Consider the following 144179-nt stretch of genomic DNA (forward strand, 5'->3'; position numbering starts at 1 on the left):
GCAGGTAGCATGGCCGAGCGGTCTAAGGCGCTGGTTTAAGGCACCAGTCTCTTCGGAGGCTTCTGTGCACATCGAGCGCTCGGGGCGACGTGTCTGGCAGTGTTTACGAGTGTTTCGCGGGTGGCGGAGGTTCGTCGCGGCGCCTGTTTCATCGTTGCTGTGTTCAGCTGAACTGTGAGTAAGTATGGAGTCTTAATATCGTGAAAGTAACGTTCAGTGCGAATTTGATATGAACGTAACTCGGCCTTCTGCCTTTGAAATTCACACATGGATGAAGGAAGATCTGAAAACGTGCTTGGCTTGCAACTGGACGCGTTCTTCAACTCTGTTTGTGAAACTGAGAAGTCCGGAAATATGTAATGCCCTCGTAACTGAGAACGGTAGTGTAAGGAAACTTAAGCACTCTGATTGCAATGTTCATAATGTGCCTGTGTCAAATGCCAGATTTGGCATGGGTGATGTTAGAGTTTTCATTCTGCCATTTGAAACCAGAAATGAAACTATCGCACATAGCCTTGTGTCTTATGGCACGGTATTATCGGTTACCAAAGAAAAGTGGTCCTCTGCTTATATACATATCAGGTAAAAAACGGTACTCTTAGCGTAAAGATGATCGTCAGGAAGCACGTTCTCGGGTTTTCATCTCTTACAGTGGAGAACCGCAGACCTGTTCTTATTGTAATGCAATGGGCCATTTTCGACAAAATTGTCCTAAGGGTAGGCGCCCTGTTCAGCTGCCGCCCCGAGAGGAAGACGACAACGCGCCGTACGCGGCAGTTTTGTAAAGTGTCCCCATTCAGCCGCACCCCGCGCAGTTATGGAATAGACGGTAGTTGATGCGGTTTCGATGGATACTACTGCCACTGCTTCCCGCACTGATTCTGTCCATGAAATATCAGTAACGTGGCAGTCAGTTTCCGGCGATGCTGAATTGATTCCGGAACAGGCTGTACAAAAATTTCCGTAGCGGACCGAATCAGAACCCGCTCAGGTGGCTACCCCCCTGTTGCTGTTATGGATGCGTCACTATCTGTTTCTGTAATTCATGGTGGCCGGGATGGAGGGGGGGGGTGCGGGTGCGGGTGCTGGTGCCGCCGCCGCCCCCCCCCCCCCACAGGAACCTAAGCCACGGAGTGGAAGTGCTTAGGAGAGGCGTGGCAGTACTGAACGGTTTCGCAGTGCGAGTAGTTCGAGAACTTTAGAAACTTTTTTTCTTGCGGAGAATGGAGCCAGTCACCGGAATCGAAGCCGGTTCCACATGCAAATTCGAAAGAAAAGCGAAAGTCTATGCAAAAACCGACGCAAACGCCCTCGCCCCGCGCTGCAGTTGAATCCCGGCCGCTGGCTGCTGCAGGGCGTCGTCAACAACGTACTGCGTCCAGCAGCCAGCCCGTGCCTACAACAAATGTGTCGCAAGACAGAGGGCAAGAGGTAGTCCGACCATTAGAGGAAATTCTGCACCACACCAAGTCCTTTCATCCATACATGAATTGTTTCATCATTAGACACTTTTCTACATGAGCGGCTATACAGAGTGAAGGGCATATTACTATAAACAAAACTACGTCTACTTTGCGTCTTCGGGTCGATTCCACAGTGCCAGGTCTTGTAGGCGATGACATCTCGGTCGGCAAATGATTCTAGTCCAGGTAGGGATGCGTTCTCACAGCGGACAATTGCGAGTGTAAACCACCCACTGCCAGCTGCTCCAGTTGCGACATCAAGTGAAAAATTAACTCTACATCCACGGGAAAAAATTGGTCCATCGACCCGAAGACGCAGAGTAGACCTAGTTTTGTTGTAATATGCCCCTTACTCTGTATACCCGCTCATGTAGAAAAGTGTCTAATGAAAAAATTCATGTATGGATGGAAGGACTTTGTGTACTTGCTGAGAATGTAACTATAACTTGTGATATTACTTTGTATTATAATTATTAATAAAGTTTATTCCTTGACTCTTGTAACGGGTCCGTCAGCCGAAAACCGCTAGACGTACATCTGGTAATCGGGGGCTCACGGATGCAACAATCTGAAAAAATTAACAAAGCTTAGTGCCACACTGCCCGCTGGGCGCCTAGCCGGCCGGTTATGCAACCCGCTCGGCTCGGCGCTAGGCCGGCGCACCAGCAGGTGCGCGCTCATAGTACGACCAGAGCGCTCGTACGCTATATTGCTCTCCCGCTGGTGCGCGCAGAGTAAGTGACGTGAATTTGGCGATTGATATTGCAACGGCTGAGGCAACAAACCCTGCCCAACTTTCGGTCAAGAGAAAAGCTGAAGACAACCCTCAGAGGAACACGCGTCCCCCTTTGCAGTATTCCGTGTCAGCACCTCCTACGCAGGGAAGAACTACATCAACTGCACCCTCTGCACAAAGTGACTGGGCGGAAGACTGAAGATGAGGAGGAGAGGTGGGATTTCTACCCCCATCTAATTTGTTTATCCTGTTGTGTATTGCAGCAGGCCAACCATCTGTTACTACTGTCAACCTTAACAGACTGGAGTCCACTGAGAAGTTTCTAAGTTTGGTCGATTTTTTTTTTAATTTCATTGGTGCTGACACTGTGTTATTAAGGAGGCTGTGACAGATTTTATAATTCGATTCGGGGGTATCAAGGGATCTTTAATTACGCTACTAAATGTAATTGCATTACTGCTATTTTAAGAGCTTGAACATGGTCCACAGTATCATATTTCACAGGAACCTTCTTTTCCAGTCTGACTATGAGCTGCGCGCAAATTTAGAGCGTCGAGGCGTGCATTTCGATCGGCGTGTCCACTGGGGTCCGAGGGGTAAACAGGTAACCACCAGTGCCTTCAATTTGGCCTTCGAAGATGATACATTACCCTAGAAGGGCAACATGATCGTCTACCGCTGTGATGTTAAGCCCTACACACCGCGATGCGATGCTTTAAATGCTGCAAGTTCGGCCATATGTTTTCCCGCTGTACTTCCAGAGTCACATGTCGAGAACGTGAATGCCCATCACATCCCAATACTCCCTGTGCCCCGCCTCCCATTTGTGTCAACTGTGGAGAGCACCATTCGCCTTGCTCGCCTGACTGCAGGATTCTCCAGTAAGAAAGGAAAATCTTGGAGTACAAGACCCTGGACCGACTGACATACACTGAGGCTAAGAGAAAATTTGAACGCCTGCATCCTGTGTGTGTGACAGTCTTACGCCGTCACTACAACAGTTCTGGAACCATCAGTTCTGCCAACCCAAGTCACCTCTCAGAGCCAGAAGACTACACCTGCCCCCTTGATGGTGGGTGGCCATTTCCATCCCTTTTGCTCCTTCATCACCTACCTTGGGAACAACACCCACCCCCACCCCCAACCATCGGGGATTTCAGTCTCCTCTTCAGCGCTGGAGAAGCTTAAGTTTTCTTTGGCTCCTCTCGCTAGGAAGATTCTGGCGTCCACCGAGGTCTTAGATCTCGCTGGACTCTCAGACGCAATAGATATAGACTGCTCGGGCAGTAAGTCAGTGGCAGCAGGTGATTGAGGCGTAAACTGCCTCATCGAATGTTCCATGCCTTCCCAGTCTCATGATGACAATATCCTCCAGTGGAATTGCGGTGATTTTTCCACTGCCTGGCTGAGCTACGTCAACTGTTAGCCTTTACACCTGCATCCTGCACTGCCCTCCAGGAAACCTGGTTCCCAGCAATTCGGACCTGTGCCCTTTGTGGCTGTAATGGATACTGCAGGAACCATAGTGACTATAATCGAGTGTCAGGTGGAGTTTGCGTTCATGTCTAACTCAGTCTGTAGTGAACAAGTGCCCCTTCAAACCCCTCTTGAAGCTGTGGCCGTCAGGAAACAGACGACTCAAGAAATAACTGTCTTTAATGTATATATTCCTCCAGATGGTACAGTATCCCTGAATGTACTAGCTGAACTGATTGATCAACTCCTTAAACCTTTCCTACTTGGGAGATTTTAATGACCATAACCCCTTGTGGGGTGGTACCATCTTTACTGGCCGAGGCAGATGTATCAAAACTTTACTGTCTCAGTTCGACCTCTACCTCTTAAATACTTCGGCCCCCACACGTTTCAGTGTGGCTCTTGGTAGTTACTTGGAACAAGGCCGACTGGGGAACTTCCACCTCCGCAGTCACTGCTGAATCTCCCCCACCCGGTAACATGGATGTGATGGTTGAGAGGTGACTAACACAATTGTTTCTACGGCCGAAAACGCGATCCCTCGCTGTTTAGGGCGCCCGAGGCGTAAGGCAGTCCCTTGGTGGTCGCCAGAAGTCGCTGAAAGTCGCTGAAGCAAGTAAGGGGGCGTCGGCGAGCTCTACAGTTGCATAAGCGGCACCGTTCCCTGGAGCACCTCACAGCTTTTAAAAGGCTTCTTGCCTCTGTTCACTACCTTATCAAACAACGGAAGGACGAGTGTTAGGAGAGATACGCCTCCACCTTTCGGTGCCACACGTCACCTTCCCAATTCTGGGTAAAGATCAAACAAACGTCTTTTCGGGTACCAGGCCCCAACAGCTGTCCTCGGTGATACCATGAATGGCGACTTATGTACCGACGCAAACGCGATTGCCGAGCACTTTGCTGGAGCCTCTGCCTCTGAGAATTACCCCCCAGCCTTTCGCACACTCAAACAGCTGCTGGAAGGGAACGTCGTCTCAGTCAGTACACGCTGCAGTGAATGCCATAACGCCCCATTTACATAGTGGGAGCTCCTGAGTGCCCTTGCACATTGCCCCAACACAGCTCCTGGGCATGATGGCATCCACAGCCAGATGATTACACATCTCTCATCTGACTACAAGCGACATCATCTCGTCATCTTCAACTGCATCTGGTGCGATGACGTCTTTCCATCGCAATGGCGGGAGAGTACCATCATTCCGGTGCTCAAACCCGGTAAAAACCCGCTTGATGTGGATAGCTATCGGCCCACCAGCCTCAGTAACTTTTTGTAAGCTGCCCGAACGTGTGGTACATCAGCGGCTGGGTTGGGTCCTGGAGTTACGTGGCTTGCTGGCTCCATGTTAGGCGGCTTCCGCCAGGGTAGCTCTACCACTGATGATCTTGTGCCCCTCGAGTCTGCCATCCTAACAACCTTTTCCAGACCCCAAAACCTGGTTGCCATCTTTTTGATTTACAGAAAGCATATGACGCGACCTGCTGACATATTGCCACATTACATGAGGAGTCACCGAGGCCGTCCATCTCACATCTATATGCTAACGACTTCTGCATGTCGTACTACTCCACGAGTAGTGGAGTTGCTGAGCGGCGCCTGCAGGGAGCCATTCACAAGGCGCAGTCATGGGCTCTAGCCCACCGTTTCCAGTTTTCGGCCGCAAAGAAGTTATGCAGTTCTGTCGGCTACGTGCCGTTCATCCGGAACCAGAACTTTCCCTTAATGACGATCCACTCACTGTAGTAGAGACATATCGATTCTTAGGACTGGTTTTAGACGCCAGATTGTCTTTGCTTCCTCACCTTCCTCAGCTGAAGCGGAGGTGCTGGCAGCACAATGCAATCCGCTACATGAGCAACTCTAACTGGGGTGGAGATGGCTCAACACTGCTACAACTCTACCGAGGCCTTGTTAAATCCCATCTTGACTATGGGAGTCTGGCTTATGGTTCGGCAGCCACCAGAGCCTTTCGGTTGCTCGACCCAGTGCACCACTGTTGTGTTCGTCTAGTGATGGGAGCATTTAGTACTCCAGTGAGCCAGTGTGCCTGCAGTGTGGAAGACCTCTAAGGCTGTTATCATAAAAAAGGCTCCAGACAAAGACCCATCAGACCCCAAGTCATACAGACCAATTTGCCTTATCAATACACTCGGTAAAGTACAAGAAAAACTACTCTGCAAAAGACTACAAGCACACCGAACACTACGGGGACTGACACCACACCAATACGGCTTCAGGGAAGGGAAATCTATAGACGACGCAATTAACAGAGCACTTCAAATAGTACACGACACACCCTCCAAATACACACTTGCAATTATGATAGACATCTCAGGTGCCTTCGACAACCTCTGGTGGCCGGCCTTGTTCAAGAGGCTCAGACACCTGCAGGTACCGGAGTCTCTGTATAATAGTTTCATGGACTACTGCAGAGACAGAACGGTCGTTTGGCAAATGGACAACCAGAAAGTGATTAAACGAATTACAAAAGGCTGTCCACAAGGGTCGATCTGCGGCCCCATCTTCTGGGACATAGTTATAGAACCGCTCATACAGTTACTAGAGGAGCACATCTTGACAGATGGAGCTGTCGCTTATGCTGATGATCTACTCGTCGTAGTTTCAGCAAATAACCGTGCCCAGCTAGAAGAAAGAGCCAATGGAACACTTAGGACAATAACCCAATGGTGCACAGATAATAAATTAAAGATAGCAGGAAACAAAACAACTTATACATTGCTAAAGGGTATCCTGCGCAGGAACCCAATAGTCAAAATCGGGGACACAAACATAAAAAGACTAGCAGTCACACGCTATCTAGGAGTGTACATTGATGAACGATTGAACTTCCACGAACACATGCGAATATGCACAAACAAAGCAGAAAAGATACTACACAAACTGGCTAGGCTAAATTCGGAACAATTCAGACTACCCCTGTCAGTGACACGAACATACCATTGCGCTCTCTTCGAGTCAGTACTATGCTTTGCTGCCAGTACGTGGGCCCACAGGTTAAATCTCTCAACCAACAGAACCATTGTACGTCGAGGCCAAAGAAGTGTTCTACTTCGACTAACAGGGGCATTTAACACAACATCAAATGACGCACTATGTGTCGTCATGGGAATTTTCCCCATAGATATCACCATCAGGTACCGCGCAGCAATGTACTGGCTTAGGATGGGGAGAATAGACCAGGTTCGGCAGATCACTGGTGTACCGATTGAGACAACACGCCAACTCAGAGCATGGCGAGTGGATACCTGGCAGAGCGAGTGGGCCAACAGCGATAAGGGCCGCCGTGTCTACAACTTCTTCCCTGACATCCGGGAAAGACTAAAACATATCGATCCCAGCCGCGGTATGGTACATTTCATCACAGGACATGGCCCTTATCCCACGCACCTGTACCGCGTGAGTCTGCAGCAGACTAATAGATGCACATGCGGGGAAGAAGGTTCCCCTGAACATACTGTCTTCTTCTGCGGACAACGCACGAACATAAGACACACAGTACACATAAATCGCCTGAACACACACAACTAACTACATGCCATAATACGCGACCCGGAAAGGTGAACTGAACTCAACAAACTAACGGACGAAATCTCGAAGATCCAACAAATAGAATACTTGCGCAACAGACCCTACCGAAGGCAAGTCGGTCCAAACAGACGTCACGATGCCCAGGGGGATACAGATATGATTAGCACCACGAGTGATGAAGAAGAAACAGATACAGACCAGGGCACCAACACAGATATTGAAGCGTCCAGTGCGGATGATCCATAGTGTCAACCAAGTCAAATTCAAAGAACAGAGTGGAACAACCAACAAGAGGTGCACAAGTCACACACAATCCTAAAAACAGATTGCACCGTATATATAAATAGTTAACAGCATCTCCATGTCCAATAAGAGCTTAAAGCTAGGTACCTCTACAAGGGACCTACACCTTCCGTTAAGAGGCAGCGCACAGTCTGTATGGAAGGATCTTAATTGTGGTCCCTCTCTTTTGAGCCCAACCCGACGGATACCTATGGTAGATCGGGGAAAACCACCGCTCAGGCAGTGTTGCTGGCGGGGCCGGAATGTGCTAACTGCCACACCATGTATCATTGTAAGTCTCATTGGCTCAGTGTGAACTGTTTGTACAACCAACCTACACAGCCTATACCTCAACCTCCACTATACTAAGAACTTCTCATCTGAAGCTTAAAGTTGGGCACCTCTTCAAGGGACCCACGCCCCCCTGGTAGGAGGCGGCGCACGTCCTGGATGGAAGGATCTTAATTGTGGTTCCTCTCTTTTGAGCCCAACCCGACGGATACCTATGGTAGATCGGGGAAAACCACCGTTCAGGTCGTGTTGTCGGCGGGGCCGGGAGGTGCTCGCGCCTGATGCACTCTACTAGGAGCCTTGCAGGCTCAACACAAACCGTTAGCGTCATTACCTTATTACTTTTACCACGAGTACCCTTTCATTAGCAACTTTGAGCGAAGCACAAAATCAGTTACCTCTCTATTGTATATCGTAAATAGTTTAGCCGGCCGGACATGGAGGTCTTAGTCTTAGTTTCTAGCTTTAACGTACCCTAATCTCTTCTAGTTAAGGTAGTTTTTAGGATGGTAGATGTTAAAAGCATGGTGAGCAACGGCCAGCGTCTTGAGGGTCATTCCAAGACCCGGGCCGCCGCCCACAACCAGGTGACGGGCCATATTACACCTATAACTTCTCTATTCAGTTCTCTTCCTTCCTTCTTTCTAAATATTTAATTTCGTTTTGTTTATTAATATCTTACTTGATTTTGTATTAGTTATAAGTTTTTCTAATGCTGCACAAAAAAAAAATCAAATGGATCTAAACAAAGCCCGCCTCCACGTGGCGGGACACGGGCAACGGTGTGAGTGGGGACGGGAGCCGGTGTGGTGTTTCTTTCAGTCACTGCGGACCCCGGATCCAGTCACAGCGGCTAAGTGGCAATATACGACCCACCATAAGAAATTAGACGGTGGGTCATAAAATATAAGCAGCTAGTGAAAAAAAAAAAAAAAAAAAAAGAAAAAAAAAGAAACACCTCCAGTGAGCAGTGTACTGGTGGAGGCTGGCGTCCCTCTGTCAGGCACAAACAACTGCTGCCCATTTACGTTGCACACGTTAGTAGTTCTGCTGCGCAGCCGGATTACCGTCTCCTTTTTTCACACACAGCGGTTTATCTCCCTCCTTAGTGGCCCAGGTCAGGGCTTCCAATTGCAATTCGTGTCCGATCCCGTCCTTCAGAAATGGAGCTCTTGCCGTTAGCACCTATACTTTAGGTCCATTCACGTTCTCCTCTATGGTGTACAACCAGGCCGCGGCCTCGCCTGGAAGTTTCACATGGCTCTAATGACTCAGTTAACCCCACAGCTCTCCACTGCCACTTCATCTTGATTCTTGACATGTACCGAGGCCATGAAGTGATTTACACCGACGGCTCAATGGCTGATGATCACGTCGGCTTCGCGTATGTCCACGGAGAACATATTGAACAGCATCCCTTGCCCAGTGGCTGCAGTGTTTCCACTGCCGAACTGGTGGCTGTATCTCGTGCTCTTGAGCACATCCGCTCTTGCCCTGGGGAGTCTTTCCTTGTGTGTACTGAATCCTTGAGCAGCCTACAAGCTATAGACCAGTGCTACGCTCGTCATCCTTTGGTAGCGACCATACCACAGTCCATCTACGCCCTGGAGCAGTCCAGTCGTTAAATGGTGTTTGTTTGGACCCCAGGTCACGTCGGAATTCCAGGCAACTAACTTGCTAACAGGCTGGCCAAACAAACTACTCGGAAACTGCTTATGGAGATCGGCTTCTCTGCAACTAACGTGCGTTTAGCACTAGGCACCAAGGTTTTGTGGCTTTGGGAGACGGAATAGCATAACCTATGTACGCGCAACAAGCAGCGTGCCATTAATGGGCCCACGAATGTGTGGAAGACTTCCACGCGGGCCTCTCGCAGGGATTCTGTGGTTCTCTATCGGCTCCGCATTGGCCACGCTTGGGTGATACACGGCTACGTCCTTCACCATGGTGAGTGTTGGTGCGGCTGACAGTGGCCCATATCTTTGTGAGCTGTCGTCCTTTGGCTGTCCTGCGACGGACTCTTCAGTTACCGGACTCGTTACCATTAATTTTAGCTGACAACGCCTCATCGGCTAATTTAGTTTCACCTTTTATCGTTCTGTATAAGCTTTAGCTCATGTCCTTTGTCCCTTTGCCTTCTCCACTCTAATGCTTTTAGGGTAGATGTTTTGTGTGTCGCAGAGTAGCTGGCTTTTCGTTTTTATTCTCGTGGTCAGCCAGCCACGGTCATCTGCTCTCTTGTTTTTATTCCTTCTGCATATTTCTTGCTTCTGTCGTTTTCTTTTTCTGCTTTGTCCATAGCAGTGTAGGTTGTCCTGTCGTTATTCCTTTCTCCTGTTTTTGTCCTGTACATCTTTTCTTCTTTCCTTCTGTTCCTTGTTTGTTTAACAAGGAACGGATGACCTCGCAGTTTGGTCCCTTCAGCCACCAACCAACCAACCAACCAACCAACCAACCAACCAACCAACGTGCGTGATGTCCTAAAAATGTGTTCCACGAATAAACCATCAGGTGCTGACTGGCTTCCTCCAAAATTTTATCTACATTTTTGGCTTTTTTTTGGCTCAGTCCTAACTGACGTATTTAACGAAATTTTAAATGCAATGACTGTCCCTGCGACCTTTCTTGAGGGTGTTCTGACAGTGGATCCCATGTTACAGTTAACAGAAAACTGTGCAGTCTTCGACCAATCACTATTCTCAGTGGTGATTATAAGCTCTTTACTAAATGTCGATCATCCCGCTTGAAGCTGGTTATGCCAAAACTAACCCTTTTCAATTCTGTGCAGTGCCGCAACGCACTTTCTATGGTGCTGAATCGACGTACCGAGACGCCATTGCATATGTTACAACGAACTGAATTCGTTTTGTTACTTTATCCATCGATTTCGCCATGGGATTTGACAGAGAGAGCCATCAATATTTTCGGCGAGTGCTTCAGAAATTTGATTTTGGTGCAAATTTTATTACTACTATTTTTAACCTTTTTACGGAGTCCACATCAAGGATTACCATCAACGGTTTTTTATCGGAGCCTGTTCCACTCCGCTGTTCTGTGAAACAAGGATACCCTTTGTCAATGGCACTTCACGCAATTTCATTAGATAGTTTGTTGCGTAATTTGCACAGTTCTTGCAAGGGAATAAGTATTGGGGATGCAAAGCAGGTTTGTAGCGCTTATGCCGATGACCTTGGCCTCTTTGGGTCCTCGGCCACCGACTTCGACAAAATACGTGCTGTTCTCACCCAATATGAATGTACCTCCGCTGCGTAAACGGTCTTTTTGCCAATTTATGCGGCAACACGGGGCTTCAAACGCCTGTGGCTTACTGTGAAACACGAACACAAAACTTTGGGTGTCCGTTTCAAAGCCAACCTCTTGCAGACTGCGTCATTCAACTGGCGTATTGTGTTAAATGAAATACGAGCAATGGCTCATCTATCCGCTACTCGCACTCTCGCTTTGACACAGAGGGCGCTTTTAATCAACGTTTTCTTGTTAACCGAAGCCTGGTACCTTACCCAGCTATTTCAAGTACCAAAGGATTTGGGCAGAGCAATAACAGGCTGTCTATTGGCTTTTGTGTAGGGGAGACATTTTCAAGGTGGCTTACACCACTTGTACGTTGCCGCGCGAACAGGGAGGACTCGGCCTCATTCACTTTGCCACGAAAGCTGCTGCGTTGCTTATCCAACGGACAAACGTCACCATTGACCAGAACCCGTCGAGCCCAACGGCCTTTCTGTTCAATATTCATCGTCCTTTGTTTGAAACGGTCCCTCTCGACCCGACTGCAATACCATTCCAACTGAAGTGTGTTCGGGAATACTTCATCCAGAGAATTTACCTCGCCGCTGAAGAGCTCGACCCTACATCGCGGACTGTGAAGGGTGTCTACCACGGACTACGACGACGGCCAGTGGGCAACAAACTGGCGGCGCTCTACCCGTGGACGGTGTGGGCCCACGTTCACGCTGCTTTCCCGTCAGCAGCCTTTGGTACAAAGCCATTAACAGAGTTCTCTCCACCAATGAAAAGGTGAGCCGCATCCATTTACAACCGTCAAGCTTGAGTGACGACTGTCGACAGGGTGACACGGTGGAAAATCGTTTCGTGTGCCTGAGTCCACAGTCGATTTGGAAAATTGCAGCCCAGATGCTCGCTCTTATCAACCGCTCTAGCGCTACCAGTTTTTCTGCGTATACAGCTTTGATCCCCGACCTTGAACTGTATCCGACTACGAAACGTGCCGCCACCGCATGGATCGTGGCTCACACTGTCTTCGCCATCCTGCATTTGCGGCTGTCAGACGACTACCACTATTTGGTCTATTTATCTACGCAGCATGCCATAACTAAAGCCAGAAAAGATCATCACATAGTCATTTTCTAATTTTCTATTGACTGCTCCCTCATTTGCGTCTAACAGACTGTTATAATGCGGAATTAACTGCTCCAACATTCCTCTATTTTCTTTGATGTGATATCGGGAACGAGAAAATGGTAAATGAAGAATGGGTTAACACTGTACACGTGCGTCCCTTCCTCTTTTGCAGGACTACAACTTGAAACTCCGAGAAATGATTCAAATATTGTTTTATGTGTTAGTGTAATTGTTCTTAGCCGTTAGAATGTGTTTAGTGCTTTCTTTTCAACGTTTGATTCCTGCTTATTCGGCGTCTATTCACTGATTAGTTGCTCAAGACAATGCCAACCGTAATCTGCCGTTTTTAAGGTGTGATTTTTTGTTTTTACTTTTAACGCGTATGGAGGATTTGTGTGTTATTTTTACTTCAACGACTGACAGTGATGGTCGAGCGTATGTTGTTCATTTGACTGGACTCATTTTCTATTATTGTTTGCTGAACAGTCTTAATTGCCACGACGAAGCGTTTTGACAAAGGTTCCATGGAACGGAAGGAGAGCGTTCTTCCCAGTGCCTGCGAGAGCTTCAGCGGGCGGTAACTGTTTAATTCCTTACTGGATTTCAAAATTATTTGTTTAACAGCATAAAGCACCACTATAATTATCGTCTTTTAATTTTACTTCAAGAGGATTTTCGTTTCTCTGTCGATGCTTCGTCTGCGACGGACTACACCCAGCAGATATTCACTTCACGGATTCGGTATCTTCTTTTCCTGCAATGAACTCTAGCTGGGTGGTGACTCTACGATTACGGGCTTCCATCGTCACCATCAAGATCCAGCTTTAATTTTTCATTTTTACTCCTTCAACGGAAGGACGTCGACCTGTACAACAAAGTTTCCCGTTTTTTTCCACTTGCAGCACAGTGCTTATCTACCTAGTTTTTGTACGGAAGGAGCAACTCTTTCTTTTGAAGCCAAAGCAGCTCGCCGATTAAGGCATTTATGGAGAGCTCAAGGCCGGGCTGTAAGCGGAGAAGGGAGGCCCGTAGGGAAAGGAAAAAAAACTCCCAGCAGTGTACAGTTTTGCTGCAACCCCGCTCACCTGGTGCTTTTTCTTCAAGTGTTATCTCCTAGGAGAGACTTATGTTTGTTAGGTGGAGCACTCTGGCTCCGGCAGCCAGGTACAGCTATGGTATGTAAATGGGTACGACACAGCCCACGTTCGAATCGTAACCACGGCGCGAAAACGTGTCTTGACGCTATCTCTTCTCACTCCCACAGCTACAGCCACGTGGCGTCGCTATCATACGGCGGGCACAGCATTTTCTAGTTGTGGCAGGCCTAAGGCGACGCTTCCCATGGGAGAGCAGGGGAAATGCATGCCATGGCTATTGCCAAGATGCTTCCTTCTCGCTCTTTGTAGTAGAAAATAATTTTTTTGTCTTCGTCGTTCCGACAGTAACGTGGCCGAGCGAGCGGTCTATGGAGCTTGTTTTAGGCACCAGTCTCTTCGGAAGCGTGAGTTCCAATCCCACCGTTGCCAAATTTGAAGTCTTTTTTGCGCCATTGTGGTATGTTCTCGTGGGGTAGAATGCAGCTCGTGTGACGTGTGTGTTGTGTAGACAAGGTGGCGGAGCTATCTAAGGGGCTGTTCTGATGCACCAGTCTCTTCGGAGTAGTGGGCCCGTGCACACCACGCGGCGTGCCGGGCAGTTTTCGAGTGCTGCGCGGTCAGCGGCTGTTCTTTAGCGACTTGTATGGATCGCGATCATTCTGAAAATCGTCAGAACAATCTTCAGATAACCTTTGACATGTCCGTGCGTAGGCTGACTGCTTTCGACATTCAGGAATGTCGTAAAATGACTTGCAGTTACCGAAAAGTGTTATTCTGTGTGTTCAACTTGACGCGTTCTTGAATTCGTTGTGCCTGAAATTGTTCTCATCCAATGTGTGTGGAACGTTAGTTAACGAAAATGGTGGTGTCCAAAAAATTAAGAACCTTGAGGGAACTATAAGTGAAATTGCTCTTTCAAACGCGATTTATAGTATCCGTACTATTCATGTATTTAACTTTTCTTTTGAAGTGCAGAACGAAACTATTTCTTGCATTTTAATACCGTATGGAACTGTGTTTTCGGTCGCGAAAGAGAAATGGTCATCCGCATATTATTATAAAGTTTAAAATGGTGTTCGAAGTGTCCGAATAATTATCAGGTAACACATACAGTCTTTTGTTTACGTTATTGCCAGCGGACCATTATCACTTACAGCGGTCAATCGGCGTCTTTCTTTAATGACACCGGATTTTTCGACAACACTGTCCCATGCGTAGCCGCCCAGTGCAATTACTGCGAAAAAACGGTTAGGACCTGGTGACATGGGCGGCGGTCGTCCTGGGTGCTTCCCCCTCATGTGCATGTAGCATGTCTGACCGTAAGATTGCGACCGAAGCCGTTGCCATGGACACTACATCCCTTCTTGCGATTTATCTCCACCAGCGATGCCGGTGATCTCTCTGCCTGCGAATGTAAGAGCACCGGTGACTGAACTGCAGGCTGTCTTAACTGTTGCGCCACCGGTGGTTTCTGAACCCGCACCGGTAGCCGTGACAGACGGAATGAAAACCCGTTCCGGAGGCTGTTTTGCTCGGTAGTGCGTCCACTGCTGCTCCTGTTATTGTCGACCGTAGGGAGGGTAATGACGCCTCCGTGGACCCTAAACCGCGTCGGTAAATGCCGACTGAGGGAATTGACAACGACCACGATTCTGCAGCACCAGGAAGGGGAGGGGGGGGGGGGCGAAATCCGTCCCCGGCAATTAAATGTGCCCCAGCCTGCAAGTTCACGTCGAAACAAAAGAAACTGCAACAGGCCTCGCAACGAGCGGACGTTGAATCCAGACAAGCGTCAGTTTCCGATCGCCGCCGGCAGCGGCCTGCCCTCACAGTGAGCCCGAGGCATCAAAAAATGGTTGAAATGGCTCTGAGCACTATAGGACTTAACTTCTGAGGTCATCAGTCCTCTAGAACTTACAACTACTTAAACCTAACTAACCTAAGGACATCACACACATCCATGCCCGAGGCAGGATTCGAATCTGCGACCGTAGCGGTCGCGTGGTTCCAGACTGAAGCGCGTAGAACCGCTCTGCCACATCGGCCGGCCGCCGGAGTAACTGATCAGCGATTTTCTTATCTCGAGTTTGACACATCATCCACCATGTCAGTGCTGACGTGTATGAAGTACACATTTTCCTCCACGCTTTGCATATCGTATTGAAGGTTTCAGGGGATTTAGGGTCTTTCAAGTGTACGAAATTCACCTACCACAAACCTCATCCCCTGTACGTTTCTTACCATTTTCATTTCATGGTACGCAGCATGGTCCGAAAAGATAGTGGGCCATAACTCCGTTTGCAGGGCGTGGATCTTCAGGTCGACTGTCAGATTCTGTCAATGCCACTCGCGGAATGATTCGTGATGTGAGTTAAGCCCGGCAGTGCACCGTTCTTGAGCTTCCAGGTGTCAACCAAGTGGAGTTATGGAATTACGACTTCGAGTCCTGAACAGCTATTAAAATGTGGCTTCCTATCATTAGGAGTCAAATCTAAAAATTATATGCGCGTATCGGCCACCAAAAGGAGGGACTACGTGATCTTTATAAAATTCAGCTCTTCGCCTCCTGTTCCCGGTGCCAGATGGTGAATGGATGTTTATAAATCGCGTATTGTGAATGGTGGCTGCTAAACCGCTGGCGTTTGCCAGTTTCTCGACATCTTGACCATCTTGACAATGGTTCCTTCTTTGGTGAGTATCGCCGTTCTGAGGTCATCGTCGTGCCCGGGACTTACGACTTCTTGTAGCATAACAACATCGATATCGGCTGCATAGAGCGTATGATGCAAGTTCGTAAGTTTTAGTTCATTAGATCCTCGTTTATATTCAACGCCCCTATTCTGTAGGCTTGTAATGAAGTCGTGAAGAATTAAGTATACATGTTGTTACGGCGCACTGTCGACGAAGCCTAAAGGTCTTCATGTAGTGGATATGATGTTTCTTCTCTCAATTCCTCCTCTTTGTGAGCTGAAATCATGTCTCCTGGTAGGTTTGACACTTCCTTCATATCCTCGTCTGCAGAAAATTCTTGCATTTCATCTGCCCACTTTCTCCTATCACTGGGTTGAGGCAACCCTGTCTCTGGCCCACGTTGAGATCGAGTCCTGTTCTTTGATTCCTCATTCGTACACCGTTTAGTTTCGCCTTTCTGTTGCGTCTGCGCTTCCGATTATCGAAAGTCCTCTTAACTCACTGTGTGAGGTCTGTAGGACTACATTCAGATTTACTGATGTTGTACCACTGATTTGGCGCACTATTTATTGTACTTTTTCACGCATTGATTGTATCTTTTGGTGGAGCCAGGCGGAGCTGTCCTCCGTTTTTTTATGCTTCTTGGGACAGGGTCCTGATTACTGACGCTCCTCACTCTCGGAAGCCGCGCTGGGATCTTGTGCAGCTGCTTCGTCCTCGTCTCGCCGTGTACAATACCTGTATAACCGCATGCGTAAATATACCACGGAATGTGCTTCTTAGGATTTTTTTGTTTCGGCTCAAGCCATTTGAAACTGGGAACTTTTTGAAGGTGGTCCACTTCTCCGCTACATTACTAATGACCTTACCGTATGATCAGAGGACACAATCTGTTCCTCAGTTATTTCAAAGTGAAGTTCAAAGATCCGGACTGTTCTAATCCCGAAACCTGCATAACCTACTTTGACATCACTGACGTTCCCATCAGTGATTAAACTTAAATGATCCGCCACATCCTTCTCTGACCTTATCACGGCATTCGGGATTCACCATGAACTGTGACAACTGGTTACGTGATCCAATTATATTACTGACAGAGCCTTAGTACAATATGCAAGATCTGTTCTACCTCGAAGGCTCTAGATCGTGCAAAGCGTTAATCAAACGCTAACTTCAAAGTGTCTTTTCTAAAGGATTACGTCGTACTCTTCATCGATTCATTTTCAGATCTACACTGCACTTTAACATCGTAAGAGCGTCGAACTCACCTCTCACTTGTCAGCACGAGAACAGCTGCAGCGAGGACATAACCGCGTCCGCCAAGGCAAGACCGCCACTGAGTTACACCCCCATCCGAGGAAGTACAACTGGGACTTATCTCTCGTGGGTCCTAGTGTCATTTCTTAGGTTTGAACGGTACAGTAAATGTTCCGGGAACCTACTCATGGTACGACCTAAGCAGCGTCGACTCCGTGGCGCAACGGTAGCGCGTCTGACTCCAGAAGGTTGCGTGTTCAAATCACGTCGGACTCAATGAAATTTTCGTTTACGGTGGTGGTTGTTAGTGTTTAACGTCCCGTCGACAACGAGGTCATTAGAGACGGAGCGCAAGCTCGATGTAGGGAAGGATTGGGAAGGAAATCGGCCGTGCCCTTTCAAAGGAACCATCCCGGCATTTGCCTGAAACGATTTAGGGAAATCACGGAAAACCTAAATCAGGATAGCTGGAGACGGGATTGAACCGTCGTCCTCCCGAATTAGAGTCCAGTGTGCTAACCACTGCGCCACCTCGCTCGGTTTCGTTTACGAAATCCATAGGCGAGAATGTCAATTTAATCAGATACCAAACGATTACAGAGAACGGACGAACAGAACCTGCTTGAAAAAGGCTACTTGCGCAATTTTCGCTTTATGACATTAAGGTGACGGCGCCACCTCGCACATTCTCCAGGCGCGAAGTGTGTAGTGTTTTGTTATTTACATCGTTTAATGGTAATATATAACAGAGATAATGATTACTCAATTTTTAGCTCTATCAAAAATGTTTAGCAAGTATAACATTTTCCCGCAGTTATGGGAATAGAAAGATTGTGAAAGGGGGTGTAGCTCAGTCTTAGAGCATTCGACTGCAGATTGAGAGGTCCCCGGTTAAATCCCTGGTGCCCCCTTTATCTTTCATCATCTCGAAACAGAAATCACGATTGTCGCTGTAACTTGCAAATACATGTTTGAGATGCAGTCCGCACGCCATACCGAAGGCTTTGGAGCAACATTTCAATGGGGGGATCGAAGCCCAGGGACTTGCATGTCACAGTCCTCCCGCTATGAGGTCGAACTGTACGAAATCCACTTGCTTGGAGGAAGAATCTTGTACTCTGAATTTTATCGAATATGGTAATAGGCAAAAGTTTTCGTGTACTGCTGCACGGAGAAACAAAAACTGGAGGAGCTGGGATTTGGACCCAGGACTTTCTGCATGCGAAGCAGACACTCTACCACTAAGTTACAACCACGCTACAGCAAATAAATCTGGGACTAGTCTCTCGTAGAACCTGCTGTCATTATTTCTTAGGTTTGAGCGATACAATACGTGTTAGAGGAACCTATTCAAGCATAGAACTAAACAGCGTCGACTGTGGCACAACGGTAGCACGCCTGACGCCAGGTGAGAAGGTTGCGAGATCAAATATAGGGGTCACAATGAAATTTTCGTTTCCGGAAGCCGTAGGCGGGCATGTCAGTTTAATCAGGTATCAAACGATTACACGGAACGGAGGAGCAGATCCTGCATGAAAAAGGCTCCCAACGCGATTTTCGTGTTCTGACATTAAGGTGAACGCGCCGACTTTGTTGTTTATATACACTCCTGGAAATGGAAAAAAGAACACATTGACACCGGTGTGTCAGACCCACCATACTTGCTCCGGACACTGCGAGAGGGCTGTACAAGCAATGATCACACGCACGGCACAGCGGACACACCAGGAACCGCGGTGTTGGCCGTCGAATGGCGCTAGCTGCGCAGCATTTGTGCACCGCCGCCGTCAGTGTCAGCCAGTTTGCCGTGGCATACGGAGCTCCATCGCAGTCTTTAACACTGGTAGCATGCCGCGACAGCGTGGACGTGAACCGTATGTGAAGTTGACGGACTTTGAGCGAGGGCGTATAGTGGGCATGCGGGAGGCCGGGTGGACGTACCGCCGAATTGTTCAACACGTGGGGCGTGAGGTCTCCACAGTACATCGATGTTGTCGCCAGTGGTCGGCGGAAGGTGCACGTGCCCGTCGACCTGGGACCGGACCGCAGCGACGCACGGATGCACGCCAAGACCGTAGGATCCTACGCAGTGCCGTAGGGGACCGCACCGCCACTTCCCAGCAAATTAGTGACACTGTTGCTCCTGGGGTATCGGCGAGGACCATTCGCAACCGTCTCCATGAAGCTGGGCTACGGTCCCGCACACCGTTAGGCCGTCTTCCGCTCACGCCCCAACATCGTGCAGCCCGCCTCCAGTGGTGTCGCGACAGGCGTGAATGGAGGGACGAATGGAGACGTGTCGTCTTCAGCGATGAGAGTCGCTTCTGCCTTGGTGCCAATGATGGTCGTATGCGTGTTTGGCGCCGTGCAGGTGAGCGCCACAATCAGGACTGCATACGACCGAGGCACACAGGGCCAACACCCGGCATCATGGTGTGGGGAGCGATCTCCTACACTGGCCGTACACCACTGGTGATCGTCGAGGGGACACTGAATAGTGCACGGTACATCCAATCCGTCATCGAACCCATCGTTCTACCATTCCTAGACCGGCAAGGGAACTTGCTGTTCCAACAGGACAATGCACGTCCGCATGTATCCCGTGCCACCCAACGTGCTCTAGAAGGTGTGAGTCAACTACCCTGGCCAGCTAGATCTCCGGATCTGTCCCCCATTGAGCATGTTTGGGACTGGATGAAGCGTCGTCTCACGCGGTCTGCACGTCCAGCAAGAACGCTGGTCCAACTGAGGCGCCAGGTGGAAATGGCATGGCAAGCCGTTCCACAGGACTACATCCAGCATCTCTACGATCGTCTCCATGGGAGAATAGCAGCCTGCATTGCTGCGAAAGGTGTATATACACTGTACTAGTGCCGACATTGTGCATGCTCTGTTGCCTGTGTCTATGTGCCGGTGGTTCTGTCAGTGTGATCATGTGATGTATCTGACCCCAGGAATGTGTCAATAAAGTTTCCCCTTCCTGGGACAATGAATTCACGGTGTTCTTATTTCAATTTCCAGGAGTATAGTTTAACATCTATGAGATATTGATTATGCAATATTTTGCTCGATTCTACGTCTTTAGGAAGGCCGAGTATAATCATTTTCGCTATATTAGCGGAATGCGAGCAGTGTGAAGGGAGTATAGCTTGGTCTTATCCATGTCTGCCTGAGGAAAAGGCAGTGTGTAACCTCCAGCATTGCGGCGTTCTGTGGCGGCGATTTGCTTGTGTCTGTGAGGTGACTCGCAAGCTTACAACGTACCCTTAGCTGTAATTGCGTAGAAATTATGGAATAATGCATCCGACAAATGTAGAAGATACAGTGAAGTTTACTTTTCATTCGAAGTTTGTCAAACCACGTTTGTTCGAAGTACAGGATCTACATCTACATGGTTACTCTGTAATTCACACGAAAGTGCCTGGCAGAGGGTTCACCGAAACGTTTTCATACTAATTCTCTACCATCCCACTCTCGAATGGCGCGTGGGAAAAATGAACACCTAAATCTTTCCGTTCGATCTCTGATTTATTTTATTATTATGATCATTTCTCCCTACGTAGGTGGGTGTCAATTTTTTCGCATTCGGAAGAGAAAGCTGATGATTGAAATTTCGTAAATAGATCTCGCCGGAAAGAAAATCGCCTTTGTTTCAGTGACTGCCACCCCAACTCGCGTATCACATCAGTGAAACTCTCACCCCTATTGCGCGATAGGAGGAAACGGGCTGCCCTTCGTTGCACTTTTTCGCTGTCCACCGTCAATCCTACCTGGTAAGGTTCCCATACCACGCAGCAATATTCCAGCAGAGGACGGACAAGTGTAATGTAGGCTGTCTCTTTTAGTGGGTCCGTCTCATCTTCGACGTGTTCTGCCATCATAGCTCAGTCTGTGTTTCGCCTTACCCACAATATTATCTATGTGGTCTTTCCAATTTAAGTTGCTCGTTATAGTAATTCCTAGGTATTTAGTCGAATTGACAGTCCTCAGATTTGTGCCATTTATCGTATATCCAAAATTTATCGGATGTGGATGACCTCTCACTTCTCTTTGTTTAGTTCCAGTTGGTTCGAAGGAACCGCTAAGATCACAGCTGATGATATTTTTGGAATCTACTTCTCGCTGGTGACAAGTAGTGTTTTTGTGAAGCTTACCAACTCAGAAGCCCCTACGGTAGATTCCCTAACTCTATCGCAAACTTCGAAGTTTAAGTAGAGAGATGCCCAACTCTGTGATGTTGCCGTTACGCCTGCAGGACTTGATATCCGCGTAGTGTGCATTTTTAATTCCCTTTTGAGGCGTCAGCGGAAGAAATAGTGTACGAAAGCCTAATGGCAGGGTGTTGAGTAATTTGGCAGAAAACTTTTTAAAAGACCACAAATTCCTGTTCTTAACGGAGTGGGACAGGTAGAGATAGAACTGTTGGAACACATTCACTCATATCAACGTAAGCGACCTATTATTATTTACAATGGGCAACCGGAAACGTGCTTCGGGTGTGGCGCGGCGAGCAATGTCCGCGCACGGTGTATACAAAGACGCGTGGCCAGATACCTACTGGCGAAGTCGCAAGCCCCCCAGTTGCAAAGGCGCTGCCTCTAACATACGCATCGGCGGTCGCGGTACTCAAACCCGAGACTCCAGCCGTAGATGTGCCTTCAATTTAAGAAACTTCAGACACTGTCGCATCGGCGGTCACTGCACTTAAATCCTCGATTCCACCCGTAGACGTCCTTTCCAATGAAGAGATTCATACAGACTCGTCCATGGAATTGAGTGGCGACGCAGAATTAACGGTAAATAATCAAGACAGAGTAAAATCACCTGATGTCCACCCTTCATATCAGGGTAACGAGACCACTGAGGAGACAGGTTTTACCTCCACAGCTGAGATAACCTTCACAAAACTGAAAAATTCCGATGCTGACTGATTCGGAAACACCGAAACGCACCCATTACAAAAAGAAACGGAGACTGGACGACCAGGATGCGAACCAAGCGGCCCCACAACTGCGAGACAAAGCACGAAGGATCAGTAACCAGATCCGACAGAAAAATCCTTAGACTGCTGACGCAAGCCAACTTGCGTCAGGTTCAATGGATGCTGAAATACCAGTCTCACACCAACAGGCGCGAGGTGACACGGTCTGCACACTGCACTGAATCTCCGTGTAGAAGAGAAAGCGGCAGAAACCTTGTACCCCCAGGGGTCTCACGGTTCTTTCGTGAGTTCGTGCGTGGCACACATGGGGCCCCGGGCTATTGCAGCTTATTCTTATTCCCTAGCCGCTTTCCCTTCTCCCTCTCTCCCTATCCCCGCTCCTTCCCCAAATGGCTCAAATCGCTCTGAGCACTATGGGACAACATCGGAGGTCATCAGTCCCCTAGAACTTAGAACTACTTAAACCTAACTAACCTAACGACATCACACACATCCATGCCCGAGGCAGGATTCAAACCTGCGACCGTAGCGGTCGCGTGGTTCCGGACTGAGCGCCTAAAACCGCTAGACCACCGCGGCCGGCCCGCTCCTTCCCCGTTGCCACCTCCTTCACCTCTCTCCGTGTTCGGTGTTCTGCTTTATGTCGACCTAGCTATTCCACCTGTTTCCTGTATTGGTTGCAATTTTGTTTCTTTTGCCAGTTCTTTCACCCTTTTGACGGTTCGGTCCCAACTTTAGGTTTGACCTCTACTTCAAATGTTAGTGAACTTCTTCGAGCCCTTCTGCTTAGAGGTAGACTTGGGTGTTGTTTGGCTGGAGGGACGGAAGAAGTCTTCTTCGGAATACTATTCCTGGCCTTTCCTGCGTGCCAGTTGTGTAGTGGGTAGCTTCGCCCCTGGAGGCGAGATTTTGACAGTTTGTTGCATAGCGGGACAGGGGGATGGTGATGCTACCTTGACACTGGGTGACTTCACATCCTCAGAGCCAAATCTGAGGTCGCATGTCTGCGGAGCCATATCTTTTATGGAGCGAGGGGTAACAAGAACTGAACTTTAAGTGCCAGACGGGAAAACACAGGGTTTGCAATTAGCCAGTAACTTGCGAGCTAGTGGGTAAGGCACTTTTTCCTTTACCCTAATCTCTTTAACAGCCCGCTCATCTAGAGACACGGGACAATCCCGAGAAGAGGCGGCTTGGCCGCCATTGCAGTTGATACAGCGGGGAGGAGGCGGCAGACATTCGCCCTCGTGTGCATCCCTGCCACACATTACGCATTTTCCTCAGGTGTCGACTAGACGTTCTAGGGTGCATCAGATTCGGAATGTAAGGCCGGACTGTGATGATTTCGTAGCCTGCTTTAATCTTGGACGGCAGCACCACCCTATCAAAGGCGAGGAAGAGAGTGCGTGTTGGCACCAAGAAGGAATCACCTTTTTCATGACACGATGAACGGCAATGACACCCTGATCAGAGGGGTGAGACAGTATTTCAGCGTCTGTTAGACCGTCAAGCAGCCTGGTGTAAATTACACCACGGGTAGAATTCGAAGTTGATTGTGTCTCGATACGAACAGGGTAGCCATGGAGATGTGAGGCATCAAGAAGTAGTAGTGCTTGAGCATCAGAAGCCTTCTCCGAAAGCAAAGTGCCATTCCGTAAACGAGAACAGGATTTCACAGAGCCAGCAGTGCCATCAACACCTTTCTGAACAATAAACGGATTGTCTGTGATGAAGGACTGACTGTCTTCAGTACGTGATACCACAAGGAACCGCAGTGTAGCAGGATGGGTATTCAAATCAGTAGGCTCATTACGTTTTCATTTCGTCGACGTCGATGGAGATGAGTGACTCGTTACGAGGAAATCCCTGTGATTGCCAGAGTATCTGATGGAGCACTCCTTCCATCTGCGGGCCCGCTGGACAAGGGGGCGCACCTGCCTTAGGTGATTGTTCACACTTCAGGTCACACCTCCCGAACACCTGATGGAGGGACGAATGGGCAATCTGGGCAGGTTACAGCTAAGGCAATCACCCCTCCCTGGGCCTGGCCTGTACCAGGGGGTACGTGCGAACCCTACCTGTCTACCCACAGCTGGGAATTACGCGTTACCCAGTCACCTTTTACATGTCAGACATGTGAGCTGGCCTTCAGGAGCGCACAGGGAGGAAGAAGAAGGAAGAGGATCCTCAAACGCCAAAGCGGAGGAACGAGAGGAGAATGGAAACGAGGAAAGGAAAAAGGAGCCAAAAAGAAAGTTGAGACTGTTCACAGGTCAGTAACAGAACGCAGAACATTCCCAATAATACTCCAGGCATGTTCTCCAAGGGAGGGGAAAAAAGAATAGCAAGAGGATAGACATTCAGCACGGAAGGGAAAAAGTGCTGCTAAGGCTGGGGCCCTGTGGTAGCCAAGCACGAACTCGGTAAAGAGTGGCGAGCCCCCTGGGATGCTCCATGAAAGTGTTTTTTATTTCCAGATTTAAGGTTCTCCATTCGTCTTGGAGTAGGGACAAGTTGGTTGTGATTGGGACTCCTTTTGCAGTCTTCACGGTCTGTGACCCCATGATCGCCCCCCTTCTTCCAGTTTTTAGATTTGGTCTCACCTTTTATGCTTATACTGTGTCTGTTTAATGTTCATTCTTTTATAATTTGACTCCTTTGACTGAATCCGTCCACTTAACAGTCACTCTTTCTTATGTAACCCCTTTGGAATTGAGGGTCTGATGACCTCGCCGTTTGGTCCCATACACTCTGAATCAATCAAAAACCTTGTACCCCACCACGCTGACAGGGCACAGGAGTGGTGGAGAACGACGATACGGCCACGACTCAGAAAATGGAGACTGACTCATTCTTGTCCAAAACAGCAGTACACAACTAAACAGGGGAGCATTACGGACGCACCTATTCTGCAACAAACTTTCTACTGCCTGCCACCTAACAGCGAGCAGTAACCATCAGACTGCACTTCTAACTTCTGCACGAAACGCAAGCCAATGAAATAGCTACTTCAAATGTAAATAAGATCCAGTCTCGTCTGCGACTGTGCATTCTCCAAGATCTGTTACATGCCGCAGATATAGATATTTTACTGCTACGGAAGTGGCTAACATCGAACTTTGACATAACCATTACACACAACGCTATCACTAATCCGGGAAATTGAGTAAATTTAGGTTGGCTGGTTTGTTTAAAAGGGGGAGGGGGCAAGGGACCCAACTGCTTGGTCATTGGTCCCTTTTTCCTACTGAAACAATTCCAAAAGGGAAATAATAAATCTAACGAGGTGTACAGCACAACGCTGAGACGACGGGAAACAAGCATGAGAGAAGGAAGAGAACAGGACAAGTAAACAACAGACACGCAACGAACAGGTAGAGGAGGCTATATCATGAGAGTAGATTACCACAGCTGGCTGACCAAGAGAATAAAAAAGGAGAATCCAGCCCTCTGCAACATATTAAAACCTCTAACCAAGAAGCACAAATGTGGAGGACACAGAGGAACAAAGAACATGCACTAAAACTTGGATCGTATGCTGAAAGCCAACCTGATGTACAAAAAGTAAAACCAAATCAGCCAATGAAGTGTTGTCTGCTAAAATTAATGATGATGAGTCTGGTAACTGAAGATGATCTGAGAGGGCAGCCAAACGAGGACAGTGCAAAAGAATATGGGCCACTGTCACCCAGGCGCCACTTCAACATCGAGATAGGTCTTTATGAAGCAGGAGATGGGCGTGGGTGACCCAAAAGTGGCCAATGCAAAGCCGACAGAGAACCACATAGTCCCTGCGGAAGGCCCTCAAGGAACACTTCCAGACATTCATAGTCTCCTTAATGGCATACAATTTGTTGGGCATACTGTTATACCAGTTTATCTACCGAAGCCGAAAAACCTTGCAGTGTAATAAGGAACGCAGGTCAGTTAGAGGAATGGCTATCTCCATAAGCGGTTTCCGCGTAGCCGGTTTGGCCAGCCTGTCATCTAGTTCATTGCCGATGTGTCCGATGTGTCCGATGTGTCCGATGTGTCCGATGTGTCCGATGTGTCCGATGTGTCCGATGTGTCCGATGTGTCCGATGTGTCCGATGTGTCCGATGTGTCCGATGTGTCCGATGTGTCCGATGTGTCCGATGTGTCCGATGTGTCCGATGTGTCCGATGTGTCCGATGTGTCCGATGTGTCCGATGTGTCCGATGTGTCCGATGTGTCCGATGTGTCCGATGTGTCCGATGTGTCCGATGTGTCCGATGTGTCCGATGTGTCCGATGTGTCCGATGTGTCCGATGTGTCCGATGTGTCCGATGTGTCCGATGTGTCCGATGTGTCCGATGTGTCCGATGTGTCCGATGTGTCCGATGTGTCCGATGTGTCCGATGTGTCCGATGTGTCCGATGTGTCCGATGTGTCCGATGTGTCCGATGTGTCCGATGTGTCCGATGTGTCCGATGTGTCCGATGTGTCCGATGTGTCCGATGTGTCCGATGTGTCCGATGTGTCCGATGTGTCCGATGTGTCCGATGTGTCCGATGTGTCCGATGTGTCCGATGTGTCCGATGTGTCCGATGTGTCCGATGTGTCCGATGTGTCCGATGTGTCCGATGTGTCCGATGTGTCCGATGTGTCCGATGTGTCCGATGTGTCCGATGTGTCCGATGTGTCCGATGTGTCCGATGTGTCCGATGTGTCCGATGTGTCCGATGTGTCCGATGTGTCCGATGTGTCCGATGTGTCCGATGTGTCCGATGTGTCCGATGTGTCCGATGTGTCCGATGTGTCCGATGTGTCCGATGTGTCCGATGTGTCCGATGTGTCCGATGTGTCCGATGTGTCCGATGTGTCCGATGTGTCCGATGTGTCCGATGTGTCCGATGTGTCCGATGTGTCCGATGTGTCCGATGTGTCCGATGTGTCCGATGTGTCCGATGTGTCCGATGTGTCCGATGTGTCCGATGTGTCCGATGTGTCCGATGTGTCCGATGTGTCCGATGTGTCCGATGTGTCCGATGTGTCCGATGTGTCCGATGTGTCCGATGTGTCCGATGTGTCCGATGTGTCCGATGTGTCCGATGTGTCCGATGTGTCCGATGTGTCCGATGTGTCCGATGTGTCCGATGTGTCCGATGTGTCCGATGTGTCCGATGTGTCCGATGTGTCCGATGTGTCCGATGTGTCCGATGTGTCCGATGTGTCCGATGTGTCCGATGTGTCCGATGTGTCCGATGTGTCCGATGTGTCCGATGTGTCCGATGTGTCCGATGTGTCCGATGTGTCCGATGTGTCCGATGTGTCCGATGTGTCCGATGTGTCCGATGTGTCCGATGTGTCCGATGTGTCCGATGTGTCCGATGTGTCCGATGTGTCCGATGTGTCCGATGTGTCCGATGTGTCCGATGTGTCCGATGTGTCCGATGTGTCCGATGTGTCCGATGTGTCCGATGTGTCCGATGTGTCCGATGTGTCCGATGTGTCCGATGTGTCCGATGTGTCCGATGTGTCCGATGTGTCCGATGTGTCCGATGTGTCCGATGTGTCCGATGTGTCCGATGTGTCCGATGTGTCCGATGTGTCCGATGTGTCCGATGTGTCCGATGTGTCCGATGTGTCCGATGTGTCCGATGTGTCCGATGTGTCCGATGTGTCCGATGTGTCCGATGTGTCCGATGTGTCCGATGTGTCCGATGTGTCCGATGTGTCCGATGTGTCCAATGTGTCCGATGTGTCCAATGTGTCCGATGTGTCCAATGTGTCCAATGTGTCCGATGTGTCCGATGTGTCCAATGTGTCCAATGTGTCCAATGTGTCCGATGTGTCCAATGTGTCCAATGTGTCCGATGTGTCCGATGTGTCCGATGTGTCCTGGGGTCCAGATAAACACCATTGAACGACTGGACCGTTCCAGGGCACAGATGGACTCTTGGATGGTCGCTACCAAAGGATGGCGAGGGTAGCACTGGTCAATAACTTTGAGGCCGCTCAAACAGTCAGTACACAGAAGAAACGACTCGCCAGGGCATGACCAAAAGTGCTCAAGAGCAGGATATATGGCCACCAGCTTTGCAATGGAAAGACTGCAGTCATGTGTCAAGGAGTGCTGTTCAATATGTCCTCCATGAACACAAGCAAAGCTGACGTGACCATCAGCCATCGAGCCATCCAAGTAAATCACTTTGGAGCCCTTGTACATGTCAAGAATTCAGAGAACGTGACAGCGGAGAGCTGCAGGGTTAATCGAGTCCTTAGGACCATGTTAAAGATCCAGATGTAGCTTCAGCCTAGGTTTACACCATGGAGGGGTACGTGAATGGACCTCGAGTAGAGGCAGTAAAGGGAAGGACTCCAGACAGAGGGAATGGGACACGAACCACAATCTTAAGCCATGACCTGGCCCGCCGATGCAGGAGATGAACTGCTGTTGGTGGCAAAAGGTGACAGTAATTCGGATGCTGAAGGAGGACTACAGATCTGTGCAATGTGACTGGCAAGCTTTAGTGCACGCCTAACCTTCAATAGACAGACTCTGGCCACAACCAAGACGCTTGTCACGTCCTTAATGCACACGTCACCAGTCGAACGCCACAGTAGTGCACTTGGTCGAATAAATGCAACGCCAAGGACTCTGCCGAACCATAAACCCGACTCCCACAGTCAAGGCTGGATTGAACAAGGGCTCCACATAGCTGCAACAAGGAAGAGCGATCTGCACCCTAGTTGGTGTTGCTCACACAGTTGAGGGCATTGAGGTGCTGCCAGCACATCCGCTTAAGCTGACGAAAATGAGGAACCCAAGTCAATCGAGCGTCGAAAACCGTCCTAAGAATCGGTATGTCTCCACTACCCTGAGTGGTTCGTCATTTAGGTAAAGTTCTGGTTCCTGATGAATGGTAAGACGCCGATAAAAGGGCACAACACACGACTGCGCAGCTGAAAACTGGAAGCTGTGGGCTAGGATCCATGACTGCACATTGTTGATGGCTCCCTGTTGACAGCTCCCTGTAAATGCCGCTCAGCAACACCAGGACTGGAGGAGCAGTAGGAAATGCAAAACTCGTCTGCATACAGAGGCGGTGAGATGGTCGTACAGCTACTGCTTGGCCTTAATGGCCACTAACTATAGAGACACACTTAATACAGAGCCCTGTGGGACTCAATTCTAATGAATACGGGGGCACTATGGTAGGCACAAACTTGAACACGCCACATACAGAGCAGCAGTAAAAACCCGGAGTGGACCCTGAAGACTACACTAATACAATGTGGCAAGGATATGATGGCGCTAGGTCGTGTCATAAGCTTTACGTAGATCAAGAAAGACGGCAACAAGGTGCTGGTGTCTGGAAAAGGCTGTTCAGACGTCGGACTCGAGGGACACAATGTTATCAGTGGTAGAGCGACCATGGCGAAAACTGCCCTGGCATAGAGCCAGTGGGCCCCGAACTCCAGGAGCCAACACAACCACTGACTTATACGTTCCAACAGCTTATAAAGAACGTTGGTGAGGTTGATGGGCTGATTGCTATACGCATCTAGCGGGTATTTACCGGATTTGAGCACTGCAATGGTGGTGCTCTCCCACCGTTGAGATGAAAAACGCTATCGCACCAGACCTGAAGATTATGAGATGTCGCTATTAGTCGGAGGAGAGATGTTTGATCATCTGACTGTGGTCCGATTTGGCGCAGTAGCTGTGTCAGGATCAGTTGGCAAGGGCGCTCTCTGTAAATGGATCATTATAGGGTTCACTGTCATGTTCAGTGAATGAGAGGAGTTTCCCTTACATGCGCCATTTGAGGATGTGAAATGCGGGGGGCGGGGGGGGGGGGGCGTAATTCTCTGATGCAGGGGTTCGAGCGTGGTGCTCAGAAAAGTGCTCGGCAATCATTTGCGTCGGTAGATAATACGCAATTGATGTTAAGGCCAGGGACATCTGTCAGGGTCTGGTACCTTTAAAGATGTCTGATCTTCATCCAGACTTGGGAACGTGACGCATGGCATCCAATGGTCGAGACGTACCTCTCGTAACGCTCCTGTTTCCGTCTTTTATAAGCTGGAGAACATGGACACAGATTCGTTTAAAAGCTATTAGGTGCTCTATGGAAGGGTTTTTTTTGGTGGGGTTTAAGGGCGCTCAACTACTGGGGTCATTAGCGCCCAGTCACTGTTGTTGGAGCACATGGAATCTAGTAAAACTGAAGGGGATGGGGGGACACCAGGAAGACCTGAAAAAGATGCAGATAAAATAAGTAAAAAGGTTAGATGTTTTTGGACAAGCCAGTCAAAGTTATAAAACGCAGAATACGAGCAGCTGCTCGAGCGTCAGCAGCTAAAATATCTGGTAAAGTAGATGGCAGGGACAGGACAACACGAAATTGACTAAAACGGGGACATGACAATAAAACATGGCGCACTGTTAATGCCTGACCACAAGGGCACTGCGGGGCTGGGTCACCGGAGAGCAGGTAGCGGTGGCTAAACCGGCAATGCCCCATCTGCAACCTGGTCAGAAGGACCTCCTCTCGCCGAGATGGTTGGGAGGAGGTTGTCCAAGCAGTTGGGAGCGGTTTTACTGCCCGGAGCTTGTTTCCTTGGAGGGATGACCAAGCATCCCACCACAACGACACAAGCCTCTTACAAACATCCCCACGAACGTCAGATGACGGGACACAATGGGAGGCTGGCCGAGGCAGGAGGACTGCAGCCTTGGCTGCAGCATCCGCAGCCTCATTCCCAGGCACTCCTACAAGTCCGGGAACCCACAGAAAGCTGACAGGAGAACCATTATCAGCGAAAGAATGGAGGGACTGCTGTATCCGTTGAATCAAGGGATGGACCGGATAGGGAGCTCCAAGGCTCTGAAGAGCACTGAGGGAATCAGAGCAGAGTACATACGATGAATGGCGGTGGCGGCGGGCATACTGAACGGCCTGATGGAGAGCAAAAAGCTCGGCCGTGAAGCTCTAACATTGGTCGAGGAGCCGGTATTTAAAGGTGGCGGCCCCGACGACAAAGGCACAGCCGACACCATCGTCAGTTTTGGAGCCATCGGTGTAAATAAAGGTGTGACCGGCAAGTCGAGCACGAAGTTCGACAAACCGTGAGCAATACACTGCAGCCGGAGTACCCTCCTTCGGGAGTGAGCTGAGGTCGAGATAAATATGAACCGGAGCCTGGAGCCAAGGTGGTGTCGGGCTCTCACCCTCTCTGAAGGTGGTAGGGAGGGCAAAATCCAATTGTCGAAGCAGGCGACGGAAGCGGACTCTGGGGGGCAGCAGGGCAGACACATACAACCCGTACTGACGGTCGACAGAATCGGCGAAGAAGGACTGGTAAGAGGGGTGGTCGGGCATAGACAACAGCCGGCAGGCATACCGACACAGCAGTACGTCGCGCCGGTAGGTCAATGGTAATTCGGCAGCTTCAGCATAAAGACTCTCGACAGGACTAGTGTAGAAGGCTCCGGTCGCAAGACTTAACTCCCGATGGTGGATGGAGTTGAGACTGCGTAAGAGGGATGGCCGAGCGGACGAGTAGACGAAGCTCCCATAATCCAGCTTCGATCGGACTATGGACCGATACAAGGAAGCAGGACAGTGCGATCCGCTCCCCAAGATGAACCGCTAAGAACTCTGAGGACATTAAGGGAACGTGTACAACGGGCCGCCAAATAAGAGACATGTGGAGACCAACACAGTTTCCTGTCCAACGTGAGCCCTAGAAACTTAGTTGTTTCCACGAATGGGAGAACAACGGGACCGAGATGTAAGGATGGCGGAAGGAACGCTTTATATCGCCAAAAGTTGATACAAACCGTCTTCTCTTCAGAGAACCGGAAGCCATTTGCCACGCCCCATGAGTAGAGGCTGTCTAGACAACGCTGAAGGCAGCGCTCCAGGAGGCATGTTCTCTGGGCACTGCAGTAGATCGCGAAGTCATCGACAAAGAGAGAGCCTGAGACATTAGGTGGAATGCAATCCATAATTGGATTGATCGCGATGGCAAAAAGGGCTACGCTCAAGACGGAGCCCTGAGGCACTCCGTTCTCCTGGTGGAAGACGTCGGACAATACGGCACCCACACGTACCCTAAAACTTTCGATCCGTTAAAAAGGAATCAATAAAAAGGGGCAGGCGACCACGTAGGCCCTACCTGTGCATAGTGCGGAGGATACCTCCTCTTCAACAGGTATCATAAGCCTTCTCCAAATCGAAGAACACAGCTACCGTTTGGCGCCTTGGCAAAAAGTTGTTCATGATGAATGTCAACAAGGTCACAAGGTGGTCAACAGCGCAGCGGCGGCGACGAAAGCCGCATTGGACATTAGTAAGTAGCCGTCGAGATTCAAGAATCCAGACTAACCGAGCATGAACCATGCGCTCCATCACCTTACAGACACAGCTTGTAAGAGAAATGGGGCGGTAACTAGAAGGAAGGTGTCTATCCTTCCCGGGTTTGGGTATAGGAACAACGACGGCGTCACGCCAACGCATGGGGACCTGACCTTCGGTCCAGACGCGATTGTAGGTACGAAGAAGGAAGCTTATAATCGCTGGAGAAAGGTGTGCCAGCATCTGAACGTGAATGGCATCTGGCCCCGGAGCAGAGGACCGGGACAGAGGACCGGGACAGAGGACCGGGACAGAGGACCGGGACAGTGCAAGCGCACGTTCGAGTTCCCGCATAGTAAAGGAGGCATTATAAGTTTCCAGATTCAGCGAGTGGAAGGAAGGTCGCCGAGGCTCTTCTGCCTCTTTCCTGGGAAGGAAGGCAGGGTGGTAATGGGCGGAGCTTGAAACCTCCGCGAAAAACCGGCCGAAGGCGTTGGAGACAGCCACAGAATCAACGAGGACCGCATTACCTGAGGTCAGGCCAGGTACCGAGGAGTGGGCCTTAATGCCCGACAGCCGGCGCAGGCCACCCCAGACGACAGAAGAGGGAGTAAAACTGTTGAAGGAGCTGGTGAAAGAGGCCCAACAAGCTTTTTTGCTGTCTTTGATGACTCTACGGCATTGCGCTCGGAGTCGTTTGTATTCAATACAATTCGCCAACGTAGGATGGCGGCGAAAGGTGCGTAAAGCACGTCGTCGAGCACGGATAGCGTCCCTACAAGCCTCGTTCCACCAGGGGACGGAAACGCGACGTGAAGAAGAGGTAGTACGAGGAATGGACCGTTCGGCAGCATTGATGATAACAGCCGTGAGGTATTCGACCTGACTGTCACAACTGAGAAAATTGTGGTCCGGAAAGGTCGCCAGGGAGGAGTAAAGTCCCCAGTCAGCTTTCGGTATGTTCCAGCTCGAAGGACGTGGGGATGGGGTGTGGTGCAGGAGACGAACGACACAGGGAAAGTGGTCGCTCGAATAGGTGTCAGAAAGGACATACCACCCGAACCGACGGGCAAGAGTGGTAGAACAGATCGAGAGGTCCAAGTGGGAGTAGGTATGAGTAGAGTCCGAGAGGAAAGTCGGGGCGCCAGTATTGAGGCAGACAAGATTGAGATGGTTTAAGACATCCGCCAAGAGTGAGCCTCTTTGACAGGATGCAGGAGAGCCCCAAAGGGGATGATGGGCATTGAAGTCGCCAAACAATAAAAACGGCGGTGGAAGCTGAACCATCAGGTGCATCATGTCAGCCCGACTAAAAGCAGACGATGGAGTGTAGATGGTACAAACTGAAAAAGTAAAAGCAGAAAGAGTAATACGGACAGCTATTGCTTGGAGTGGGGTGGTCAATGGGATGCGATGGTAATAGACATCGTCTCGAACGAGCAACATGACCCCACCATGAGCTGGGACACCGTCCACAGGGGTTAGGTCATACCGCTCCGAGGTATAGTGGGTAAAGGCAATACGGTCAGTCGGGCGCAACTTGGTTTCCTGGAGACCAAGGACAAGCGGACAGTGCAGGCGGAGGAGCAGTTTTAATTCCTCCCTATTAGATCGAATACCTCTTATGTTCCAATGTAACAAGGTCATCGCTAGTCAAAAAGTTGGGGCAAGGAGACGGGGGAAGAGCTGGTCACCTCGACGGCCGCGGAGGGCCAGGTTGCGAGGGAACAACGCTACAACCGGCGGGAGGCGGATCCGGTTCCATCGAGTCGTCGCCAGCTGCGGCCGCTGTCCCTGGTTGTGTAGGAGGGGCAGCATCATTTGCCGACGAGAGGCCAGCTGAGCGCCTGGCAGCAGAGCGTCCCGGCGAAACTGAGGACGGCCGGGAGCAGCGACTCACGGATGGAGCGTCAGACGAAACGCGCCGGGGTGGAGAGGGGGATAGAGACTTCTTCTTGGAGGCCTTCTTGGAAGGCCGAGGAGGCACAGGGATGGTGGGCTGGATCCGAAGAAGGTCCTCACGTGCGGGGTCCGTTTTGGAACGCCGGACCTCAGAAGCTGGGGTCTGGAACGTTTCCCCGATGGACGCCTGAGAAGAGGATCGCTTCTCAGGTGGCGGGGGGAGAGGAGGAGGAGGAAGGGTGGCCCCTGGGGCAGAGGGGGTGGGGGCCACGGGGGATGAGGATTTCGAAGGGAGGGATTTGGGAGGCGGAGGCAGAGCCCCCTGATGGGCGGAGGAGGGACAGGATAGAGCTGAGGATACTGCGGAAGGAGTGGACACAACTGAGGCAAACGAAGTGGTCAACAGCACGGGATGGAGGCGGTCATACTTCTTCCTGGCCTCAGAATAAGAGAGCCGATCCAAAGTTTTGAGTTCTTGTATCTTCTTCTCCTTCTGATATGCAGGGCAGTCTGAGGATCTAGGCGAGTGGATGCCAGGACAAATAACGCACCGAGGTGGTGGGGTGCATGTATGTTCCTCACGAAGAGGACGTCCACAATCGCCACAAAGGGGCTCAGCCTCACACCATGACGACATGTGCCCAAAGCGCAAACACCAAAAAGAGCGCATAGGAGGCGGGACGTAGGGTCGCACGTCGCACCGGTAGCACATCACCTTTACCTTCTCCGGGAGAACGTCCCCCTTGAAGGCGAGGATAAAGGCCCCGGTGTCGATGCGACGGTCTTTGGGGCCGCGGTGGACTCGCCGGACGAAATGCACGCCTCTGTGCTCCAGGTTGGCCCTGAGCTCCTCATCAGATTGCAGCAGGAGGTCCCGATGAAAAATAACCCCCTGCGTCCTATTTAGTGCCAGATGCAGGACAATGGACACTGGGATGTCCCCTAGGCGGTCGCACGCCTGGAGCGCCGCCGACTGTGTGGCAGAGGTGGTCTTTATAAGAACGGACCCCAAACGCATCTTACTGAGAGCCTCGATTTCCCCGAAGATATCCTCAATGTGCTGAACAAAGAATATGGGCTTGGAGGTGGCGAACGTCCCCCCATCCGTTCGAGAACAGACCAAATAGCGGGGGAAGTACTTCGCCCCAAGCCGGCGGGCCTGCCCCTCCTCCCAGGGAGTGGCCAAGGGGGAAAGGGCAGGAGAACCAGAACTAGAAACAGTACCTTTTCTTTTGAAAGACTCGGCCGCAGAGCGACCTGATACGTGTTGACGTTTCATCTGCGAAACGTCCGCCCCGATACCACCCACTCCGACCAGGGGCTCTCCCCACGGGCGCCACCCAGCCTCAGCAAGGGCCACCTGGCAGGATGACTGTTGCCGGGAGTCCTGATGCCCCAAGGAGACGGGCATCTACTCCTTGGCCGACGTGGGGAGGGTGCAGCTCAGGTATCGGCAGTACGATCCCTGTGTTGTCAGGGGGCTACAACCTAGAGGGTACATGACGACCCCACCACAACGGGCTGGCTACCGTGCTGGATTTCTGGTGCCATGGAAAGTCCATCATGATCGTAGGTGCAGATGGGGACGCACTATGGGCGTAACTTGTACATCCCATCAGGCGTTTAGGCCCAATTTGAGGAATAGTGGGTATGGCTACAACGCCGGTACAATGCTGAGTGCCAAGGTCTTAGTGCACTTAGGACCAGTGGTACACCACGTAAGGCGTCCTTCCCCAAAAGGCTCGTACTTCTGTAGAATTTTGAAAAATGGAGGTCAAACCCCAAGGGGGACCATCACATGTAAGGCCGAAACGGTTGAAACTCCTTTTAGTCGCCTCTTACGACAGGCAGGAATACCTCGGGCCTATTCTTACCCCGGACCCGCAGGGGTGTCTTCCCAATCGTCAGCCCAACATTATCAACAAAAGCGGGCATTTGATGAAATTTGTCAGTACCGGGATAGAGGAAGAAGAGACGGGGATACGGAATTGGGCTGCTATCGGCGTTAGTGGCGCCAGAAACCAGCAATAACAATAGTACAAAAATAAAGTAGCGCAATGGTAGCACCTGTGACACTATGTTAGAAAGTTTTGTCTTTACATTACGTCGGGTTCATAATTAAATTTTCGTTCACGCAAGCCATAGCCGAGTATGTCAGTCTAATTAGATATCAATCGATTACACTGATCGGACTGTCAGACCCTGCTTGAAAGGCTACTACTGCAATTTTCGCATTCTGAAGGCAAGACGAAGGCGCCGACTCGCACTTTCTCCAGGCACGAAGCGCCTCGTGTTTTTGTAGTTTAATCGTCTATTCTAACATCAACAGAGATACTGATTATGCAGTATTTTGCTTGATTTGAGATATAATCTTTTGCTATGTTCTCGAAATACAAACCAATGAGAAAGGTAGTATAGCTCAGTCGTAGAACATTCGACTGCAGATCGACAGGTTCCCGTTTCAATACGGGTACCCTTTCATTTCTCAGTTCTTCGAAAAAAAAAAAAAAAAGAAAAGAAAAACATGACTATTGTCGCTACCAATTGCAAATGAATGTTTCTTATGTACTACTCACGCCATACCGAAGGCTTTGGAGGAACATTTGTATGGGGGGCATCGCACCCCAGGGTCGTATAAGTCGGTGGTGGTGGTGGTGGTCGTCGTCGTCGTCGTCGTCGTCGTCGTCGTAAGACACCTAACAGCACGAAATCCGCTTGCTTGGGGGAAGTGTCTTGCACCTTGCATTTTCCAGAATATATTGTTAAGCATGTACTGGAGCCTGAAGAAACAGAAGTTCGGGGAACTGAGATTTGTACCCAGGACTTTCTGCATGCGAAGCCGACACTACCACTTTTCTCCCCTTCTTTTTCGAGCCTCCCTTCACCCCCTACGGCTTATCCTTTGGCTCAACGTATTTCAGCTAGCTTCAGTGCTGTAGCCAAATGAAATAGACCTCTGCAGGTAAGAAAATTCAAACCATTCTTTGTAATGAGAAATATAAATTTTCTTGTTCCGAAATAACTGTCAGAAAATGCACTATTGACGTTTCTTCAAACGTACATCCACGAAATCTTCTGAATAACAACACACAAAAAATTAGCAATAATAACGCAAACTTAAGATTATGTGTACACAGAATGGTCAGAGGTCTGAAGTAAGTCCCTGTTCACACGACTTCCAACCACCACCCCACCCTATGGCTTGGGCCAGGATGAAGTGTTGTCTACTTCCGAGATGATGTGTATTGTGAGCCCTTGGTCCAGTGGTAATCAGCGTGCATTCTTAACTTCTACTCGCGTGTTCCCGTCCAACCGTATCTTTTTTATCACATGTTGCCCCTCGTCTAATGTTATGAGTGATTGAACATCGAAGGTAATTCGCTTCACATTCTACCCATCAGTAATAACAAACACTTCCAGAAACAATTGTGGAGGACAGCTCGTGGCTGCGTCTGTATCATTAGAGCTTACCCTCGAGCGTTTTCTCGCGCTGCAGCGGCTACCGGCCACTGCAGACGCCACCCGCGGCCTGAAGTCCGGCGCCGCTCCGGCGAAAGCGGCGCGACGCTGTCCGTGTATGTACCAACTGTCATTTTCGAATTTGAAGGTGTAGTTTTCATCTTTCAGCTAAGCACTGGAGTTTACGTATTTCGTTATCAGGAACTACGATTAAGCGTTGTAAAATTAGGTCGCAAATGGAAAAAGGTGCAACATCTGCAACACAATATTTACTACTGGTATAATAGGAGGGCTAATGCAGAGGAGGCAGCTCGGAAGATTTGAACTGTGTATTGAGCTAGTGCTATTGGGAAAGATCCGCCAGAAACAGATTTTCTTGTTTCAACTAAGATCATTCTGGCATTAATGATTTTCCACATTAAGGAAGTCTCGACTACTGACATAAGTGATGGGTTACTTGCATTCAACAGTCAAGGTTCAAAAGTCTGGAATAGGAGTACTGCATGCTCTAATCTAAGCAACAAAAGTCAACGGACTATTAGTGCAGTTTTACTTGAACGTAATCAGGTCGCCCACTGAGCATTCCTATGGAATACTGTTACTGGCGACTTGTTATATGCCCTTATCGTTAACTTCCTGAGAAGTAATGAAAGGCTGAGCCCTACCAAAAGACGTGAACTCTAACAAAGGGTAGTGTGAACATAATATTTCCCCATCTGATAGCTCCAGAAGTGTTTTGCACTACGATTTCTTCCCTAAGGGAGTGTCCATCATAACTGGACATTGCTGTCAAGAATTCTGACACCTGTCTGTCGCAGTGTAAAATAATGGGCCGACAAAACTACATCACGTGTGCTACTGCATGATAACGCACTGTTGATTTGTGAAATAAAACTATCCAGGACATTGATAGAGAAGTCATCTTTCAGGCACTTGGTCCTCACATCGTATACTCATAAAATTTTACGTTTCCCGCTCTTGTTCGATCAACCGTCAAGGCAATTTATTTCTAGACGAAAATGCTCTTCTAACTACCCTGGTTTAATGACATCGTTAGAACCTGTAGGTATCGACAGGCGTAGAAATTTTAATCTACTTTAGTATTGTCATATTGTGAAGGAATATACTACTGCTGATTAATTTCTCTTTGATGATTGCTGTTGTGATCAATAAAATGGTGGAAAACTCAAAATATTCACGGTACTAATACAAATTAAATTCAACTTACTACATAAACGTTACGACGGCAGTCCATCTTAATAAATTATGATGTGTCTAAGACGACTGTGCCTATTTTAACACTAATTAGTAAGATATTACCGACTTTTGACTTCGAAAAGGTCTGTATTTACTTCATTTCCTGTATCATACTCAAGTATTATGAAAATGTGGCAGCACATAGATAAAATTACGTATGCACCACAACAAAAGGTATAGCGGCATAAAACGAAAGTGGCATTATGAATTTTGCAGTATCATAAAGTTTTCGCTCTGACACTATGGGGTACTGAAAGTAACAAGATGAATTTTGTTCGAGCGCTGTCTTACGATTCCCTTATGGAGTTTCTATCTGCCTGCTTGTAGCTATGCTACGAAGAATTAAAAATCAGGCTTTCAGCGAGTCTCTAGAGGCGAAGGAAAGCAGCTTGAAATGGCAGGCAAGCAGTACCTCGGAGCTACGGAAGTGGTGCCGTGTATGTGTCTTACATACTGGACCAGTACCGCTATGACATAAATCGCAAAGTGAAAGACGAGAGTAGTTTTATTTCCCGTGTGGAACGACTTTCGTGGACTCTAAAGCGTTGACTGATATCCTTATATGACATCAAGAGAAAATCCTCATTCAATTGAAATGACACGATAATATCAGGTTACTTTAGAAGAATAGTTTTGTGCCATGAAGGAAGTAACTCGTCGGTCACAGAGTTGCCAAACATATTCCGCGTTGTTGCCTCGTTTCAGTTATACTACCAGAAAGGATACCAGCTGATGCGTTCTGTGAGTGACCTCAGAAGTGACTATAGTGTCGTCTCGAAGTTGCTGGTGGCAACTTAATAACTGCGACAATTATTTGTGTTTTACTGTCTGAATCGGACCGAAACCTTGAAAGAGTTTTCATCAGAAGCAATTCACAATTTTGGAGTTTCTCCAGTGGTTGAGTTGGCAACGTATCTTTGCTATCCAGTATTGTTATTGAGATCACTGTCATTGGCACACCCACCAGAAGACAGGCTTGACCTGGCTTCTTGTCACCTTTTCTGACGGATATTCTGCCACTGCTCGAAACTGAAGACTTAAGGTGAATTCGAATATTTCATATGGCGGAAATCTGGTATTTCTATTCTTCCAGCTTGAAAGCACAGAAAATGTTATAATAAGAGGCAGAAAAGTGCCTGTGAACCAACAATTAATAATGCAGTCACAATTAGTGAAATCTGACGAACTCCATCTGTCATCTGATAGTGAAAAAACTACATTTTTATCTGCACAGCACCGCAGTATGAACTCCAAGGTTTCGTAGGATTCCTATACTTAATTTAGTTGCGAGCTTTTTCAATGGCAGTAAAGGAGAAGCAAAACCATCGGAGTTGAAATATACTTTCCCAGCGGGGCTTGAATCTTTGGCTACAGTTGGAGCAGCACAACCACTGAGGTATGAATAATTAAAGTATTCAATCATTGCTGTAGTACAGGCTAGGGCAGAAAGAAGCAGGTTTCCCCACAAAGTAAACGATGAGAGACACTGTAATTAACCCATGAAGTAACCTTCTCGCAAACGTGAATTTTCCAAATGGCTGTCACTTATATTAATCACGAATTGTTCAGAAAATTGCTACTATATCTAGTGAAATCAGTAGGTTAATGCAGCTGCAGTCCGTCGTTATCACTGAGTTGCTAAACATTTTCCGAGTAGCACTTGAAATAGAAGTGTATCGCGTGTGTTCTTTCGGATATGTCCTAAAGAACAGACACGAAAAATTTGTTCATATACAGGGTGTTTCAGGAGGGATAGAACATACTTTAGCAGGTGGTGGCGTAGATGAATTGCATAAAAAATTCAATATAAATGTGTCCACCTTATATTGAACAGAGACATACAGCTGTTAGAACGTAACGCTAACTGTTATATCCTAGCCAGTAATGCCACCCGAGCCCGCTGCCAAAAGGTTGGCAGCATCAAAGTCCGGACGCCGTCCGCATAAGCAGCGCCAGCGAGACAGGAAATCGACGCAAGTCTGCGCGCGCCACCGCTGGCTTCTGGCTTCTTAAGCGCTGGAGTCGCGAGCGCTAGGACAGTTCTGTATTCGCCGCTCAGTTGTATACTCGCCACCGAATTGTGTACTTGCTAGTCAGTTGTGTGTTCATCGCAGCAGATTTGTTGTTTGTCGTCAGCCGACGCTGACCTAGCCGCTCCGACTCGAACTAGACAGATTTCTGTAGACCATGTTCACCACTGTGTTCTGTATCGTCGTTAATAAAGATAAGTACCGACTTTCATTTAATCCGAGTGTTTGGGTTTTCATCTTTCTGTTCACTGTTCCAGCGGACCGGTCGGCCCGCTATTAAAAGTGTGGCGGTGACTTTGTAAGCCGTTTCTACAGCGAATTGTTTGTCGCTACGAACGCCGCCACAAAACTGGCGACGAGGGCTTCCGAACTCGTGTGCAGGGCTGGTTCAACTTGTTTCTGGTTATACTAATTATAGCGATAAAATTTTGGGGGCTGGTTTAATTTGTGTTCACTATGTCTGCCGAATTACAACAGTTGACCTTGTTACAGAGTCAGCAAATACAAAGTCTGGTGGAAGCAATCGCCAAACAAGCGGCTAATCCTCCAACACAAAAGGAACAAGCACAGGCAGCACCGCCTTTCCGTGCTTTTGATGCATCAAGAGAAGAATGGCGAGAATATTTCGCGCAGTTGCAGGCGCACATGACAGTCTACAAAATCACGGGTACTGAGCGGCAGCTTTATTTAATTTCCACAGCAGGCGTGGAAGTCTATCGACTACTTTGTAAGTTGTTCCCGGAATCCAAGCCAGAAGCTTTAGACTATGACGTTGTTGTTAACAAGCTTGCTGAGTATTTCGAGTCGCGAGTTCATGTGGCAGCAGCCAGATTCAAGTTCTTCAGATTAAAGAAACTGCCACATCAATCTAATAAACAGTGGTTAACAGATTTACGGGGCCTCACCCGTCAGTGCCGATTTAATTGTGTGTGTGGAGCTTCCTACAGTGATGTCATGTTACGAGACGCTATTACTTAAAACATTGCAGATTCTCGTATTCGTGCTGCTATCTTAAAGTTGCCTGACCCGTCATTAGAGACTGTGATGAACATTATTGAAGCCCAAGATACTTTTGACTATGTTGAGTGTGAGTTAGATCAGCCATGTATTTCTCAAATTGCCTGTGCTAAGCAAGTTATGTCACGCCCGCGGCCCCTCCGGCAGAGTCAGACTGTAAACACTAGCCGGCCGCGTCATGTTAAACACATTCGTCAGCCGCGTGTGCAAAATGATAGACTTAAGTCTTGCCCTAGGTGTGTTCTTGCTCATCCTCGTGAACGTTGCCCGTTAAGAAACGCGGTTTGTCACTTTTGTCAAAGGAAAGGACACATCCAGACTGTTTGTTTGCGTAAACGCAAGAACAATTCTAGTGCTGCCCAGCCCATGGATATTCATGTTCTTCAAAGCCAGCCCGCCCAGAAGGTCGCGTTTAACAACTCTTCCACGGTTCGTGTGGGTAATAAACTTGTTCGCAGTAAGCCACCCACCCAGCCCTCTGCTATGCGACCCAAGCGTAATTCAAACGCTGTAAAAAGTAATGTACAGACTGCAAGTGAAGCGGGAGTAGTTGTTCCACCCGCCCAGCCCACGAGTTGTCGTAAGCAGCGAACACGCGCTAAACGCGCTGATTTTGTGTCTTCCGCCTCCGCTGCACCGATCCAGAGACAGTGTAATAAACTATTTGTGAACCTACGCATCCAGGATAAGACCTTCAATTTTCACTTAGACACTGGTGCGTCTGTGACTCTCATAAATAGTGCTACGTATGCGGCTATCGGCCGCCCTAAACTTTCAGCGGCAAAACATTCTTCGGCTACTTATAGTGGATAACAAATTCCTGTGTTAGGTGTATGTAGCGTGCCAGCCACATTCCGTGGCAATACAAAAACAGTTTCATTCACAGTGCTCCGCGCTACAGACAGTATAAACATTTTCGGATTAGACTGTTTTGACTTGTTTGGCCTGTCTATCCACGAAAATGTGTTGCAAATTAATTCTGTTGTTGTTCCTCAAGACAGCATAACCGATTTGTGTAAACAATACAGTGACATATTTAAAGACGAACTAGGTTGTGCTGCGAACTTTGCCGCTCATATTACGTTAAAAGATAATGCTCAGCCTCGATTTTTTCGTGCTCGTCCAGTGCCTCACGCCCTCCGGGCACCTGTAGCAGATGAACTTCGTCGTTGGCAAAACAACGGTGTTATTCAACCCGTTTTAGCGAGCCAGTGGGCTTCTCCCTTAGTTATTATAAAGAAACCGTCTGGCAAGTTACGTTTGTGTGCTGATTTTAAGTCGACAGTTAATCCTCAGACTGTCATTTATTCTTTTCCTTTGCCTAGACCGGACGAGCTGATGGATAAGTTAGGGGAAGCTCGTTTCTTTTCCAAAATTGATCTCCGTGAAGCATATTTGCAATTGCCCCTCGACGAGCAATCACAAAAGTATTTTGTCATAAACACGTCGTTGGGGTTGTTCCGTTTTCTGCGTTTGCCTTTTGGTTGTGCGTCAGCTCCAGCTGTTTTTCAGCGTTTTTTTTTGTCACAACTTCTGGCTAATGTGCCATCGTGTTGCAACTATTTAGACGATATTGTTGTGTCCGGTCGGACGCCTGCTGAACATTTCCGTAATTTGGAGTGTTTGTTTACAGTGTTGTCTCAGGCAGGCCTACGTTGCAACATCGATAAATGTTCATTTTTCCTTACGGAGATGGAGTATCTGGGACATGTTATTAATGCTCAAGGCATTCATCCCTCCCAGTCACATTTAGCAGCTATTCGTGATTTGCCCGCCCCTCGCAATCTGCATGAATTGCAAGCAGTTCTTGGCAAATTGACATATTAGGTTTATACCTAATGCATCACAGATTGCTGCACCGTTGCATCGTCTCCGCCGTAAGAATGTTCCGTTTGTGTGGTCAGCTGATTGCCAATCAGCCTTTCAGCAGCTTAAAGAGGCTTTATTGAATGATCGTTGTCTGGTCCATTACGACCCTAACAAGCCTCTGGTGTTAGCTTGTGATGCCTCTTCTTTCGGCCTCGGTGCTGTGTTGTCTCACCGAGTCGGTAACACCGAACGTCCTATTGCGTTCCCATCTAAATTGCTGAACAAAGCTCAGTGTAATTATAGCCAATTGGACAAGGAAGCGTTGGCTATTGTGTTCGGTGTCACAAAATTCCATCACTACCTCTATGGTAGACCATTCTATTTAGTAACAGATCACAAGCCCCTGACGTCACTGTTTCATCCGTCTAAACCAGTTCCTCAGCGGACAGCTCAGAGACTACAACGTTGGGCTCTTTTGTTATCACAATACCAGTATGAGATACTGTATCGCCCTACAGCTCAGCATGCAAACGCTGACGCGCTTTCTAGATTGCCGATTGCTGCGGATGATGTCTTCGATTCCTCTGACGACTCTTGCCATCAGATTGACGCCGATGAGCATCAGTCCCTCCGGGATTTTCCGATTGATTATCGTCAGGTGGCACGTGAGACAGCTACGGATCCTCATCTGAGTTTACTATTACGTTTTGTTCAACGTGGTTGGCCGTCCAAGGCAAAGGACATATCGGATCCTGTGGTTCGTCGCTATTATCCGCAACGTCATCTGTTGTCCGTTTCGCACGGAGTTTTGCTGTTACGCACCGAGAATGACCAGCTTCGTGTAGTGGTTCCCCAAGTGCTCCAATCCAAGGTCCTCGACTTGTTGCATCAAGGTCATTGGGGAGTGGTCCGCACCAAGCAGCTTGCCCGCCGTCATTGTATATGGATCGGCATTGATAAGCAGATAACGCAGATGTCTGCAGATTGTTCGACGTGTGCCGAACACCAAGCTGCTCCGCCTCAACGCTATTTTGAGTGGGCACGCCCTGCCGGTCCCTGGCAGCGAGTACATATTGATTTCGCTGGTCCATATTGGAATTCTCGTTGGCTCATCGTGATAGATGCATTTAGTAATTTTCCGTTTGTTTTGCCCATGCAGTCTACAACGTCTGCACGAACTATACAGGCGTTGACTTCAATTTTTTGTATTGAGGGTCTTCCAGAAGTTTTAGTGTCTGACAATGGTCCACAATTTACCTCTGCTGAATTTGAAAGTTTTTGTTCTGCCAATGGCATTCGCCATGTTCTTACTCCGCCGTTCCACCCTCAATCGAATGGTGCAGCGGAACGTTTTGTACGCACATTCAAGGATCATATGGACCGCCTTCGTGCTACGCACTCTCGTCAGCAGGCCCTCATCACGTTCCTGTCGTCGTACCGGACCACGCCACGCGACGGCCCTTCGCCTGCGGAGCTTCTCCACGGCCGTCGTCATCGCACCCTACTACGGTTGTTGCACCCCCGGATCGACCCGCCGCTTCTGAGCATCGCACGCGTTTTCAGCGCAACGACGCCGTTTTTTTCAGAGTTTATCACGGTCGCCGTCGTTGGGAACGTGGTACCGTGATAAGTGTCCAGGGTCGCGGTTTTTATACTGTTCAAGGTGCTACTGGGGTGCACAGGAGGCATCAGAACCAGTTGCGCCGCGCTGGCCGCCCGGATTCTGCCGCTCGTTCTTTGTCCACAGATTTGGTCCGCGGCGGGTTCCAGCCGCGCCTTCCGACTTCACTGCCGCCCCCAGGGCAGCAGCAGCAGCCGTCGCCGCTACCACGCCGACAGCCCGTCCCGTTGATGCCTCCCGCGCAGCTTCAGTCGCCACCGCCTTCGGAGCTGATGGACGTCGACCCCTCAGCCGGGCCGCCTTCCCAAGCGGTGGCTGTGCAGCCTGTCCTGCAGCCGCTTTCCTTGGGCACCCCCAAGGAGTCTGACACCGCAGCGCCTTGTCCGGCGCCCACTCGGCAGCCGTCGGCGCAGCGTCAGGAGACGCTGCCTCTCTTCGTGGGTCCCGACGCCCCGTCGCGTCCAGCACCAGAAGCTGCGCCCGTGGTCACAGGCGTGCACCCTGACCTCGGTTTTCAGTCGGTGTTTCCCGAGGCCCCGCGCAGCCAATGCTGGGGTGCGGACCGGGGACTGCCACCGACAACAGTCTCCGCCCCGGTCTCTTCTGCTACGCCTGCGGCCGGACCCCTCCCCCGCCGTCGACGCTCGCCACGTCATTATTCAACGACGGTGCGGCGATTTGGGGGGGTGGAGTGTTATATCCTAGCCAGTAATGCCACCCGAGCCCGCTGCCAAAAGGTTGGCAGCATCAAAGTCCGGACACCGTCCGCATAAGCAGCGCCAGCGAGACAGGAAATCGCCGCAAGTCTGCGCGCGCCACCGCTGGCTTCTGGCTTCTTAAGCGCTGGAGTCGCGAGCGCTAGGACAGTTCTGTATTCGCCGCTCAGTTGTATACTCGCCACCGAATTGTGTACTTGCTAGTCAGTTGTGTGTTCATCGCAGCAGATTTGTTGTTTGTCGTCAGCCGACGCTGACCTAGCCGCTCCGACTCGAACTCCACAGATTTCTGTAGACACGGAGTTCACTACTGTGTTTCTGTATCTTCGTTAATAAAGATAAGTACCGACTTTTATTTAATCAGAGTGTTTGGGTTTTCATCTTTCTGTTCACTGTTCCAGCGGACCGGTCGGCCCGCTATTAAAAGTGTGGCGGTGACTTCGTAAGCCGTTTCTACAGCGAATTGTTTGTCACTACGAACGCCGCCACAAAACTAACAAATTCAAAAGCAAAGGCGAATGAGGGCATTCGAAGTTGTCAAAAATTCCCCCACCAACTTCAACGCACTACTGATTCCTTTTGGTAACACCACTTTTAGATATTCTGAGGCCGTCTCTGCGTTCTTTTAAGGGCTGAACTATTCATAATCCGAACGATCAAATCTGCTCTTGGGTTTCCGTTTCTTTGTAGACTTCACCTTTCAATCATCCCCGCAGGCAAAACCTGAAGGGATAAGATCCGGGAACCTTGATGGCCAAGGACGGGAACCTTGATGGCCAAGGAAAGTGCACATATCTACTGATCCATCTTCCGGGTAATATTAGGTTTGGATGATGTGTCTCCTGACAACTACAATGTGCAGGAGCCCCGTCATGCTGGAGGAAGATACGCCCTCTTGTAGCCGAAGGAACCTCTTCCAATAATACTGGAAGTTCATTTTCAATTAAGTGTGAGCAATGGAGTCCTGCAAGGACCAACAAACGAAACGAAAAAGCCTTGAACGCAGCTGTATGTACTCCATAAAAATTGGACACTTGTTATATGACATTGTTTTGCAATTTGTCTATACTACCACATCCTACAATATTGACTATTCCTCCTGAAATATCCTGTATAATTATTCAGGTCTCGACGGGCCATTGAAAGCATTCAGTGCTAGACGCACACCACCGTCCTAACCCTTGCGGGAAGACAGTGTGGCTGCGAGCGAGTGGAATAATGGACGGGAAGGTAGCGCGTATGTGGTATGCGGCAAAGATGGGAATTTGCGTGTGACGAGGAGCGTGTGTAGATAGGTCCTGCAGAAGGGTTGGCCGTAGTGTCCCGATAGTGTAATGGTCAGCGCGTCTGCCTAGTAAGCTGGAGGTCCAGATTCGAATCCCGGTCGGGCACAAATTTTCATCTGCCGCCGTTGCTGTTATTTCAGCGCCTTTTCACAGTGTGGACGTTGTTTTTTGAGGCAATACAGGTGATCTGCGAACATTCGTCTCGCCATCGATGTAACAGGACTTTAACGGCATCCGTTCCTTAGTCATTGCTTTGTGATGGCGCTAACCCATGTCATCAAACTGCGAATCAGACTGTAGCACATAATTATTCAAATAACGAATGGTCAGTATACAAGTATTTACGAGCAGCAGAAGCATGATTGCAGCGAACTGATCACTTGACCAAGCGCCACGTGGAGTACCTGTGAAGTGAGTCATTTCAGCTTCACAGCCGACGATAATATTAGTCAAGCAATTCACTGAAGAATTAATATAATACCCGCACAATGATCTCTGTAGTCATACTGCGTATTTAGCAGCTCGTGAAAGGGGCACTATGTTCGTTAAATCAGATTACTCAAGCCGACTCCAAATAAAGGGAAGCGACGACGTCCCCACACTATCTCTACGTAGATAGCGCTAGATTATGTGCGCCACCATTAACGTTACTGTAAGCAGTTTGACAGTATAACACCACCACATCCACTGATAAGCTGTACAGTTATCACAGAGTTGCTACTCGCAATGATTACAAGTTGTTGATGGTTTGTCAAGAATAGAGGAAACCGCCTCACGAATGTGAAGTTCCATTTGCATTATGCCAATACGGAGATAATATTAAACAACAATAGTTACCCAGCGAAGGGACGAGTCCACATGTCTCGAGTTCTTGCAGTTTCATATTAATGTAGTTCGCGATGGTTTCATATGGAAATTATCGAAGGATAATTGCTGGAACACTCAAGCAGCTCAAGAACGCCTCATTCTGGATTGAGTATGGCTCGGAAAGCGACGTTAGACATTTCCGTCCGTCTCCTGACGACTTACTGAATGAAATCTGAAGTGCACTCACAGTTGTGTTGCCTGCCGTATGAATTCTGTGAAGTATTGTGGCAGCTGGCAGTCTTTGTTGAATACAGACGTGTGCAAATATTTTCACTACTCTAGGGGGAACGTATCTTTGTTGCGTTTTTCCATATCATAACACAGTAACGTAAGGGTCATTCTGCTGACTAACTTTATGACCGGAAGTCCTTAAATAAGAATCTACGAACGGTGCAGTAATTCATGAAAGGAAACAGTCGGTTGGACAAGAGAATGGAGAGCTTCCTGGTTTGTGCGTTTCCGATAGGGCCTACTAGATGAATCTTGTGTCATATTATGCTTCAGAATCCTAAACATTTTTTCACTTCATACTAAAACAAAAGCTATGATATGAGAAGAGGAAATGACTTGTGTTTCTCGGTAACTTTCGTTTTTAGTTTTCATTTTCTCACTTTATACTGAAACAAGGACGTTGATATGAGAGGAGGGAATGAAGTACACGCTTCCAAAATGTATTTTCTTGTGTGCTGCTACTGCGTGCGTGAAAGCTCTGCAGTTAATTTTTGTATCTTGGATAAATTTGTTGTCACCTCACATTACTTAGTGAGAAGGTTCCCATTTTCTTGGGATTAAAATAGAGTGGACATTTGATCACTTGTTAACATTCTGAGGACTAGTGACACGATACCCGTTCCAATTGCTCCTTAGCACCTGAGAGTAGAGAATCACGTTAGTTACTGCAAGAACATGCACGCAGTGATGTCTGCTAAGTGCAGTCAGAGCGAAGGTTATTTCTTTCTGTTTATGGCGACGCGTCCGCTGCAGTGTCAACGCTCAGCCAACAAAGAAATCGCTGCAGCATCGTGCATTGCTAATCGCTGCACTTGTCGCGAGCCGCGACAACAAGAGCGCACTGTCTTAACTATATTTTGGAGTAAAGAGATTTTTCTTACATGACATAATGTGCAGGACATGGGTTAGGTAAAAATTCATTTTCTAACTTTCCATTGCATTAAAATACTTCAGTGATTTTTAATCCGATTTGTACTTCATTGTTTTACGTCATAACATTTATTTATCCAATATTGTAACTAGTCTCGTTTCCCATCTGATTAGCTAGTTGTGATTTTTTTATTTACTACATTTGTGTTCGTCATTGTAACAATAAATTGTCTCACATATATATTTTGTGCTTTGCATCACAAACGCACCAGTCGTAATTCACCCTCAGTGGAATCAAGAGACGAGAGTACGTGTTATCGTATTGATTGATGACAGAAATTACGCCCATCTGAAGCCGGTGAGAGGTATGGAGTACCTAAGACGACAGCTAGGCGTTGATGGAGTAACTATGGTATATAGAAACAAGCCGTATCGAGGGGAAAAGTGGGAGTGGGCAACCCCATGTGTTCAATGAGAGGGACGACTGATGTCTGTTCTACAATACACACACCATTCCATTCGTCAGTTGCCGTCAACTGGGAGAGATTTCTCAGTTTCCTGGTAGTGCAAGAACTGTGAGGAGGAGACAAAGATCACGGAACCGTATGCCGAAGAGGTGCTATAAAGCAACGCTTTACAGATACCAGAAGATCGACCGTACGGCTTTTGCGGCAGAGTATATCGATTTTGACTGGAGCAGAATCATATTAGCCGACGAGAAAATATTTTCTTCCGTTACCAATGCTCCGGTTCAGGTGAGATATCAAAGTTATTGTATATAGCATCGTAAATGATACTGTGGTCGATGGAAGTGACTATGGATTGTAATGCAGAATAGTAGTTGTAAAACACTTTTGTTATTTCGTTAAATTTGTTTGGTATCGCCTTTGTTACATAAGTAGTTGTCTTGAATTCGTCAGAGTTTTTATTGACAAATATTTTTGATATTGTAGGTGTACCGACCACGGGGACTATGTTTCAGTCCGAAGTATCTCGTGGAAAGAGAGAAAAGTGGACGCTTTTCTGTTGGCGTTTGGGGCTACATCTCGGCTCGTGGAGCAGGGCCCGTATTGAATATTAAGGGGAACATCAACGGGGAGGCGTATGTTAACATTTTCGAACATGTAACGAAGCCAAGCGCTGAGCTGTTGTATCCTGAAGGAGACATTTCCTGCAGGTATGAACAGCAAGTGGCATGAAAGCTGTTTCATAGTTTGCAAATACTGATTCACTCTTTTCCTATGGCTTATAATTTATAAAAGAAACTGTTATATTCCGTCGTTTGGTGGTCTCTTGATGTTCCAATATTATTGTTGCATTTTGTTCTTATCATGTCGTCCTTAAAGTAGAGGTTCCTCTTTGCCCCCGTAGCCCCTAGCCTCACACTTTCCCTGTAAATACATCGATGAGGATGATGTATATAAAGATGTGTCAAATGATTTGCATCTCTAAGTGCTTTCAGATTTTTCATTGTTTCCACCCATATTGTCGTAGTAGCTGTCCCTTGCATTTTTTTTTTTTTTTTTTGTGGTTTTCGGGCGCACAACTTCAATGGTCATTAGCGCCCTGACTACTCTAAGAATGCACCGCGAGGCACAAGTTGACAACAACAACTAAAAGGGAAAACACAATAAAAGACAGACTGACAGGCATAGGATTAAAAAACATCATCAAATGTCCTTAGCGAGGTTTGTCAAATTGATAAAACAAAGAACACGAGCAGCTGCTCGTGGGTCATCCGCTAAAATGGCATCTAAAGTAGTAGGCAGGTTAAGATCGAGGCGCAGTGTTTTAAGATCGGGACAGGACATTAAAATGTGACGAACCGTCAGCAAGTGCCCACATGGGCAGAACGGCGCCGGCGCAGCCGTCAGCAGATGGCGATGGCTGAACCGGCAGTGTCCAATTCTTAACCTTGCTAAAACGACCTCCTCCCGCCGAGAAGGGCGTGAGGAGGACGTCCAAGCCACGGGAAGAGGTTTTAAGGCCCGAAGCTTGTTGTCGGTAAGTGCAGCCCAATCGGCATGCCACAGCGACACAACGCGCCGACAAATGACCCTGCTAAAATCGGACGAAGGGACACAACAAGAAGCTGTCCGAGGCTGGAGGACCGCAGCCTTGGCCGCGGCATCTGCAGCTTCGTTCCCAGGGATACCGACATGGCCAGGAACCCACATAAAGCTAACCGGCGTACCGACGTCCACCAGCTGCTGAAGAGAGCGTTGGATCCGGTGTACGAAAGGGTGAACCGGGTACGGATCACTGAGGCTCTGGATGGCGCTCAGGGAATCTGAGCAGATGACATAAGCAGAATGTCGGTGGCGGCAGATGTACAGAACAGCCTGGTAGAGGGCAAAGAGCTCAGCTGTGAAGACCGAACAATGGCCATGGAGCCGGTATTGGAAACTTTGTGCCCCGACAATAAAGGAACACCCGACCCCGTCATTGGTCTTAGAGCCATCTGTATAAATGAAAGTCATGTTGTTGAACTTCGAACGAAGTTCCAAAAAAACGGGAGTGGTAGACCGAACCGGGGGTGACCTCTTTTGGGAGCGAGCTGAGGTCGAGGTGAACGCGGACCTGAGCCTGGAGCCAAGGTGGCGTGCGGCTCTCGCCCACTCGAAAGGTTGCAGGGAGTGAAAAATCAAGGTGTTGAAGGAGGCGACGAAAGCGAACTCCAGGGGGTAGCAAGGCAGAGACATACAACCCGTATTGAAGGTCAAGAGAGTCGTCAAAAAAGGAACGATAAGAAGGATGGTCGGGCATTGACAGTAGCCGACAGGCATACCGACAAAGCAGTATATCGCGCCGGTAGGTGAGTGGCAATTCGCCAGCGTCAGCATGAAGACTCTCTACGGGACTGGTATAAAATGCTCCGATCGCAAGTCGTAAACCCCGATGTTGTATGGAGTTGAGGCGGCGTAAGATGGATGGCCGTGCAGAGGAGTATACGAAGCTCCCATAATCCAGCTTGGAGCGGACGATCGACCGATATAGACGAAGTAGGACGGTTCGATCCGCTCCCCACGACATACCACTGAGAACACGGAGGACATTTAAAGAACGGGTACAACGGGCGGCCAAATATGACACATGTGGAGACCAGCTAAGTTTCCTGTCAAAGGTAAGGCCTAAAAATTTGATTGTCTCCACGAGTGGGAGAGCAACGGGACCGAGTCGTAAGGACGGTGGGAGAAACACTTTGTAGCGCCAGAAGTTAATACAGACCGTCTTCTCGGCAGAAAAACGGAAGCCATTGGCGACACTCCAGGAGTAAAGACGGTCAAGAGAACGCTGAAGACAGCGCTCCAAGACACGTGGACACTGCGCGCTGCAATAGATGGTAAAATCGTCCACGAAAAGGGAGCCTGATACATCAGCTGGGAGGCAATCCATTATTGGATTGATCGCGATGGCGAAGAGAGCGACGCTCAAAACTGAGCCCTGTGGCACCCCATTCTCCTGGCGAAAGGTGTCGGACAGGACAGAACCCACACGTACCCGAAACTGTCGATCCATTAAAAAGGAACGAATAAAAAGAGGGAGGCGACCGCGAAAGCCCCACGTATGCATGGTGCGGAGAATGCCCGCCCTCCAACAGGTGTCGTAAGCCTTCTCCAAATCAAAGAACACAGCCGCGGTCGGGCGCTTCCGCAAGAAGTTATTCATGATGAAGGTCGACAAGGTAACCAGATGGTCGACAGCAGAGCGGCGCCTTCGAAATCCACATTGTACATTGGTAAGTAGGCGGCGAGACTCGAGCAGCCAAACCAATCGAGAGTTAACCATGCGCTCCATCACTTTACAGACACAGCTGGTAAGCGAGATAGGTCGATAACTGGAAGGCAAGTGCCTGTCCTTCCCCGGCTTAGGAATCGGGACAACAATAGACTCGCGCCAGCATGCGGGAACATGTCCCTCAATCCAGATGCGATTGTATGTACGAAGAAGAAAACCTTTACCCGCAGGAGAAAGGTTCTTCAGCATCTGAATATGAATAGAATCAGGCCCTGGAGCGGAGGACCGCGATCGGCCAAGTGCGGTTTCGAGTTCCCGCAAGGTGAATGGGGCATTATAACTTTCACAATTCGAGGAGCGGAAGTCACGTGGCCTAGCCTCCTCGGCCTGTTTGCGGGGGAGGAAGGCAGGGTGGTAATGAGCGGAGCTCGAAACCTCGGCGAAAAAGCGGCCGAAGGCATTGGAGACAGCCTCAGGGGCCACAAGGACTTCATTCGCGACCTTCAAGCCAGAAATTGGGGAGTGGACCTTAGTGCCAGATAGCCGGCGCAGGCTACCCCAGACAACAGAAGAAGGAGTAGAACTGTTGAAGGTGCTGGTGAAAGCAGCCCAGCTGGCTTTCTTGCTTTCTTTAATAATACGACGACACTGAGCACGTAATCGTTTATAATTAATACAATTTGCCACTGTAGGGTGGCGTTGAAAGGTGCGTAAAGCACGTCGACGAGCACGTATAGCGTCCCTACATGCTGCGGTCCACCAGGGGACCGGTACGCGACGTGGAGAAGGGGTAGGGTGAGGGATGGAATATTCAGCAGCAGCGAGAATGACTTCCGTGAGGTGTGCGACCTGACGATCGCAGCTTGTGAAGGTTTGATCCTGAAAGGTCGCCCTGGAAGAGAAGAGCCCCCAGTCTGCCTTGGAGATGGTCCAACGAGAGGAGCACGGAGAGGGAGTATGCTGCAGGAGATGGATAATACACGGGAAGTGGTCGCTCGAATATGTATCAGCAAGGGCATACCACTCAAACCGGCGTGCAAGTTGGGGAGTACATATAGAGAGGTCTAAATGGGAATAGGTATGAGATGTGTCCGAAAGAAAAGTAGGGGCGCCAGTATTGAGGCAGACAAGATTGAGCTGGTTGAAAAGGTCTGCTAACAAGGAGCCCCTCGGGCAGGATGCTGGAGAGCCCCAAAGAGGATGGTGGGCATTGAAGTCTCCAGTTAACAAAAATGGTGCAGGTAGCTGAGCAACAAGTTGCGTCATGTCTGCCCTGGTAACGGTAGATGACGATGGAGCGTAAACGGTACAAAAGGAAAACGTAAAAGTGGGGAGAGTAATGCGGATGGCAACTGCCTGCAGGCCGGTGTGCAACGTGATGGGATCGTAGTAAATATCATCCCGGACCAGCAACATAACCCCTCCATGAGCTGGGATACCTACCACAGGGGGTAGGTCAAAACGCACAGAGGTGTAGTGTGCCAAGGCAATTTGATCGCATGGGCGTAGCTTCGTTTCCTGGAGGGCTACGACGAGCGGACGATGCGAGCGGAGCAGCAACTTCAAGTCCTCTCGGTTGGAGCGAACGCTGCGAATATTCCAGTTAATAAGTGCCATCGGAAGAAAAGGAAGATGAGAGAAGGGGTCACCTCGAAGGCCGCTGAGGGCCTGGCTTCGAGCGAGCACTGCCGCCGCTATCAGTAGGCGGACAGTCATCGTCCATTGGTTCTATAGGTTCATCGGCCATCTTGGGAAGATGGCCGGGAGGGGGAGCTTCCTCCGCCGGTGAACGGCCAGATGTTCGGCTACCAGCGGTGCGGCCAGGCGAAAGGGATGACGGCCTGGGGCGGCAACCGCTGGGTGGCGCAGGAGAAGAAATGCGCCGTGGCGGAGAAGGAGAACTGTGCTTCCTATTAGCCTTCTTGGATGGTCGTTTGGTGGAAGTACCGGACGAAGGCTGGGAGGTCGAGGTACGTAGGAAGTCTGCACGGGACGGTTCCTTCTTGAAGGCCCGTGCATCTCACTTCTGGGTCTTCGTCTTAGCAGAAGCTGATGAAGGGGCTGGTGTCTGTGGGGTGATGGGACGAAGAGGAGACGTCGACCGCGCGATCTTAGCACTGGCCGAACGGACGACCGTGGTGCTGAAGGTCAGATCGCATGTCTGGGTTGCTACCTCCCGGGTAGTCCGAGGAGAGGCGAGGACAGTGCTGTATTTCCCCGCTGGGAGCAGCGTGGGCTTCCTACTAGCCAATAGCTTGCGAGCAGCCGAGGTGGACACTCTCTCTTTGACTCGAATTTCCTGGATACAGCGTTCTTCCTTATAGACAGGACAGTCGCGGGAGGATGCGGCATGGTCACCCTGACAGTTCACACAACGAGGAGACGGAGGTGGACAGTCACCCTCGTGGGCATCCCTGCCACAAGTGACACATTTAGCCGCATTGGAACAAGACTGTCGAGTGTGATTGAAACGCTGACACTGGTAGCAGCGCGTAGGTGTCGGGACATAGGGGCGAACAGAAATAACCTCGTAGCCCGCCTTGATGCGCGATGGCAGCTTAACACTATCGAAGGTTAAGAAAAGTGTCCGGGTCGGTACAAGGTCATTGTTGACCTTTTTCATGACCCGATGGACAGCCGTCACGCCCTGCTCAGCGAGGAAAGATTGAATCTCCTCGTCAGTCAAACCGTCGAGGGATCTAGTGTAGACCACACCACGAGACGAATTCAAAGTTCGGTGAGCCTCCACCCGGACAGGGAATGTGTACAGGAGTGTGGCCCGAAGCAGTTTTTGTGCCTGAAAGGCGCTCTCAGTTTCTAGTAATAAGGTACCGTTACGCAACCTGGTACAAAATTTGACAGATCCGGCTATGGCATCTACGCCCTTCTGGATAACGAAAGGGTTGACAGAGGAAAAATCCTTTCCGTCCTCAGATCGAGAAACTACGAGGAACTGTGGGGCAGGCGGTAGTATTTTTGTCACTGTTGGCTGGTCACGTTTCCGTTTGTGGGTCGAAGTCGAAAGCGATGGAGTAGAATCCATTGCGGAGGAATCCCCCATGATTGCCAGCGTCTCCGATGGCGCGCTCCTTCCTTGTGGGGACCCTCTCAGAGGGCACTCCCGCCTTAGGTGAATGTTTACACCTCAGGTCACACCTCCCGAGAAACAGACGGAGGGACCAATCGGCATGGTCAGAAGGTATCAGCTCAGGCAATCACCCCTCCCCGGGCCTGGCCTTTACCAGGGGGTACGCGCGTGCCTTACATGTCTACCCAGGGCGGGGACTTACGCGTTACCCCGTCACCGGCTACGCGTGCGAACGCGTGGGTCGGCCTTCAGACACGCACAGGGAGGAAGGAAGAAGAGGAAAAAGAAGAGAGAGGGAGAAAGAGGACAGACTGTCTCAAACGCCGAGGCGGAGACCAGAGAAGGCAAGGAGAAGAAGGCAATGAGAAAGCAAGGAGAAAAAGGCAATGAGAAGGCAAGGAGGAGTCAAGGGAAAGAGTAAGGAAGACAGTGAAGTGGAGAAGAGCAAAGAAAGGAACCAACAAAAGGAAGGAAGAAACGAGAAGTGAAAAACCAAAAAGACCACGATTATAGGTCGTGAAACCGTCCGTCTCCGGACGCAGGCGCTAACTACCCCCGTGAGGGGGATGGACTCCTTTTAGTCGCCTCTTACGACAGGCAGGAATACCTCGGGCCTATTCTAATCCCCGGACCCGCAGGGGGGCTGTCCCTTGCATGTAAGCTACAGTTCCTTCTAGAAAGTGCAGCGTGGTCGATTAAGCATGCCCAGAGCTTACGATTACGAGGTACTGTTTGCGCTTACCATTCCCCAGCTCAGTAACCCTGGCGTCGCAAAGCCCATACTCAGGAAAAAAAAAAAATGGCTCTGAGCACTATGGGACTTAACATCTATGGTCATCAGTCCCCTAGAATTCAGAACTACTTAAACCTAACTAACCTAAGGACATCACACAACACCCAGCCATCACGAGGCAGAGAAAATCCCTGACCCCGCCGGGAATCGAACCCGGGAACCCGGGCGTGGGAAGCGAGAACGCTACCGCACGACCACGAGACATACTCAGGAAATAAATGCTGAGCCCCTGAGGGGTGCATCGATTTTCCTGCAGCGTAAACCATCTCAACTGGAAATGGTTAAGGAACGGGAGGTCGTTTGTCTGAAGAAGCGCAGAAGAAACACCAAGAAGTGTTTCGTTGGCCTCAAAAGCAATACTACCCAATTACCAAACATAATACCGTGATGTGGCTGTTGGGGAAACATCTCACCTAAACAGTAAACAAGACGATGCTGACAACAAGTCAGATTTCCACGATTACATGCTTACAGAGTACTGGAAGTTGAAACGGCATGGGAACATAAAACAGAAATTTGGGAAAATTCGGGAAGGATCGTATACGATAGCGGGAGGACCGGAAGAAGGAGTTTAACTGGAAGAACGTATTGTAAAAGAAAATTTCAAGAATAATTTTAGTTTCTTAAGGATATCAAAGTTAAGAGATTATAGTTTCTATAGTCCGATTCATTTCAGGGTGAGCAGTTTTCACAGTTGCTGACGTATTAAATTAGGAAGAAGACTACAATAAAAGGTCACGCAATACTTTCAAAACCAGAAATGTATCTTACTTTCTTCTCATTCTGCAATCTATTGCTTTACGACACACGCAAGAAATACTGTTCCTTGTTTTTACGGTAGTGAGAGAACACAAGGTGAGGGGAATACCTCTAAAAAAAAAGAGTTAGTTCCGTTTCAGACGCCGTGCTGGGAGGACGTGATTATGGCACAGCTTTACTACTGTGTTTCGAAGTCTCTACTACTAATTGTTCCTATTTGTTCTATGCGTTGAAGTGTTTTGTGTCTACGTTTCTTTCATTTCTTTGCTGAGAGTGGTTTCGGCAGCTGTTTAACTGCAGCTATGGCTGCAATGGTGCCCAGAAAACTAACTTTGCTATTTGGATTTGACGAGGCTACGCGTGCGCGTGCGTGCGTGTAGCTGCTCTCCCCTCCTTTGTGGTGCTGGAACGGATTTTACATATTTTGAAGGGAAAGTTGAACTCTGCCACTCCGATAATTTGGTGAGTACAGTAGCAGTTTCGAATGTTGATATTGATATCAAACATGTCAGAATATTAACTAGGCGCCCGAGGCAGGTTATTTATGAGACTTTTATGTAAGTATCGTGACAGCCAGAAAATTAGGAATGAACTGTGGTCAGTCCAACGAAGATTGCAATTTTTTAGCGGTCGACATCGACGTCGAACAAAATATTCCGTCATATTCTAGTTTGCGGTTACAAGGGACATGTTTTGTACAATGGGCAGATTCTGACCTGTCCTATGTAATGAGCGTGGGCACCTGAGGCAGGACTGCCCGGAAAACGTATTCGTGTTGCTAAACAACTTACAACAGCGTCTACCGTTAACTTTGGCCTACCTTGCGACTGAGAATTCAATGACAAACAGGTTCTCCCATCAAGGATTAAGTTGGGGACAGGATGCAGAATCGTGTTGATGAATTCCTGCCGTTAGCTAAAAAGGAGTATTTAGACAATTCTGTTGTTGAGAGTTGTGTAGTTACTAACAAGAGACACCGAACTCACGACGGCCGAAGTACAGAAGAGGAGGAGGAGGAGGAGGAGGAGGAGGAGGAGGCGGCAGAAGATGGAATTAACCTACCTAGGAAAGTCTTAGATGGCATTCAGAAACCAGTGTCAGCGGCTGCGGTTTCGAAACATGTAATTTAATTTTTAGCTCAGTTTCAAATGTGCAGGTAAGTAACTCAAATACACCACCAACAAACTAGCAGGCCGACGTGACGTCACAACGACGCCTGCCACCCCAGGCACGTCAACAAGTGCAGACAGACTAGGCGGAGGTTCATTCCACAAGTAAATGAGGAAACTGTTTCCGTAAACAGCCGGCAACTTCACTCCTCAGCCCGACGACAAACCAGCAGATGACTCGAGCGTGGACAAAGAAACAGCGAAAGAAAGTGAACGTAGAAGAGCCCGGACGCATGAGGAAGTCTAAGTCTGAGAAAAGGCCGCTAACAGCGGAAGGGAGGCTGGCGACGGACGTCAGCTCAGATTCTCCCTCCCCGCCCTCAGCGGGTAGATTACACCGACACTCAGTGCAACCAAATGTCAATACTGTTTGCAAAGAACAAAAAGAATCCAACGAAAAAAGTGACGCAAATTTGAAGTCGGATTCTCATGAATGTTCTGGCGAGGAATGATGAAATGATTGATAACTAGACACATTTAGTAGAAATCTTATGCTACAATCCTATGTAATTGCCACGTTAAACATTAATAGGATCCAGTCGGATTTAAAAGTAAATCCCCTATCAGTTTTTAAATGACTCAGCAACGGACATAGTTCTTCCACAAGCAGTTCTATCACCACACCATAACCTTTCCCGTTATGTAGGGTTTTACAATGTTTGACCTGAAGCGAAAGTGGGTACGGCCATTTTAGTTAGTTTTGTTCTTATCATGTCGTCCTTAAAGTAGAGGTTCCTCTTTGCCCCCGTAGCCCCTAGCCTCACACTTTCCCTGTAAATACATCGATGAGGATGATGTATATAAAGATGTGTCAAATGATTTGTATCTCTAAGTGCTTTCAGATTTTTCATTGTTTCCACCCATATTGTCGTAGTAGCTGTCCCTTGCATGTAAGCTACAGTTCCTTCTAGAAAGGAGGATTGTGAAGCCCTACGATCAGTTGCCTGTGGGTGTTTCAGCCACTGGTGGCTGTTTCTTTCCTACTGGTAGGAACCTGAGAAGGGAGTGAACCAAGGGACCCCTTCCTAGCGAGAGAAGCCAAGAAAGACTTATGCTTCTCTGGCTGAGAAATAGGGTCTGATGTGCCCAATGGTTGGGGAGGCATTGCTCCTGAAGTAGGTTGTGCAGGAGCAACCGGGATAGGAGTGGCCCCCACCATTCGTGAATTAGACTCCGAGAGAGGGACTGGAACCACCATCGCTGGTGATACCTTTGCTAATGATACGTCCCTCTGGTAGTACTCTCCGAACAGCAAGAGCCACGTTCTTTAAAGAAGGCATAATTTACCTCTAAGAGAAATCCTTCTCAACTCATACTTCGTGTCCTGAAGCGAAAAGATCAGGCTCTTCAGTGCTGACCTCTAACTGAAAGATACCCTACATTGGTGAAATTCACACATCAGTACAAACTCGTGTTGTAGGGTTGACGTAATTCGTGTCTGAAGATCTGTAAAGCGAAGTGTTGAACGTTGAAACTTTTCCTGTCACATTTCCCGACCGCAGTGTACTGTTAGCGTGTGTAAATCTCACACTGCAACCCTCTTTCCAAGTACGAAGTCAATAATATAAATATTTCCTGATTATCGGATATAGAATACGCACTAACTGATGCTTCGATACTGTGCACACGTTCACTCAACTTTCGAGGTGCGATCGAATAGTGGACCAGACGAGGGAAAGCGAAGTTCAGGTAAGCTTTAATATCCTTCAATACAGACAAGGCTGGGGAATGGAGAAACACCGAAGGCTTTTACTTTACCATCAGGCGGGAGCCGTGACACCACGAATTAAAGATATTAAACAAATAAAAACCAAATTAATTAACTATTTAGAACTAGAGTAACTTAAGATACGATTCAAAGTGAAATCACTAAATGAAGAAGAGACTTCTGCCTTGTACCATCTTATCAGGCACAGAGAAAACAGAAGTAGCAACTGGCCACCGTACCGACACTGAGGTGGGTCTTCATGGCGCAGGAGATAGCCGTGTGTCACCCGAGAGTGGCCGATGCAGAGCCGGCAGAGGACCACGGAGTCCCTGCGACAGGCCCGCATGGAGGAACTCCACACATTCGTAGTCTCCTTTATGACATGCAGTTTATTGCGCGTACCAAGGTTATGCCATTAAATATTTCTTAGCCGAAAAACCTTGCGGCAGGTCAGTTTCAGAGGTGGCTATCTCCAGAAGCGGTTTCCACGTAGCCTGTCGGCAAGTTCATTGTCGGGGATTCCGACGTGTCCTGAGGTCCAGAAACACCACCGAACGACCTGACTGTTCCAGGGCATAGAGGGACTCCTGGATGGTCGTTACTGGAAGGAGGCGAGGGTAGCACTTGTCAATAGCTTTTAAGCTGCTCAAGGAGTCACTACAGACAAGAAATGATATGCTGAAGAGAATGAGATATGGCCACCAGCTGTGTAGTGTAAACACTGCAGCCATTTGGCAAGGAGCCCTGTTCAATATATCCTATGTGAACATAGGCAAAGGCAGGTGACCATCAGCCATCGAGCCGTCTGTGTATACTTCAGAGCCTGGGAACGCATTAAGAATCGAGAGAAGGTGACAGCAGAGAGCCTTAGGAGGAAATAAGTCCTTAGGGCCATCCGAAAGTTCCGCACAAAGCTGCGGCACACCATGGAGGTGTATGTGAATGGGACTGGGGGAGAGGTGATAAAGGAAAGGACCCCATTTCAGACAGAAGGGAGAAGACACGAATCGCTATCGTAATCCCTGACCTGGGCCACTGATGTGGGAGATGAACCACAGCGGTTGCGAAAAGTATACGGTAATTTGGATGCCCAGGAGAGACAGGAATGTGTGCCACATAACTAGCGAACAGTTGTGCGCACATTGGTGGGGGGGGGGGGGGGGGGGGGACTCAAGCCTGAATCAGTACTCTGGTCACTGGGCTCGTCCTAAAATCTCCCATCGCTGGTCGAACTCAACAGTGATGCACTGCGTCTAGCAACTGCGACGCTGAGGGCGCCGCCAAACCATAAACCAGATTCCCATAGGCGGTATTTAACGAGGGATTTGTAGAGCCGCAACAGTGTAGAGCCATCTGCACCCCAGTTGGTGTTGCTCAGGCAATGGAAAGCATTGAGGTATTGCCAGCACCTCCACTTAAGCAGTTAAAGAGGAGGAAGCCAAGTCAATCAGGCACTGGTAACTAGTCCCAAGAATCGACATGGCGCCACTGCAGGGAGTATCATCAAGGTAAAGTTCTGGTTCTGGATGAATGGTACGATACTGACAGAAGTGATTGACGCAAAACTTTGTGGCTGAAAACTGGAAGCCATGGGCTAGTGCCCGTGACTGCACCTTGTTCATCGCTCCCTGTAGATGGCGCTCAGCAACAATAGTGCAGGAGGATCAATAGGAAATCTAGAATTCATCTGCATATACAGAAGGTGAGACAGATGGCCCAAGAGCTGCTGTTAGACCATTAGCTTTTGGATAAAAATCAGGAGCAGGCCCTGGAGACCACACTCATGTGTGTCAAGGATACGATGTCGCCAGGTCGCGTCGTAAGATTTCTGATTTCAAAAAAGATTGCAACCAGGAGTAGGCGTCAGGAAAAGGCTGTTTGGATGGCAGACTTGAGGGACACTACATTATCAGCGGTAGAGCGACACTGGCAGAAACCGCCCTGGCATGGAGCCAGTAGAACCCATGACTTCAGGGACCAACATGAACGCCAACTGATTCCGAAGAATATTGGTGAGGCTGATGAGCAGATAGCTACCCACACCAAGCGGGGTTTTACCAGGTTTAAGCACTGGAACGATGGTGCTCTCCCACCATTGCCACAGGAATAAGCCATCATTACAGACACAGTTGAAGATGACGAGGACATGTCGCTGGTAGACAGACAAGAGATGTTTAATCAAGTGAGGGTGGATGCAATCTGGCCCAGGAGTTGTGTCAGGGTACTGTGCAAGTACGCTGAGAAATTCCCACTCAGTAAACAGAGCTTTAATGGTTCACTGTGGCGTGTAGTGAACGAGAAGTATCTCCCTTCTACCCGCCGTTTTAGGGTACGAGATGCTGGGGAGGGGGGGGGGTAATTCTCCGATGCATAGACCATAGCACAGTGCTCAGCAACTACGTTTGCGACGCTAGATAACGCTCCATTGATGGAAATGCCAGGGACACCTGTTGAGGTCTGGTTCCCAAAGACACGTCTGATCTTCATACAGACTTGTGAAGGTGACATAGGCTAACCAATTAGAGATGTGCCTTGCCCAACACTTTTTTTTAGCTGCCGAATATGGTCACGGAGCTGTTTAAAAGTTATTGTATGTTCCAGTAATGGGTGCGGCCATCAAGGCACTGTGTCGCCAGGGGCGAAAAAAAGGGATTGCGTTTTCCGCCGTAGAAACGATCGTTCTGGTTACTTGCTCAATCACTACATCGATGGTACCGTGTGGGGGGAGATTTAACAATGACAGCAGAGGTGAATGCTTCTGGTCTACATTGTTTAAAGCCCACCTGGGTAGGCGTCTGGGGGAATGATGCTGAGGGATTGACATGAAGATATGGAAGTGGTCCCTAACCTTGAGCCATCGTGGGCTCTCCAGTGGACAGATTGAAGTAGTCCTGGGCTGCAAAGTGATAAATCAATGGCCGAGTAAGTACCATGAGCAACACTAAAATGTGTGGGGGCACCAGTATTTAAGAGAGCGAGTTGAGACAGTAAATTTTTCGACATCTCTTCCTCGGCCAGTAAGCATGATGCCACCCCACAAGGGGTTGTGGGCACTCAAATCCCCAGAAGTAGAGAAGATTCAGTGAGTTTATTAATCAGTGCATCAAATATGTTCAGGGGTACTGCACCATCTGGAGGAAGATATACATTGCAGATGGTTAGTTTCTGCATGATTCTTAACCTAACAGCCACAGGTATTAGAGGAGTTCGAAGGGGCACTGGTACACTACATACTGAGTTCAGGACAGACCCATGCTCCACCCAACGTACTAACGTACTATTTAATCGCTACATCTTTTGTGATAGCCCTTTAAAGCTGTGAAGAGGAGAGGTCCGTACTGCCAAGAACCTGAATTCCTGGAAGGCAACGATGAAAGCGGGTGTGGAGGTTAATAATTGTTGTAGCTCAGCCAGGTGGTGGAAAAAACCATAGCAATTCCACTGGAGGATGACGTTATCTTGAGACTGGGAAGGCATGAAGTGCTCAAGCAGGCAGTGAACGCCTCAGGGTCGCCTGCTGCCACCGATTGAGCAACTATGCCGTCAATATCCTATGATTCCAATGATCAAGCGAGATCTAGGTCATCAGGGGATGCCAGTATCTCCACCTCATCCTCAGACTTTTAGAGAGTGGTGGTGTGGGTACCACTGCACTCTTTGTTCTTTGAAGTCTTTTTCCATCTGGGAGGGTTTCACTGATTCAGTGTCAGGGACCGAGGTGGTTTGTGAAGCCCTACGATCAGTTGCCTGTGGGTGTTTCAGCCACTGGTGGCTGTTTCTTTCCTACTGGTAGGAACCTGAGAAGGTTGGTTGGTTTGGGGGATTAAAGGGACCAGACTGCTACGGTCATCGGTCCCTTTGTCCAAGTACTAAAAACACCCACAGAATAAAAAACGAGTAACAGAATGGAGCACAGACGACACAGAACAAGAGAAACTGAGACAAAGACCAGACAAAACGAACTAAAAGCACACAGAGTGTGACGGTGGTTGGCCGACCAGAGCAACAAAAAAGGAAAAGCCAACCACTTGAAACACATTAAAAAATCAGTTTAAAACCGGAGGCCGAAGGCCAGAATCAACACAAAACAATAACAGAAAATAGGAACACTCAGATTAAAGAATAAAAACCCCCTGCCCGAATAAAACGTAGAACTAAGTCAGCCATAGCCGAGTCATCTGTTAAAAGGGCAGGGAGCGAGTCAGGCAGTGCGAACGACTGCCTGAGCGCAGCTAAAAACGGACACTCCAATAAAATATGAACCACTGATAAAACGGAGCCGCAGCGACATAAAGGCGCGTCCTCACGGCGCAATAAGTGGCCGTGCGTAAGCCGAGTGTGCCCAATGCGCAGCCGGCAGAGGACAACAGACTCCTTGCGGGAGACCCGCAAGGACGACCGCCACACAGTCGTCGTCACCTTGATTGGACGGAGTTTGTTGGGCGTGCGCAGATTGCGCCATTCAGCGTCCCAAACCGAAAGAACTTCACGGCGTAAGACTGCCCGCAAATCAGTCTCTGGGAGGCCAATCCCCAGAGACAATTTACTAGTGGCCTCTTTCGCCAGGCGGTCAACATTCTCATTGCCAGGTATCCCAACATGGCCTGGGGTCCACACGAAGACCACAGAGCGGCCGCAACGCGCAAGAGCATGCAGGGACTCATGGATAGCCATCACCAGACGACAACGAGGAAAACACTGGTCGAGAGCTCGTAAACTGCTCAGGGAATCGCTACAGATAACGAAGGACTCACCTGAGCAGGAGCGGATATACTCTAGGGCACGAAAGATGGCGACCAGCTCAGCAGTGTAAACGCTGCAGCCATCCGGCAAGGAACGTTGTTCGGAATGGTCCCCTAGAGTTAGCGCATACCCGACACAACCAGCAACCATCGAACCGTCGGTGTAAACAATGCCAGAGCCCTGATACGTGGCCAGGATGGAATAAAAGCGGCGGCGGAAGGCCTCAGGAGGGACTGAGTCCTTCGAGCCCTGTGCCAAGTCGAACCGAAGGCGAGGGCGAGGAACATACCATGCGGGTGTACGCAGAGGTGCCCGGAAAGGAGGTGGAACAGGGAAAAACCCAAGCCCGGAGAGAAGCTCCTTGACATGTACAGCGTCCGGACAACCCGATCGGGGCCGACGGGCCGGCAGATGGACGACTGACTGCGGGGACAGGACACGGTAATTTGGATGCCCGGGCAAGCTAAAAACATGGGCCGCATAAGCAGCCAGTAATTGTTGGCGTCTTATCCACAATGGAGGGACACCTGCCTCCACTAGTATACTGTTCACAGGGCTGGTGCGGAAAGCACCAGTGGCAAGGCATATCCCGCTATGGAGGATTGGGTCCAGCACCCGCAACGCAGATGGGGAAGCTGAGCCATAAGCCAGGCTCCCATAATCCAGACGAGACTGGATGAACGCCTGGTAGAGCCGGAACAGGGTAGACCGGTCGGCGCCCCAGCGGGTGTGGCTCAAACATCGCAGAGCATTGAGATGCCGCCAACACGCCTGTTTGAGCTGCCGGATATGAGGCAGCCAAGTCAACCGGGCATCAAAAACCACCCCCAAAAACCTGTGAGATTCCACCACTGAAAGACGTTCGCCGTTAAGAGAAAGCTGCGGCTCCGGGTGGACAGTACGTCGCCGGCAGAAATGCATAACGCAGGTCTTGGCTGCCGAAAACTGGAACCCATGAGCTACAGCCCAAGACTGCGCCTTGCGGATAGCGCCCTGTAGCTGACGTTCAACAGCTGCAATGCCAGTAGAGCTGTAGTAAAGGCAGAAGTCGTCAGCATACAGGGAAGCGGAGACAGAATTTCCCACGGCCGCAGCGAGCCCGTTAATGGCTATTAAAAACAGGCAGACGCTTAAAACAGAATCCTGTGGCACACCGTTCTCCTGGACGTGGGAGGAACTATACGAGGCCGCGACTTGCACGCGGAAGGTACGATACGACAGAAAATGGCGGATAAAAATCGGCAGAGGACCCCGAAGACCCCATCCATGAAGCGTAGAAAGGATGTGATGACGCCATGTCGTATCGTACGCCTTTCGCATGTCGAAAAAGACAGCGACCAGGTGCTGACGGCGTGCAAAGGCAGTACGGATGGCCGACTCCAGGCTCACCAGAGTGTGGGTGGCGGAGCGGCCTTTACGGAACCCACCCTGAGACGGAGCCAGAAGGCCCCGAGACTCCAGTACCCAATTCAAGCGCCGGCTCACCATCCGTTCGAGAAGCTTGCAAAGAACGTTGGTGAGGCTAATGGGACGGTAGCTGTCTACCTCCAGAGGGGTCTTTCCAGGTTTCAAAACGGGGATGACAATGCCTTCCCGCCATTGCGACGGAAACTCCCCCTCGACCCAAAGACGGTTGTGAAGATCGAGGAGGCGCCGCTGGCAGTCCACTGAAAGGTGTTTCAGCATCTGACAGTGGATGCCATCTGGCCCAGGAGCGGTGTCAGGGCAAGCGTCTAGGGCACAGCGAAATTCCCACTCACTAAATGGAGCATTGTAAGATTCTGGGTGGTTGGTGCGAGACGAAAGGCTCCGACGTTCCATCCGCTCTTTAAGGGAGCGGAAGGCCTGGGGGTAATTCGCAGAAGCGGAACTCATAGCAAAATGCTCTGCTAAGCGATTTGCAATGACGTCGGAGTCAGTACAAACTGCTCCATTCAGTGAGAGCGCAGGGACGCTGGCAGGGGTCCGATAGCCGTAGATGCGTCGAATCTTGGCCCAGACCTGCGATGGAGTGACATGGAGGCCAATGGTTGACACATACCGCTCCCAGCACTCCTCCTTGCCTTGGCGGATAAGGAGGCGGGCCCGCGCACGCAGCCGTTTGAAGGCGACAAGGTGGTCTATGGAGGGATGCCGCTTGTGACGCTGGAGCGCCCGCCAGCGATCTCAGGCGACCACCAAGGCACAGCCCTCCGCCAAGGGGACCCAGAAGAACGGGGAATGGCAGATTCGGCGGCAGTAACGATGCCGGTGGTGACCGATTGAACCACCGCATCAATGTCACCAGTAGAGAGAGGCTCAATAGCGGCAGTTGAGGAGAACAAGTCCCAGTCAGCCTTATTCATAGCCCATCTGGTAGGGCGCCCAGAAGAGTGACGCTGTGGTAGTGACAGAAAGATCGGAAAGTGGTCACTACCACACAGGTCGTCATGCACACTCCATTGGACAGACGGTAAGAGGCTATGGCTACAGATTGAAAGGTCAATGGCGGAGTACGTGCCATGCGCCACACTGAAGTGTGTGAAGGCACCATCATTTAACAGCGAGAGATCGAGCTGCAACAATAAATGCTCAACGATGGCGCCTCGACCTGTCGCCACTGACCCACCCCACAGAGGGTTATGGGCGTTGAAGTCGCCCAATAGCACGAAAGGTGGCGGCAATTGGGCTACCAGTGCAGCCAGGACTAGCTGCGAGACATCACCATCCGGTGGAAGGTAAAGACTGCAGACGGTAATCGCCTGTGGCGTCCACACCCGTACAGCGACAGCCTCTAAAGGTGTTAGAGGGACAGACTCGCTGTGCAGAGTATTTGTTTGTTTGTTTTTTGGTTTTAGGGCGCAAAACTTCTATTGTCATAAGCGCCCAGCCCGCGACTTAGGAAACAGTAAAAAACCGAAATTGAAAACCAGCAGCAATGGGAACAAAGTCACAAAATTGGAGAAACTAAAAGCAGATGGAATGCTTAAAAATCCACTACAGAAAGGGGTTGGTTGTCCCCAAAAAAAGCTTCAAATGACTGACGTCATTTCACTGTCACTAATAAACTGGAGAACGCGGTCGGCTGAGCGCGCGTAATCTGCTAAAATCGACGAGAGATCAGGCGATAGCTGTAGACGGGAGCGTAACGGATTAAAATAGGGGCATTCAATTAAAAGGTGTCTTACCGTCCACAGCTGAGAGCAGTGGGGACAGAGTGGGGGAGGATCTCCGCTTAAAAGATGTCGATGGCTAAAAAGACAGTGCCCTATCCGGAGTCTAGCTAAAATCACCTCCTCCCGACGACGCGTTCGGGAGGAAGAGGTCCAAGCGCAAGGAAGGTCTTTCACTTCCCGCAATTTATTATGGGGAAGTGTTGACCAATGCGCATGCCATAAATGAGCAACTTTGCGACATAAACCGCTCCGTAGATCGGTGAAGGGAAGCGACTGAATAGCTGGCCGAGGAAGAGAGACTGCAGCCTTGGCCGCTATATCGGCCGCCTCATTCCCACAGATACCAGCGTGTCCCGGGAGCCAGAGGAACGCCACCGAGACGCCCCCCAGGTGGAGCAAGCGCAGACAGTCCTGAATCCGGTGGACCAGAGGGTGCACAGGGTAAAGAGCTTGGAGACTGAGGAGAGAGCTGAGAGAATCTGAGCAGATTACGTACTGTATCCGCTGATGGCGGCGGATGTAGTGGACAGCCTGGAGAACAGCGAAAAGCTCCGCAGTATAAACCGAACACTGGTCGGGAAGCCGAAAGTGATTTGGGGCGTCGCCAACAATATAGGCACTCCCTACACCCAACGATGTTTTTGAGCCGTCGGTGTAAATAAATGTGGCGTCCGTCATTTGTGCACATAGAGCAGCAAATGCTCGACGATAAGCAAGTGTAGGGGTACCATCCTTGGGAAATCGACAAAGGTCACGGAGCAGGCAGATCCGGGGACGGAGCCAAGGCGGTGCTGTACCCCAAGTCATCAGGAAGGTTTTAGGAAAGCGGAAGGAAAGAGAATGGAGCAGTTGACGGAAGCGGACTCCCGGGGGTAGTAGGAAGGAGGAGCGGCCTGCATACCCTACATCAAAGGAGGCGTCGAAAAAAAGTAGGCATGGAAGACAGATGGCTAGCGTAACGACTCAGAAGGACTGCTCGCCGATTGGACAGCGGAGGTTCAGCAGTCTCAGCATAAAGGCTTTCCACAGGGCTAGTTTAAAAAGCTCCAGACACTAAACGTAATCCACGGTGGTGGATAGAGTCGAGACGCCGAAGAATAGACGGCCGAGCAGAGGAGTAGACTATGCTTCCATAATCCAATTTCGAGCGCACTAAGGCGCGATAGAGGCGGAGAAGGACCACTCGGTCCGCTCCCCAGGAGGTACCATTCAGGACACGGAGGGTGTTAAGCGATCGCAGACAGCGAGCCGAAAGATAGGAAACGTGGGAGGACCAGCACAGTTTTCTGTCAAACATAAGACCCAAGAATTTAGCGACGTCTGAAAACGGAAGGTTGACAGGACCTAGATGTGAGGAGGGCGGAAGAAACTCCTTACGTCGCCAAAAAGTAACACAAACGGTCTTACTGGGAGAGAAACGGAAGCCTGTTTCGATGCTCCAAGAGTGGAGGCGATCGAGACATCCTTGAAGACGTCGTTCAAGAAGGCTGGTCCGTTGAGAGCTGTAGTAGATCGCAAAATCGTCCACAAAGAGGGAGCCCGAGACATCAGGAAGGAGACAATCCATAATTGGATTTATAGCGATTGCAAACAGTACAACACTCAGCACGGAGCCCTGGGGTACCCCGTTTACTTGGGAGAAAGTACGGGACAGTAGTGTTCACCCGCACCCTAAATGTGCGCTCTGCCATAAATTCGCGAAGAAAAACGGGCAGCCGGCCTCGAAAGCCCCAAGAGAACAGTGTGCGGAGGATGCCTGTCCTCCAACAGGTGTCGTGTGCTCTCTCCAGATCAAAAAATATTGCTACCGTTTGGCGTTTCCGGAGAAAATTGTTCATGATATAAGTGGAGAGAGCAACAAGATGGTCAACTGCAGAAAGATGCTTTCGGAATCCGCATTGGGCAGGTGTTAAAAGACTGCGGGATTCCAGCCACCAAGCTAAACGGTAATTCACCATACGCTCCAAAACCTTACAGACACTACTCGTGAGAGAAATGGGGCGATAGCTAGAGGGGAATTGTTTGTCCTTTCCTGGTTTCGGAACGGGAACGACGATAGCTTCCCGCCATCGTCTGGGAAAAGTACTGTCGATCCAAATTCGATTATAAAGGCGAAGGAGGTAACGCAGACTATGGGTTGATAAATGCAGCAACATTTGGACGTGGATACCATCCGGTCCTGGGGCGGAGGAGCGAGAAGAAGAGTGCATGTTGGAGTTCCCGCAAGGAGAAAACAGTATTGTAGCTTTCGCGATTTTGAGAGGAGAAAGCAAGATGTCGCACTTCCGCTGCACGTTTCTTCGGGAGAAACGCTGGCGGGTAATTTGAAGAGCTCGAAATCTCGGCAAAGTGCTGACCCAACGAGTTAGAAATTGCGACGGGGTCCACTAATGTGTCATGCGCGACAGTGAGCCCAGAGACCGGGGAGAAACTAGGCGCGCCTGAGAACCGTCGAAGCCGACTCCAAACTTCCGAGGAGGGAGTGAAGGTGTTAAATGAGCTAATAAAGAATTTCCAGCTTGCCTTCTTGCTATCGCGGATGACACGACGGCATCGCGCACGGAACTGCTTATAGAGGATACAGTTGGCCAAAGTAGGATGGTGGCGGAAAACGCGGAGAGCACGTCGCCGCTCACGTAGTGCATCACGGCATGCCTCGTTCCACCAAGAAACTGGGGGGCGCCGGGGCAATTCGGAGGTGCGTGGTATTGAATGTTCCGGAGCTGTAAGAATAACGTCGGTAATATGTGTGACCTCATCGTCGACGCTGGGAAAGTGACGGTCATCGAATGTCGTTAGAGACGAAAAGAGTGTCCAATCGGCTTGGGCAAACTTCCAGCGTCGGGGGCGCATATATGGCAGTTGAGGCTGCAGTCTAAGGACACATGGAAAGTGGTCACTCGAGTGTGTATCATCAAGGGCGAACCATTCGAAGCGCCGAGCTAGCGGAACAGTACCGACCGCAAGGTCCAAATGAGATAAATTTGTCGTGGAGGCAGACAAAAACGTAGAGACCCCAGTGTTGAGGCAAACTAGATCTGCTTGGTGGAAGACGTCTAGCAATAGTGAGCCACGTGGACAAGGATGTGGGTGGTGGGCATTGAAGTCCCCAACCAGCAAATAGGGGGGTGGAAGCTGACCAAGAAGATGAAGGAGATCAGCTCGTGCCATTGGTGTGGACGATGGAATGTATACAGTACAAAGAGAGAACGTGTATCCAGAAATGGAAATACGGACGGCGACAGCTTGGAAGGAGGTGTTTAATGGATTGGGTGATAATGGAGAGTTTCATGGAGAAGCAGCGTGAGTCCTCCATGTGCTGGAGTGCCTTCAACAGAGGGGAGATCATATCGGATGGACTGAAAATGAGGGAGAACAAAGCGGTCATGGGGACGCAGCTTTGTTTCCTGAAGACAAAAGATGACTGGCGAGTAGGATTGTAGGAGGATCGACAATTCATCCCGATTGGCTCCAAACCGCGGATATTCCAGTGGATAATGGACATAGGGTGAACAGAAATTGGAGGAATGTGACCAAGGTCGCCGTCAACTCAGCGACTGCTCTGAGCTTGCGACCGACAGCATGGAATGGCATTCAGCCGAAGGCAGAAGATCGTGTTCCATAGGTTGGTCAGAAGCAGTTCCTGCCACCAGCGACCGGCCGGTTGATCGGCCGCCAGCAGTGCGCCTCGGCGACACAGAAGACGGCCGAAGGCGACTTCCGCCAGGTGGTGCTGTAGATGGGACACGCCTTGGCGGAGAAGGAGAGGAACTGGGTTTCTTGGTAGCCTTCTTGGAAGTATGATGTTTAGATGAAGGAGGAACCGATGGTTGGGAAGTTGCCGTACGTAAAAACTCTTCACGAGTATGCTCTTTTTTCGAAGTCTTTGTGTCTGACTTTTGGGCTCGAGATTTAGCAGAACTCGACGAAGGGTGAGCCAGAGAGTGGGCAGGCGAAAGTGGTGAGGTTGAGCGGGCGATCTTTGCGCTGGCCGATCTGACGACCGTGGCACTAAAGCTGAGGTCGCAAGTCTGCGTGGCCGCCTCCTTTGTTGGCCGAGGAGAAGCAAGAACAGTGCTGTATTTTCCTGTCTGAGGCACGGTGGGCTATCGACTGGCGAATAATTTTCGAGCAGCAAAGGTCGACACCTTTTCCTTTACTCTTATTTCCTGGATGAGCTTTTCGTCCTTAAAAACGGGACAATCTCGAGAGGAAGCGGCGTGGTCACCCATACAGTTGATGCAGCGAGGGGATGGAAGTGGACAAGCACCCTCATGGGCATCCCTGCCACACGTAACACATTTGGCCGGATTGGAACAGGACTGGCTGGTGTGATTGAACCACTGACACAGATAGCAACGCATAGGGTTTGGGACGTAAGGGCGAACGGAAATTCTCATAGCCTGCTTTGATTTTCGATGGGAGTTGAACTTTTTCAAATGTCAAGAAGACAGTGCGGGTTGGAATGATGTTCGTGTCAACCCTTTTCATAACCCTATGAACAGCCGTTACGCCCTGGTCAGACAGGTAGTGCTGAATTTCTTCGTCAGACAGTCCATCGATGGAGCGTGTATAAACGACTCCACGCGAGGAATTTAAGGTACGGTGCGGTGCCACCCGGACAGGGAAAGTGTGTAGTAGTGAGGTACGCAGCAATTTCTGTGCCTGGAGGCCACTGACTGTTTCTAACAACAAGGTGCCATTCCGTAATCTGGAACAAGACTTTACAGGACCTGCAATTGCGTCGACACCTTTCTGAATAATGAAAGGGTTGACCGTGGAGAAGTCGTGACCTTCGTCAGACCGAGAAACAACAACGAACTGTGGCAACGATGGAAGAACTGTCTGTGGCTGAGACTCAGTGAACTTACGTTTGTGAGCAGACATAGTGGAAGGTGAGGAAACCATTGCGGAAGAATCCCCCATGATTACCGGCGTCTCCGATGGCGCGCTCCTCCCTTGTGGGGGCCCTCTCTGAGGGCACTCCAGCCTTAGGTGATTGTTCACTCCTCAGGTCACACCTCCCGACAAACCGACGGAGGGACCAATCGGCACTTTCGGAAGGTATCAGCTCGGGTAATCACCCCTCCCTGGGCCTGGCCGTTACCAGGGGGTACGTACGTGTCCTACCTGTCTACCCGCGGCGGGGAATTACGCGTTACCCCGTCACCGGCTACGCATGGAAGTGCGTGGGTCGGCCTTCAGACACGCACAGGGAGGAAGAAAGAGAAAGGAAAGAGGAGGTCTCAAACGCCGCAGCGGAGAAAAGGGTAGAGAGAAGAGGTAAGGAAAAGAGAAGGACAAAGGAAGGAGGAAGACTTACAAGCAAGGAAGGCGAAGAATGTGGTACATTTACAAGCGTCCGTCTCCGGACGTAGGCACAAACCATACCCCCAGAGGGGGAGAAAGGGAAGGAAAAAGCCAGAGGTGAGGGGGGGGGGGCGAAGATGGGGGATGGGGAAGGATGCGGAAAGGGAAGGTATGCAGCCCGGAAAGGAAGGAAGGCCACATCAGCTCGGGGTCCTGTGCTCGCTACGCACGTATCCACAAAAGAGTTGTGGATCCCCTGGGGGGCTGTGCAGAGTGTGAAGGACATATATGCAGACGCCACCAGACACCCTTTCATAAGCTGCTCGGTTCTTATAATAACCCCGATAGCCATGGAGGGTGGGGGTTCGCATTGCTGGAAACCAAGTTTCCTGAAGAGCAATGCAGAAGAAAGGGTGAAGGCTGATAAGTTGGCGGAGCTCAGCTAGATGGTGGAAGAAACCGCTGCAGTTCCACTGGAGGATGGTGTTGTCCATGGCTGGGAAAGGCGTGACGGAACTGGGAAGGCAGAGTACGCCGCTGGGTCACCTGCTGCCTCCGATGGAGCACCCGTGCAAATGCCATCCATTGCGTCCGAGGGACTGGCAAGAGCGAGGGCCTCAGTGGACGCCAGAATCTCCACCTCGTCCTCAGAGGCAGCGCTTGTAGGAAGCCGTGGGATGGGTGCCACCGCAATATCGTTGGTCTTGGGGACTTTCTTCTATTTCTGCTTGTCACGCTGTGCCTTCGGCGGTTCAGGCTTCATGGGCTTCACTGGGTCAGTCTCAGGGACAGACGACGACCGCGAGGCCCGACGACCAGGGACTGGCGGTTGGTTCAACCACTTGCGGGCGTCCGCTTTTCCACTGGTCGGAACTTGCGGAAGGAGGTCCCCAAGGGATCCCTTCCTGGCGAGAGTAGCCGAAGAAGTCTTACGCTTCTCTGGCTGGGAAGGGGGAGCTGATGTCCCCGATGGTTGGCAGGGTGTTGCTCCTGGAGAAGATGGAGCAGGAGCAACAGGGTGTGAAGTGCCCCCCACAAGCAAGGGGGGTTTTGGATGCTGACCAATCATAGAACCAACCGTATGGGACGACACAGAAGATGGAAGAACCGTCGTAGCTGCAGCGGCGTACGTTGACGTCATTGGCACAGGATGGAGCCTCTCATATTTCCGCCTAGCCTCAGAGTACGTCAGGCGGTCCAGGGTTTAATATTCCATTATCTTCCGTTCTTTCTGGAAGATCCTACAATCCGGCGAGCAGGGGGAATGGTGTTCTCCGCAGTTAACACAGATAGGAGGCGGGGCACATGTAGTATCAGGATGCGAAGGACGTCCACAATCCCGACACGTGATGCTGGAAGTACAGCGAGATGACATGTGCCCCAACTTCCAGCATTTAAAACACCGCATCGGAGGAGGGATATATGGCTTCACATCACAACGGTAAACCATCACCTTGACCTTTTCGGGTAATACATCACCTTCGAAGGTCAAGATGAAGGGACCGGTGGCTACCTGATTATCCCTCGGACCCCGATGGACGCGCCGGACGAAGTGAACACCTCGTCGTTCGAGGTTGGCGCGTAATTCATCGTCGGACTGCAGAAGAAGATCCCTGTGGAATATAATACCCTGGACCATGTTGAGACTCTTATGCGGCGTGATGCTAACGGAAACATCCCCAACTTGTCACAATTGTGCAACCTCCGTGACTGGGCAGAGGATGCCGTTTCGATGAGCACAGAACCAGAGCGCATCTTGGACAAGCCCTCCACCTCCCCGAACTTGTCCTCTAAATGCTCCACAAAAAACTGGGGCTTGGTCGACATGAACGATTCTCCATCAACCTGCGTACACACGAGGTACCGGGGTGAATTCTCCACTGCCTTCTTTAGCAAGACGTTCCTCCCATGGAGTAGTTAGGGAGGGAAACGATCTCTGATCAAATTTTTTCCCGTTGAGGTTAGACCTCGATCGCTTAGAGACTGCTGGTGGAGGCCCACCAGCGATAGACGCTGTACCACGCTTCATTGCGGGTCATCCGCCCTGATGCCACCTACTCCGACCAAGGGCCCTCCCCACGGGCGCCAACCAGCTGCACCAATAGCCATCTGGCAGGACGGCCATTGCCGGGAGTCCTGATGCCCCAAGGAGATGGGCATCTACTCCTTGGCATACGTGGGGAGTTAACGGCGCAGGCATCAGTAGAGCGAACCCTGTGTTGTCAGGGGATACAACAAAGAGGGTACATGGCGGCCCCACCACAACGGACTGGCTACCGTGCTGGATTTTAGGTGCATAACTGTCGAAGGTCGTCGTCGCAGTTAAAAGAAACACTGCAGAGTGCAGCGTGGGAATCGCACCCAGGGACGTATCCTCGCCCAAGAGATGGAAAACGAGCGGGACACCATTGCAACGACGAAAAAGCCGGCTAAAGGTCTCAATGCACGACGGATACAGTGCACCATGTAAGGCGCCCTTCCCCAATTGGCTTGCTCTTCGGAAGAATTTAGAAAGATGGAGGTCAAACCCGAGAGGGGACCATCACTTAATGCCGAAACAAGGAGACTCCTTTTAGTCGCCTCTTACGACAGGCAGGAATACCGCGGGCCGATTCTAACCCCCAAACCTGCAGGGGGGAACCTGAGAAGGGAGTGAACCAAGGGACCCCTTCCTAGCGAGAGAAGCCAAGAAAGACTTATGCTTCTCTGGCTGAGAAATGGGGTCTGATGTGCCCAATGGTTGGGGAGGCATTGCTCCTGAAGTAGGCTGTGCAGGAGCAACCGGGATAGGAGTGGCCCCACCATCAAGGGGCCAAGTGTAGTCTCAGAACCCTGAAAGCCGACTACAAATGGCGGAACTGATGGGGCTGAACCCTTAAGATGGCGTTATGTGCACAGGATGTAGCCGTTCAAATTGCCTCTTAGCCTCAGTGAAGGTCAGTCAGTCCAGGGTCTTTTATTCCATGGTTTTTCCTTCCTTTCTGTAGGATCATTAGTCTGGCAAGCAAGGGGAATGGTGCTCTCTGCAGTTGACACAGATGGGAGGCAGGGCATATGGAGTATTGGCATGTGAACGACGTCCACAATCTTGACAGATGATGCTAGAAGTACAGCAGGAAGACATATGCCAGAACTTCCAGCACTAAAAGCACCACATTGGGGAAGAGAGATACGGCTGTACATCACATTGGTAGACCATCGCCTCCGCGAACTTTTTCTCTGAATGCTCTACAAAAGACACAAAGGATTCCCCAACAGCTCTCACACGTACAAGGTACTGGAGCTAGTAAGGTTCACTTCCATGCTTAGCCTGGCATTCCTCCCATGATCGGGCCAGTGAGGGGAACGATTTGGGGTCATACTTCCTTGCATTAAACTGAGACCTTGAGCACTTAGAGACTGCTGGTGTTTGATCACCAGCAAGTGATGACATAGCGCCACCCAGCCTCAGCGAAGGCTACCTGGCAAGTCTTTTATTCCATCCATTTCCATTCTTTCTGGAAAATCCTGCAGATCAGGGAGCACAGGGAATAGTGCTCAGCAGTTGACACAGAGGGAGGCGTGGAACATGGAGTATTGGGATGTGAAGGAAGTCCACAATCACGCCATGTGACACTGGAAGTACAGTGGGGAGACATATGCCCAAACTTCCATCATTTGAAGCACTGTACTGGGGGAGGTATATAAGGCATTTCATCACAGCAGGTTACCATTACCTAGACTTCTGGTAGTGTGTCAACCTCAAAGATCAATATAAAGGTACCAGTGGCAACCGTATCATCCTTCAGACCACTATAGACGCGCAGGACGAAATGAACACCCTGTCGCTCTAAGCTGGTGTGCAGCTCGTGATCAGACTGCAAAAGGAGGTCCCTGTGGAATGTAATACCCTGGATCATATTTAAGCTTTTGTAGGCCATGATGCAAACAAACATCCCCCAGCCTGTCACAGGCGAGTAATGCCCATGACTTGACAGAAGATGCTTTTTTATCAGAACTGACCCAGATCGCCTTTTGGACAATCCCTCCACCTCCCCAAGCTTTTTCTGTAAATGCTCCACAAAAAACTGAGGCTTTGTCGAAATGATGGATTCCTTAACTGTGCTCATACATACCAGATACTGCGGCGAATAATGTTCACTTCCATCCTTAGCCTTGTGTTCCTCCCATGGTGTGGCCAGGTACGGGAACAATCTGGGGTCATACTTCCTTGTATTAATGTGAGACCTCGAATACTTAGAGACTGCTGGTGTTTAACCACCAGCGAGAGGTTTCATCGTCCGCTTAATGGCATGTCATCCACTCAGATTCCCCCACTCTGACCAGGGATCCCCCCCACAGGTACCACCCAGCGTCAGCAAAAGGCCACCTAGGAAGATGGCCATTGTCGGTAGTCCAGATGCCCTGGGGTATGGGCGTCTACTCCTTGGAATATGTGGGAAATTAATGGCGCAGGCATCGGCAGAGCGATCCCTGTGTAGTCTGGGGTATCAGGTGCAACCAAGTAAACAAGTCCATCATTGTTGGTACAGAAAACGACACCGCACAGTTGGAGGAGGAAAACGCGCCCAGGAAGGTGCCCTCGCCGAACAGCTGGAGAATGAACTGAAGTACAAATCCACGATGGTAAAGTAAGCTAGAGATCTCAGTGCACGAACAACATGATGCACTGCGTAAGGCGCCCTTCCTCAGTTGGCTTGCTCATCGGAAAAATTGATGAATGGAGGTCAGACACTGCAAGTGACCATCACAGATATTTCAATTTACTTCTGAATACAGGGACATCACAGTAACGGCTGTGAACAACATTAAGGATGCTATGATTTTCGTCGATTTCCGCGAAGCCTCTGATTGGATAAATCACGCAACTATTCGAAACGATTAAGAAAACCGGTTTCCATCAGCGATCCAAACTGCGACTGTTATACAGGCAAATATAATTGTTAACTGTCACAATACTAAGGAACTAAGGATAGGGCGAAGTGTTCCACGAGGCAGCCCGCTCTCCACGTTCCCTTTGTTCTGTCCTTGGAGCCGTTCTCACAACATGCTCATCCCAACCTTACTGGGATATTATTCGGACAAAGAACAGCACTACGAGCCTACACTGACGATGTGAGGTACTAAAGAACAGCGAAGATGTAACTGTTTTAGAAAGAACTCCTAAAAATCACTTAATTGGGTCTGGCGCACCAAAAGCAAGCTTTTAACTTACTGGGTCTTGACCAAATAAAAAAAACAATGGGAAAAACAAGTCGTAAAACATCAAATATGAGCGACAGCCCTTACAAATTGCACTATGAACATGAGTGCTGATAACTGGGAATACGTTCTAGCGAAAATCCAAGGAGCTATTATCGAAAGTAACGACGGAAAATGAAGTCAATTGCAACAAATTTCACATGCAGAAGAGAAATTTTGAGAGTACATGCCGAAACAGTTTTATTATACCCACAAAAATGTAGGACTGTCTCATCGACATAAATAAAGCTTCCACGCTGTTCATAAGGTTGACAGTGAACACACATTCATTCAGGCAGCGGCACAACAGATCTTCAAATGTGTCAAACCCCAAGTCTTCAACCACTAGTAGACGTGAAAACAATAAACCTCTGGCTTCGATACATGAGAACATCTTACATAGAAGCTAGCTACCTCAGTGATGGCATCACTAATTCTGACATTGTGACAGAAAGCGCTGTAAGAGAAAAAAGAAAATCGAGGTAAGATATAAAGCTGTAAATAAATGTGCAAATGTGAACTGGGAAGCCAATGGAAAAACACCCGTATCAATTGCTTGTCTTCAAATGTGGTATTGCCTGGTACAAAGTAGTCAAGAATACCATCAGCACTGATGAAAGAGTTTCTGTAGAGGGAATCAGTAAAACCAACCTTTGTTCCATGTGCGAACTTTCTCACGCTGTACTACACAGACCCAACTGTGGGGGCCACATAGGTAAGTGGAACTGGAGCAAGGGGTGTGTGGCCCGTCTGTACCGATCATCCGCTGTGTATGTATCTTCATAAATACTCTACAGACCGCAAACTATGTACTATGCGGCGAGAAGAAACAACTATTCATTGGCTAATGGGCACCTATGTCATCAGTTTAGGTCATGACATCACGGACTTTGAAGTACACATGTTGCGTGAATTTGATAAAATCAAGAAATACACAGATCACAAGTAGTATGGAAACGCGTTAAAAATTAAGTTTGACATGATGGATGTTTTACAATAGACAGTCCTGCGCACAGGGACTAACAGTAATGAAGGAAAGAAATTTTACAATACGTTTGAATACTTACTACGCATTTCTGATTTTTGTTCCTTTTCAAAGTTTTATCGATTTTATCAGAAGAATACACTTGTTTCATGAAAGACATTAGAATATATCTGTTTTATGAAATTAGGAAATACTTCATTTGTTTTCTGTTAAGAAGCTTCTACGAAGTTCAAAATGGTTCAAATGGCTCTGTGCACTATGGGACTTAACATCTGAGGTCATCAGTCCCTAGAACTTAGAACTAATTAAACCTAACTAACCTAAGGACATCACACACATCCATGCCCGAGGCAGGATTCGAACCTGCGGCTGTAGCGGTAGCGCGGTTCCAGACTGAAGCGCCTAGAACCGCTCGGCCACAAACCGGCCGGCTTCTACAAAGTTATCTTAACTAAGATTTCAGCAGCTACAAGAAACCTTCATCGACTTCCCCTAGTATCTACCGCAAAACTAAAAAAACAACGAAGGAGACATGACTTATCACGCTGAAGAAAATACGGAATTTGTTTAAAAATCTGCAACGAAGCGCCAAAGAAATTGGTATAGGCATGCGTACTGAAATACAGAGTTACGTAAACAGGAAGAACACGGCGCTGAGGTCGCCATCGCTTAGGTAAGACGACGAGTGTTTGACACAGTTGTTAGATCGGTTACTGCTGCTACAATGGCAGGTTACGGTGGTGTAAGTGAGTTTAAACGTGGTGTTACAGTCGGCGAACAAGCGATGGGACAGCATCACTGAAGTAGCGATGAAATGTGCATTTTCCCGCACGACAATTTCACGAGTGTACAGTGAATATCAGGAATCCGACATTACATCTCAGACATCGCTGATGCCGGAAAAAGATCATGCAAGAACGGAACAGATGACTGAAGAGAATCTTTCAGCGTGACAATTGCAACCCTTCCGGAGATTGCTGCAAATTTCAGTGTCGGTCCATCAAGTGTCAGCGTGTGAACCATTCATTCGATGAAACATCATCCATATGGGCTTTCGGAGCCTAAGGCCCACTCATGTACCCTTGGCGACTGCATGACAAAGCTTTACGCCTCGCTTGGGCCCTTCAACACCGACATTCCATTGTTGGTAACTGGAAACTTGTCACCCGGTCGGACTGGTCTCATTTCAAATTATATCGAGAGGATGGACGTGTACGGGTATTGAGGCAACCTCACGAATCCATGGACCCTCCATGTCAGGAGACAAAGCTGGTGGAGGCTCTGTAAGGCTGTGGAGAGTGTGCAGTTGGAGTGATATGGGACCCTTGGTACGTGTAGATACGACTCAGACAGGTGGCCCGTACATAAGCATCCTGTCTTATCAGCTGCATCCATTTGTGTCCATTGTGCACTCTGACGAACTTGGGCAACTCCAGCAGGACAATGCGACATCTCACACGTCGAGAATTTCTACAGAGTGACTCCAGGAACACTCTTCTGGTTCTGAGCACTTCTGCTGACCACGAAACTCCCCAGACGAACATTATTGAGCATATCTGGGATGCTTTGCAACGTGCTGTTCAGATGAGATCTCCACCTCCGCGTACTGTTATAGAGTTATGGACAGCCCAGCAGGATTCATGGTGTCAGTTCCCTCCAGCACTACTTCAGGTATTAGTCAAACCCATGTCACATGTTGCGCCACTTCTGCATGCTCGCGGAGGCCCTATACGATCTTAGGCATGTGTATCAGTTTATTTGGCTCTTTAGTGAAGTTTAGAAGCTTATCGATGGAGGCCAAACTGGAGAACGCAAGAGGTCGGTCTGAAATCTGAGGTCTGGAGGAGGAGGAGGAGAAGAAGAAGAAGAAAAGAGAAAAAAAGTTGTACATGGAAGTTATGAATAGGCACGGGGATGTCCACAAAGTGCCCTATCAGTCAGAACTGGATTCGATTTTTGACGCTAACGTACACCGATGTACAACAATGCTTGTTCAAGGTCTCATTTACAGCTTCAGTACCATCAACTACATCAGTTGGCACAGTAATGAAAACCGTAAAGGAAACTCATTAATTTAAGTTCTATATACATGCACGAAATGTGTGTGTTGAAGACGACTTCTGGTTCTGTGTGTAAAGGAAGTGAGTCATAGTGAGAAGAATATTTTTGTTAGGGAGTTGGTGTGTGTAGTTTATTTGTCCTGCTGTATATGAACTTTTAGAGAGAAAATTGGATAGCAGAGGTTATGAAGATCACTGCCGTCTTCCAGGAATCAGGTTGTTTTGTAATCACTCACTCACTGGTTTGTGTGTTGGTCTGAGAAATTAGTTTTAGCACTCTTATTAATATTACCTTTGAACTACTATCAGCACCTCTGGAAATTGTTTTGAATAAATGACAAATTTTTGAAACGGTGGCTACGATACCCGCTTTCACTTAGGAGGCTCGGGTTCGATTATGGTACCGAAATAATTTTTCTGCTGTCACTGTGCTGTATTTTGACTTCAGTCACATTTCTTGCAAACCTCGGTTTACTTACCTACTTTACAAGCGTCGGTCCTCCTCCAGTGTTGTCAGATGAAAAGCAGCTACCGTGCCGGAAGTCTGGAAATAATCATTTCGTGGTAAAGTCAAGGAAGGATCAGAAGCGACTGATAGGGACACGGCCTAGCATTCACTTGGCAACGTCCATACCATGTTGAACACACCGGTCCACTGTCCGTCAATATAGTTAAGCAATATAGCTTCTTGTCAGTAGTTCGTTGGAAGGCCAGAGTGCTCTTGGTTGCAGTTTTTGTTGTTTATGAATGTGCGATTTTTCAAATGTACTGACGCCATGTTTATTTCTCGGTATGTTAAGACGTGTCCTCTCGGCTCCCCAAAACCCGTGGCTAAGGCACTGTATGATAATAAGTACATTCAGGGTCCCCACTTTCACGTTTAGCAACCACTACAATAATTGGAAGTTAAAAATGAGGCCCATAAACCGCACCGAGTCTCTAAATTGTAGAATGCTGATCATATGCCAGTCAATTAAGTTAAAAATACGACCCCCCCCACACCACACACACACACACACACACACACACACACACACACACACACATTCTCCAGAAATCACGTCTTTGGTTTCTGGAACACTGGAAGATGAACAGGCAACAGCCAAATAGTCCTGAAGTAAGGAGCACCGCAGATGACTCCGTGCCGTAGACTGTATACTGTTTATGGCTACGGCAAAGACAGTAACAATTAAAACATTGCTACTGATCCGTGGCGCCTTCCCTATGCCTTCTTTCACTGGCGCTCCGATAGGCAGTGCGAATTTAAGTCTTAGTTTTCGTAGTTGATCGCTGGCTCAGAGTGTTTGAAATAAGCCGTCAGTGAGTTGCAAGGGGCAAAACGGGCAGGAGGGGTGCAGCGTAAGGGTATCAAGAGTTTTCGCGCATAACGGTTGCTTCAGCCGTTAGTTTTGTTCGTGCCGAGGTTAATTTGCCACTCATTTGGGTAGTCTCAATCGCACTGTTGTATGGACTGTATCCATCTTCTGTGGATTTACACTTCCCTATTTATACATACTGTGAGAACCTAGAGTCCTAGACGCTTGTACTTTTGCCCCACCGTTTCCGTGTATGGAACAACCACTGCTGGCAAATTTTGCGATCACTATTGCTCGCGCTGTATTATCTATATCCCTATTGGGTTTTGTTATATCATACAATTTTTGTGTGTATCTTAGCTACTTTCAAACCGGCATAGTTGCAAAGAATGTACATGGTTAATGAACAAAAATACCCCGATCACGATTGTGACCTAATCTGGAGAAGTATCAGCATCCGTCATCTACCTACGAACATTAGTGCTACGTGGTACAAAACCGTCAGTAGGGAGGTAGTGGCCAATTCCAAGCTCCACGTCATACACCTGACAGACTCGCCAAATTGTTCGTCGTGCACTAGTAGATTGTGAGGAACATAGATTAGTGTGCAATAATATCAAGGAAATCAGGCAGGTCATCAGGCGGAGACTTGCCAATATAACCCAAATAACCCCAGATACCACTGCGAGATTTTTTAAAAATCTCAATTATGTGCTGTATTCACCAACAAAAAGGAAATGCAGTCAGTTTGCTTGAAGAACGCAAAATTTGTTACGTCTTGAAAGATGACGAAAGCAAGGATGATTTTCTTCATATACCTTAACACACGACACCACAATATCATTAAGGCAAGTAGGTATTTGCCAACTTCTGGAGAAACAAAATCATGAGATATCTCGACCACAAAATTAATCACAGCCATCTGAGCCAGGTGAAAAACAGACTCAGTATGCATTTACTTTAAGTTACCATGTAAGTTCGTAGTTTCTGTCTGCAGAATCACCCGTTTTTGCTAACAGGGAAGAGTTTCCTTTATTTGGTTCTAACGAATATATGAAGAAAACATTCTTTAACGAACGGCGGGTCTATTTAAATTTTATTCGTATGTAGAACGAACTCAATTTTAATGCAGGAGAAGGGATTTGTTTTCACGTTGTACGTGTAAGGTTCGTAACGCATATTTTGACGTATCTATGGGACTACGTGAAAGACCGCGCTTTTATTCTGTCTATGCTTAACTGTTTAATGCATGCGACATCGCATTGTTGAAGCTGTGATTTCAGTAACGAGAGACCAGCCGCTGCGTGTGTGGCAGGAAATGAGACACCGTTTTGATATTTGTCGTGCAACGCAAGGCTCTCACACTGGATGCAAAAAATTTCAACTTTTCCTTTCCAGGAACGTCGGAATTCTAACGATGATGTGTTTAAGGGACTAAAAAACTGATCAGTAGGTCCTTATGACAAACACGTCAAATGGTAAAAAGCGGAAAGAATGGGGAATAGGCTGCTTATACTATTTAATGGGAAAAAGGAGGAAAAAGGGAGAGAAACAAGGGGTGGGGAGCGTTTAAAGGCACAACAAGGTGAGGGGAAGAAATGAACCTGCTGTTGCTTGGTGGGTACCCGCCACCGGGGGAGCTCTGGTTTCCGTAACCGTCCCTAAGTCTGCAACAGGATGAGTATTATAGGTTAGAGTAAAATCCGCTCTCCCTCAGGAGGGAACGGGTATTAATATGGCTGGTCCCTCCATGCACAGTCAGCAGTTACAGGAGCGTCGAGGTTCGACGGAACTCATCTAGCAGTGTCCATCCACCGCTCTGGGTGTAATTTACTACTATTTATCTAATTTTTATATATTTTATATGCTTATTGTAACGTCTATACTACTTTGGCAACATATCTTTACAGAGTCTGAAGATGACTGAGTCGAAACCGGTCACTCAGACCAGTAAAAAATATTTTAACAGGATTGCTATTAAGACTGTTTTAAATTTTAATTTTAACATTCGCTGTTGTCAGACTACCGCAGCTGCAGCGAGGAGAATCCTCCCGGCACAGAGGGAACTCATGGGTAAGTTTCGTGAGGCCAATGCGCAGTCGGCATAACACATTGTTATCTTTCGGAGAGGCCTGGAAGTTAAGTATTACACTTCAGTGGAGCCTTAAATCACTCTCCTTGTTTTGGGTCGTAGTAGCCTGCCATTACAATTCCCAGAGCCTCAAAATATTGAGTCGGAGTTGTAATATTAAGTCTGGGCTCCACACCCCGACGTCACGTTGATCTCTTGTAATCGCATCTTTAGCTAGCCGGTTGGAGAGTTCGTTTCCTTTAATACCGATGTCACTGTTTCCAGATGAACGTCACTGTCTTTCCACAGCTATAGGTGTCAGCTTGTATGTCCTGGATGTTTACGACCGAAAGATTTTTGGGACAGCACAGGGTTATGGTTTTAAGCAACTTACAGAATCACTAAAGATCAAGAAGTTAGTTGTGACCTGGCATTTGATGTACCGCAAAGCCTGAGAGATGGCGACTAACTTCAGTTTATACACTGCAGGTACTCGGCAACGTGTGCTGTTCGTGTCCTCTTGCATGTGCAGAATCGTAACCGATACTGTCGGCTTCCGATCCATCTGTATAGATGCATACCCAATTAGAATGATCGTGTGAAATTGAAAGAAACATGTATCGGAGAAAGGTAGGATCAGCATACTCCCTGAGGCCACGAAAGAGGGCCACCCACATCACAAGACATGGTACAACCCACAGGGGATATCTAGAGGGAGCTCTTTGAAAACAGACTTACGGAGGCTGTTTGGGATCTTTCAGTAGAAAATAGAGTCGGATCCCAGCTGGCCTTCCTAGTTTTGGGCGATGCTCAGACAGCCTGAACTGCTGGTCTTTGAACAGTGGAGCGACATGGATGGGTAGGCATCTGCAGCGGTGGGATACCAGGTTCCTCCAGGAGGCTAACAACAGTGCTCGTACGAAGACCGCCGTTGCTAACCACGCGCCAGTGTCATGAACAGGGTCCAGCAGCCTCAGTACCGACGGTGCTGCCAACGCATAAACATATCCATAGTCCAAACGGGATAAAATCAACGCTTTGTAAAATCTCACAGAAGAGAGCACGAAGCAGGTACTACGCCAATGAAATTGTACGAAGAAGGCGTTAATTGGCGAGAGCAGGGAAGCACTATAAGGGAAGACAGGAAGCAGTCACCAGACAAAAAAGAAAACTTAAGTACACAGGTTCTCGTTCCATCGCCGAAGTTAAACGGATGGTGTCGTCAGTCGTTGGAAGGTTTACCGCCAAAGCAACACGTCCCGAGCGCACGCTCCCACAGCTGAGGTTTTCTTTACATTGTTGGCCTTAGCGCCAGTGCTGGGGGCGTGCAACTTCATTGTGTGATATCGCATCTCTTAAGTTTATTTGGAAAAATAACTACGCACAACTGTGTTGACACTATTTATTGTAGCTTTGACCATGAATTCCCGTGACCGTCGGGTTCTGAAATGCATCAGTGGACGAAATCTGAACTTCAAGTAAGGGCAACAGCACTTGCAGGTACGCATTTTGATTTTCTAGTGACCTCCATGTGTTTAAAAACGACGATTGCGTCTCGCGTGAACTTTAGTAGACTTTCACGCCGAGGTTGGTAAGTTTAGGCACGCTGGCGGAAATGTGAGTGTTGTGGTCTTACATGCCGGTTAAGGGATTAGAAATGTCAAAGTTTTCAGTTTGCCATTTGAAGTTCCCTTAATTGAAATCCTCCCTGCCCTGAGCGTGTACGGGAATGTATTCAGTGTAACGAAAGACGTTTGGTCGTCTGCGTACATTTACCAGTGAGAGAACGGTGTTCGAACTGTGCGAATTTAACTCGAGAAGCATACTCAATTCTTTATAATTAGCGGCGGACATAAAGCGTTCGATTCCTATACCGGTCAATACCAGACTTTTTCACTGTGTAACTCGAGCGACCATTTGAGTATTTCTTGTCCCCGTCCGATGCCTGTTCAGCAGTCATTGGGAATCACTGTCACTTATGGAGGTGCGGTAATAAGAGACACTAACACCAGTGGCCACACTCGTCCGTAAAACTGTCACCCGAAGTGACATTTTAAGAGAGTCCACGTCACAGCTGCAAATAAATCCGTAGGTGCTTCGAAATGGAAATTGTGTGAAAAGCTACTGAACACTCATTCGTGGACCTCGAGTATGTTAAGATGTGTTTGTAAATTTTACCAGCAATTTCTCTATAAATATTTTGAAAGAAGACAGGCTGTCAAGTGTGTGGGAATGTGTGCTAAGGTATTGAGACGTGCGTGACTCGTGTTCATGCCGTTTATTACCTGACATCTTGTCTTTGTGGTACTGCTGTCCCGTTTCTTATTCGATTTACTGTCGTCACTAAGTTGCTGGCCTGACTGCCCTTGACTGGCAGCAGCAGCGCTATTCATAAGAGCACTGTCTTACTATTTCTGGAGCGACCGATAGTATTTCAGAGTCGTGGTGTGCGGTGAGTTCAGTCGGGATGGAGCTCCAGTGAGGGCCAGACAGGTGCGTCGGTTCCTTCCTTGTGCAGAGATGTCGGGTAGCCAACGGGCCGGTGTTCCCTCTGCATGGTTGGATCCGAGCCAGTGTCTCCGGGTCGTCGTGTGTCCGAGTTGCGAACAGACATCAAGGGAGTCGGGGACGGAGCAGCAATGAGGTCCGGACAGCCATGACTTGCCTGACCGTTGCTGACACACATGACTTGAGTGGGGATAACCTTGGTTGGTCGTTAGGTCGGTCGTCTCATCGGACGACGTGTATTTGGTCGCCGACCGCATCTGGGTTCTCTGTCTCGACTTTGATTCGTCCTTGTTGTTACACATTGACTATTTTAGTGTTAGAGTTTTTTGTGGAAGTGTTTCCGCGGAAGCGTGTGTAGCTTGTGGTTTTGACTGGCCAGTTATCGTAACGCTGTATGTGTGGTGGATGCAGTGGGTCTGTTTGGACAGAGCAGCAAGCGTATGTCTACAGTGCGTGGCCATACTGGGGCTGCTGGCAGCGTGCACGTGCTGTCTGATCGCGAGGCGCTAGCTTCAAGAGCGATAAGTTCGTTGCCCACCGAACCTGGACGCTGTAGTTCAGTGATCAGTTAATCTGTTATGAAACATGAACTATTGTGACGTCTCTTCCTTCATTTGTGGATTGTTGCCCTCTTGGCTGTTCGGGCTAGCAGCATCGTATGATGTGTGAGTTTGCGATATCTTGCAGCAGTCTTCCTATGTTGTGATTATTTATTTGACGGTTAATTATCAGTGTAGTGCACTAGCATATTTTCTGCCCTGTGGCCGTTACCGCTCCAGTTACCTGCCCTGGTCCTTAGTGTAGTTCGTAGGCAGTGTGCGTTTTCCTTGTCTTGTTGTTGTCCAGCACGGCTTTTAGTTCGACAGCCATTTAAGTTGTTTGGTTCATATTTGCTTGGTGTGGTTATTGTTCCCCTGGCTGTTTTTAGACGCCAGTTTCTGGAGGCATAGTGCTGTTAGTATTTTCGTGCTCAGCCAATAGCCTCCATCGTCGTGCCATTGGTCGGACGCAAGGGAATTTGTTAAATTGTTGGTCGGTCCTTGGGCCGTCCCTAGTTTGGATTGCCATCCGATTACCTAACTTCGACTCTTGGCTGCCTGTCTCACCTGACCTTACGTTTGAGCTACCTTCCCAGACCAACCCTTTGAACACTTCTGAGCACTTTTCTGAAATTGTGATTTTCACTTTAGTTGAAATATTGTACGAGGCCTTTGGCCGTGTATTACATCAGTTTTTATTTTATTTTACATAAAGGCCTTCAGCCGTGTTAAAGTAAAATTTTGGTCATTGATTTTTAGATAATTTTTTTTCTTAGAAAGTGTTCTACCTGAAATTGTTTGCAATCCAGGCCCTAAGCCGATAGTTGTTCCATGTGTTGTGTGGCCTTCAGCCGAAGATTTACATGAACCCCATAATAAGGGGGTTTATTCTAAATTTTTTATCTGACTTCTTGTTCAGGCCTTAAGCCGTTGTTTCAGGTTTGTGGCCTTCAGCTGTGCAATAAGTTAATCAGGTTTCGGCCATTCTGTTTTAAGTTCAAAAGGAAATTTTCTTGCTTAAAAAATTGACTATTGATGTGCGTTAACCATAGTTCTTTAGACGTATGGTGTAGGCCTTCAGCCGTTAATTTTTTTCACTGCATGTTTTTATAAAAAATTACCTTCTATTTTAATTGCTTTTGATTTCTAAGCCAGGCCTTCAGCCGTTCTTTTGTTTGCTGTGTGGTTTTGGGCCTTCAGGCTAGAAAGCATCAAGTTTTCTTGGACTAGGCCTTCAGCCGTGTTGTTTAGTTGTAATCTTTGCCAATGTTTAAATAAGTGGTTCTTAAAAAATAAAGTGTGTGATTGTGAGTTGCACAGTAACTGTTTACTGTCCCATCCACAACCTTAACCTTATCCTGTACGCTCTCAGACTGCCTACCAACCAAGTCTCAGGTATTTAGGCTATTTATTATATATTCTCTCAATTTAGGGCAAACGTTGATTGAAATAAAACAACATTATGTCTCAGTAGCCATTAAAAACCACATTCTGGTTGATATACAGGGCATAAAATCCCTCCCGGGGCCTGCAATCATTTTAATGTTAATAATTGGCGACCAATGCTGTACAGTCGCAATAAAGTCATGAGATGTTCCATTGAGCCATATTAGATCATGTTACGCGTTTCGGGGTTACACCGTTCTTCAGACATCTGTTACAAAGAAGTACAAAACCTAAGTGAACAGCGCACTCAACATATCAACGTCACAGAAATGACATCGGGTTATATGAGTTACATACCACAAACTTCAACTGCTTCCAAACCAACCAGGCGTACCACCTTGACAACTCAAACTGTCCAACAACATATGAGTAACTGCGATCAAGCCATCTTTAAGCAGAGCGTATACTGATGCTGAAGAAGTCAACTAGCAGCGAAGCGCCCTCTGTAGGGGGCGCTGCATGGTCATGTGCTCCATGCCTTCACATTTAATTTAATAATATACTCAACATGTAACAGGGTTTAATTGCGACTAGCAACTGGAATGGTACTTCCGTACACGTTTAACACTTAAGGACATTTAAAAATATTTTTTTGGAACTCCAAAATGTTTACATTGCCATACTATACCTATCGCCAGTAGTGGCACTAAGCACAGCTCAAACCATATGTCAATATGAAATAAATAATATGGGGCAGTTCCTTCATCAATAAACCTTTCAACCTCCCTACACTAACTTCGTGTTTGCTAAAATACATAAGCGGAATTTAGAATCGTCTATTGTGGCTTCTTAGAATTCAGCAAATCCGCAAAACACATTCTGGAAAAATAATTAATATTCGTGTAAACTGCTTCATATTTGGCTGAAACACACAAGTTACTGAAGCTAGACTTCCAAAATCTGACTTTAGTTGGCGTTGTATTGTCTCTCATTCAGAGATGGTTCTGCTTACTACAGGAATCAAGTACTGGAGCTGACCTGATGATGGATCCAAATGAGAATATCCAGTACTAATCGTGAAAGGGTGAAGTTGCAGATAAACCGCTCACATCGAAATAAGCAAGAAATACGCCGAAAAGGAAAGGAAGGGTAAATAAAATCCACACTATTCCGGGCCATAATGACACAAAATGAGTATGTATGTATTACATTCGGACTCATCTTGCCACACTTTGGTAAAAAATTTTCGAATACTACTCCTAACACTACAATGAAAGCGTGCAGACTCAACGTTTACGTAGCGTAGCACCGCGGGAATACGGGCAGGCAGGCAAGACTCCTTTAGCCTGCTTCGGCAAAAGGCTGCCTTCCCGTTCTGGTGATAACGTGTTGCAGCTTGCCTGCCTAGCTAACAGGCAGGCATGGGCAGATTAAAAGCGGAATGTGTACACCTCCGGGAACGGTAACGGGAATTCACGAAAGGAACATTAGCTGATAACTGAGCATTCCTACATCGTCATTCGAACGCACATCAGTGTAGCGCATTCGCTAATGAAACCTTCGCACCCCTCTGACATCCGGAATGACGCTTTACAAATGGACATTGCTTCCGTGCACCTGGCGAAAAACGAACTGCATGATTCAGAATGTACGTCGCAAATGGACAAGCGCGTGCAGGAACAAAACCAAAAATTAAAAGGAATGCTGGGAGAAGCCACTGGTTGCCGGGAGATTACTACAATGGAGACTAAATCCGTAAGCAGCCCAAGTTACAGAACCAGGAAGATAACGACGGGGCAACAACAAAAACAACAACAACAGCGGCAGCCTGTCTGGCGATGACACGGTCAACATCACGCCGCTCTCTTAGGCGGACGACATGAAAGCGCAGCAGATACAGCGCCCTGTCCACCGTCTCCCCGTGTGACTGACAGCGTCACAGTGGCTCATAGCACGCTCTACGTGGCATGTTATCCACTGCCCATCAATTCCATTGCTGGCTACCAGAAACTGCGAGTTTTAGCAGATTTTACAAAAACCAGTCGGTACGATTTAGTCTTGTTGCAGGACGTAAGCGTGGTCTCTTGCCGTCTAACGGCGTCTTCTGCAATTTACAATTTAAAGCCGGAAGCTTGGTGTGGCACTGCTGTTTTATACAAATCTAACGCGTAACCGACCCACGTGAAAGCACTCCCAAATTGCAGAGGAATCGTGTGCAGGTATGTGGACTGCAGCTGTTTAACATGTACACCACATTCAGCACAGATTTCAGAAGATGGAGGGCGAGTTTTTTCACCGATGATGTGCCAACCCTTACAGGCAACTCATATGTGCCTGTGGTGCCAGGAGGCACTATGAATCAGACATACAAGTTTTCCACAGCTAAGAGGTGTGTCGAACATTGCTTTTTTTTTTAAGGTGTGGTGTTGGTCGATTTGTCGCGTGTTTTCCTTCCACAACGGAAGACTTTTCCGCAGTGTCGTCGTAACTGCACTACCAGAATGGACAGGCTGTACATGTCAAAGCAAATAACCGATCGCCTTCCACGAAGAAGTCGCTTCAGCCTGTTTCTCGTATCACCGCGCTTTTATTTGCACCTTTCCGTATCATCCCGCTTTTATTTGCACCCTTCGAACCACCCAATTACGAAAATTGCGAACGTCTCTTGTATGGAAGATTATCGCAACCATATTTATGACCACTCCATGTGCAGATTCCAGACGCACGGACGTCCTGCAACAAACACATTGCAAACTACAGCTCTCTTCTCAGCTGGTGGGTGAATCTCGAAGCCGTTAATCCTACATGTTTGAAAACGTTTCAGTACCGTGGCTACCTTCTGGAAAAGCAGAGGTGGGGGGGGGGGGGGATTTTATTATCAGGTTTTAAAAGACGCTATCTCTGTATCGACCATAACAGACGAGCATTTTCTGATATAACTTACAGATATTAAAGTTCACGTTCTCCAACTTCAGGCAACGGTCTTAAAGGTTCTTTACTTAGGAGCTGCAGTATAGAAACTATGTATGTGCCACAGACCATCTACCGCATTAAAAGAAAACGGAGACGGGCTTCTGACAAATCGGGGGTGTTAAATTTGAGGCCAGGGTAAGACCCAGCGATGAGGAAACATATGTACGTTTATTTTCACTTATTTGGAAGATTTTTTCAACATCAAGAACTGGAATAACCATACAAATATCAACGAATGATATAATGTTGGAGTTTGTGACATGTCCGACGAATTCATTAACGAGTGAAATGAGAAATCTGCTTACAAGCGAGAACACTGACAACCTTCTCTCTGAACTCACAACAAGGGAGATGAATGACGCCCTACAATCTTAAACTAAAAAGAAATCCCCAGAGCCAGACAGCATCCCCCTCGACTTTTGGCATATTTTAGAACCTCTCTTGAGAAAATCAGCCCCATCGAATTGAGAGGCGAATGTCTGGGAGAATTCCTGGAGGGGGTGAATGTCCTCATCCCTATAAGCACAGAGGGCGACCGAAGTGAAAATTTGCACCCAATGACCCTGCTGAACAGGATTATAAGCTGTTTTGTAGATAGATCGCCTGTAAGCCGAAGACCGTAACGGGAAAAATAATCAGCCCGTATCAGATGTGCGCTGTCCTTGACGCTGAGAGTACGCAAAGGACTGGTTGGTTGGTTTAAAGAGGGGGAAGGGACCAAAATACTAGGTCATCGGTCCGTTTTTCCTATTTTCCACAGAGGGGAGAATAAAACAAATGAGACAACAAAACTGGAAGAAAGGGAGAAACCACAAGAATGACAGAAGGGCAGCAAACACTACAATAGACAAAATAGGACAAGAAAACCACAGATACACGCAAGGAACAGGTAGAAGGGGTTAGACCAAGACAGCAGATGACCGTGGCTGGCTGATCACGAAAACAGGATAAGCCAGCCACTCTGCAACATGTTAAAACCTCCAGCCTAAAAGCAGAAGGGTGAAAGACACAGACCGACAAAGGACATGCGCTAAAACTTACATGGAATTATAAGAACCACTCTCACAGAGAAAACGTAAAATCAAATAAGCTGATGAGGCGTTGTCTGCTAAAATTAATGGCAACGAGTCCGGTAACCGAAAGTGATGTCGCAGGGCAGACAAAGCAGGACAGCCCAACGGATTATTGGGCACTGTCAACCGGGCGCCGCAACAACACTGAGGTGGGTCTTCATGGTGCAGGAGATAGCCGTGGGTCACCCAAGCGTGGCCAATGCGGAACAGGCAGAGAACCACGGAGTCCCTCCTAGAGGACCACATAGATGTCTTCCACACATTCGTAGTCTCCTTAATGACATGCAGTTCGTTGTGCGTACTGAGGTTAAGCCATTCAGTCTCCCATAGACGAAAAACTTTGCGGCGTAATGAACAGGTGTGCCGATCTCCATAGGCGGTTTCCGTGTAGCCTGTTTGGCCAGCCTGTCAGCAAGTTTGTTGCCTGGGATGCCAACGTCTCCTGGTGTCCAAACAAACACCGCTGAACGACTAGATCATTCCATGGCTCAGATGGACTCTTGGAGGGTCGCTAACAAAGCATGGCGAGGGTATCGCTGGTCGATAGCTTGTAGGCTGCTCAGGGAGTCAGTACAGAGAAGAAACGACTCGCCAGGGCATGAGCGGATGTGCTGAAGAACATAAGATATGGCCGCCAGCTCTGCAGTGAAAACACTGCAGACATCTGCAACGAATGCTGTTCAGAATGTCCTCTGAGAACATAGGAGAAGGCAACGTGACCATCAGTCATCTAGTCGTCGGTGTAAACCAGTTCAGAGCCCCCGGACTTGTCAAGAATCGAGAGGAAGTGACAGCGGAGAACAGCGGGGTTAACTGAGTCCTTAGGGCATTGCGAAAGGACCAGACGAAGCTTCGGCTTATGTTTACACCATGGAGGTGTACGTGAATGGACCTCGAGTAGAAGTGGTAAAGGGAAGGACTCCAGACTGAAGGGATCGGACGCGAACTGCAATTGTAACCCCTGAGCTTGGCCGCCGATGCGAGAGATGAACCGCTGTGGAAGTGAAAAGAATGCAGTAATTCGGATGCTCAGCAGAGCTATGAATGTGTGCAACGTAACTGGCGAGCAGTTGTGCATGTCTTATCAGCAATGGAGGGACTCTAGCCTCAATCAGTAGGCTGGTCATCAGACTCTTTCTAAAAGCTCTAGCTCCGTTCTAAAAGCTGCAGCAGCTTAGAGGCATCTGCATGCCTACTGGTGTTGCTCAGGCAGCGGAGGACATTGAGGTGCTGCCAGCACTTCCGTTTAACCTGTCGAAGGTGACTAAGGTGACTAAGCAAAGTCAATTAGGAGTCGAAAACCAGTCTTAAGAATCGATGTGCGTCCACTACAGTGAGTGGATCAATAAGGTGGAGTTCACGTTGCGGACGAATAGTACGACGCCGACGGAAGTGCACGACACACGACTTCACAGCTGAAAACTGGAAACCGTGGGCTACAGCCCATGACTGCGCCTTGTGGATGGCTCCCTGTAGGCGCCACTCAGCAACACCAGTACTGGAGGAGCAGTAGGAAATTCAAAAGGCGCCTGCATACAGAGGTGAGATGGACAGCCCTACAGCAGCTATTAGACCGTTAATTACCATTAAAAATAGAGAATACAGAGTCCTGCGGGACTCCCTTCTCCTTGATATGTGGGGAACTATAGGAAGCACCAACTTGGACACGGTAAGTACGGAGCGAAAGGCAAGTTTGGATAAAGATCGGGAGCGGGCCCCAGAGACCCAACTCTCAATGTGGCCAGGATATGATGTCGCCAGGTCATGTCGAACTCTTCGTAAATCAAAGAGAACAGTAACCACATGTTGGCGTCTGGAAAACGCTGTTCAGATGGCAGACTCGAGGGACACAAGGTTATCAGTGGTAGAGCGACCCTGACTAACTAGTCTGCCATGGAGCCAGTAGGCCAAATGACTCCAGGACCCAACACAACCAACTCACCATACATTCTAGCATTTAACAAATAACGTTGGTGAGGCTTATGGGCCAATAGCTATTCATATCAAATGAGTTTTTACCGGGTTTGGGAACTGGAATACTGGTGCTCTCCCGCCATTGCGATGGAAAGACGCCATTGCACCAGATCTGGTTGAAGCTGATGAGGTGTCGCTCTTAGTCTGACAGATGTTTGATCATCTGTGGATCCGATCTGGCCCAGGAGTTGTACTGGGGCAATGTGAAAGGTTGCTGAGGAGCTCCCACTCTGTAAATTGAGCGTTATACGGTTCACTGTGATGTTCAGTGAACGAGAGGAGTTTCCCTTGCGCCGTTTGAGGGTGTCAAAGACTGGGGGTAATTCTCCGCCACAGAGGCTCAAGCGTAGTGCTCAGCAAAGAGCTCAGTGCGTTTGCGTCGGCAGATAACACGCCAGTGATATTAAGTGACACAGGGTCTGGTACCCAAAAAGACGTCTGATCTTCGTCCAGACTTGGGAACGTCGCGTATGGCACCCAATGGTAGAGATGTACCTCTCCGAACACTCCTGTTTGCGTCTTCTTATAAGCTGGCGAACGCGGGCACGGAACTGTTTAAAAGCTATTAGGTGATCCAGGGAAGTGTGCCACTTATGTCGCTGTAGAACCCGCCGACGCGCCTTAATTGCCTCAGCGATTTCCGGCCACCACCAAGGTGCTGTCTTTCACAGTGTTACTTATAATCCGTCTTGATTGCAAAATTTTTATTCATATAAAATAAAAATTTTGCAATCAAGACGGATTGTAAGTAACATTGTAAAATTCACTGATTGCTGCTATCCTACCAGAAATTATGTCTGTTTTTGCAAAGTACTCTCTTTCACCGGGGAGCACCCTAAGGAACAAGGAATCGCGCTTTCCGCCGCACATAAACGACAGTCTTGGAGACTCGCTCAACCATCACATCGATGTTACCGTGTGGGGGAGATACAACGGTGATGGCAGAGATGAAAGCTTCCCAGTCTGCCTTGCCTGAAGCCCATCTGGGCATGACGCCAGGCCAGTGACAGGAAGATGGTGTTGTGGTCACTACCACACAAGTCGTCATGTGCTCTCCAGTGGACAGATGGGAGAAGTCCTGGGCTGCAGATTGACGAATCAATGGCCGAGTAACTACTTCGAGCTACACTGAATTGTGTGGCGGCCCCAGTGTTTAAGAGCCAGAGGTCGAACTGACACAGTAAAGTCAACATCTCTGCCTCGGCCAGTAATCATGGTGTCATCCAAAAGGGGTTATGGTGGGCGTTAAAATCTCCCGAAAGTAGGAAAGGTTTACGGAGTTGTTGAATGAGTGCAGCCAATACATTCAGGGATATTTCACCACCCGGAGGAAAATATACGCTGCAGTTATTTCCTGCGTTATTCTTATGCTGACAACAACAGCTTGAGAAAGGATTTTGAAGGGGCACAGCTTCACTACATACGGAATTCAGGAAACAGATGCAAACCCCACCTGACACTACTACATACAATACGGTTCTTTTAATATTCCCAATAGCTTTGAAGGACAGGGGCCGCACTGCTGGAAACCAGGTTTCCTGGAGGGCAATGCAGGAAGCACCTGCGAAGCTTATCAATTGTTATAGCTCAGCCAGGTGGTGAAAAAACACTGCCGCAATTCAATTGGAGGATGACAACGACGTGGGGCTGGGTAGGCATGAAGCGAGAAAGGAGGCAGTTTATACCTCAGGGTCACCTGCTGCCACCGACTCAGTACCTGAGCAGTATGTACATTTATATATACACATTGTGTCTGAGGGTCCGGCAATCTAGGTCCTCAGCAGATGCCAGAATCTCCACCTCATCCTCAGAGGCAGAGCTTGTCGCAACTGTGGTGTAGGTGCCACCGTATTTTACTTGTTCCTTGGGCCTGAGGCTTCCGAGTGCGATCAGCGGCGCGCGTTGGGCGCATTGTCGGAGAATATACACAGCAGCCAGGCGGAGGGATCCGCAGGGCTAGGCAGCGACGACGAGGGAGAAATTGTAAATAAAGTTCAATAAATAATTGTTGAACTGCACGCCATCTCAGTCTATGGCGCAGCCACCATGTCTGCTGCTAACAAGTGGTGCAGAAGTCTTAACACTGATTCAGTCTCTGTGACTGAGGAGGATCTTTACGCCCTGTAACCAGCTGCCTGTGGGCGCTTCAGCCACTGTCGTTTGCTACTCTACCATTTTCATGAACCTGGGAAGGGAGTGACCCCATGGACCTCTTCCTAACCGGAAGAGCCGAAGAAAACTGACGCTTCTCCAGCTGGGAAGTGGGAACTGCTATCCCTGATGGTTGGAGGCATTGCTCTCCAGGGAGGTGGTGCGGGAGCAGCAGGGAGGGACGTGCCCCCACCAAGGGAGCAGATGTGTCTTATGGCTCAGAGTAGACTGGAATTGTGGAACCGATGGGGTCAGAACCGTTGTAGTGGCAGCGCAGGTTGACGTCATGTACACAGGATGTAGCCTCTTATATTTTCTCTTAGCCTCAGTGAAGGACTGTCGGTCAAGGGTCTTTTCTTCCATTATTTTTCTTTCTTTCTTTCTTTCTTTCTGTAGAATCCTGCAATATGGCGAGCAAAGGGAAATGGTCCTCTCCACAGTTGACTCCGACGGGAGGTGGGGCACATGGAGTATTGGGATGTGAAGGACGTCTACATTCTCGACAGGTGACGCTGGAAGTACAACAGGAAGACATATGCCTGAACTTCCAGCATGTAAAGCATTGCATCGGTAGAGGGACATATGGCTTGACATCACAGCGGCAGACTATCACCTTGACCTTCTCAGGTTACATCATCCTCTAAGGCCAAAATAAAGGCACTGGTGTCAACCTGGCGCGCAGTTCGTCACTGTACTGCAAAAAAATTACCTGTGTAATATAATACCATAGACCATATTTAATCTCTGATGAGGTGTGACAGAAACTAACATCCCCAGCTTGTCACATGCGAGTAAAGCCTGTGACAGGGCAGAAGATGCTGTTTTTAGCGAGACTGTCCCAGATCGCACTTTGGACAATCTCTCCACCTCCCCTCCCCACAATCAGCAAAGGCCATGTGGCAGGATGGCCATTGCTGGCACCTGCTCCTTGAAATACGTGGGGAGGTAACGGCGCAGTCATGACCAGAGCGATCCCTGTATAGTCAGGGGGGCTACAAGCAATAGGGTACACAGCGGCCCCATCACAATGGACTAGCTACCACGCTGGCCATGAGGTGGAGTTATATTTTTTTGTGACTTTAGGGCGCACAACTACAACGGTCATCAGCGCCCAGACTAAGTTAAGAATGCACTGCGAGGTACAAGGTTAAAACAGCAACTAAAAGGGACAACACTATAAAAGACATTAACAGGCATAGGATTAAAAAAAGCATAATCAAATGTCCTTAGACAGGTTTGTCAAGTGGATAAAACGAAGAACGCGAGCAGCTGCTCCTGGGTCATCCGCTAATATGGCATCCAGAATACATGGCAGGTCAAGATCAACGCGCAGTGTATTAAAATTCGGACAGGACGTTAAAATGTGGCGTACCGTCAGCAATTGCCCACATGGGCAGAACGGCGCCGGCGCAGCCGTCAGCAGATGGCGATGGCTGAACCGGCAGTGTCCAATTCGTAACCGGGCCAAAACGACCTCCTCCCGCCGAGAAGGGCGTGAAGAGGTCATCCAAGCCGTGGGAAGAGGTTTCACGGCCCAAAGCATGTTGTCCGTAAGTGTAGCCTAATCGGCATGCCACAGCGATAAAATGCGCTGACTAATGACCCTGCTACAATCTGATGAAGGGACACAACCAGAAGCTGTCCGAGGCTGGAGGACCGCAGCCTTGGCCGTGGTATCTGCAGCTTCCTTCCCAGGGATACAAACATGGCCAGGAACCCACATAAAGGTAACCGGAGAACCATCGTCCGCCAGTTGCTGAAGAGAGCGTTGCATCTGGTGCACGAAAGGGTGAAACGGATACGGATCACTGAGGCTCTGGATGGCGCTCAGGGAATCTGAGCAGATGACATAAGCAGAATGTCGGTGGCGGCATATGTAAAGAACAGCCTGGTAGAGGGCAAATAGCTCAGCTGTGAAGACCGATCAATGGCCATGGAGCCGGTATTTGAAACTGTGTGCCCCGACAATAAAAACACCAGACATCGTCATTGGTCTTAGAGCCATATGTATAAATGAAGATCATATTAATGAACATCGAACGAAGTTCAACAAAACGGGAGCGGTATACCGAACCGGGGGTAACCTCCTTTGGGAGCGAGCTGAGGTCAAGGTGAACGCGAACCTCAGCCTGGAGCCAATGTGGCGTTTGGCTCTCGCCCACTCGAAAGGTTGCAGGGAGTGAAAAATCAAGGTGTTGAAGGAGGCGACGAAAGCGAACTCCAGGGGGTAGCAGGGCAGAGACATACAACCCGTATTGATTGTCGAGAGAGTCGTCAAAAAAGGAACGATAAGACGCGTGGTCGGGCATTGACAATGGCAGACAGGCACACCGACAAAGCAGTATATCGCGCCGGTAGGTTAGTGGCAATTCACCGGCTTCAGCATGAAGACTCTCGAAGGGACTAGTATAGAACGCTCCGTTCGGAAGACTTAACCCCCGATGTTGTATAGAGTTGAGGCGGCGTAAGATGGGCGGCCGTGCAGAGGAGTACACGAAGCTGCCATAATCCAGCTTTGAGCGGACGTTCGACCGATAGAGGCGAAGGAGGACTGTGCGATCCGCTACCCACGACGTACCGCTGAGAAGACGGAGGACACTTAGGGAACGGGTACAACGGGCAGCCAAATCTGACACATGTAAGACCTATAAATTTTGTTGTCTCCACGAATGGGAGAGCAACGGGACCGAGATGAAAGGACGGTGGGAGAAACACTTTGTAGCGCCAGAAGTTAATACAGACCGTCTTCTCGGCAGAAAAACGGAAACCATTGGCGACACCCCAGGAGTAAAGACGGTCAGGACAACGCTGAAGGCAGCGCTCCAGGAAACATGTACGCTGCGCGCTGCAGTAGACTGTAAACTCGTCCACAAAAAGGGAGCCTGATACATCAGCTGTGAGGCAATCCATTATTGGATTGATCGCCATGGCGAAGAGAGCCGCGCTCAAAACTGAGCCCTGTGGCACCCCATTCTACTGGCGACAGGCGTCGGACAGGACAGAACCCACGAGTACCCTGAACTGTCGATCCGTTAAAAAGGCACGAATAAAAAGAGGGACGCGACCGCGAAGGCCCCATGTATGCATGGTACGGAGAATGTCCGTCCTCCAACAGGTGTCGTAAGCCTTCTCCAAATCAAAGAAAACAGCCGCAGCCGCGGTCGGGCGCTTCCGCAAGAAGTTATTCATCATGAAGGTCGACAAGGTAACCAGATGGTCAACAGCAGAGCGGCGCCTACGAAATCCACATTCTACATTGCAAGTAGGCGCCGAGATTCGAGCAGACAAACCAGAGTTAACCATTCACTCCATCACCTTACAGACACAGCTGGTAAGGGAGACGAGACGATAACTGCAAGGCAAGCGCTTGTCCTTCCCCGGCTTAGGAATCGGGACAATAATATACTCTCACCAGAATGTGGGAATATGACCCTCAGTCCAGATGCGATTCTAAGTACGAAGAAGAAAACCTTTTCCCGCAGGAGAAAGGTTCTTCAGCATCTGAATATGAATAGAATCAGGCCCCGAAGCGGAGGACCGTGACCGGGCAAGTGCATTTTCGAGTTCCCTCATGGTGAATGGGGCATTATAAATTTCACGATTCCAGGAGCGGGAGTTAGGTGGCCTAGCCTCCTCTGCCTGTTTTCGGGGGAGGAAGGCAGGGTGGTAATGAGAGGAGCTCGAAACCTCTGCGAAAAAGCGGCCGAAGGCATTGGAGACATCCTCAGGGGCCACAAGGACGTCATTCGCGACCGTCAAGCCAGAAACTGGTGATTGGACCTTAGTGCCAGATTGCCGGCGCAGGCTACCCCAGACAACAGAAGGAGTAAAACTGTTTAAGGTGCTTGTGAAAGCAGCCCAGCTGGCTTTCTTGCTTTCTTTCTTTAATAACATGACACTGCTCACATAATCTTTTATAATTGATACAATTCGCCATCGTAGGGTGGCGTTTAAAGGTGCGTGAAGCACGTCGACGAGCACGTAAAGCGTCTCTACATGCTGCGGTCCACCAGGGGACCGGTACGCGACGTGGAGAAGAAGTATGAGGGATGGAATATTCAGCAGCATTGAGAATGACTTCCGTGAGGTGTGCGACCTGACGATCGCAGCTTGCGGAGGTTTGATCCTAAAAGTTCGCCCTGGAAGAGAAGAGCTCCCAATCTGCTTTGGAGATGTTCGAAGTAGTTGAGCACAGAGAGAGAGAGAGGGGGGGGGGGGTATGATGCAGGAGATGGATAACACAAGGGAAGTGGTCACTCAAATACGTATCAGAAAGTGCGTACCACGCAAACCGGCGTTCAAGTTGGGTAGTACACAGTGAGGTCTAAATGGGAATAGGTGTGAGTTGTGTCCGAAAGAAAAGTAGGGGTGCCAGTATTGAGGCAGACAAGGTTGAGGTGGCTGAAAAGGTCTGCTAACAGGGAGCCTCTCAGGCAGGATGCTGGAGAGCCCTAAAGGGGATGGTGGGCATTGAAGTCTCCAGTTAACAAAAATGGTGCAGGTAGCTGAGCTATAACTTGCATCATGTCTGCCCTGGTAACGGCAGACGATGGAGTGTACACGGTACAAATGGAAAATGTAAAAATTGGGAGAGCAATTCGGACGGCAACTGCCTGCAGGCTGGTGTGCAATGTGATTGGATCGTAGTAAATATCATCCCGCACCAGCAACATAACCCCTCCATGAGCCGGAATACCTGCCACAGGGGGTAGATCAAAACTAGGTCAAAACGCACAGAGGTATAGGGTGCCAAGTCAATACAATCGCATGGGCGTAGCTTTCCTGGAGAGATACTACGAGCGGACATTGCTAGCGTAGCAGCTACTTTAAGTCTTCTAGGTTGGAGCTAATGCCGCCAATATTCCAATCAAGTGCCATCGTGAGAAGAAAAAGAAAAAGGAGAAGCAAGAAGGGGTCACCTCGAAGGCCGCTGAGGGCCTGGCTTCGAGCGAGCACTGCCGCCGCTATCAATAGGCGGAGAGTCATCGTCCATTGGTTCAATAGGTTCGTCGGCCATCGTGTTAAGATGGCCAGGACGGGCAGCTTCCTCCGCCGGTGAACGGCCAGATGATTGGCTACCAGCGGTGAGGCCAGGCGAAACGGATGACGGCCTGGGGCGGCAACCGCTGGGTGGCGCAGGAGCAGAAACGCGCCGTGGCGGAGAAGGAGAACTTTGCTTCCTATGAGCCTTCTTGGAAGGTCGTTTAGTGGAAGTACTGGTCGATGGCTGGGAGTTCGAGGTACGTAGGAAGTCTGCACGGGATGGTTGCTTCTTGAAGGCCCGTGCATCTCACTTCTGTGTCTTAGTCTTAGCAGAAGCTGATGAAGGTGCTTGTGTCTTAGGGGTGACGGGAGAAAGAGGAGACATTGACCAGGCGATCTTAGCACTGGCCGAACGGACAACCATAGTGCTAAAGATATCGCATGTCTGCGTCGCCACCTCCCTGATAGTCCGAGGAAAGGCGAGGACAGTACTGTATTTCCCTGCTGGGAGCAGCGTGGGCTTCCTACTAGCAGATAGCTTGTGAGCAGCCGAGGTGGACACTTTCTCTTTGACCCGAATTTCCTGTATACAGCGTTCATCCTTGTAGATGGGACAGTCGCGGGAAGACACTGCATGGTCACCCTGACAGTTCACACAATGAGAAGATGGAGGTGGACAGTCACCCTCATGGGCGTCCTTGCCACAAGCGACACATTTAGCCGCATTAGAAAAAGACTGGCGAGTGTGATTAAAACGCTGACACTGGTAGCAGCGCGTAGGAGTCGGGACATAGGGGCGAACAGAAATAACCTCGTAGACCGCTTTGATGCGCGACGGCAGCTTAACACTATCAAAGGTCAAGAAAGTGTCCGGGTCGGTACAAGGTCTCGTTGACCTCTTTCATGACACTGTGGACAGCTGTCACGCCCTGCTCAGCGAGGAAAGAATCATCTCGTCAGTCAATCCGTCGAGTGATCTAGTATATACCACACCACGCGACGAATTCGAAGTGCGGTGAGCCTCCACCCAGACAGGGAACGTGTACAGGAGTGTGACCCAAAGCAGTTTTTGTGCCTGAAAGGCACTCTCAGTTTCTGACGAAGTACCATAACACATCCTGGTACAAGACTTGACAGATCCGGCTATGGCATTACGCCCTTCTGGGTAACGAAAGGGTAGACAGATGAAAAATCCTTTCCGTCCTCAGATCGAGAAACTACGAGGAACTTTGGGGCAGGCGGTAGTACTTTTGGCTCTGGTGGCTGGTAAAGTTTCCGTTTTTGGGTGGAAGTCGAGAGAGAAGAGAAATCCTTTGCGGAGGAATCCCCCATGATTGCCAGCGTCTCCGATGGCGCGCTCCTTCCTTGTGAGGACCCTCTCAGAGGGCGCTGCCACCTTAGGTGAATGATTACACCTCAGGTCACACCTTCCGAGAAATGGACGCAGGGACCAATCGGCATGGTCAGAAGGTGTCAGGACAGGCAATAACCCCTCCCTGGGCCTGGCCTTTACCAGGGGGTACGTGCGTGCCTTACTTGTCTATCCAGGGCGGCGAATTACGCGTTACCGTATCACCGGCTACACATGCGAACTCGTGAATCGGCCTTCAGGGGTACAGGGAGGAAAGAAGAAGAGGAAAAAAAGGGAGAGGAAGGACAGACAAACGCCGAGGCGGAGACCAGAGGGGAGGCAAGGAGGAGGAGGCAAGGAGGAGGAGGAGGCAAGGAGGAGGAGGAGGCAAGGAGGAGGAGGAGGCAAGGAGGAGGAGGAGGCAAGGAGGAGGAGGAGGCAAGGAGGAGGAGGAGGCAAGGAGGAGGAGGAGGAGGAGGCAAGGAGGAGGAGGAGGCAAGGAGGAGGAGGAGGCAAGGAGGAGGAGGAGGCAAGGAGGAGGAGGAGGAGGAGGCAAGGAGGAGGAGGAGGCAAGGAGGAGGAGGAGGAGGAGGCAAGGAGGAGGAGGAGGCAAGGAGGAGGAGGAGGCAAGGAGGAGGAGGAGGAGGAGGCAAGGAGGAGGAGGAGGAGGCAAGGAGGAGGAGGAGGAGGCAAGGAGGAGGAGGAGGAGGCAAGGAGGAGGAGGAGGAGGCAAGGAGGAGGAGGAGGAGGCAAGGAGGAGGAGGAGGAGGCAAGGAGGAGGAGGAGGAGGCAAGGAGGAGGAGGAGGAGGAGGCAAGGAGGAGGAGGAGGAGGAGGCAAGGAGGAGGAGGAGGAGGAGGCAAGGAGGAGGAGGAGGAGGAGGCAAGGAGGAGGAGGAGGAGGAGGCAAGGAGGAGGAGGAGGAGGAGGCAAGGAGGAGGAGGAGGAGGAGGCAAGGAGGAGGAGGAGGAGGAGGCAAGGAGGAGGAGGAGGCAAGGAGGAGGAGGAGGAGGAGGCAAGAAGGAGGATGAGGAGGCAAGAAGGAGGATGAGGAGGCAAGAAGGAGGATGAGGAGGCAAGAAGGAGGATGAGGAGGCAAGGAGGAGGAGGAGGCAAGGAGGAGGAGGAGGCAAGGAGGAGGAGGAGGAGGAGGCAAGGAGGAGGAGGAGGAGGAGGCAAGGAGGAGGAGGAGGAGGAGGCAAGGAGGAGGAGGAGGAGGAGGCAAGGAGGAGGAGGAGGAGGAGGCAAGGAGGAGGAGGAGGAGGAGGCAAGGAGGAGGAGGAGGAGGAGGCAAGGAGGAGGAGGAGGAGGAGGCAAGGAGGAGGAGGAGGAGGAGGCAAGGAGGAGGAGGAGGCAAGGAGGAGGAGGAGGCAAGGAGGAGGAGGAGGCAAGGAGGAGGAGGAGGCAAGGAGGAGGAGGAGGCAAGGAGGAGGAGGAGGCAAGGAGGAGGAGGAGGAGGAGGCAAGGAGGAGGAGGAGGAGGCAAGGAGGAGGAGGAGGAGGCAAGGAGGAGGAGGAGGCAAGGAGGAGGAGGAGGCAAGGAGGAGGAGGAGGCAAGGAGGAGGAGGAGGCAAGATAGTGAGAGGGAGAACGACAAGGAAAGGAACCAAACAAAGTTAGGAAGAATCCAGAATAAGTGAAAAACCAAAATGACCACAAATATAAGTCGTTGATTCGTCCGTCTCCGGACGCAGGCGCAAACTACCCCCTGGAGGGTGAGGGACTCCTTTTAGTCGCCTCTTACGACAGGCCTATTCTAACCCCCAGACCCGCAGGGGGGGATGAGGTGCAATGAAGTCCATGATCATCGTCGGTGCAGATAATGGCACTGCACAGTGAATGAAGGAAAACGCACTTATGAAGGTGTCATCGCGCAACAGATAGCGAATGAGCGGAACTGCAAAGCCACGACGATGAAAAATGCTGATGGACTAAATGCACCACGTAAGGCGCCCTTCCCCAATTGGTGCGCTCTCCGGGAAAATTTGGAAGAGTGGAGGTCAAATCCTACAGGGGACCAGCACGAAGGCCGAAAATTGCGACTCTTACGACAGACAGCAATACCTCGTGCCTATTCTAACCACCAGACCCGCAGGGGGTACGCAAAGGAATGTCGTTGCTTCTACGGCTGTCTTAGAGACGGCAGCATCGATCCTGTCAATTGATTCCTGGAAGCCCGTGAGAAGAAACCTTAATTGTCGTTTTCCACTATTTTCGTACATACGCTCTCATGGAATTTTTATGAATGTCCTCAGGAATTGATGTTTCAGCGTAACGTCAAGCGCCAGCACGTCGGCATGGAACGTCACAGCAGATGGCTATCGGATGACCCTTCTCTAGGACGACCCGAGACTGGAGCGGCCTCTACTAGATGATATAAGCACCGCTCCACCTAGCCGCGGTCTGAGTTGAAGACGAGCCGTTCTCCGAATGCTACAGTAGTGACTTATGAACTGTATTGTTTTGCTTGCATTTGAATTGTGTATACCAAAGGATACTGATTATTGGCATGTCGCCATTTGCTTGCAACACACCATTGCAAATAGGCGAAGTATGGTTTATGTTACTGTAATAAACTTCATTAATACGATTTGCAAGCCGGCCGCTGTGGTCAAGCAGTTCTAGGCGCTTCAGTCCGTACGTTCAGTATCTGTTACCGGAAAGTGGCTCTCTTGCATTTAATTATGCTAGGGAGCTAATGTTAAAATTCCATTTCCCTATCTGCTGACTTCGCCAATCAGCGCCTGCTGTAACTTAATTTTGTTGCATTTAATGTCTTATCGTGTGTACATCATTTTCATGCAATGTTTTGTTCTGTTAACTTTTGACATTGAACTACACTTAAAGCGCCGAAGAAACATGAATGCGTATTGAAATACAGAGATATGTTAACAGGCATGATACGGTGCTGCAGTCGGCAACGCCTATATAAGGCAAGTGTGTGGTGCACTTGTTAGACTGGTTACTCGTGTTATAGCGGCAAGTTATCGAAGTTCAAGCGTGTTTGAACGTGATGTTATGGTCGGCGCACGAGCGATGCGACATATCTTCGAGGTAGCGATGAAGTGGGTATTTTCCCATATGACCATTCCACGAGTGTACCGAGAATACTAGGGATCGGGTAAAACATCTCATCTCCGACATCGGTGCGGCTGGAAAATGATGCTGCAAGAAGCGGACCAACGACTACTGAAGACAATAGTTCACCCATGACAGAAGTGCAACGATTCCGCAAATTGCTGCCTGTATCAATGTTGGGCCATGAAGTGTCAGAGTGCGAACCGTTCAACTAAACATCGATATGGGCTTTCGGAGCGGAAGGCCCACTCGTATACCCATGATGACTGCATTACACAAATGCTTTACGCCTCGCCTGGGCCCATCAACTCCGGAATTTTACTGTAGACTGGAAACACGTTGCCTGGTCGGACGAGTCTCGTTTCAATTTGTATCGAGCGGATGGACGTGTAATGGTATGGAGACAACTTCATGAATCCATGGACCTGCATGTCAGCAGGAAACTTAATGCTGGTGAGGGTTCCTTAATGGCGTGGGGCGTGTGCAGTTGGAGTCATATGGGACCCCTGATACGTCTAGATATGACTGACAGGTGTCACGTACGTAAGCATCCTGTCATAGTCAGCATCCATTAATGTACTCCGATGGACTTTGGCAGATCCAGGACAATGCGACACCCCACACGTCCGGATCTGCTAGTGAGTGGCTCCAGGAACACACTTGAGTTTAATCAGTTCCTCTGGCCCCCAAACTCCGCAGACGTGATTAATGAGCGTATCTGGGATGCTCCAAGGAGATATTCAGAAAAGATCTCCACCCCCTCGTACTCTTACGTATTTATGGATAGCTCTGCAGAATTTGTGTTTTGAATTCGCTCCAGCACTACTTCAGTGTTGCGCCGCTTCTGCGTGCTCGCGGGAGCACTACACGGTATTGTGTAACACTTTCTTTGGCCCTTCAATGTTTATAATAGAACTGCTTTTGATTTCTCAGTCAGTCGCTTAGAATGAAAATGTGTTACCCCCTCAGGGTACAATGCTAATGTCCAAAATTTACTTATAGCGTTAATCAATCTATTGATAAACTTGAGTAAGCTATGAATCCTGAAGAGCTACCTGTCTCGTTGCAGAAATTTACGACTCCTATCACAACTTTCAGCTGAGGAAGGTTTCGCTACCCTCGAACTCGCTTTCTTGAACGATTTCTTCTTATCAAGGAGCTACCAGGCCTCAGTTGCTAGCTATACTAAGAAGTGGTCGACAAAGCGCTTGTACAAAGAAAGGAGGGGTATAGCACCACCGATTAATTTGCCACTAAAATATTCTTTTAACCACTGGAAGTTGTTTGGCACAACATTAACAACAACTTGGCATCACCGGAAGTTCGCACTATTTAGAACAAGGTTACCAACAGAACTGTGTCCACTAATGAACTTCTAGCGTCCATGACCCTCTTGCGTCTGAAGTGTGACGTTTGTAAACAACCGGGTATGCTAGAGCGCTAAATTTCACGGGAGAACTACAAGAGACATGTGGTGCAACATACTCTCACTTCTCAACTTAACCCGTTAACAGATCAACAGTCGTTCTTTCTTGGGAGAGCGATGATACCGGCTATGAAGCCCCTCCCACGATCGAAGACTCACGTCACTGTGCCTGCTAGGACATACCACGCACGCAATATTTGGAAAGAAAAGTGATACGGAAAGCGTAATCATTTTGACACCGTCACTTGTTTAGGACCACAGCAATCTCAACACACTCGAGCGAGAATGCGAGCGCGCTCAGCAGAAAATCGTTAGGCGAGTGCAGACCGAACTGCCTTCGTTGTACTCTTAACATTATGGAAGAGACTATACGACGCGTCACCTAGCATGGATTTGACTACGTAGTAAAGACACAAATTCGTTAAGCAAATGTAACGCTACTGAAGACCACTACTACTCTTGAAGAGCAGAACCAATTCAGTGATTAGGAATGACGACATAGAGCGGAGCCTCTCCTTGAAGACGTAAGTACTTCATCCCACGAGTTTGGAGCACTATCTGTAGGATCGACGGCGTTCATGTCGTTCACACTTCGTTCTCTATTCATGGCATGCTAACACCATTGTGAGGTTGTTAGTGTTGATCTTACACTTACTGCCTTACCAGAAGTTCAGCAGTCGTTACCCGCCGATTGTGTAGTCCAACATTCAGAACTGAAGTCGGCACAGCAGCCAGCACTGATGGGTCGTCCAGGGATCGACCAAGAACTCTGGTCCAGGGAAGAAGCTGCCCTGGAAATCTAGCTCCGCATCAATCTAACGGCCTACGGGCCCACCGTACCAGCGGGCCAGGTTCAGCTATCAGCCCATCACAGTTTCAGACACTGCGTTCCTCCCGAGGGGACAACGCGGGCAGCAGTGATGTGGGAGCGATTGACTACGCGATGAAATGGCGTATTAAACAGGTCGTAGCTGTTCGAACCCTTCCTGCGTTGTTTTTGTGTTTTTTGCTTGGAATTCATGAAGCAGACCGCTGTGCCTGCCCCCCTCCCCCCTCCCCCCTCCTCTTCGAGGGTTAGGTCTCAAAACTAAACCGTTTTTATCCACTGGCATTTATTCCGACAGCATCAGCACAAGACTATCAAACAAAGCCTTCCATTTACAGTAGCAACACTAACCAGCAGCTGACCCAAGGATAATCCACGGTCATTGTCTGAAATTAGCAGCTCTCTGCTACTGTGGCAAAGTCCGTTCCACATTTTCGATTCTGCAGCACCAGTTTATCTGGTAACACTGTGCTAAATCAACAGGAGTAGTTGCAGAGTTGTGCCAGCGTATCTGTCTTCCCATTGTCAACTTTATGTCTCACTTCTCCTGCAGAACACTCATTTACTTAGGCACCTCGTGATCACGAGATGCCTAAGTAAATGAGTGTTCTGCATGTCTAAACATTCAGTATTCCCTTCTTTCATAGCCACTGTTCATGTGCATAGATATCGAACAAGGATGTGATAACTAACTAGCGAGTTAGAGAATGACAACAGTAATCGTAACAAAAAAAAATGAAGCTTATTGCAATGCAGATCGAGAACGGCTGTGAAAATAAAAATAGGTTAATTGTTGAGTTGGCACAATGCAAATTTCTTATTTTGTTACTGTATCCAGATTACTCGTCAATATGAAAGGACAATACCATCGGAATTGAGCACCAGCACCAGTCCTGACAGAGTGAATGACCACAGGCGTGCCAAAGACTTTCAAAATGTCTGCCAAGTACCGAAGACAGTAGCAGTATGAAGAAAGGAATGGACATATCAGAAAGGCCTCAGTGCTATCAACAGCCTGTTTCTTTCAGCCCTAGTGGAGCTGCGCTGCCAGACGCCAACCCGGTAGCACATTACACCACTGAAATCTACGAATGAATTGTGTACTTATACTGATCAGCTTCAGTGAAATTTGTTATACATGACTAGAATATCAGGTGCTATTTCGGATAATAGTCCAAAACATCCAACTCAAATGGTGGATTCACAAAGAAAACTAATGAGAGACTACCGAAGGAAGGAAACAATGGGAAAATGCGCTGATGTGCATTTTCGTAAGTTTCTGTCTTCATAGCTGCCATAGCAGATACATCAATAATAACCTCGTTTAATGCTTCAGTGACTTCTTGTTTGACACCGAGATGATGTAAACAAATTCGTGTCATTGACAGTTATTCTAGTCTCTTCAGGGACTTAGTCTTGTTTGGTTGTTGATGTAAATTGTTATTCGCGAATAATACTACTGTCGCAAATCCTGAGATGTTTCCAGAACACACATGAAACGGAGGGTTAAGAATAGTCTCTTAGTTGTGACCTTTAGAATAGCATTTGCCGCGCAGGGTGGCCGCGCGGTATAGGGCGCCGTGTCACAGATTTCGCGGCCGCTTCCGCCGGAGGTTCTAGTCCTCCCCCGGGCATTTATGTGAGTTATCTTTAGAGTAAGTTGAAGTTATTGTAAGTACTTTCTACGTCTAGGGACTGATAACCCTAGCAGTTTGGTCCCTTAGCATTAGAACTTGAGAAAGAGCAGCAGCGGAAGGGATTTGTAAGGAAGCTTTTGCAGAAAAACTGTAACTAATTAAAAAAACACCTGTAGTTATATAAATTTAACACTTTACTGTAGCAGTGCCTTGTTCGCACAGTAGTAAATACTGCCCTTACCATAATCTTAGCTGACGTCTACAGTTCGACGTCCAACACGAGAGTAGGCTACCTTTTGCATGAAGCGACTATTTTGAATTTAAATACGTTTCCTAACTCAAAACCACTCCTCCTGTGGTAATTATTCACAATATTTGATCGAGATGACAAGAAATATTAAATGGACGTAGTAAATACAACACAGTCCCATAGCCACAAATCTTTCTCGTACCAATGCAGTTGCTAAATAAGGCGTATGACGTTTTGAGTCCTTGACTACGTTAGTGGCAAGAAGATTCCGTTTCCTTATCAGCAATTCTTCACGAATGGATGCGGATACAATGGAATCCGAATGACATATGGCGGTATGCCAATACGTCTAAAAGGAGCAGAAAACTGAATTGTTAACCCTTTGAGTAATATTCCCATGTCTGTGACATGGTTAAAGCCCATTTATTACCATTGTTCATGCTTACTCACTATTACCTGTATCATCAAATAACAGCAGGAACCAAGAGAGACTTTCGGAGTAGACGCCTTGATATTTGAATTCATTTTCGGATGTAGCAGGTTTTCTTTTTCAATAAAGCGATCTTTTCTATTTCCAGACAATTCGTATCCTCTTTACTTCTGCCGCAACAGTTATTTTACTGCCCTCATGGGAAACCACGCCAACCACTACCATCGTCTCATTTCGTGACCTAATACCCTCTGCATAGCCTTAATTTTACTACTGCTCATTACCCTTTTATTAAAGACTGTACAACAAGGAAAGAGAAGTAACATCTACATGTAATGTTTACCTTGATGCAATCATGAAATTGTGCTCATAAAAGGGCTCAGAAACGCTAAACGAGCCTTTCAATTTGCAGCACACTCCAGACCGTATGGAAGAAAATACTAAGAGGAGCAAGTTGACCATAGCGAGCGTCGGGAGGGTTTGATGTAGATGTAGTGCCGTGAAGTTGGACCATTCCTTGATGACGCACTGAAAGGTTTCCAAACTTCTCATTGCTTCGCCAGCCATGTTGCCGAGCGGTTCTAGGTGCTTCAGTCTGGAACCGCGCGACTGCTACGGTCGCAGGTTCGAATCCTGCCTCGGGCATGGATGTGTGTGATGTCCTTATGTTAGGCTGAAGTAGTTCTAAGTCTAGAGAACTTATGACAGATTTTAAATCCCATAGTGCTCAGAGCCATTTGAACCATTTTTGAACCCATTGCTCCTCACCTATTTCCTAAAGCGTTATATCGTGTGTTAGTCACACCCTAAGTTTGACACCCATAAAGCTCTGACTTGCTGTAGATAAATCATTTGAGCAGCGATTCGAAAATTCTGAAGACCAATTCTGAAGAAGGGCCTGCTGGCAGCATGTCCTGAAATACAACACTGTGGGCTGTAACAATGCCGATGTTTTAAGCCACAAGATGCAGAAGTGATTTATATGCTTTTCCACAAACTCATTTCATGAATCCTTTCGAGTCTGGTAGCGTATGGGAAGGGTGTTTTGTGATAAAATGTCAGATAACGCAGATTTTGCTAGTGCCGTTGGATTTGAGAATGGGAGTCAGTTTTTTGGTAGTCGAGTGATGTGATCATGGTCAAGACTGACTGCTATTTCTACATCACAGTGGCTGCCGCAGCTTTCCTGTTTCGTCAACACAAACACCATGTGACTGGGCACACTGCTCATCACGTCACATGCTGCGAGTGGCAGTGTCAAGAGGGCGCAGTGTTTTTTTCAAAATGTTACTCTAGTAACAAGTCAAATGGATTACATGAATATTACAAGTGGGACAGAAACTTTAATTTACGTTTTATTGCTTATTTGTCCTCTGACAAATGAACAATAGCATCGTTTAATACCTTGCCTAACGATTGTCTTTTCTTTCTTAATAGTGATTATTGATAAAGCACTGTAAGTCAATATTTTTGTGTCATAACTGAAAAAAGGTTTGTCAGTCTTCGTTTCTCCACCGAGTTTTAAATGGTTCTCTTTATAAAACGTGTGGTACCGTTACAAGGGCGACAGTTGCAGTGCAGTCGTAGTGGTACCGAGAGAGTAGTGTGCGTGTGGTTGCACTGATTGAGCATGGCAACTTGGTTGGTTTGTGGGGTTGAAGGGGCCAGACTACTAGTGCCATCGGTCCCTTTTTCCATGAACTTGAACCCCCCCCCCCCCCACAAGAAATAAAAACAATGGAGACACAGGACAAGAAAGACAAAGAGAGACCAGACAAAAGGAATTAAAATCACACCGAGTGTGACTGGTTGGCCGACCATAGAAACAAAAAAGGAAAAGCCAACAACCAAGAAACGCAGTAAAACCTCCAGTCTAAAATCGTAGGCCAAATGCCAGACAACACAAAAAAAAGGAGAAACAGATCAAGCGATGAAAGCCCCCTTGCACGAATAAAACTCAAAACTAAATCTGCCATCGCAACGTGAAGAGTATGGAGGGACTCCTGGATAGCCATCACCAGACGAGAGCGAGGGAAACACTGGTCAATAGCTTGTAAACCGCTCAGATGACGGAGGACTTGCCTGATCAGGAGCGAATATATTCTAGGGCAGGCTCATCCAAACTGTGCCCCTGGGGCGCTAGCGCCCGCAGCCAGCGCCACGGGCGAATTCGTATGTTGCTGCAGTGGCCGAGCCGTGCGGACCGCCCGAACGCCAGCCGATAGATGTATTTGTTCGCCCGTTGTCCCTTCAGGCAGTGGACATCTCACAAGTGCTTCAACTAGAGCTGATCGACCGCCTGAAGGACTGCTTTTTCATGTGTAAAACTTTGGATGACTTTTACAGCTGTCTTCCACGAGAGAAATATCCTCTTATTACACAAGCATGCGGTCAAAGTTCTCTCAATTTTTTGTTCCACGTATATTTGAGCGGCTTTTTCCCTCTTTTAAAGCTTGCTAAAACTAATAACCGTTCATTCCATGGCGATAAAAATTTGACCAATTCTTTGAGGTTAGCAGTCTCACGGAATATTGTACCAAGCCTAGACAAAATAGTTTCCTCAAAAAAGAAAAAGTGTAAAATGTTAATTGCCTTCTCTAACAATGTTGACTGTAAGAATTAAAGAGCTTTATAACCTTAATTCTATTTTAATAAATTTTCAAACTTGGTCGGTTAAAATTATCACGTACAAAACAGCAAACTAAGAATCCGATTTCTAAAAATTGTTGCACGAAGTAAAACAAAAAATACTTTTAACTACTAACAGTAAGAATGAGACTACATCCCTTACACAAAATGAATTCTAAAATAAAATATTTTGTTTACGTTAGATCTGATCGCTGGACAGTCCAGCGCAGAGCAGTGCTGTGCGGTCTCTCTCACTCGCTCCGCAGCTCTCTCCCTCTCCCTCCACTACGGCGACACTAGCGACAAACGGTCGCGGACGGGGCGCTGAACTACACTGCCTTGCACCCGCCGGGCGCAATTCTTGGATGAGCCTGCTCTAGGGCACGAGAGATGGTGACCAGCTCGGCAGTGAGAACACTGCAGCCAGCTGGCAATCAGTGTTGTTCATAATGATCCCCTAGGGTAAGAGCATAACCGATATGTCCAACAACCATCGAACCGTCAGTACACACAACGTCAGAGCCTTTTAACGCGGCAAGGATTGAAAGAAAGCGGCAGCGGAGGGACTGAGTCCTTCGAGCCCTGTGCCAAACGAGCCGAAGGCACGGGCGGGGCACACACCACGGGGGTATATGCAGAGAGGCCAGAGAAAAACAAAAAAAAGGTGAAAGACGGAAAACCTCAAGCCCAGAGAGAAGAGCTCTGACACGAACCGCTATCATACATCCTGACCAGGGCCGCTGTTCCGCAAGATGGACGACCAACTGAGGGAACAGGAGACGATAACTGGGATGCCTGGGCAAGCTACAAACGTGTGTAGCATAAGCTGCCAGTAATCGTTGGTGCCACAACCACAATTTAGGGACACCTGCCTCCACAAGTATGCAGTTGACAGGCCTTGTCCGGAAAGCTCCAGTGGCTAGTTGGATCCCGCTGTGAAGGATGGGGTCTAGCAACCACAATGAGGAAGGGGATGCCGAACTGTAAGCCAGGTTCCCATAATGTAGACGGGACTGAATTAACGCCTGGTACGGCCGTAAAAGGGTAGACCGATGGGCACCCCAGCTAGTCTGACTCAAGCAATGAAGAGCGTTAAGATGCTGCCAGCACGTTTGTTTAAGCTGCAGAAAATGAGGCAGCCACGTCAACCAGGTAATGAAAACCAATCCCAAAAACCGATGTGTCTCCTCCACAGCAAGAGGTTCGCCCTTAAGATAGCTCAAGGTGAACAGTGCGTCGCCAGCAGAAATGCATAACGCAGGTCTTGGCAGCCGTAAACTGGAAGCCGAACGCTACAGCCCAAGACTGCACCTTTTGGACAGCGCCCTGCAGCTGCTGTTCAGCAGCCGCATTGCCAGTGGAGCTATAGTTCAGGCAGAAGTCGTCAGCATATGAGGAAGATGAGACAGACGTTCCCACCGCCGCAGCGAGCCCATTAATTGCAATCAACAAGAGGCGGACACTTAAGACAGATCCTAGCGGTACCCCATTCTCCTGAACTCTGGAGGAACTATGGGAGGCCGCAACTTGCACACAGAACGAATGAAGCTACAGAAAATTTTGTATGAAAATCGGGAACGGACCCCGAAAACCCCAACCATGAAGCGTAGAGAGGATGTGATGTCGCCAAGTCGTATCGTATGCGTTCCACATGTCTAAAAAGCCAGCGACCAGATGCTGACGGCGGGCAAAGGCTGTACGGATGGCAGACTCCAGGCACACCGGATTATCGGCGGCAGGGAAGCCCTTACGGAACCCACCCTGCAACGGAGCCAGAAGGCCCAGAGACAAGTAGCCAACTCAACCTCCTGCTCACCAGGCGTTCGAGCAACTTACAAAGAACGTTGGTGAGGCTAATAGGGCAGTAGCTGTCCGCCTTCAGTGGGTTCTTGCCAGATTTCAAGATTGGGATTACGACACTTTCCCCGCCATTGCGACGGGAACTCACCCTCAACCCAGATACGGTTGGAAAGGTCTAGGAGGCGTCGCTGGCAGTCCACCGAGAGGTGTTCGAGCATCTGACAGTGGATGCGATCTGACCCAGCAGCCGTATCAGGACAAGGGCTAGGGCACTTTGGAGTTCCCACTCACTGAACGGAGCATTATACGATTCAGGGTGGCACATTTGAAATGAAAGGCTTTGATGTTCCAACCGCTCTTTCGGGGAGCGGACGGCCAGTGGGTAATTCGCAATAGCTGAACTCTGAGCAAAATGCTCAGGTAAGCGTTTTGCTATTGTGCCGGAGTCAGTGCAGACTGCTCCATTCCGTCAAAGTGCAGGTACATTGACGGGGGTACGATAGCCATAGTCTCCTAATCTTGGCCCAAACCTGCTATGGAGAGGTGCGGAGGCCAATGGTGAAGACATACCTTTACCAGCACTCCTGCTTGCATTGGCGAATGAGGCAGCGGGCTCGCGCATGGAGCTGTTTAAAGGCAATGAGGTGTTCTGATGAGGGATGCCAGTTGAGACACTGGACTGCCCACCTGCGATCTTTAATCGCCTCAGCGATCTCAGGCGACCACCAAGGCACAGCCCTCCGCCGAGGAGACCCAGAAGAACAGGAAATGGCAGATTCTGTGGCAGTAACGATGCCGGTGGTGACCGAGTGAACCACCGCATCAATGGCGTCATTGGGAAGACGCTCAGTAGTGGCAATGGAGGTGGACAGGTCCCAGGCAGCCTTATTCATAGTCCATCTGCAGGGGTGCCCATAAGAGTGACGCAGTGGCAGTGAGAAAGATCCGAAAGGATCACTACCACGCAAGTCGTCATGCACACTCCATTGTACAGATGGTAATAGGCTAGGGCAGCAGACTGAAAGGTCAATAGCTGAGTATGTGCCATGCGCCACACTCAAATGTGTGAAGGCCCATCATTTAAAAGAGAAAGGTCGAGCTATTCCAACGCTTGCTCAGCGATGCTGCATTGGCCTGTTGGCAATGATCCACCCCACAGAGGGTTGTGGGCGTTGAAGTCGCCCAACAACAGAAAAGGGGAGATGCAATTCGGCTATCAGCGCAGCCAGGACATACTGAAGAATATCACCATCCAGTGAAAGAGACTGCAGACAGTAACATCTTGAGGCATCTACACCTGAACAGCGACAGCCATTGAAGGTGTTTGTAGAGAGACTCGCTGTAAAGGGAGTGAAGGGCATAGATGCAGACACCACCAGATACCCTCTCATAAACTGCCCAGTTCCTATAACCACCTCGATATCCACAGAGGGCGGGGTTTCACATCACCAGAAACCAAGTTTCCTGAAGAGTAATACACAGGAAAGGGTGAAGGCTGAGAAGTTGGAGCTCAGCAAGATGGTGGAAAAAACTGCTGCAGTTCCACTGGAGAACAACATTGTCCATGCGCAAGAAAGGTGTGAAGGGACCGAGGAGGCAGATTACACCACTGGGTCACCTGCTGCCACCGACTGAGTACCTGTGCAAGTGAATTCCATTGAGTCAGAGTCCAGCGAGGTCTAAGTCCTCAGCACACGCCAGAATCTGTACCTCGCCCTCAGATGCAGAGCTTGTAAGTTGCGGTGGGGTGGGTGCCACCCCAAGTTCCTTCGTCTTAGAGGTCTTTTCTCGCTGCTCCTGGGGGTTCACTACCTGGGAGGGCTTCACTCCTCATGGAGGAGGATCGCGAAGCCCTATCACCAGCTGCTTGTGGGCACTTATGCCACTGCTGGGCGTCATCCTTCCCCCTTGTGGTAACCTGGGAAGCGAGGGACCCCTTGTGAGTGAGAGGAACTGAAGAAGTTGGACGCTTTTTCAGCTCAGAAGCGGGGATGGACGTCCCAATGGGTTGAGGGGTTGCTCCTGAGGTAGGTGGCGCAAGAGAACAGAGTGGGTAGTGCCCCCATGGGAATGGGGGCATGTGGAGTTTTACAACTCAGTGAGCCAACTGGAATTCGCTGAACTGATTGAGATATCATGGTTGTCGTAGCGGCGGCATATGAGGAAGTCGTGCACAAGATGGTCTTATATTCCATGATTTCCCACTCTTTCTGTAAGATCCTGCAGTCTTTCGAGGAAGGTGATTAAGCTCTCCACAGTTGACAGATGGGAGGCAGGGTACATTGAGTATTGTGATGTGATGGGCGTCTGAAATTTCGGCATCTGAAGCTGGAAGTACAGCAGGAAGCCATACGGCCGAATTTCCAGCACTTAAAGCACCGCATCGGATGAGGGATACAGGGCTTGACATAGCAACGGTAGACCATCACCTTGACCTTCTCCAGTAATTTATCACACTCGAAGGCCAAGATGAAGGCACCGGTAGCAATCTGGTTATCCTTCGGAGCCCAATGAACGCGCCGGACGAAATGAACACCTCGACGCTCTAAATCGGCGCGCAGCTCGTCATCAGACTGCACAAGGATGTCCCTATGGAAAATAATACCCTGGACCATATTTAAACTCTTATGGGGTGTGACAGTAACAAACATCCCCCAACTTGTCACAATCAAGTAACCTTCGTGACTGGGCAGAGGATGCCGTTTTTATCAATACTGACCCAAAGCCCATTTTCGACAAGCCCTCCACCTCCCCAAACTTGTCCTCTAAATGCTCTACAAATAACTGAGGCTTTTTGGACATGAAAGACTCCCCATCAGCTCTCGTACAAACTAGGAACCAGGGGCGAATAAGTGTCACTGCCATCCTGAGCCTTACACTCCTCCACGGTGTGGCCAGGGAGGGGAACGATTTGGGATCGTATTTCGGAGCGTTGAATTGAGCCTGAGAACGCTTTGAGACTGCTGGCAGCTGGCCACCAGCGAGAGATGATGTACCACGCTTCATTGCGAGTCATCCGCCCTGATGCCACCCACTCTGACTAAGGGCACTCCCACGGGCGCCACCCAGCCTCAGCAAGGGCCACCTATCAGGATGGCCATTGCCAGAAGTCTCGATGCCCCAAGGAGATAGGCATATACTCCTTGGCATACGTGGGGAATTAACAGCGCAGGCATCAGCAGAGCGATCCCTGTGTTGTCAGGGGGCTACAGTCAACAGGGTACATGGTGGCCCCACCACGAAGGACTGGCTACTCTGCTGGATATTAGGTGCAAGGAAGTCTATGGTCGTAGTCTCCGCAAAAAGCAACACTGCACAGTGCATGGTGGATACAGCACCCAGCAATGTATCGTCGCCCAAGAGATGGAGAACGAGTGGGACGGCAATGCGACGACGAGAAAGCTGGCCTAAGGTCTCAATGCACGATGGACACAATGCACCCCATGTAAGGCGCCCTTCCCCAATTGGCTCGCTCTTCAGAGGAATTGGAAATATCGAGGTCAAACCCGAGAGGGGACCATCAAATATAGGCCGAAACGTTTGAGACTCCTGTTAGTCACCTCTTACGACAGGCAGGAATACTGTCGGCCTATTCTAAACCCCGAACCCGCAGGGCGGGGGGGGGGGGGGGGGGGGGGGGGGGAGCATGGCAACTACTCTGCATGAGAAGCTGGAGAAAAGTGTGGAGTACCGGCAATAATAGTTAGACGCTGGTGGAAAGAATACCAGGAAAGGGACTATAAAGGGCAGCAGAAGAGAGGAAGTTGCCGGCCCCGTGTGTCTACTGCAGCAGATGATCAACGAGTTTTAGAGAATACACGTGCTTATCTATTCCTCAGTTGCCGTGCTCTGAAAGAGATCTCAGTTTACCGGCAGCGGAACGACTTATGAGGAGACAAAGATGTTTGATTATATCTGACTATCAGAGGATTGACTGCATGGCGTTTGCACCAGATTATATCGACTGACTGGAGTAGAATAATCTTTTCGGGTGAAATTATTTTCTTCCTGTAGCGACGCCCCTGTTCAGATGAGACATGAAATTTTCCCCATAAAGTTATTAGTTTATCCTGTTAGTAAATATTTTGTGCCTACTACAAATGTAGACATTTCCATATATCATCATTTTGGTAGTTAATCCCTGCTCTGATAAATGTGACCCCTTAATTTATGAATATTTCCATTAACACGCTAATGTTTTTGGCGTTAGGTATACCGCCCACGAGGACAACGCTTCCAACCAACGTATCTTAACGAAAGACAAAGAAGTGGACGGTTCTCTATAGCTGTATGGAGCTATATCTCGGCTCATGCGGCAGCTCCTCTCTGGAGTATAGAGGGAATTCTGAATGAGGAGGCCTACATCAACGTGCTGAATTCCATTATGAACCCGAGTGCCGAACCACAGTGTACCCAGACGGTAAAATATATCTTCTGCAGGTATGAACAGTGGACGTGTGGAACTACTTAAGTTCTGAAGAAGACACTCCTAGCAGTGTTGAAACCCGGTTAATTCGTTAAAAATAGTGACCGAGGGCTGTTTTCTTTCAATTTTAGCTATTCACGGTCTCTGAAAGTGCGGACATGTACAAAATTTTGCGATTCTTGCCTGCCCAAGCATCCAAGGCTGCCACCAAACAAAGTTTTAAAAAACAAAATACTAAATACAAGTATGGCTATTAATTTTAATAAACAATGTGAAATAAGGGGATTAGTCCCTACCTACGCGAAAGCTTATATTAACTTTGCTGTTTGTAAGAAAAATCCTAAACCCTTCAGACCTTTCATGAAAAAGGTCATTTCTCATAGAATTAAAAGGCTATATGCCGAAGAAGATCTTAACGAAGCAGCTTATTACCTGAACTTTGAACTGACATATTTTCCATATTACAATTTTAGTATTGACGATCTCTGGACGATAATTAATGAACATTTAGAAACTTGTAAACTAGGCATAATACAGAAGCACGAAAAGAAACTCAGCAAGCTTTTCTGTCTGTTTCCTAGTGAAAAGTGTCCTCAGAGTACGTTTAAGAAAGCTGTCATACTTTTTACAAAAGAATTCTGAACAAAACACATTTTAACACAGAATGAAACTGTCCTGTTGGAGAAAGGGCTGAGGTATAATGTCTCGCCCAACTTGTCAGACGGGAATGTGATTGAAAAAGTGCTTTTAGATCTTAAAGTCGGTCTCGATAGTAAAAAAAATAGGTAAAAGATGTCTAACTCGTATTGCTTATGACAGTTAACATTTTCATGAAAAATACAGCCCCTATTCATAACTTTACGCATAATGATACAAAATTGGTCGTTTCCATTAATAACAAACTTAAAGAAGCAGAAGCCCTAATTACTAAGACAGAGAGTGCTGTTTAGTTACTGCTTATGACTCTGAATATATTTCCAAAAGCTCAGGTTTCTTTAACGAAAATATTTTGGAACTGTACGAAGATCCGACGCCAGTTTTACAAAAAAGAGGTCAGGACAGCCACGAACAGCGCAAATTTCCTACTCAAACCGTTTCAAAAGAAAATGCTCATTAACATGAAACCTCAGCCCCCAAAAACTTCGGCCTCAATTTAAAATCCACAAACCTAGTCATCCGATACGCCCGGTATCTAATAGTATGAATAGTGCATACCATGATCTGGCCAAATTTCTACATGAAACAGAATCATTCGTTTTCGTGAACAATTTTTCCGTACCAAATAGTCATACATTAGTCCAAAAAATAAAAGATGTAGAATGCAGTTCAGACACCAAATTGGTTTCTTTCGATATCAAAAATCTTTATGCTAATGTCCCCGAACAGGAAACGCTTACAATTGCAGAAAAAATTTACGTCGGTTCAAGAAAGATATTTCAGATGAACAAATCACAGAGTTCATGAATCTTATCTCAGTCGTAGTCAAGTACAACTATTTGGAATTTAATGGACATTTGTACCTGCAATCCGACGGTCTCGCTATGGGAAATCCGTTAGCTCATATCCTCGCTGATATTTTCATCAACTCCCTAGAAGAAAAATTTTTGAATTGTTTTCCAGCTGCGTCACTAGGCATTCTTTCTTATTCCAGATAGTTGACGATATTCTAATCATCTACAAAGGACCCGCTGACCGTGTTGATCGTATCTTTAACCTATTCAATGATCTTCATGAGAAAATTTCTTTCACTATCTAATTTGAAAATGAGGCCCGTCAACTGAACTTCCTTGACTTGACGCTTACCACAGAAACAAAATTTCTTTCAATATTTTACGGAAAGTAACATACCGACCAGATCGTTCCTGCATCTTCTACTCGTCCACAATCGCATAAGAAAGCCTTTTTTCATTCTGCTGTTCACCGAGCCATCTCCATCCCACTTTCTAAAGAAGTTCAACGACGAAATCAATTTACTTAGAACTATAGCAGTTAACAACGAGTATAAACCTAACATAGTAGATGACGTCCTTAGAAAGAAAACTGATAAAGGGACTACTACGCTAGGAACTTCTGTTATCGAGTCTAACTTAAATATTTGTATTCCTTCCGTGGGGCCTATCCTATCAGATCCAACTCATTCTTCGAAAGAAATACGATTGCAACGATGCTTTTTCTACTAATAACGATTTGAAAAAACTTAATTTACATTCTATTCGTTCCCCTTTAGAAAATTCTGGTGCATACAAAGTTGTCTGCGATACTTGCTCCTCTTACTATATAGGAGAAATTGGAAGTGCCTTCACTACCAGATATAAAGAACACTTGCTAAGGAAAAATGGCACTACCCACTAAAATTCCTCTTTTGCCGACCATCACCTAATTACAGTTCATTCACCTGAAGTTATCTGCAATAGCAACATTTCGCACACTGAAAAGAAAGGACGTAGACTAGATATTCTAGAAGAATTAGAGATTTTCAAACATCTCGCTCGTAAGGATAGCCTCATTCTTAACGAACAGCTACAGCTACGTAACAAATTTTTTCAACGGTGTAAAGCCGTTACTCGATATCTGACTTCGGGTCTCCGTGTGCAGGTTGCCGAAATGTTCTTTTCCTTCTAAGGTAGTCCTCTCATTATCAAATATTTCTTGGCTGTATTTCACGTCAATAAGCTTTCTACAAGTTGTCAGTCAATCCTATTTACATTTTCATAACGGTCTTTTCATGTTTTATCTTACTGCTATAAGCTTCGATATAGACAAAATGTTATGTTGTATGCTACTATCAAACAAACATTGCTTTCCATTATGTACCAAATACTGTTCATTTATCATCATTTCTGCCTATATTTCAATGTGAAGTAGCCTAATTATATCTACGGCTACTAGATGGCGCGTTCGTTGCAGTGCCATGTTCACCTGGCATTTGTTAACGTGGGCGCCTCAGTCCGTTTGCAACCTGTAACCGCCCAAGTAACGAGCAGCCCTTAGTGGCTTGCCATCACAATTTTTTATCTTAAATATCTTTGTGACTAATGCCCTTTTGGCATATTTATTATTTTATAAATGACAAATACTGCCAGTCTTTCACGATGATTCTGTACTTATACGTTTTTAGTCATAATTCTGTGACCATGTCATAGACCATTCTTTGATTTAAATTCTGAGGAAGACACTCCTAGCAATGTCGAAACCCGGTTAATTTGTTAAAAATAGTGACCGAGAGCTGTTTTCTTTCAATTGTAACTATCCACGATCTCTGAACGTGCAGCCATGTACAAAATTATCTGGCCCCTGTTTTGCTCTTGCTGGGTGCCCTGTCAAAGCCTGCTGTTTTCCCTTAGCTATTCTTCAATGTAGTTCTAGGTCTTAGACGGCGAGGTAATATTTCTGCATATAGCACTCCAGTGTATTTCAACCGTTGAGGTTAAGTTGTGCTGACCCCGATTGGAGGCAGTAAATGTGAAACAAAATCATTTCGACTTGATGGGTAAATCTGAGTTATGGTACTAGTGCTGCATATTTGATGGTAAAATTGATGGGACTGATTTCTCCTTGGAGGTGGACAACAAGGTGACCAGAGACGAAGCAAACGCTTGGAGCAGCGAAGGACGGAGGACATCGGCCATGCCCTTTCAAAGGAACCATCCGAGCATCTGCCTTAAGCTATTGAGGGCAATCACGGTAAACCTGTGTCTGTATGGCCGGGCGTGGGTTTGAACAGTCTTCCCGAATGCGAGTCCAGTGTGCTAACCACTGCACTACTTTGTTCAGTGAGACCCCTTCATGTGGTGACGTGCAGGATACGTATGCTACTCTGAATATATCGCCCACCACAGGAGCCAATATCGAGCCTATGCTACATGTAGTCTCAGCTCTTTCGGAAGCTGGAGTATGTGCGAGGTACCGTGCTTGACTTAGAAGAAATTATTTGTAAAAAAACCATGCTTCAGTGTCAGGATGTGGATAGCGTTCGTGTGGACCACAGCTAGTACTCCGTATAGAACAGGTCACCAGTGTGAGACAGCCGTTTTCAAACGATTTGATTGAAATCCGACACCTAGAATCTTAATTTCCATTTTTAATGTTGTACAAAGGCTACTTATGAATGAGGAGGAGGATCGCCTAACGTATATTGGATCATTGTATGAGAAGGACGCACATAGGAATGATACGGCTTTTGTTTGTATCAGTGGGTGAAGATGCGAGGGGAGAGATCGTCGGCTGAGACTACGAACTTTTTTCGTTTCTCCGATTAATATCACCTGCAGTAGCAACCAATTTTCGGAAAAGAGAACATAAAGGGAAGGAGAAAAGCGCCGTCGATACAGCACGTCTTTGTTTCACTGGACACTTAATATTAATTTGTTAAGATGAAATTCCTTTACACAGACTCATTACACCGAGTTACTGAATATGTTAAATTCATTATTGTGTGTAAAACCCGAAGTTTTAAGACATTTCTTAGGTAACTAGGAAACTACCAAATGATGTGGCCGAGTTTATGGACAAAATAAGAAGTGGGGAGTTTTCTTTTCGTTGGCGTAACCATAGTTTTTTTTTGTTTGGTTTTAGGGCGCAAAACTGCTATGGTCATTAGCGCCCAGCCCGTAACTGAGGAAACAGTAAAAAAACCGAAATTGAAAACAAGCAGCAATGGGAACAAAGTCATAAAATTGGAGAAACTAAAAGCAGAAGGAAGGCTTAAAAATCCACTACAGAAAGGGGTTTGTTATCCCCAAAAAAAGCTTCAAATAACTGACGTCATGTCACTGTCACTAATAAACTGGAGAACGCGGTCGGCTGAGCGCGTGTCATCGGCTAAAATCGACGATAGATCAGGCGATAGCTGTAGACGGGCGCGTAACGGATTAAAATAGGGGCATTTAATTAAAAGGTGTCTTACCGTCCACAGCTGAGAGCAGTGGGGACAGATTGGGGGAGGATCGCCGCTTAAAAGATGTCGATGGCTAAAAAGACAGTGCCCTATCCGGTGTCTAGTTAAAATTACCTCCTCCCGACGCCGCGTTCGGGGGGAAGAGGTCCAAGCGGAAGGAAGGGCTTTCACTTCCCGCAATTTATTATGGGGAAGTGTGGACCAATGCGCATGCCATAAATGAGCAACGTTGCGACATAAACCGCTCCGTAAATCGGTGAAGGGAAGCGACTGAATAGCTGGCCGAGGAAGAGAGACTGCAGCCGAGTAACCATAGTGTCGCAGTATGTTTGTAGACCTTAGTCCTGTGGCACTGTACAGTGTTGAAATTTGCTAATGGTTTTTTGCATGACAGTCTTAAGGTAACACACTTGGGAAACTTTAATCTCCGTTAAGGAGAGTAATGGGTTTAAGATTAGACGTTTTGTTGTTTAGTGTGGTTTTGGGCAATAAAGTTATAACCCCTTAGAGAAATGACGGAAGAACCACTGCACAATTAAGAATAGCACTGAAAATGTCGGCCATTGTTGAACCCAACATGTACCATTACTGAAGGCAGAATTCCTTTGGCAGTGTGCCCCCATCTGGTCACTCATTTTTTGCAGAAAGTTTTCAGCGTACCCGACCGGTGGACCAAAAAGGTCGCGACGATCGTTGATTGCTAAAATATGAGGAACCTCCTGCAAAAGATCTAAGTTGGCTTCGTTGTCTGTTTCTGTGTTACCAATAACTTAAAGTAGTGGCGTACGTCAGAATTCCCGCTTGGGTGCGGAGTCTAATGTTATCCGCTGCATGGAACTCCGTGATGCGCCCAACAGCTGCACAATCTACTACAGAACTCAGCTTTCTTCTTTCGCATGAGCTTGCTGTAACTTCCTAAACATGCGCCACCCTAAGAACGTGATTGTCCGTTTGCCAGCTTATTGCAACCTGTAAGCACTTCTCGAAAGAGTTATCTGTTCCAAAACAACATTCCTGAATGGTCTGCGCACCACTGGATTGACGTAATCAACCCACCACGACAGTGTCGTGTTGCGTTAAGGGAGATACTACAGAACCCGATTCCACACACTACAAAAGCCGACCATGTTGGCTTCAGAAATGTGGCTCGTGTTAAACGCTCAAAAATGTGTCTTTTGCCTATTCAATGGAAGTACGCGAATCACGGTTCCTATGGGTGTAAATGTCTCAATTTATCAGTTAGATTTAACTCCTCAAACGACTCTGCAGTTCGAAACATTTGTTCCGTCGCGGCTCCATTCTCAGTTGGAATCTCCAAACGTTGCAGGTCGTTTGAGTGGAAAAGGTGACAGGCATCACTACTATAAAAAGAAACCTCGTCTGAACGGCTTTACCTCTTATGTATTGACATATCTAATATTGTTCATTGTCCGTTAGGGTCGCAACGTTACTAACTTCATGCCCTGTTTCAATTAAAATTGCCATGTCGTCCAAAAATGCTACTACTGTTCTAATACGGTTGGCGAATTCCGCTAGGTTAAAAACTTCACATTTGACGCAAGTTTATTTATATTAACAGTAGCAACTAGGCCTGACGAACTTTGTACCACAGACCCCCCCCCCCCTCCGACTCTTATGATACATTTACTCAACAGTTGAAAGAAAACTTCAGTCTCATTTCATATTTATAGTTGCTCGTAACTTCAGTCTACCCTCGATATGTTGGTGGAAACGTGTGAAGTGGGAGGTAGGTATAACATGTAACCGATATCTGTGAATGAGTTCTCAGAAAATTCTTTTAAACAATTAAGTCAGAAGGCCACTCGAAATGTGAATGGTTGCGAAAACGTAGTTTACTTTTTAGCAACAAATAATCCTGAGCAAATAGGGAGCATCATGATGGATACAAGAATTATCGACCGCAGGGTGGTTGTTTGTAGACTGAATATTGTAACATCCGAACCCACCAAAAATAAACGCACAATAGATCTATTTAAAAAATCAAATCAAAATTCGCTTAAGGCCTTCCTGACAGTCTCCATTACTTCCGATCTAAATACAGTGTGTAAGTGTAGATCGCATGCACTTTAAACTTAAATTGTTTGAACGGCCGTTGAGAGGTATATATCAAATTATTAATAGATGGTACTGATACCCATTGGTAGACTAAACAGGTCAGAACACTGTTCCAGAAGCAACGAAGAAAGCCTGCCAAATTTAAAACAACGCAAAACCTTCGAGACTGGTTAAGTTTTATAGAAGTTCGAAATGTAGTGCGAACTTCACTGCAAGATGCTTTTAACACTTTCCACAACGAAATTATCTCGCAATCTGGCAAGAAATCCGAAGCAAATGTGGTATGTAAAGTATACCAGCGTAAAGAGGTAATACCTTCACAATGCGGTGACAACGGTGATGTTACCGATGACAGTGCCACGTACGTATAGTTACTAAATACGGTTTTCCGAAACCACCAAATAGGGCGAAATACACATTCTAGAATTCGAACTATGAACAACTGTCAGCATGAGTAACTCAGATATCCCCGGTGTAGTAAAGCAGTTTAAATCATTTTATGAAGGTAAGCCCTCCGGTCATGATTGTACTCTAGTCAGGATCGTCTCAGTCTACTGGTACAGTAGCTCCACGTTTAGCAATCATATACAACCGATCGCACTTTGAACGATCCGTCCTGAGGACTGGAAAACCGTACAAAATAGCTCTAAGCACTATGGGACTTAACATCTGAGGTCATTAGTCCCCTAGACTTTAAACTACTTAAACCTAACCTAACGACATCACACACATCCAAGCCCGAGGCACGATTCGAACCTGCGATCGCAGCAGCAGCGCGGTTCCGGACTGAAGCGCCTAGAACCGCTCGGTCACAAAGGCCGGCGAAAGCTGTACATGACAATACCCAAGAAAGGAAGTAAGAGTAATCCGCTAAATAACAGACCCACATTGCTTATGTGGATTTGCTGTATGATCGTGAAATATTGTGAGTTATCACGAAGAAACTCATTTATTGGCATAACCAACACGGATTTGGAAAACATCGTTCTTGTTAAACACAATTCTCCCTTTATTCTCACAAAGTAATGAGTGCTGTCTACAGGGGATGTGCAACTGATTCCTATTTCTACATATCCAGAAGGCCTTTGCCGCTATTCTTAACAAATGGTTTTTAATCAAATTGGGTGCCTATGGAATGTAGTCTCAGTTGCGCGACTGCATTCGTGATTTCCTTTCAGAAAGGTGACTGTTCGTAGTAGTAGTCACCGAGTAAACCAGAAGAATTGAGTCATATCTGTCGTTCCCCAAGCAAGTATTATAGGCCCTCTGCTCTTCCTGTTCTACATAAACGATTAAGGACAATCAGAGTAGCACTCAGATTGTTTTCAGACGTTGCTGTTATTAACCGTCATATAAAGTAATCAGATGTTCAAAACAAGTTGCAAAATGATTTAGACAAGATATCTTTATGGTTCAAAAACTGACAGTTAACTGTAAATAATGAGAGCGTTAAGTCTTTCACATGAGTATTGAAAGGAACCCGCTAAATATCGGTTACGCGATATATCATACAAATCTATAGGCTGTGAATTCGACTTAATACTTAGCGATTATAAGTAGGAATAATTTAAATTTTAAGTATCACATAGATAATGTTGTGGGTAAAGCAAACCGAAGTGTTTATTGCCAAAACAGAGATAAAATACTTGTCTACAAAAGAGACTGTACGTTCTCTTCTGGAATATTGCTGTGCGGTATGGGACCCGCATCAAATATGATCGACGGAGGACATCTAAAAAGTTCCGAAAACGACAACTCTTTTTGTATTATTGCCAAACAGGAGCGACAGCGCCGCCAATTATACGTGAATTGCAGTAGCATTTATTAAAACAAAGGTGCTTTTCGTTGAGACAGGATCTCGTGAAATTTGTATCATCAATTTTTTTCCTCAGTGTGGAATTATTTTGCTGGCGCCCACCTACATAAGGAGAAAAGGTGATAATTTATCACAGCTCGCAAAGAAAGATTTAAGAGTTCGTTTTTCCCACACACTGTTCGAGAGCGGAACAGCAGTGAAATAGCTTTCAGCTGCCACGCACTTAATAATGAATTGTAGAGTAGTCACGTAGATATAGAATCAGAACAGGGGTTGCTTGTACACCTCCCGGTCCATTCTGGAAACTGACCTCGCAATTCACGAGAGAACGATCGCGTTTCGAATGCCAAAACTGCTGGCAATACGACCGGTGTACCATTATCAGTAATAATGAGCTGTGTTACTGACAGCACTGCGGAACCACAACTGTGTTGCACGATGTATGTTGCATCGACATTAAGTGAGAGAACGCTAGCGTTTCATTTACTGCTGCAGCCTGAGGCGCGGTGGGCATGACTTCCACTACTCGGCCGCAGTCGGTTGCTTGTTTTGTCACGCATTCGAATGGGGCGTGCCCAGCGAGACAGCTGCTTATGCCAAGGACCAGCCTGGCTGCCTTCCTGACCGCGAAACTCTCCAGACGATTCTGCCTCAAACGGTCCGTCTACTTACAGTAGGATCAAGACCGGCTGGTAGCTGCACAAGAAATGCCCGGTGTCCAGCAATTACAAGAAATGACAATGTGTTTCCATACCAGCATTCTCACGTTGCGAATGCTGATTGATATTATGAATGGAATAATTTTCCTTTCGTCACCAATTTTACCCTGTCATACAGCATTATACTATGTTGAATGATTTCGTGTTTGAAAGACAGGCTGAATACGTGAACGTTAAGCACACCGTAACCTGAACATGACAGCGACAATGCCCACCTTTCCAAAAAAATATTTGAATTTACCGCCGCAAACATTTACCAGGGCTTCACAAACTTCAGTAGTACTAAGTTTCTGAAACCAGTTTACGAAAGCGTCCAGTTGGAGACCTAATACAAAATTCTTCTGTAGTTTCAGTTCATCCTAGATCCAAGAACGTATTTCAAACGCGGACCAGCTTAGTCATGTTCTTGTTAAAGGCACACAATTTAATTTTCTGGACTTTCCGATTCCATTGTATCCAAAATACGCAAAATAAAGCGAACGACAAGAAAGATAGCTTACGAAAGCGAACGTAAGCACGTTTGAGCATCGCTTGCTCATCGCGCTTCGCCACACTAACCGTACACGCGGGCGCCACCCGAACACTGAGCAGCCAGCCGACCAGTCTGTTTAAAGGCCAGCGCTAGCGCTGTAGTGCCGTGCGCAACAGTGAGATGCGCGCGCATGAAAGCTTCAAGAAACGCCCCCCAGAGACGCCATAAGGACACGTTATCTGCGTCCTTCAAAAATGAGCGGCACATGCGCGCACGACAACATTAATCACTCGATCGTAATATCTGCAGCACCACTGTAACATGGAAAGGTGGAGAAAGGGCGAGAAAAACTAAGGAGACCATAAGTATCTCATTTTGATCAACGATGATTAAATTGAGAGATTTCCAAAACTACACTGCTACAAAACAATGGGATATGTTATTCCAGAAAGTGTGTATATTGATGCAGTTTGTTTTTAGTTTCCAAGACTTGGTGCAGATGAAGCATGTCGCCTGCGATAGCCCAACCACCTCAGAATCCGACATATAGGTTCCCACCTGCAAACCATCAATGGCCGAGAAAGTTGCCGTTTAATCCTCTCCGGCCTAGTGGCTGACCAAAGATATTGTCACTGCATCATTTCTGCCCGAGAGCTCTCCCGCCCGCGTTACTAACGGCAAATAGACACCAAGACGTGGGTGGAAGTGAGATGCTGCCCCAACACTGACTAGACAATCTCTCCCAGATATGGCAGAAATCTGCCCAATACATGTTTCATCATCTCCAATCTAGTGGCTGGCACTAAATCATTCAGTGAAGTGACATACCATCTAGGTAAGACAGTTCCAACTCTTAGATATCTGCACGCTCACCCGAGGAAATCTGTTGACGCATTAGCGAATAAACGTTGTTAGCAGCAGCTTAAGCGCCAAGCACTCCCCTCCCTTGACCCTTTGTCTCCGGATTGTAATTGTGACGAAATCACGCAGGAAGAACAACAATACTTCAAAGTAATATGAGAGCACCAAAATTGCTGAATTGGTCGCTAAATGAAACGTCACACATTGAAAAAACCCAGTACTTTATTAGATGAGTTACGGGAGATAGCCATCATCAGATAGTCTGGAAACCAAAAAAATGAGGGAAAACATACAAAGGTGAACAGAGCAACATGACAAGAGTATAAGCATTACATAGTTTAGTCATAAGTGTTGACACACACCATCACCTAGGTATTCAGATGCACGAAGACATGTAACTGATACAGTTGTCATAGACGATTTTCAGGACTACATCACGCTGCCTAGACATACAATATGCGCTATCAGAGGGCTGTAAGACGTATACAGTTGGTGTCGCATAGCAGTGAAAACAGAACGATAAATTTTAATACATAAACATCGTTTAATATAAAACAACTTTCAAGAATGTATACACAAAGCGAGGAAGTTACACAACATGCCGTAAAACAGTTAACAAGATCATCCTGCAAAACTTCTCGAGTCATAACAGGAGACAGCTAAACACTAATCTTTTAACTACACTGGACGGACCACTAAACATGTGGCTACATCGACGTCATTAATCTAAACATCTTGTGCAATGCGTAAATACCGAACTTTCTCATCTAGAATATGAAGGTGTACGACATGAAAGTGCTTATGAGAACGAAAGTAGTGTTATTTAAATATCACATGCAGCCAGAATCACAAGAAAACCTTGCAATATACCCTACGAAACACACTGTACACTCAGAACTGCCCCATGTGCAATTTGAATGGCTCTACACGAGGTCATTAAGTGCAGAGTAATGAATAAACTTGAAATAGAGATATACAGTAACTTATTTTAGGATCCTGACAAGATTCTCAATTAAAAAACAGATCTGGAGAACAGAAGACTTTAGAACTACCTACGGACCATGGACTGTATTTTTTACTTGCGCTATGACGCCGCATTTGATGGGACATATTTTAATTTTATCCACTGTGACCTATACTAATGTGTTCAAAGCCATCATGTGTAAGCTGCGTAACTTCGTTTCTTAAGTTTTATCCCGCCACCCTGCTTCATATAATCTTTTCATTTTATACTAATACTATGAAATTCTCTGGCACGGTATGTTATTTTATACTTTCATTTTTATAACAGTACAATTTTATGCTACTGATCGATACAAAATTCGTTCATTTCATATTAAATGTATTTGGCAGGTGGACCGATTTTTTACAAAATTTGTGGGTATTCTATGGCAAGGATCACTTTTTTCCTTAGTTCCAACTGTAATTTTTCAAACAATGGCCATACTAAAAAAGTCAGTTGTGCTGTGCCATCAACCACCATGATTTGTTACACGCAAGCCCATAGACACGTGCTGTGCAGTAGAACTATTTGTTTCATGTACGACATCGTATAAAAATTGACAATTTTGTTTTCACCTTCCATCTACTGTTACTATTCCATCTTAATTATTCTCTCTATGGGCGTGGTTATTTGACACACATGATAAGTTTGTTTGGCCCGAAATTGATTGCTGACGTTTCTCCATGTTCATCACATATTGCCATTGTGAACACTATCTTACATTAACGACTTAGATATATTTTCCTGTATTTTCTGCTTCACACACTACGTACATTTGAAATTCGTCATATTACATCTATTAACAATATGCTTAGTTTTTTTTTTTGTTTTGGTTTGAGGGCGCAAAACTGCTATGATCATTAGCGCCCGGCCCGTGACTTAGGAAACAGTAAAAAACCGAAAATGGAAACCAGCAGCAATGGGAACGAAAGTCATAAAATTGGAGAAACTAAAAGCAGAAGGAAGGCTTAAAAATCCACTACAGAAAAGGGTTGGTTGTCCCCAAAAAAAGCTTCAAATGTGACGTCATGTCGCTGGCACTAATAAACTCGAGAACGCGATCGGCTGAGCGCGTGTCATCTGCTAAAATCGACGATATATCGGGCGATAGCTCTAGACGGGAACGTAACGGATTAAAATAGGGGCACTCAAAAGGTGTCTTACCGTCCACAGCTGAGAGCAGTGGGGACAGAGTGGGGGAGGATCGCCGCTTAAAAGATGTCGATGGCAAAAAGACAGTGCCCTATCCGGAGTCTAGCTAAAATTACCTCCTCCCGACGACGCGTTCGGGAGGAAGAGGTCCAAGCGCAAGGAAGGGCTTTCACTAACCGCAATTTATTTCGGGGAAGTGTTGACCAATTCGCATGCCATAAATGAGCAACTTTGCGACATAAACCGCTCCGTAGATCGGTGAAGGGAAGCGACTGAATAGCTGGCCGAGGAAGAGAAACTGCAGCCTTGGCTGCTATATCAGCCGCCTCATTCCCACAGATACCAGCGTGTCCCGGGAGCCAGAGGAACGCCACCGAGATGCCGACGATAGCTTCCGGCCATCGTCTGGGAAAAGTATTGTTGGTCCAAATTCGATTATAAAGGCGAAGGAGGTAACGCAGACTATGGGTTGATGAATGCAGCAACATTTGAACGTGGATACCATCCGCTCCTGGGGCGGAGGAGCGAGAAGAAAAGAGTGCATGTTGGAGTTCCCGCATGGAGAAAACAGTATTGTAGCTTTCGGGATTTTGAGAGGAGAAAGCAAGATGTCGCACTTCCGCTGCACGTTTCTTCGGGAGAAACGCTGGCGGGTAATTTGAAGAGTGCGAAATCTCAGCAAAGTGCTGACCCAATGAGTTAGAAATTGCGACGGGGTCCACTAATGTATCATGCGCGACAGTGAGCCCAGAGACCGGGGAGAAACTAGGCGCGCCTGAGAACCGTCGAAGCCGACTCCAAACTTCCGAGGAGGGAGTGAAGGTGTTAAATGAGCTAATAAAGAATTTCCAGCCTTCTTGCTATCGCGGATGACGCGACGGCATCGCGCACGGAACTGCTTATTGCGGATACAGTTGGCCAAAGTAGGATGGTGGCGGAAAATGCGAAGAGCACGTCGCCGCTCACGTATTGCGTCACGGTATGCCTCGTTCCACCAAGGAACTGGGGGGCGCCGGGGCAATCCGGAGGTGCGTGGGATTGAACGTTCCGCAGCTGTAAGAATATCGTCGGTAATATGTGTGACCTCATCGTCGACGCTGGGAAAGCGACGGTCATCGAATGTCGCTAGAGACGAAAAAAGTGTCCAATCGGCTTGGGCAAACTTCCAGCGTCGCGGGCGCATATATGGCAGTTGAGGCTGCAGGCTAAGGACACATGGAAAGTGGTCACTCGAGTGTGTATCATCAAGGGTGAACCATTCGAAGCGCCGAGCTAGCGGAAGAGTACCGACCGAAAGGTCCGAATGAGATAAATTTGTCGTGGAGGCAGACAAAAATGTAGGGACCCCAGTGTTGAGGCAAACTACATCCGCTTGGTGGAAGACGTCTAGCAATAGTGAGCCACGTGGACAAGGATGTGGAGATCGCCAAAGCGGGTGGTGGGCATTGAAGCCCCCAACCAGCAAATAGGGGGGTGGAAGCTGACCAAGAAGATGAAGGAGATCAGCTCGTGCCATTGGTGTGGATGATGGAATGTATACAGTACAAAGAGAGAACGTGTATCCAGAAAGGGAAAGACGGATGGCGACAGCTTGGAAGGACGTGTTTAAGTGGATTGGGTGACAATGGAGAGTATCATGGAGAAGAATCATGAGTCCTCCATGGGCTGGAGTGCTTTCAACAGAGGGGAGATCATATCGGACAGACTGAAAATGAGGAAGAACAAGGCAGTCATGGGGACGCAGCTTTGATTCCTGAAGACAGAAGATGACCGGCGAGTAGGATCGTAAGAGGATCGACAATTCATCCAGATTGGCTCGAATGCCGCGGATATTCCAGTGGATAATGGACATAGGGTGAACAGAAAATGGAGGAATGTGACCAAAGTTGCTGTCAACTCAATGACTGCTCAGAGCTTGCGACCGACAGCATGAAATGGCATTCAGCCGAAGGCAGAAGATCCTGATCCATAGGTTGTTCAGGAGCAGCTCCTGCCACCAGCGATCGGCCGGTTGATCGGCCGCCAGCAGTGCGCCTCGGCGACACAGAAGATGGCCGAGGGCGATTTCCGCCAAGTGGTGCTGTAGATGGGACATGCCTTGGCAGAGAAGGAGATGAACTGGGTTTCTTTATAGCCTTCTTGGAATTATGATGTTTAGAAGAAGGAGGAACCGATGGTTGTGAAGTTGGGGTACGTAAAAAATCTTCACAAGTATGCTCTTTTTTCGAAGTCTTGTTGTCTGACTTTTGGGCTCGAGATTTAGCAGAACCCGATGAAGGGTGAGCCATAGAGTGGGCAGGCGAAAGTGGTGAAGTTGAACGGGCGATCTTTGCGCTGGCCGATCCGACGACCGTGGCACTAAAGGTGAGGTCGCAAGTCTGCGTGGCCACCTCCTTTGTTGGCCGAGGAGAAGCAAGGACAGTGCTGTATTTTCCTGTCTGAGGCACGGTGGGCTGTCGACTGGCGAATAATTTTCGAGCAGCAAAGGTCGACACCTTTTCCTTCACTCTGATTTACTGGATGAGCTTTTCGTCCTTAAAAACGGGGCAATCACGAGAGGAAGCAGCGTGGTCACCCATACAGTTGATGCAGCGAGGGGATGGAGGTGGACAAGCACCCTCATGGGCATCCTTGCCACACGTAACACATTTGGCCGGATTGGAACAGGACTGGCTGGTGTGATTGAACCGCTGACACCGATAGCAACGCATAGGGTTTGGGACGTAAGGGCGAACGGAAATTCTCATAGCCTGCTTTGATTTTCGATGGGAGTTGAACTTTGTCAAATGTCAAGAAGACCGTGCGGGTTGGAATGGGGTTCGTGTCAACCCTTTTCATAACTCTACGAACAGCCGTTACGCCCTGGTCAGACAGGTAGTGCTGAATTTCTTCGTCAGACAATCCATCGAGGGAGCGTGTATAAACGAATCCACGTGAGGAATTTAAAGTGCCGTGCGGTTCAACCCAGACAGGGAAGGTGTGGAGCAGTGAAGTACGCAGCAATTTTTGTGTCGGGAGGGCACTGACAGTTTCTAACAACAAGGTGCCATTCCGTAATCTGGAACAAGACTTTACAGGACCTGCAATTGCGTAGACACCTTTCTGAATAATGAAAGGGTTGACTGTGGAGAAGTCTTTACCTGCGTCAGACCGAGAAACAACAAGGAACTGTGGCAACGATGGAAGAACTGACTGTGGCTGAGACTCAGTGAACTTACGCTTGTGAGCAGACATAGTGGAAGGTGAGGAAACCATTGCGGAAGAATCCCCATGATTACCGGCGTCTCCGATGGCGCGCTCCTCCCTTGTGGGGGCACTCTCTGAGGGCACTCCCGCCTTAGGTGATTGTTCACACCTCAGGTCACACCTCCCGACAAACGGACGGAGGGACCAATCGGCACTTTCGGAAGGTATCAGCTCGGGTAATCACCCCTCCCTGGGCCTGGCCGTTACCAGGGGTACGTACGTGTCCTACCTGTCTACCTGGGGCGGGGAATTACGCGTTACCCCGTCACCGGCTATGCACAAAAATGCGTGGGTCGGCCTTCAGACACACACAGGGAGGAAGAAAGGGAAAGGAAAGATGAGAGGTCTCAAACGCCGCAGCAGAGAAAAGGGTAAAGAGAAGAGGTAAGAAAAAGAGAAGGACAAAGGAAGGATGAAGACATACAAGCAAGGAAGGCGAAGAATGCGGTACATTTACGAGCGTCCGTCTCCGGACGTAGGCACAAACCATACTACCAGAGGGGGAGAAAGGGAAGGAAAGAGCCAGAGGTGAGGGCGAAGATGGGGGATGGGGAAGGATGCGGAAAGGGAAGGTATGCAGCCCGGAAAGGAAGGAAGGCCACATTAGCTCGGGGTCCCGTGCTCGCTACACACGTATCCACAAAAGAGTTGTGGACCCCCCTGGGAGGAAAACGGCCTTGCTGTGCTGGTACTGTGAACAGCTGAAAGCAAGGGGAAACTACAGCCGTAATTTTTCCCGAGGACATGCAGCTTTACTGTATGATTAAATGATGATGGCGTCCTCTTGGGTAAAATATTCTGGAGGTAAAATAGTCCCCCATTCGGATCTCCGGGTGGGGACTACTCAAGAGGACGTCGTTATCAGGAGAAAGAAAACTGTCGTTCTACGGATCGGAGCGTGGAATGTCAGAGCCCTTAATCGGGCAGGTAGATTAGAAAATTTAAAAAGGGAAATGGATAGGTTAAAGTTAGATATAGTGGGAATTAGTGAAGTTCGGTGGCAGGAGGAACAAGACTTTTGGTCAGGTGATTACAGGGTTATAAATACAAAATCAAATAGGGGTAATGCAGCAGTAGGTTTAATAATGAATAAAAAAAATAGGAGCGCGGATTAGCTACTACAAACAGCATAGTGAACGCATTATTGTGGCCAAGATAGACACAAAGCCCATGTCTACTACAGTAGTACAAGTTTATATGCCAACTAGCTCTGCAGATGAAGAAATTGATGAAATGTATGATGAGATAAAAGAAATTATTCAGGTACAGAAGGGAGACGAAAATGTAATAGTCATGGGTGACTGGAATTCGTCAGTAGGAAAAGGGAGAGAAGGAAACATAGTAGGTGAATATGGATTGGGGGGAAGGAATGAAAGAGGAAGCCGCCTTGTAGAATTTTGCACAGAGCATAACTTAATCATAGCTAACACTTGGTTCAAGAATCATAAAAGAAGGTTGTATACCTTGAAGAATCCTGGAGATACTAAACGGTATCAGATAGATTATATAATGGTAAGACAGAGAGTTAGGAACCAGGTTTTAAATTGTAAGACATTTCCAGGGGCAGATGTGGATTCTGACCACAGTCTATTGGTTATGAACTGCAGTTTGAAACTGAAGAAACCGCAAAAAGGTGGGAATTTAAGGAGATGGGACCTGGATAAACTGAATGAACCAGAGGTTGTACAGAGTTTCAGGGAGAGCATAAGGGAACAATTGACAGGAATGCGGGAAAGAAATACAGTGGAAGAAGAATGGGTAGCTCTGAGGGATGAAGTTGTGAAGGCAGCAGACGATCAAGTAGGTAAAAAGGCGAGGGCTAATAGAAATCCTTGGGTAACAGAACAAATATTGAATTTAATTGATGAAAGGAGAAAATATAAAAATGCAGTAAATGAAGCAGGCAAAAGGGAATACAAACGTCTCAAAAATATCGACAGGAAGTGCAAAATGGCTAAGCAGGCATGGCTAGAGGACAAATGTAAGGATGTAGAGGCTTATCTCACTAGGGGTAAGATAGATACTGCCTACAGGAAAATTAAAGAGACCTTTGGAGAAAGGAGAACCACTTGCATGAATATCATGTGCTTTGATGGAAACCCAGTTCTAAGCAAAGAAGGGAAAGCAGAAAGGTAGAAGGAGTATATAGAGGGTCTATGCAAGGGCGATGTACTTGAGGACAGTATTATGGAAATGGGAGAGGATGTAGATGAAGATGAAGATGAAGTGGGAGATATGATACTGCGTGAAGAGTTTGACAGAGCACTGAAAGACCTGAGTCGAAACAAGGCCCCGGGAGTAGACAACATTCCATTAGAACTACTGACGGCCTTGGGAGAGCCAGTCATGACAAAACTATCTGGTGAGCAAGATGTATTAGACAGGCGAAATACCCTCAGACTTCAAGAAGGATACAATAATTCCAATCCCAAAGAAAGCAGGTGTTGACAGATGTGAAAATTACCGAATTATCAGTTTAATAAGTCACAGCTGCAAAATACTAACGCGAATTCTTTACAGACGAATGGAAAAACTGGTAGAAGCGGACCTCGGGGAAATCAGTTTGGATTCCGTAGAAATGTTGGAACACGTGAGGCAATACTGACCTCACGACTTATCTTAGAAGAAAGATTAAGAAAAGGCATACCTACGTTTCTAGCATTTGTAGACTTAGAGAAAGCTTTTGACAATGTTAGCTGGAATACTCTCTTTCAAATTCTGAAGGTGGCAGGGGTAAAATACAGGGAGCGAAAGGCTATTTACAATTTGTACAGAAACCAGATGGCAGTTATAAGAGTCGAGGGGCATGAAAGGGAAGCAGTGGTTGGGAAAGGAGTGAGACAGGGTTGTAGCCTCTCCCCGATGTTATTCCATCTGTATATTGAGCGAGCAGTAAAGGAAACAGAAGAAAAATTCGGAGTAGGTATTAAAATTCATGGAGAAGAAGTAAAAACTTTGAGGTTCGCCGATGACATTGTATTTCTGTCAGAGACAGCAAAGGACTTGGAAGAGCAGTTGAATGGAATGGACAGTCTCTTGAAAGGAGGAATAAGATGAACATCAACAAAAGCAAAATGAGGTTAATGGAAAGTGGTCGAATTAAGTCAGGTGATGCTGAGGGAATTAGATTAGGAAATGAGACACTTAAATTAGTAAAGGTGTTTTGCTATTTGGGGAGCAAAATAAATGGTCAAAGTAAAGAGGATTTAAAATGTAGACTGGCAATGGCAAGGAAATCGTTTCTGACGAAGAGAAATTTGTTAACATCGAGTATAGATTTAAGTGTCAGGAAGTCGTTTCTGAAAGTATTTGTATGGAGTGTAGCCATGTATGGAAGTGAAACATGGACGATAACTAGTTTGGACAAGAAGAGAATAGAAGCTTTCGAAATGTGGTGCTACAGAAGAATGCTGAAGATAAGGTGGGTAGATCACGTAACTAATGAGGAGGTATTGAATAGGATTGGGGAGGAGAGATATTTGTGGCACAATGTGACTAGAAGAAGGGATCGGTTGGTAGGACATGTTTTGAGGCATCAAGGGATCACAAATTTAGCATTGGAGGGCAGCGTGGAGGGTAAAAATCGTAGAGGGAGACCAAGAGATGAATACACTAAGCAGATTCAGAAGGATGTAGGTTGCAGTAGGTACTGGGAGATGAAGCTTGCACAGGATAGAGTAGCATGGAGAGCTGCATCAAACCAGTCTCAGGACTGAAGACCACAACAACAACAACATCGGCCTTTCGTATTACATTAAGCAAGGTGTGTGTGTTTTTATTTATTAGTGTTAGTCACTTATTTTCCATTAGTTAGTCTCTACATTTTAATTAATCACCAAATCAACCTTTCATATTTTATCAGGTTATCTTCCATTAGGAACGTGGCTGCAGTCAACGACTGATATGACTTTCAAATAACAGAGCAGAATAGTCTTTACAGAGCTGTGACAGACGTCCAAACAGGGGATTGACGCACTGGCACATGCATCGGTACTATGAAATGGTGCATTGATAATGGCTAGACACTAGCCGAAATCTATATTTGCCGAATAAAAACCTCCAAGAAGAGGACGGCTGATCGCTGTGCTCTATCATTCGAAATGAAATTTTCTAATTTAACTTACACAACTGACGATCTGACTTGTCAACCACCGTGCCCAGATTTCACATTATGTTTTTAAAATTTTACTCGTGTGGCTGAAGAGCGGCGAAGTTTATTCGCTGACAGCCCACTCCGTCCATATGGGACGGGAGGGGGGGGGGGGGTGTTAGAAAAGAAGAGGTGCAAGGGACGATGTGCAACTCTCCGATAAAATTTTACACACGATACTGATTTTGAATTGTTGCCATGTTTACTTCCTTTGCAAACGTTTTTAATGGGAAAATGATACCTAGCGCTTTTGAACAGCAGCAGTTTACTACATCCCCAGCCCAACCTTCCACCCTCTATTTTTAAAAATTACGTAACTGCCTCTGTTTCACTCCTAAACATCGATTATGGAATTGTAAGTGTAATTCTGAGAAGAGACTTCCTTCTCACCAACAAACTAGTCACGATCAGCCGTGCACGGCGAACACCATTAGTTTTCGAACTGTCAGTGAGTACTAGGACACACAGCGATCTGGTTTTCATTTCATAGCTGTATGACCGAGGGAACCTCAATTTTCTTCTTGAGATAGAACATGAGTTCCTGGAAAGAACTATTACTATAATAAATGTGACTAGTTTGAACGCCTAAATAGTAATAAACATCAAGGCAAATACAAATATAGCGAAGCATGCCCAAGGTAGTCCGCTTACACTGATTTCGTTGGAGCCCGTTTTACCCAATGTTCATAAATTTAGGGGCCACGCATTATCTGGTCAAAAAACTATATGGAAGGTGTAGTGATTGGCGTAAGATACCTTTAATTACTTTAATTACTTTAGGAGGTCTCATTGAAAGTACTGCAGCTCATCTGTAGCCCAAGTGAATGAACTCAAAATTTTAGATTCGAGGGGTCTTGACCGAGTAGGTAGACTGGCCGAAGTCGTACTACACAAAACACTATGGACAATTCTGACGCAGTTCACGGTGACAGCCGACTACTGGAAAGAGGCTTTATCAAAAATTCAGATGCAATAACAATTCATGGACCAAGTTCAGAGTTAAATTCATCAACTCTTGCATTCTCTCCAAGGCCTACATTGCCTAAGTGTTTCCCATACCTAGGCTGACAGTTAGAAAAATTATGTCGTCTTACGAGTGGATCTTCATAGAACGACACAAACCCAAAGTGCATGTCTGGATCTAGTTGATACACGCGTTCTTTCTAGAAAGTCCAACTAATATGTTTACAGTTAGCCCAGACAACATTACAACCAAATTGATCGTGTGCGTAAAACCAGCCTGCAGCTATCGGTAGTGGTACAAGAAATTAACATACTTCTGCGTTTAAGTGAGTTACATGAATAACAAACTCAAAAATTGAGCATTACATAAACAATTATTTGAATTAAGACTGGGATGCAGTACAGGAAAACGTCAGTTCCATATGTCCCATTTCGAACGTCATAGCCGCTTGGTACAAGTCAGTTAACAACGTCAGTACTAATTTAAGTTTATATGCTTTCAGTTTAACTCAAATCACAGTACTCTTGCACTCCAATATGTTTTAAATTGTCACACAGGTAAATATGCGGCGTACACAAATATTTGGTACTGAATAGGAGGCAGTATAGCACTCCTGGCAAGACCAACTGATAATTATTACTAGAAAGGCCGGCAATATAAATTACCCACTAACAAAAGATAGCGCAATCTGTTGGATTATAGGAAATTACTTAAATCGCGTTATGAACAACTCAGGTCCTGATAAGGCAATTTGTTCTGATACATACATGAAACTGGAATACGGCAGAGTTGATGTATTCGGATTACAATAAAAATATAACAAAATGTTGAAAATCGTATTTAACACTGATACCTACATGAATAACATTGGTGATCTGAATTACTAGTTTTACCAAACGCTAAATGTGTAAGTACGGGTACGATAGAAGAAAAAAAAGGGGTCGACAGAAGCGTCCGATCCCACGCGTCGGCTTTGACCCGTGACGTAAGGGCGTTGTGTGTGACGCCATGGAGTTTGGTTTGTGAGTGTGGCGTGTTTCTAGATGTCGTCGTGTTGTGGTTTGTTGTGCTGTCTGGTGGTATGTTCAGGGTTTTCTTTTGTGTGGTGTAATGGGCTCAGTTTGCTTTTTCTCATTATCCAGAATTGTTAGAGTGTTGGCTGTGTTTGTAGTGGAATTAGTTTCAGTGAGTTAACGATTTTGTGTGAGGATTAATTTAGTGTTCGCTGTACGTCGTGTGGTAATTTTAGTAAAATTAATCTGTTTTTGTTCAGGAATGGATATGACGGATAAAAGTAACAGTGCGCAGGTCAAGGGAAGTGTTCGATCCCAATGTGTGGCTGTGTGTGTTGGCATTGGTATAGGGAGATATTTTTGCGCTATATAGACGAAGGGAAGTGTTTGATCCTAATTTATGGGATCGGGAGCTGCTGTATATAGGTCAAGGGAAGTGTCCGATTCCAAATGATATTGTGTTTAGTGGTATTTGGGGAGTTTTGTGATGTTTCTTTTTCGTCTTTTTGTGTAGTTTTGTATGGGGGTGGGTGTCTAAATTTGTTTATATTTGGTTTACCCCCCACCCAAAAACACCCCATTTCCCGCGCTTGTCCCGTTAGTGTCATTAGGCTTTTTGTGGAAAGTGTGTTTTTCGATGTATTTTCGTCCTCAATGTGTACGTAACGACTTTATAT

The 144179-nt window shown here is 48.0% G+C and overlaps 1 protein-coding gene across 1 annotated transcript; it reads left to right on the forward strand.

The window, feature by feature from the left end:
* Positions 1 to 8304: 8304 nt before the first annotated feature.
* Positions 8305 to 105704, forward strand: LOC126252248 (translation initiation factor IF-2-like). The gene is made up of 5 exons (XM_049953121.1): positions 8305 to 8385; positions 11637 to 11836; positions 16621 to 16709; positions 45718 to 46146; positions 105034 to 105704. Exons 1-5 carry the CDS (start codon positions 8305 to 8307, stop codon positions 105702 to 105704), a joined length of 1470 nt encoding a protein of 489 aa, XP_049809078.1.
* The last annotated feature ends 38475 nt before the right edge of the window (positions 105705 to 144179 follow it).

This window comes from Schistocerca nitens, chromosome 4 (genome assembly GCF_023898315.1).
Source record: "Schistocerca nitens isolate TAMUIC-IGC-003100 chromosome 4, iqSchNite1.1, whole genome shotgun sequence".
NCBI classification, from domain to species: Eukaryota; Metazoa; Arthropoda; class Insecta; order Orthoptera; family Acrididae; genus Schistocerca; species Schistocerca nitens.

Bases quoted from the DNA above. Each gene is read 5' to 3' on its own strand.
- LOC126252248 (XM_049953121.1), top strand. From the start codon at position 8,305: ATGGTAGATGTTAAAAGCATGGTGAGCAACGGCCAGCGTCTTGAGGGT. The intron at 8,386-11,636 runs GTGACGGGCCAT...TACTTCATCCAG, and splicing joins GGGCCGCCGCCCACAACCAG to AGAATTTACCTCGCCGCTGA. The intron at 11,837-16,620 runs GTGAGCCGCATC...TTCTTGGGACAG, and splicing joins TTCTCTCCACCAATGAAAAG to GGTCCTGATTACTGACGCTC.